Source organism: Rhopalosiphum maidis, chromosome 2, assembly GCF_003676215.2.
Source record: "Rhopalosiphum maidis isolate BTI-1 chromosome 2, ASM367621v3, whole genome shotgun sequence".
Classification (NCBI taxonomy): domain Eukaryota; kingdom Metazoa; phylum Arthropoda; class Insecta; order Hemiptera; family Aphididae; genus Rhopalosiphum; species Rhopalosiphum maidis.
In genome coordinates, this window is record NC_040878.1 from 27,788,712 (window position 1) to 27,932,890 (window position 144,179).

The 144,179-nt window shown below is 29.1% G+C and overlaps 8 protein-coding genes and 2 non-coding genes across 19 annotated transcripts; 7 read left to right on the forward strand and 3 right to left on the reverse strand.

The window, feature by feature from the left end:
• Positions 1-1,326: 1,326 nt before the first annotated feature.
• On the forward strand, positions 1,327-52,789 carry LOC113554494. The gene is made up of 6 exons (XM_026958374.1): positions 1,327-1,767; positions 48,602-50,533; positions 50,648-50,829; positions 51,228-51,356; positions 51,439-51,550; positions 52,133-52,789. The coding sequence occupies exons 1-6, from the start codon at positions 1,671-1,673 to the stop codon at positions 52,399-52,401; spliced, it is 2,721 nt and encodes a 906-aa protein (XP_026814175.1). The 5' UTR covers positions 1,327-1,670; the 3' UTR covers positions 52,402-52,789.
• Positions 52,790-55,780: 2,991 nt separating this feature from the next.
• Positions 55,781-57,758, forward strand: LOC113554082 (non-structural maintenance of chromosome element 4-like). Of its 3 annotated transcripts, none has more exons than XM_026957766.1 (8): positions 55,781-56,129; positions 56,207-56,369; positions 56,438-56,536; positions 56,597-56,733; positions 56,808-57,017; positions 57,092-57,302; positions 57,429-57,547; positions 57,653-57,758. In XM_026957766.1, the coding sequence occupies exons 2-8, from the start codon at positions 56,249-56,251 to the stop codon at positions 57,710-57,712; spliced, it is 957 nt and encodes a 318-aa protein (XP_026813567.1). In that variant the 5' UTR covers positions 55,781-56,129; positions 56,207-56,248; the 3' UTR covers positions 57,713-57,758. The 3 variants fall into 3 exon arrangements, with proteins under 3 accessions (XP_026813567.1, XP_026813569.1, XP_026813568.1); XM_026957768.1 differs by having other exon boundaries at positions 56,220-56,369; XM_026957767.1 differs by having other exon boundaries at positions 55,781-56,369.
• Positions 57,759-59,633: 1,875 nt separating this feature from the next.
• Positions 59,634-64,478, forward strand: LOC113551011 (ribonucleoside-diphosphate reductase large subunit-like). Its single transcript, XM_026952999.1, has 15 exons — positions 59,634-59,833; positions 59,915-60,036; positions 60,277-60,365; positions 61,136-61,313; positions 61,391-61,551; positions 61,641-61,843; positions 61,915-62,140; positions 62,198-62,439; positions 62,665-62,866; positions 62,954-63,103; positions 63,162-63,383; positions 63,442-63,654; positions 63,713-63,808; positions 63,881-64,069; positions 64,133-64,478. The coding sequence occupies exons 2-15, from the start codon at positions 59,985-59,987 to the stop codon at positions 64,319-64,321; spliced, it is 2,412 nt and encodes an 803-aa protein (XP_026808800.1). The 5' UTR covers positions 59,634-59,833; positions 59,915-59,984; the 3' UTR covers positions 64,322-64,478.
• Positions 64,479-64,505: 27 nt separating this feature from the next.
• Positions 64,506-66,534, reverse strand: LOC113553212 (39S ribosomal protein L28, mitochondrial). Its single transcript, XM_026956415.1, has 2 exons — positions 66,377-66,534; positions 64,506-65,396 (listed from the first exon to the last, which is right to left on the reverse strand). Exon 2 carries the CDS (start codon positions 65,386-65,388, stop codon positions 64,591-64,593), a length of 798 nt encoding a protein of 265 aa, XP_026812216.1. The 5' UTR covers positions 65,389-65,396; positions 66,377-66,534; the 3' UTR covers positions 64,506-64,590.
• A 269-nt stretch (positions 66,535-66,803) lies between these two features.
• Positions 66,804-66,887, forward strand: Trnal-uaa. Its single transcript has one exon. It is a non-coding gene; the product is annotated as a tRNA-Leu (tRNA).
• Positions 66,888-87,785: 20,898 nt separating this feature from the next.
• On the reverse strand, positions 87,786-87,869 carry Trnal-uaa. Its single transcript has one exon. It is a non-coding gene; the product is annotated as a tRNA-Leu (tRNA).
• A 6,950-nt stretch (positions 87,870-94,819) lies between these two features.
• LOC113551984 (protein SMG8) lies at positions 94,820-103,096 on the forward strand. 2 transcript variants are annotated; one of them, XM_026954613.1, is made up of 18 exons: positions 94,820-95,203; positions 95,777-95,936; positions 96,607-96,729; positions 96,794-96,945; positions 97,037-97,177; positions 97,248-97,352; positions 97,430-97,560; positions 97,629-97,697; positions 97,780-97,886; positions 99,116-99,346; positions 99,413-99,624; positions 101,101-101,319; positions 101,381-101,490; positions 101,582-101,770; positions 101,838-102,152; positions 102,231-102,402; positions 102,476-102,652; positions 102,823-103,096. In XM_026954613.1, the coding sequence occupies exons 1-18, from the start codon at positions 95,157-95,159 to the stop codon at positions 102,950-102,952; spliced, it is 2,790 nt and encodes a 929-aa protein (XP_026810414.1). In that variant the 5' UTR covers positions 94,820-95,156; the 3' UTR covers positions 102,953-103,096. The 2 variants fall into 2 exon arrangements, with proteins under 2 accessions (XP_026810414.1, XP_026810415.1); XM_026954614.1 differs by lacking the exons at positions 94,820-95,203; positions 96,794-96,945 and having other exon boundaries at positions 95,797-95,936; positions 102,823-103,095.
• Positions 103,097-103,182: 86 nt separating this feature from the next.
• LOC113553458 (cytadherence high molecular weight protein 2-like) lies at positions 103,183-107,733 on the reverse strand. 2 transcript variants are annotated; one of them, XM_026956792.1, is made up of 13 exons: positions 107,664-107,733; positions 107,439-107,496; positions 107,202-107,384; positions 106,987-107,142; positions 106,307-106,435; positions 106,123-106,233; positions 105,823-105,868; positions 104,763-104,832; positions 104,602-104,703; positions 104,126-104,240; positions 103,847-103,962; positions 103,609-103,761; positions 103,183-103,545 (listed from the first exon to the last, which is right to left on the reverse strand). In XM_026956792.1, the coding sequence occupies exons 2-13, from the start codon at positions 107,439-107,441 to the stop codon at positions 103,353-103,355; spliced, it is 1,377 nt and encodes a 458-aa protein (XP_026812593.1). In that variant the 5' UTR covers positions 107,442-107,496; positions 107,664-107,733; the 3' UTR covers positions 103,183-103,352. The 2 variants fall into 2 exon arrangements, with proteins under 2 accessions (XP_026812593.1, XP_026812592.1); XM_026956791.1 differs by lacking the exon at positions 107,664-107,733 and having other exon boundaries at positions 107,439-107,579.
• A 178-nt stretch (positions 107,734-107,911) lies between these two features.
• On the forward strand, positions 107,912-110,963 carry LOC113552868 (probable ATP-dependent RNA helicase DDX56). Its single transcript, XM_026955857.1, has 9 exons — positions 107,912-108,071; positions 108,175-108,336; positions 108,436-108,573; positions 109,185-109,372; positions 109,450-109,710; positions 109,805-109,981; positions 110,050-110,191; positions 110,256-110,498; positions 110,578-110,963. The coding sequence occupies exons 1-9, from the start codon at positions 108,018-108,020 to the stop codon at positions 110,851-110,853; spliced, it is 1,641 nt and encodes a 546-aa protein (XP_026811658.1). The 5' UTR covers positions 107,912-108,017; the 3' UTR covers positions 110,854-110,963.
• A 6,610-nt stretch (positions 110,964-117,573) lies between these two features.
• LOC113552910 (protein FAM102A) lies at positions 117,574-142,195 on the forward strand. 6 transcript variants are annotated; one of them, XM_026955928.1, is made up of 11 exons: positions 117,587-117,801; positions 117,922-118,016; positions 118,381-118,533; positions 132,332-132,452; positions 132,527-132,720; positions 132,934-133,055; positions 134,421-134,664; positions 135,240-135,554; positions 139,805-140,073; positions 140,839-140,995; positions 141,070-142,195. In XM_026955928.1, exons 3-10 carry the CDS (start codon positions 118,388-118,390, stop codon positions 140,955-140,957), a joined length of 1,530 nt encoding a protein of 509 aa, XP_026811729.1. In that variant the 5' UTR covers positions 117,587-117,801; positions 117,922-118,016; positions 118,381-118,387; the 3' UTR covers positions 140,958-140,995; positions 141,070-142,195. The 6 variants fall into 6 exon arrangements, with proteins under 6 accessions (XP_026811730.1, XP_026811732.1, XP_026811731.1 ...); XM_026955929.1 differs by lacking the exon at positions 117,922-118,016 and having other exon boundaries at positions 117,574-117,673; XM_026955931.1 differs by lacking the exon at positions 135,240-135,554 and adding an exon at positions 137,304-137,480 and having other exon boundaries at positions 117,586-118,016.
• The last annotated feature ends 1,984 nt before the right edge of the window (positions 142,196-144,179 follow it).

Genomic DNA, 144,179 nt, shown 5'->3' on the forward strand with positions numbered 1-144,179 from the left:
TTTCATATTGTATAGTATTATATTGTTTTGTATAGACAAAAAACAATAAAACAATTTTAATTTATTAAAAAGTATATATAAGTTTAAATTAGTTAAAAACCAGTTTTACATACTATATTATAGATTAATATATTAAATTATATATTTATTTGAAAAAGTTTATAACATCAAATGTATAATCAAAAAGTCTTGATTTATTATTACAAAATACTATAAACATGATAGGAAAAACAAATGAATATCTTCAAAATCTCTGTATACGATTGGTAATGAAGAAATAATATCCGTGAAAAGATTTCTCTATAGTTTAGGAAATAGTGTGCATTATAGTTATATAGATATGTATTATGTACGTTGGTAGTTAAATGTAATAATTATTGATTATAAAACATATATTTGTGATTGGTTTGTACTTTTCCCCCATTACACCCTTGACCCATCGTCATGATATGTTGCTGAACTACCACGGTCGTCGCTGCAGCGATTTTTATTAACTCATTATTAATGACTGTTTGATAAAGATGAACAAAAAGAAAAAATGATTATGAAATTAAAGTTCCTCAAAAAACAAAGTTTTAGAATACAAAGTATTTAATAAAAATTTATTAATTATCTTGTTTATCTCAATGATTACAAAAAGTCTTTACTAACGATTGAGTTCATGTAATAATATTTGGTTTTTAACATACAATTTTTAAATGGTAATCAACTAATAAAAAGTAACTACTTAAGTGAAAAACCCTTCTATAGTTTTCACTTTCTATTATTTGGTTTGAACTTATCGTTTTTTTAATATTTTATTTTTCTATTTTAGATTTTAGAACATTTCTATTTCCACCTGAAAGTTAAAAGCTGAAAGGATGGTCAAATTTTACTGATCGTTGATGACTTTAAAGTTTAAAGTTGATCTTTAGTTAATTTCTAAAATTTAGTACCATTTTTTGTAAATTGATTGTTTTGTAAGATTTAATTAAACATGTATAATGTAAATTATATATAACTATATAAGTCCTACTCGTATGTAGGTATAACTTATATATCTACAAATTACAACCTATTTTTCCCATAAATAACGGAAAAAATGTTATTCAAAAACAGCACACTAAAGCTTGTTTGACAGAGTTCCACTATAAGTACAGACAGTACTGTGTACTTTTAGCGTTCAAAAATTTAAAACGAAATCCGACAACAGTATGCGCAAGCAGAATAACGTTGTTCTTTAGTAGCGCGAACCGATTTTGTAGATGGCGCTGTAGTGAGCTCGTGTTGCACAGCGACCGCGTGCCGCCAAAACCATACGCGACCAGTTAGTCTGTCTTGCACGCCGGTCGTGTGTATTTCTTTTGTATGTTTGTTGTTTGTTTAATTTTTTAATTTCCTTTTTAATTGGTGTAGTCGTGCGTCATCGATCATATTGATAACTATTCATATGCACATATTATATTATATATTATACAACATTTTTGTGATAAATTGTGAGTGACCACATGCTGTCGTTAGTATATCTAATAACACAATAATGGGTTAAGTATTGGAATGTGCGCGTTACAAAAATAATTATAATAGTTAATGTGCGAATGTGAAACGATGGTGATATTTGTGCGATTGTAGTGCGTTTTCTCGGATAACTTTTAGCTGGAGCTGCGTAAAAACCATAATGGATACGAGTAATGTCAACCGATAAGATGCAGTGCAAGTGCGGCCTTTGGTGCGCATTCCTCGTAATTTTGGCAGTGTCTGCCATTTCGGCCGCTCAACTAATCAAAGGTATGGTATTTAAGACAATATATTTAATCTAATACTAGTACCTATAGGTACTTACCACTATTTCTTTTAGATAATTTGTTTTGGAGCTAAGAGTGTAAGTCTGGAAAGCTATACTTATCTCTGCTGGTTAGATAGATGTTTTTCAAAATATCTTTTAATAGTGTAATCATTAAAAGGTATATATTTATAATTAGCAATGTAGCATGCAGATTACTGCAGTGGTGTTATACCGTACATATATTTATCATATGTGAAAAAGAGCATCGTTATATTCTTGTCTGTGCATTAGGCATTGATAATATTGGGTAATAATTGTTACTAGTTTTGGATTCGAGTATTATTATTGATTTCAAAATTAATGGTACACGGTGTACAGTAACAACACTAAACATAGAAACAATAAATCTATTATAATAGTCATTAGGTTTTTTTACTTCATAATTATAATACATTATATACAATATAATTATACTAATAAGTTATATTAATATAGTTTACTTTATTCTATATTTTTTAAGTACATTTAACCGCCAGGTATGGATATTTTAATATCAGACAAACTTTTTATACTACTATTATGCGGTAAGCCTCGAGGTCCGGGGTGTGGGAAAACGCCCAACGTCATGACTCCCGACAAGTGTACCCGTGTTAAGTTGCATTGAAAATAGGTACTTCTTTATATAGGTGTAAAATCTTTATTAAAATCAAACACAAGTACTTAAAACAAGACAAACATAAGATATTTTTTGGTATTGGTTGCTATGTAGACAGATTGTTTACTTTTAAAAGGAGAAAAATTCAGATGATACAGTTCTTTTGTAATAATCATATAAAACTATATTAAGCTATTAAAATGTTAAATATGTGTAATATAGGTTTTTTTAATTTTTCGAAATGTTAAGTTAATTGATTTCACCCATTTCATAAATAATTTATTCATTAATATATACTTTAAAAGGTGAATATAAGGTTAATATAATATTGGCTGGTTAAACTTTAAAGTTAGGTTAGGATAGTCTCAATATTAAAAAAAAATATTCCGTGATTAATAGTGATTTAACACACTTATCCAATTCAGAGAGTATTTATTATATGAATACTCAAAATCAATATGGAAAATTTTTAATTACATAGTTAATATATATTTATTTGTATTAATGAATGACGAGTACCTATTAGTATTTTAGTCCCGTTTGACTTAGCTGTAATTGAATAATATATAGTTAATTATTTAATAAATATATTAATCATTCTTTATTTTGTTTGGATTATGACTATTCCAGTGACATAGTATATTATTATGTACTTTTAAGTAGCATAAAGATCAAAGATTAAATCATTTCGTTAGTAGAAATTTATAAAACGTATATAACAATTTTATATTAATTAAAATTCATTGATAAGGATTTTAAACTTGAAAATTAAAATAGCTTTTAGTGGTATTAGTAAAAAATTGAGTAAAAATGTATTTTATAAATTATTTACAAACATTAAAATGTATTTTTGTTACTAATAAAAATATAATGAATATTATAGGTTCCTGCACGTCTGGTTTTATTAATTATTATGCATTTATCTACGTTCGATTGCTATATAATATAGGTAATATTATCTTTGGACAATTTTCTATATGCAAATTGTACTGTCACTTTTTTGACTAAAAATTTGAGTGTTTTTTAACCACGATTTTTAGATAAGTTCGTCATGAAATAATAACAGTTCAAAAACTGTGTATAGGTGACAGCTACATAATATAATAATAATATATTATATGTTTACATTATTCTGTACATTCACTACGAGTATAACGGTTCATCAGATTCCATATAAAACGTACATAGAGACTAGAGAGGTTTCTATACAAGAATAGATTTGCTACAGTGTAATGTAATAAGGTTTTCGTACTAGAAACCAAACATTCGAGTTTGTCCGCTGCCGTACCGTAGAAGATGTCACGTCAAAACTAGAGTACAATATTTTTGCAAAGAAAAAGACTTGTCAAGTCAGTGCGTGGTAACTGGTAACAACAGATACATATTAGATAGACGTAAAATATGTTAAGAACTAGAAAAAAACGTTTTCGATGAAAGTCAAATAGTCTCGATAGATAATGGAAAACGACGAGAATTTATGGAAGGCATACAATATATTACAATACAGTCAATATGCAATACGTACGCTCACACGAATTGTATTCCTTAGTACAATAATATAATGTTACCTTGACAAAACTGATTGTTTTGTCACTAGAACAATGCATTAATTCAGCCCGCAGTGTCGTCTGATTTTATTATCGAACTATTTAAAACTAGCAATGCGTATTTGTGCTTCGTCGAACTAAACTCGTTCAAAGATGGAAACATTCTTCTTTGTCGCTAAAACTATAATATACATTTAATACGAAGCAAAAGAAAATAATGTCCACTGGACAAGACGTTCCTCGTACATACACTCATAGTATATTCGTTGTAGCTCTAATAAATCTCTTCTTTATCGCAACTATTCGACTTCATTATTGAATCGATTTGGTCTGTACCTGCCTACCTACATACGCCATGGTAATAAACTACGTATCATTTTTCCATTGAATGTATAGAATATACACATATACTTCCAATAGGAAGTCACAATACCTATCGGCGCATATCTCTTGCCATACATCTCGACCGCATTAAGTTCGTCGGCTGTGTTCAAAGGAGCATTTCTCTTGCTAGTGATAGGCACGTTCTTGTATGTAATTACACCATGTGTGTATACAAAAGACTTATAAATATAAACACAGATCCGCCAGCTTGATCTGCGAAATGTGTTCAATATAAAACTGTTAAGTTTATAATATTATACCAATAATGGCTAATATGTTAAGTTATCAGCGGGAATCCACGCATGCGTGGCCTATGAAGTTGTATTATGACAAGTGAAAATTTATTTTTTACCGCTGACTTAATTATACCTGTAATAGCTATTGTTAAAATATTCCATGCATATTATGAGATATCATAGCCGCTTATACGGGCCCTATTGTCTTTTTCATACTTATAATTTTTTAACTATTCCTCCCACATTTTGTCGTTTGCACCCTTGACCAACATGAATTGTATTTGGAGCTATCTTGAAAAATCAAGTGAGTTTCCATAATTTTAAGTTCGAGGTCTTTACAATTGTTTTCAAACTTTTTTTCAAAATTAAAAAAAAAATTATTTTCATGAAATTTATTTAACTTTTAATTGCAATGATTTAAAGAAATTCTACCAAAGTTCAGAAATTTATTTCTAAATTTCAATATTTTTAATATTATATTTTATATTATATGAGTTTTTCACATTTTTCTAAATTATAAGTGCTTTTTAAATTTAAAGTTTAAGATTTAAAAAATTAGCATACATATTCTATTCCTATAGTATAAATAATTCAAAACTAAATAGTATAGTATTCTTAGAATTATTATATAATATAAAACAGTATAAGGGCATGTAATATAAATTACTTATAAATAAAAGGTAAAAAATACATGTTTTGTGGAATTATTTCTTTTTTATCGTTATTAACGGGAATTGGAATAATATTTGTTCTTCACATTGAGGAAAACTACTCTTTACTGTACAATTATTTATCGGTTACCTTCAAATGTAATCATCACAGTGTAAGTCAGACTGTGATACGGCCATGATGTTCCTCATTGTATAATCATAGAAAATCCTTGTTTTAGCGACAATTATTGAAGCGATACATTTTAAGCATACAATTAGAAATCTACTTGTCACCAGAAGAAGATTTTTACTATAGTTTTTTTTATAGTTATTATTTGTATCGTAGTTTTTATGATCCTGTTGACTATTATAAACACATTGTTTATGTTGTAATACCAGCAATGTAATTAAAATATAGGACGACCTGATGGTTGTATATATACAGTACATTGAGGTTAATTGCATGATACTTGTATAGTATATGTATTTTATATTATTGTATGTAGTAGGTAGAACCGCTCTTCCATGACCCGTATCCGGAGGCTGAACTGATTCTATGCTTGATATCAAAACAAATAATATTAGCTATTTAACATTTCGTTTATTAATTAAATTTATACATACCTATAATGTAATGTGAACTTTTTTGCGTACACACATTTTTACTCCATTGGCTTATTTCAATCACTTAAGTTTAGTTACCTAGTTTTTGTACAGTATGCATAGATAGTGATTGTTCGCGACCATCTCATAAGTTGATATTTGGTAGGAAAAAATCAAATTAAATTTAAGGTTTAAGGCTTTTTGAATTATATTTTATTATAGGTATATCGTAAATTTTTATTGTAAAATACGCCATTTAATTTTTTTGAAATTGTTTATCTGGGAATTCGTATCAGTATTTTTCGATGACCATTATCAAATATTATAATATGTAATGCAATGAATAATGACTATCGATAGAAAGACGATGTTATCATTGTATTAATACTCAAACTTAACACTATATTATATACATCATTATATATAATATTATAGCTTGGAAAATTCGTGTGGGAAATACTGTGGGTCAAAAACCTATGTTTTACCGTACACTTTACCAGCGTCCCTTGTATATTTGAGCGAAGCTATCGTGATGTATATTATATTAGTTTTATAATAATATGTTTTTTTATCTGACGCAGTGGTGAATGAAGAAAGGGTATGTTGATGACGTATATATGCGCGTAGAACACACTAGTACATAATATATAATAATTTTATTACACATACCCATACATGCTATACCTACGTCAGTCTAAAATAATTGTAAACATTCACGTCTGTCAACTGTCATCAAGATTTGATTTGTATTAAATTAACCGTTATGGTTAAAAGCGGATCTAAACGTTTTAAGCACGATGGCTCACTTCTGTTTTTTTTTTAAAGATGTAAAATTCCTTTGTAGTCTACAAGATTAGTGATAATAGACCTAGAAGTGTAGTATTGTATTTGAAAAAAACTATACAATACAATAATCAAACTATAAGTTACCAGATATTATAATTGATATTTGCCTATAAATAAAATGGTAAAATTCATAATAATATAAAACACATAAAAATTTAAGTTCCAACTGTTTTTAAATTATAATAAAATAATAAGCATCGTTATTTATAGTTTAAATAAGTAATTTCGTCAAAATTTAAAGTTTAAATGCACATAAAAAAAAAAATGTGCCGATGTATTTTTAATATTTTAATTCAGATATAAGAATAATTTTTGTGGAATCTTGTATTAAATTTTCAAGAATTTTTCATCGACTTTTACAGAAAAAACCGATAAAAATTGAAAATTGTTCATACCTATAAATAATTAAAAATTTGAAAATTTGATCGTATAATCAAAATGATGATATAAACATTTGGTGAAAATTTCAAGTATTTATTGTCGTATAGTTATTTTTTTCAAATCACAATAAAATATCAAAAACTGAGGAGAAATAATTATTTTACGGGTGTATGTCGTAAACATTTGAATTTTAAATAGGTACTCATAAAATATCAATTAGGCTTTTCGCCTTCCGATATAATTTTTTTTAAGTATAAGTTAAAAAACTAATAAAGAACCTTATATTATATTTTTTAATCTTCGGTTTTAAACAAAAACTTGCATGAATTTTCAAATACAAAATAATTTACTAATTTTTTTAATTTGTATGAATTTTATTTATGTTCTAACTTTAAACGTTTATAAAAAAATATTGAGACCATAGATTTTCGATATTTTTTAATTAAACAATTAACGACTTATGAGAAGTTTTTTTTAAACTTTCAAGCATTTTTATCAAGCAAATAATTTTTAATCAACATTTAAAAAATGTTATAAAAAAACACTAAACACTTCGAAAATTTCTTATGCTTATAAATAGCTCAAAAATAGTCGAAATATTTCGAAAATTGTAACGTAAATAAAGAACAACTAAATAAACATTTGATTAAAGAATCCGTACATATACCGATTGATGTATGAAATTTTTCGTACGTTGGTATGGATTTATAAGTTTTGATAACAACTATAATATTATATATTATTATATCATTATTTAATATTATTACATTATTATTATATATTATAAATATTATAATTACAAAAAAAATATTACTATACATTTTTATAGTATTATTACGTTTTATTGAATATTTTAGTGATAAATATTATTCGATATTTTTATGACTTTTATGTAACATCACATTCTGTTTAATTTAAAAACTATATAATACTTTTTTGTACTTTAGTCTCCGTCAAAAGCACTGCTTACTATATATTTGTTGTGTTACGCATGAACGATATTCCCATAATCAAATATCAATGAAAAACCAATCGCACAGTACCTACTTGCGAAACACAAGCGCAATGACTTGAGGCTAATGGTCTCCTCATTCAATTGTCGCAATAGAGCAGTGTATACGTATATAGTTTCCTTATAGTAATAATAACAATACTTAATGGAAGATACTTTTACGTAGCTCCAAGCCGTTGAATCTGCCTGGCTCATCCATGATTACTTTTCTTTGTGTAATATATTGTCCTTATTTGGTGTTGATAATTACATCACCTACGGGTCTATTGAGTATGTATGGCTGTATATAAATATATATAGGTACAACTATAATATGTAATATACTAATATGTACAATATATATATATATTATGTATAATGTTTATAATGAACCTCGATAGTATTATCATGGTTAAGTTTTGACCATATTATAGGTACATTATTATCGAAGATAATCAAATTATGCTTTGCACGTCAGGAATTTCGATGGAACAATAGACCTCGAGGTGAAAACCAGAGAAATTAAATTGATTTTTCGCCGAGGGTCCGTGCAATGATATTATTTTATATGGAAATTTTTAGTTTTTCAAGGTGACTGTTTATAAATGCATTCCAAAGATCTACACATTGTTTACATGTGAATTATAACTTATAAACCTCCAATGAACATGTCAAATATACAGTCTTAGCATACGTGACTAGGATTTTATAATCTGCTACAATGGTTATAAATGGACAAAACGATGATTATGGATGCTGTAGGTATTATAATATAAAGATATTACTTAAGTGAAAGGTCGGACATCCGTATTAAAATATATGTATATAGGTAGTTGTTTGATCCGGGTTAACATAATAATATAACAAGGTTCTATTGTTAATTTTCATATTGAAATTGACTTCCTCGTGAAGAGTATATTATTTAAAATTTTAAGAATTTATGTTTTGAATTTATTTTATGGAGAATTATTTAAATCAATATTTTGTAACTATTAAATTTAGATAATTATATATTTTACAGTAAGCTACATAAAAACTGCGTGCACTGACGCATTGTGTGAACTAAACGATTACCATATTATATTATTATCAAATATTTTATGTAAAGCACATTTTGATGGCGTATTAATCATTTGGTTGTACGATATAGTTGACGTTTATTAGTTTGTGATCACGATTCACTAGCTATAGTTAGTTCAGATAACATGCATTACAGATAGTGGTTATCGTTAGTTTCAAGACATTATAAGTAAATCATTATATAATACAAAATGACAACATAGACTTAACTCGTAAAATAAAAACTTACTATATGTATAATACGATTAATACGTATATATTATTTACAGATATAATGTCATAATCAATGTATATTGTATATATATATATATATATATATATATATATATATATATATATATATATATAGAGAGAGAGAAAGAAAAACATATTTTCTTTAGCTTACTTCTCAACCAACAAACCGCATTCGAAATGAAGTTATAAATATATGAAAATCGTATATGGACAATGTAATTGGAACATAAAAACTAACGTATTTTCTGTATATATTCATGTGTAGGTATATAAGTATTTTATATGTGACTGGAGCAGTTATATTATATATACTGTAAGTCTGTATCTATATAAGATTCTGGTTTAAGAAGCGTCATTTGATTTCATAGAGAAGTTCTACGTAGTTATTTATGGGTTTCTTTTCTGTTGATTTATGCTGTTTTACTACGTTAAAAAACGTTACAAATGGCGGAAAATAACGAACGAAATGATAATGCTCTGACTAAGCGCAAACTATCTAGATTGTGTAGATTGTGATAAATGCATAACTGGTTGTATATCTAATACTATGTCTGGTGCTTAACTAATATGATGAGGTAAGTATATTGAAAGAAAATATATTTTATTTTGGAAGTTATAAAACTAACTTATTCAAATATTTAATTATTTAATGATAGTTGCACCCATACTTTAAAAAAAATATTAACAAATAAGTGAAATAAATATGAATTAAAACATCGGATAGATATTTTATCATCGATATAGTAGTACTTAAATATAATATAAATGTAAATAAAATAATTAAGTATATGTAATTAAATAAATTAATTGGTAATTCAACTAAAAAAAGTTAATTATTTACAGTCTTGCAGATATATAATATAATGTATGTATAATCTATATAATTAATGTAAAGATTATAGGATGCCGATTGTTTTAAAGTACAGTTTAGTACTGTCTTATTTATAAACTTTATCTTGTGAAATATTTGGTTTCATTTTTTTATTCAAAACTTTTAGATGTACTATATTTTATCTGTTTGAAATTATAATATTGTTTTACTAGTTTCTGATAGCTATATAATTATCTATGTATTCTTTCAATATAAAACCTAAAATAATTTGTAATTTATAAATCATTTGTCTTAGAATTTAGATAGTTTCCCAAGTATAATTTGGAATCATTAAAAAAAAAGGAATTTTAACAATGCATTTAATAAAATTAGTTCTATACATTTTCACGGAGTCTTTAAATCTAGCTTAAATTCATAATAATGTTAGATAATGCAAAAGTTATGTGACTACTAGGTATAATAAGTGACAGAGTTTAAAATTGATCTGATGGTACCTAAATTTTAGTTAGTAACGTTGTGATTAAAGTATCTATTTATCAAGAAAATATACAAGAGCAGAAAAAGGTATTAAAATAATGTTTTTTTATTAGTCGAATGTTATCGGCAATTTAAAATAGGTAAATTAATTTTTCCAGCCATGTCAATTTGTGATTTAGAAACATTTCATAGCTACCTTTATATTGCTATACATAAGTTTTTTATTTGTACGTTGTATGTACCAAATTTTCATAATAGAGTTATAAATGTATAAAGATAATATATTAAAAATCAAGAATTATTAAAAAAAAATACTTTATTTAATTATAAGTTAACTGACTTTTTTTGAAACTATTATTAATTATCTAAAGTAAATAAATATTTTTTTTATCAGAAAAAAAAACATAAGTTAATTATAAAAGTCAAATGAAAAAGTTTTAATATATGGTGTAAAGTTATGTGAGCAAAAGTCAATAGATTTTTCAAATTTAAAAACGAGTAAATAATTTAGTCCACTATCAACTATACTAATATGACGCGCCGACGGTACCGTGTTAGTTTACCCACTCACTTTGATCAATTGAACCGGTAGACATGCGTTAATGTGTTCATGTCAAAATATAACTCGGCCATTCATCTAACGGAAGACTTGAGATCTAGGTCGAGTGGCTGTGTCATGCACACACAGCGTTTCTCGACTATTGACAGTATAGTTGTTTAGCATGTACGCACACATACACATACACATAAATTCACATGAAATCCTTTAAGTAAATATGAACAACTTTGTTGGATAGGTACTGTTTACGTAAAAGGAATGCTCATGGTATAGTCAGTTATGATATTTTATGACGCACGTGTATCGGATGTGAAATGTAACTGTACCGTGTAGGTACCTATAATACAGCTATACAGCATATAATACTATTATAGTATAACATACTAGAAAAAAGATCCACAATGTAGATTCCACACACATAACTGTCCGACATCGCAAACTTTCGTGAAGTCTGTACTGTATGGGTACGCACACGGGTATAGTGTGCCTAGTATATGCGGGAGTCTTGTACGAGTACACCGGATCAAGTTCAACGCCGTTTCAGTCATTTCGATGGGGAACTGGAAAATCGTGTTATGAGTATACCCTCGCAAATTAATAAGTCACTACATCTCCAAATGTCGTAAACCACGTATACAAAACCTGTTTCGGTAGATTTGTATTTATGGATGATGCTTTTTAGCTGGGATAACTCTGTACGATTCACTATGCGCACATAAATATGTCACGCTACTTAACTGTTGCAACACCGCGTGTCACATAGACATTGGTTATATATATCGAGTGTACAATAAAATATGTGGAGACTATATTATTATGGACTGTGGAACTAGCGCGTGTATTTATAAGAGGGTACACTATCACCGCTGTCGCCGCCGCATTGGCACTGCATGATCAAGCGGATGTCGTGGGCTTAGTTATACAGGATGAAATATTGTATATTTATAACTTGAGCGAACGAAAGAAAGAGTTCAATTGCGACGTGTGTATATGCACATGGACGTTATATATAGAATTATCTGATTGCATTGTGTATATATACATACATATATTATTTAAACAATAACATGGATGCTGTGGTTATAAAGGTTACATTTTATAAACTGCCAATGATTTGGACTTAGTTATTTATTTGTTATTTTAATATAAAGATGGCGAATGGCTTTGATAAAATATTGATTTTGCTGTTGGTAACTTTTCAAACGGCTACTCAATGAGAAAAATTATATATATATATATATATATGTTCTATCTTGTTTTTAATTGGTAAATATAACATTAAAAAAAGTGTTCAGTAATTAAGATTTAAGATGCCTTAATATTTTTTTATTTTAATCTCAGCATATTCATTTTTTCGATATAAATATATATATACATATTATATGGTTTTCAAGGATCTAATAAGTAATTTTTTAACATCTTTTAAATATATAGGTAAATATATTATTTAATCAAAAGGTATATAATTATTATAATTTATGAATAAAATAATGCACAAATAATTAGTAGTTGAATAAATGTTATTACGAGCATATACATTATAATTTTGTAAGTTTATAATAATCAGCTAAGAAGTTAAGTGTTTATAAAATATAATTTTTAAATTTTGACTCCAACTTAAGTTCCGAAATCGTAATCTTAACTTTTTAAGTTTAATAATATAGCCAATAGAAATTTAAAATCAGGACTTTTGCACTGGATATTAATTATTAGTACAATATAATTATTGTTTGAAGTTTGAGTTGCTTAGTCTGATATATAGAGTATCTAAAACATTTATTTTAAGTTTTAAATTCACAAATCTACGCCATCATTTACGTTTTAGTTTTTGCGAGTAAGTTATAGTGTATATTTAAATTTTGTAGAAATGTTTTTATAAGTTATTTAGACTAGTTCAGTAGCTGTTTTACTTTTAAGTCATTATGTAATGCAGATTTTGATATGTACCAAAGAGCGTGTGTTAGTAACCGCTGTGAAATAAATCGGAATGACTTAATTGGCCTGATATTGGAGGATTTGATTACAAGACCATAGATTGGAATACAATAGAACCAACAACAGGTCTTATGATTGTTTTGTACATTAAAAGTTTCTTATGTAGTGCATTTTGGAATTTAAAAGAGGAAATAAGAGATGTTAGCTAATTTTCTTTTTTTCTTTAATAATATACCTAAATATGTAATTTTAAATCGGACAGGGATAAATATAACCTGCTTTTGTATAAATAAAATACTTCTAAGGCAGGTTATATTTATTTATTTATTTAATTACATAAAGTTACATAAGTCCACAAGAGATAAGGAAGAGGGAGAATCATATTGGTAATAATTATAATAATACTAACTGGATGCGTTTTATTTTAGAAACATTTTAGTACTATATCTATATGCATGAAATAAAATATAAATATGCAATAGGTTTGTGACATTTCAATGCCCTCTCTCATCCAATAGCTTCTTAAAGCCGCTCACTTTTCTTCTCAGTTATCGTGACGCTTCGCAGGTATATGATAAGTTTTCGTAACCATTCCATTTGATATATACGTATACAGTGGCTGCTGCAGATATAATATGTATTGCCGAATACAATACGAATAGACAGAGAGCATTAGCAGCAATTAAGCGATAATTATTATATTTTCCATCGCTAGGTTAGTTACTCCCCCTTAAGATGACCTCAGAGGTTGCACGTTGGATAGAGTTGCCTCGTTACACAACTGCACGACGTTTGAACGGTTCTTTATTATTTATGTATACATAGGTAAGCACATGCATAAAAAAATATTCACTTCAGAATTCTCGTGTGGATGTGATCATGAATAGTATACACTTTTACACATGCCTCTAGGTTTTTAAATCCATCTATCTAGTCCCGTACGCGGTTTTCTGGATATTCGTGTTGAAGGAGAAGTGAGTAGTAACTGCAGTTAACCAAACCCGACACGGATCGTAACGGTCGATGGCAAAAACAGGAAAAAACTTTATAGTGTGTAGAAAAGTAAAAAACAGAAAAAACAACAATAAATTCACGGATGAACCCGTGCGTGAAGCAAACTGCTAAAAAATCATATGAAAATTGTAATGTGTGAGCCGAAGTGTGAAGGTTGAAATTACGATTATTATTACGAATCGACCGTTTATTATGCGAATAATAATATACCATTGGTGGATGGATGCACCTGTAATATAAATATATATTTTTTAACTTCTATAGACACATTAAGCCTTTAGATTTTAACCACCATATAACTTCGAGTATATTAACATCTTCAAAAATAAAACGATTTTATTAACTAGCCAGCCAGTTTTACCATAAAATCAATAATATTATTTTTAGATCAATAAATTTAAATGTTCTGCTTTTATTTTTGTTAATGATTTAGTGTGAAAATTATTGCTAATTTAACTAAAAGTTTTTAGTTTTATAGATAATTAAAAATGCATATAATCAATGAATACAAATACTTTATATTGGTGTTTGAGTTAACTATACTGCTAAACATTTACAAATGCATTGCATTTTATTACAAAATTATACATTAAAGTATGTACATTATTTATTTTAATACGGTAATGTAGAACACAAACAATTCATATATTATGGTACATAAAACATCTTTTGAAATAACTGCTATCTATAACTTATAAGGCATGATGTTTTGATTAGATTCCAAATTTGTTATATTTGTTCATAAATTATGAATATGAAAATAATCATAATTATTTAAATTGTCCATAGAATCATCTTCGAAGAGAGGTTGTAATAAAATTTAAAATCGATAATAATATAATTTTTTTTAAATATCTTATTTATTTACACACCTACTTTTTGTAAATTAAAAATTTTTCGATGCTATTTATTAAATAAATAATATTAAAAAATAAAAATAATATCAATATAAAATATAAAATATACCTATATGGGTACTGAGTAATTAATAAGAGTACATTTTTATTTAACTAAATATTTATTTTTAATTTAGTGAATTTAATATTTCTAGTTTGTTTAGAATTAGGCATGTATAAATATATATATAGGCAAATTTGTTCTTTGATTTCTTATTTATTTATTTTTCTTGATGTTAGTATACCATAACTAGCAGCCATTATAAGTATACTGTCATACTGATATCAATTTATAAATTGTTATGCAAATTATACATTACAGTTTTTCATCGTGAAAATGATGCATGTTCACTGTTCAGGTCTAATATTTAATTCAATAAAATTAAAATGAACTGATGTGGACATGTACGCATTAAACGAAGTATGAATCCGTAAAGTATGTAAGAGCTCGCAAAGTTTTATATAATTATTATAATCAATGCATACGGGATTCCCACAATATTAAATTAAAATTCGGAAAAATCTTTCACATTCCCAGAGTAATCGTATGCGTTTCTTTCCGGTTACGCCGAATGTATCATTTAGTTTTCTTTAAAAATACTTACATTGTAATCGGTCCATTTGTGCTTTCGTAATGTTTTCTAAGTACAAATTTATTAGGAGGTACTTGAATTTACGTAAATGTTTGGTTTTGGTATACTAAATATTTTACTTGTCGGAGTAGCACAGCACGTGGGGCTGTTTAATAGGGTAAGTGGTAACTATAACTATACTACATATGTATATTATATTTTATAGAGGGAAACTCTCCAAGGTTATTAGTTGATTTGGTGCTCGTGCAAGACCATCCGGATAGTGCGCATGTTTGGCAATGTACTGTTGTACGCTTGTATTGTTGTTTTCTCTGCTTGGTTTTTTTTCTTAGTTCGGTCAAATGAGCGGAAATTCAAATTTTATTCATAAATACCAACTTGGTTATTGAATATTTTGCTATGTACGTGCCTTCCTATTTCAAGGTCTGTATAGTTAGATTGTCAATTTTCCAGCGTTTACAACATACCGTCAAACGATTGTTTCGCACGAATCGATCCGATTCCCTCGATATGTCTGTACAATGCATGTATAAAATTATTTATTCTAATAATAATTATTTTTTTCACACATAAATTGGATTTAGATGTAAATATATATAGTTTACGAACTTGTTTTTAAACTCAGTTTACCAAAAAATATCAACTTGAACTCATATTTGAAACTATATGTATAAATAGTTATAAAATAGGTACTAAAAAGTGAGATAATTAGTTTTTGTATATAAAAAAAAAATCTTCATTGAGTACCTAAATATAACATAAGATTAATATTTCTTGTTTATAATTCAATGAACCGTTCGACTCATTGGACATTCACACACCCATACACACGGAAACGTATTTTTACTACCTACTAACTACATTTATAGAAAGTAGCTGCATAAAGATGTGCGAACTTCACTCTTACTTTTTCCGAAGTCAAAATAACACTCACATAATTACGAATACATACTATTATGATGACTATATATTATTATAGTTTAAATATATATGTATATAACATAATAATACATAATATTATATGATAATCCGCTTTATTACTGGTCTAAACAGGACGTAACTTTGATTTCGTTTCGGACCTCACCTTGTCGCCGATTATCCTTGACGCCATAGTTTTTATTTTTATATTTTTGACATCGGTCAATCGATTTTCATAATGACGACCCACCTACTTCCGTCATTTTGTTCATCATCCGTATCAGTAAATCCGATCTGGTCCATCAATGCATGACATGCATAAACCATACATGCGAGTGTAGTGTATTTACATGTACGGTGCGCGACCGTACAATAAACGGGTGGTTGGAATGAATAAACATTAAACATTTTACAATACTACCTATTCTATATAATATATATATTAATACTATACCTACGTTAGGCTGTAAGTATATGTCACATAAGAGACGTATGGTTATTATTTTCACCGTCAAATCTCGTTTAAATATTATGTTGACGGAACGGAACATATTATACTCACAAACTGCCACTAAACGGTGGGGGTGGAAACTTTCGCCTGGTCTCTTTTCATAGTGTTATATGTTGTGATGATTAATATGATTCATATTATATTCGCGTGTGTGCAGCGCGCGTGCGTGTGTTGCAAATGTAAATGTTTTGCAACCAGCACAGGATCAGAAGTTAGCATGCACATAACCTTCGCTATCGTTTTCGTGACACACATTCAAATTAATAACGATAATAAACGGGCGCGTCTTACATTTACCAATCGCCCAACAGACGGACAATGGCCTTCGTGTAAAAGTTTTATTGTCCCCTTTTTATTCTCTCTCTCGCTCTCCTAAGTAAAGCTACCATGTCGTAATATTGATATTATTAGTAATAATAATAATAGGTATGAATGTTTGATGATATAATACCTAGAATTAGTATATTATGCCGATTCTACAGTGCATCCATATAATAGGCTATTTTTATACAACTAATATAACGAACGAAATATTTTAAATTTATCAATAATTGATCAATGCACCTCACAACGAGTTAAACTGCATAGTAAATGTATTTTAAACATTAGGTCAAATACTCTTTTAAAACACTAACACAAATCTTCAATCTAGAAACTGTAATAAGGTTAATTAACGAAAAATATTGATTTTACTTTTACAAATTTATAAAAATACATTCTTATCAATTAAAATAGAAAGCTCCATCAAAAAATATTAATTTATTATTTATCTAAATTATCTTTATCTATTTTTATTTATTGGTATAATGTTATAAATAAAATGTATAAAATTGTACTTATATATTATTTACCTCAACCTAACAACCGATTGCTATGAAATTGTACGTAGCATCTCCATTTTAGCATTAAGCATCTGCCTGTATAATTTATTAGAAATCAATTCGCGACGCCACTGTTAACCGCTGCCCGTTTAATAGATTAATAAACTTCACGTGTCACCCTGTCGTGTACGCATAATACCATTGATTTTAGAATGAAAACTAAAACAAATATTTCGACATATTGTTACAGTTAATATAACATGCTTCATTATTGTTTTAGTGAACATTCTGCGTGGTATCGTTAGATTCAGTAATTCAAAAACGTAGAAACAATCAATTGCGTAAAACTCATTGGCTATTGTATACATTATTTTAACAATATTATAATATATTATTATATTAATAAGCATTGTAGTGTTGCCTTTGAATTAATATTTTGATCGTAATTTGAATAATATTGTGAGTTTTGGTTTTGATAATATAAGTACTGGGATTTTAATTTGTGTACTTATACATATTATACAGTACTGTCAATAAACATTAACATTCATTGAAGGATTTTAAATTATAAAAATGGGCAAGTTTAAAACTAAAGTATATGCATTTTTAAATAATGTTAATTTTATTATTACGTTGCCGTATTGTCACTTGTAGAATGTGATGCATTCCGGCTTTCTAGATTATAGGTTCTGAGCGAACTAAGCAAGCTATAGGTTTTACAATGATGTGTTTATTTTTTTTATATGTTTTTGAGTAGTCAAAACTTTTATTTAAATTCTTTGTAATTGTTTAGAAAAAAAGGACCTTTCAAACTTCAAAGATTCATATAAATCATATTTTATGTATAGAATTTGAAACTGTAAAAATTAGAAACATTTCTATAAACATACTCTAGAATTGAGTTATAATTTTTGATTTTAATTACTATATTTTACTCTGGAAAATAATTACTAAAGATCCAAGAACGATGCTTTATATTTGAAATTTATGTGAATAGTATTAATTTATTATATTATATAGGCTGTAAAATTGTTTGGTTCCTTCCTCAAAATTTTCCGATTATTATAAATTCATAATATGTTGAAATCATGAATAATATTGAAAAATATCTACAGTTACTCTTCGAAGTACGACACGAATTCTGCGTATTTTATGTAGATTGTAGAGGTCTGTTCATAGAATTGATTTTTCAATACTGGAACTAGATTTTTTATTATAACTTATTATTGTTTACGTTTTATTACATTGTTTTCATCTTCTTTTTTGATCACGTACTTGTTGTTGTAATTTGTCATACATTACTTTTAATATTTTAAATTCATAAAATTAGTGAAAATGTTCATATTCAAACATTAAGTATAATACCTATATGGCTATACGTATATTATATTTATATATTATTATACATTTGTTGGTCATTTAAATTACTAAAACATTTTTGGCATTTTATTCAATAATGACATTTTTATTGTTTATTAATGTTGAAAATAGCATCATGTGTAATGTGTTATGTGCATTAAAACGTTTGTTTAAACCGATTAAAATGCTTATGATAAAAAAAAATATTTGTTCATTTAAAGTTATAATCGTTATAATTATTACAAATTAATCTGCTATACTTAAAAAAAATACAATATTGTAGCTATTGAATATTTAATATGTTTTATAGTTTGTATAGCATACTTGTGGCCCTGTGTGTATTATACCGTTTTATTATAAGTTGCAGCAACGTCTTGTTGACACGTGTTTATACATATATTAGGTGCCTCAATAAATGGTTAATTTTTTTGTTGTCCAATATTTTGTAAATCTTTTACGAAAATATAATTATGTTATATTTTAGTGAAACTTATTTAACCATATAATATTAATTATTATTTATAATATCGTCACAGACTATACTTCCAAACGACTTACGGTGAATATACGGACAACTTTTACAATCGTTTAGTGAGCGTTTTGAACCAACAGTGACTACTGCCCCATATGTGTTCCCATCGTCCAAGGTTGTGCCATTGTACGTATTTTGAAAATATTGTAATGATATGTTATTATATTATATATGATATATTACATCGTACATGCGTACATGCAGCATATAGCATTTTTTCACACATCTGTTAATGTCCCCACGACATTCAAACGCATTATAATGTGCTTTATTTTTTTTCCGTTGTTGTTCCCAACAAAAATTCGGCCAATGTCTTACATTGCAATACAGACAAATTTTTAGCTAGCGCAGAAAAAGAAGAAGACAAATAATGATGACTATAATAAAAAACTTAGAGCAACGAAAATATATCTTGTCACGGTCCGCGGCTTCTCGGTCTCGGTCAGCTACCTCTCGCAATGTACTTACATGTACGTACAAACATCGCGCAGAAAGACCATATAATAATATTTTTGTAATTTACAACTTTTTTCCCCTTTCTCAGCCTCGCATATGTGTGTGTATTTAACACAAGGACTTTTGTGACTGCGCGTACAGGCTGGACGCGACCGCACACAATATGATCCGAATGCTAATTAGTTGCAGTAGCGTATTCAGTAGTAGTCTCCGGTTAGATAATAGAAATGATTTTATGCAAATACCTACATGAAATATTCCTATTACTGAATCGAAACAATTCTACCGTTCGCCAATATATTATCGGTGATTAACGGCGAACAAATACAATTACCATATCGCGACGTACAAGTATTTTCAATGAATTAATAGTCAGTATTATCTATGTACATATATGATTGTATTATCTAACGATAATGGTTGAGGCGCATTAGTAAAACAGTTTTTAACTCAATTAAGCGCCTGTTATGATGCTTCAAAGAATGCAAGTCGTAATTGATTATATTTGAATTGGACTAAATTACTGTAATAAACGTTTTAAATCTATTCACTATCGTCTATCCTATTAATGTATAAACACCTATACATATTTATTATGTGTGTAACTTCAAGTTACCTAATAATTATTTATGTTTATTAATTTAATATTTAATGAATTTAATTTAATTTATTAGTTTAGTATTCCGTTAAAGAAGGTCTGTATAATATATTATTATACGAACGTATAAAATATGCTTAGGTAAATATTATTATGTACCTATGAATGAATTACTCATTCAAATAAACCTTATTTGTTTTTCTTCGAATCAGTGTTAATATTTGGTTAGATTGTTTGGAATGAAACTAAATATATAATATATGCATAATATTTATCTGCATTGACAGATTTGCCTGTATTGATTCGTTTACTTATACATTTAAATCAAATAATCTACAATACTATGGATTTGTGGTTGACAAAAATATTTTTATTTGAAGTAGGTGTATCTAAGAATAAATTATGTATTTTATAAATTCAAATTTTATTTCATAAAATTAAATGTCAAGCCGATTCAATAATGTATATTAAATATTGTATTATCAGAAATTTAATTTTCAATTGGTTTCACGCTGGACAAGTAAAAAAGAATTGATAATAATAATTTACCTATGTGAAACATCACGTACACATTAAATTATAATAATCTTACTAAGTTGATGTTTTCTTTAGGAAGTGAAAGTATTAATAATTGTCACTATATCTATAAACTCACTAGCTACAATGACATTAACATAAAAGAGTAACAAACGACAATATTATATTATGTAAATGTGAAAAAAACACACCTTATACACCCTACGCATGTATACAATGTGAGCATTGGTGTTTGTGTGGTAGACTGCATCGATTAAATTTCACACTTAATATAATTTCTATTTTCGTAGCTATGGGACGCTACGAAAACTCAGATGACAATCGATGTGAAAAAAAAAGTACACTAAAAAAATATACGGAAAAAGACGATTCTATTACTAAAAACAGCAATTATAATATCATACATTTATATGTGTGTGTGTGTTATAGATGTGTGTGGGTACGGTAGATCCATTGTTCAAGATCAACTTTCTCTCGCATACCTATACACGACAGTATAAAATACGCGTAGGAATTGTAAATGCGATGTGCAAGTGTACATCATTAAAACTATGATTTTAATCTAGAATACCTTTATATTGTACTATTGGTTAACAGTTATACCTATTATTTTAATCTCTATAGTCAATACTTCATTATTATTATTAATATTAATATAGGTGCATAAATATGTTCATTTTTATCGGCGTCACATGTGTAATATTATATTATTAAACAGTCACTGATAACTATAGACATTATTATAAACATAAGCAGGGTTTTTCACCGTGGTATCGTCGTGACCAAATTATAAGTTCACAACCGTGAACCAACATTATACAATTATAGTACTTACCCGTACTAACAGAAATATTGATTAAATAACATCCGTTAATTGACTGGGTTTGTAGAGTGAAAAAACCGCAAATTTCTTATAGCCGATAGTGTTTATAATAAACGATAGATTAAAGTCAGATATTATTCGTTGAATGTCTATATTGCGTTTATAAAATCCATCTATATTCCACTGAATTATATTCATTATGTTTATATATATATATATATTTGTTGAGAATAGTTTAAATTGGTAGTAATTAATTTTAAAGGGATTTACTGTTGTCCTGAGGAGGTTGTGTTTGGAATAATAGGTTTGATAGTTTGGTTAACTTTATTTTCATAGAACGATCGTTGATGAGAAGGAGGATTTTTTCTATTGTTTCTAGAATTGATGGTATGTTTGAGCCTATATCTTCGCATAATGTATATATATTTGTTTGTTTATTTCCAAAATTTTCTATAATATATTTAAATTGTAGGTATGTAATCGAACTATTGTTATCCGTACTAGAGAAGAAGGGCTCTGTTAATTGTAAAGTGCTATCGAAGTTTTTATCGTCTAGCTTAATAGATGAGTTAGACCGAGGTAGTACTTTTGCTTTTTTTTTGTCTGATTGTTGGATTGATATTGGAGAGGAGGGAGATTGTTGGGATTTTGTTTCAGATAGAGGTCTTTTAATTTGGTCTTGAAGAGCAGCGTTAAATGTAGTTTCTTCGAAGTTTTCAGTGCTTACTAGCTATCGAGGGCTATCTACTAAAGTTGAAATGTGTCGTGTCGATGATACTTTATGATCTTATTTAATCTTATCTATTATATCTGTATATTTCTAAGTTAATGTAACACTGTATAGGCTAATGACCATAGATGTCGAAGCCTTTATTCTTAATAAAAAAAAAATAAATAAATAAACGATAGAGCAATGCATGCCTAGTTATGTTATCCAATAAAATCGATTACCCATTTACTTATATACTATGATGTGGATCATAGACGGACTACCAGGTAGTGAGTTTTTAATTTTTGATAATTATAGTATCTACATATTATACTATTATAGTGTCAAGCGAAAATAGGAATAGCTTTAAGTGTCAAGCCTCCCCTGAAAAATATCAATAAAACTCCCTTTTCCCAAAGCATGTCCTGAATTTTTTTTATACTTATTAACTATAGTTCGTGATTCAGGATCAACAATTATTTAGCAATAAAAATATTAAAAAAATTAGTATTGTTTATTGGTTAAAATAACTACCTCATCACTCATCAGTGTATTTATATATTATAGTAATATAATGTATATTTAATAAATTGTTTTCAGTATATTATTTTTATAGTTTAAATGGTAAATTAGTAAAAATATAATATTGTAGTAAGTTGTATGTATTGTAAATTGTAATTGGGTAAAAATGTTATATTTAAAACCGAGCTTAGCAAGGAAAATCTTTAAATTTTTATTACAAATACTTTATAAAGTACCCTGGACATGTATCTTCAGCCCCTTTACCTAAATCTCAAAACACGGATTGAGCCTATTTAAAAGTCCCCCACTGCAATTGTCGATTAAATTCTTGGAAGGAGGGAAATAGGAGCTGGAGATAGGCGTTATTAATTGAGTTTAGTTTCTGTACAGTTTTAGTGTTTTTAGAAATGTATTTTATAAAATTATCTTTATTGTTAATTTATAATAAAGTAAATAATTTTATCTCAATGGCTATACCTATACGTATTTTTTTTTTTTTTAGTACGATATGGTTTAATGTAAAATAGCCAAGTAAAATATCAACACTATAATTGCATTAAATGTAAGTTTATGTGTATAATAACTAATAAATTACTAGTATATGTTCAGGATTATCTTAGATAAAGATAAACTATTATAAAATCACGTTTTTCTTATAGACTAAACCATTCATAGTCGAGAGTAAAATAATATTATTACAATATTCGAAAAAATAATGGTAAAACTTGTTCCGCGTTTGAGCGAGACATAAATAAACATTTCATTATTTTTTTCCTTAGATTTCGGATTATACTGAGGAATCCGCGAGAGAAATTCCATAGTGATTCCGTGACATTCCTATAGATTTTATATTTATTTTTCGTAACATTTTAATATCGACAGCGCGTGTTAATGTCACAGAGATATATTATTTTCTTCGCTATCTCTTTCAGCGTTGGATTTACGTGCGCCGAACTGCGGAGTCTTAGCGCTGTTTAATAGATATGCCTGCAGTATAATTGGATTACGGTCTTATGTAAATGATAGAAAGCGACCGATTCCGTTCGTTTAACAAACCGACAACTGACAAGTGTGAGCGCGTTTAACCACGCCACGCTACTAGTAAAATAATAATAAACAATAATACAAACAATTTTAGCATGTCGGTTAAAAATCTAAAATCATATGGCACAAAATGGTGATAGAAATCGAATTCAACGATGTAGCGTAGGTACATGCCGTATGCGTATTATACTGTGATAGTATAATCTTTTTCGTCGTATCGATTCCACAAGTGGATGAGGTCGTATTGTCGTAAACTTCGTAACACTTGAGATGATCGCCGAGGGTGCAGTACAGCTATAGTTGACAGTTGCGGTCGTTTCATCGCCGAAACGATATTACTTTTATGACATAATGTGATATTATATTATTACATAGGTACAACGTATATTTAGATTCTAGGACTGATACTATGAAAAAAATAATTGTTAAGGGGTGAAGGTGGAGCTTGATTATGACTTCAGACTTCAAATATCAAATTTATTATCTAAAAAATAGATAACGGCTTTTGTAAAATATATTGATAAGAAGTTTAACTAGTACGCAAAAATTAAAACTGGTTTGGTATCAAATATAAAGTTAATTGACCACAAGTGTTTAACGAGTAGATTAACCACCATAATGTATAATTAATAGTTAATAAAATTATTTATTTAAGAATAACTATATAGAATAGGGCGCAAATTACAATAAAAAACGGCTGAATTTTTGAGAATTGAAAATCCTGTAAGTACACTGAAATATTTTATTCGATTTAAATGTTAATTCTTAAGAAACTAACTAAGATTACAGTAAGGTTTAAGCTCCGCGGTTTTCCAAACATCTCCAGTTCGTTTCAGTTAAGTTTTATAGTGCCTGCAGTCCTCGTAATTAGTACCTATATATATTAGAATAACGCGCCTGCCCATTAACTGTCGAACCTGAAAACCAGTAGTTTTCCAGTATGCACCTACATCATACGAGTATATACGTGTACTATTGAAGTAGAAGTCATAATAAAGTATAGGCAGCTGAAACTGATTGAGCACGACGTCTCGATAATATGACGTACCAATATATCGTGAATATAATATATGCTGACGAAGAGACGCGTGTTGATCGTACATTATGTTTACAGCTGAACACCTATACTCTATAGCTATATCATCATACTATGGTGTACAGTATAATACATATTATAGTGTAATATAATGCGTGTAATGGCCAATGGATATGTATAGTAATTTCGCCAACTGTTTGCGCGAGTTTGAATTGTCCTTGGAGAACGTCGATCACGGGTAAGAGTAAATTAAGGAAGGAATACACACCATCTATGATATATAATGGGTATTATATGTATATATATATATACACATGGCAAGAGATGATTTGCCGATCTCACTGATTATGCAGCGATGTATATATATATTGTTTCTGATATAATGACAGGATGATGAACAATAATATATATTTGCGTAATTACATACAAACGCATCATACTTGATCGCAATAATGTGATGAAAATTAATATATTATACAGTAAATTGCCTACCTGATAATAAATAAGCAACGAATATACAGGTATACTTTACCTAATTATACTAACAATTATTATAATAAATTATGGTATTTTATCATATCTAGGTATATATACAACTTGCTATAGTATAATACTATTTTATAGTCATGGCCAAGCTGTCTAATGTTTGTCAGAGGTTTATTATAATTTAGTTAACAAACACGTTAGATATTAAACCAAAATTAGAGAATGAAACAACGATCGTCATCGGTACCGTGATTGAGAAATATTGTCATTTGTCATCCGACAGTAAAATTTTTGTAATTTGGAAGCTGCGTATATATTTTATGATACACATTTTGGCGTCGATGTATAGACTATATAATTCATATATAAGTGATGACGTAAGAAAAAATGTGAAGTAAAATTAGGATTGTGTGTTTATATACAACAAAAAATGTATCTTTGTATACGGAGAAAAATGCTAACCTAACTCAGTTAAAAATTATTTTTTATTGATTTAGCAACTTTCAACTATTTTATATCTATGTATCTTGTTAAAAATGCATCTAAGTATTCAAATTTGTTTTTTATTTTTGCATACTATAGCTGTAATGGTTTAAGCAATTACATGTTTTGTATAATCTATAAATTATTAAATTAAAGAATATAACTTAATTGTTTGTGTTTAAAATCATTGTACTTATACAGCGTGATGAAACAAAAAAAAATTATTTAATTAATTTTAACTACCTACAGTTAAATCCCTGTTAGATACATATCTATAAACGTTCTTCAATTTAACTGAAAAAAGCTAAGTTAATATACCGGATTATTGAACTAGCTAAGTCAATAAGAAAATTTTAAAAATAAGGTTTTTATTTAGCTCTAAATTTTTTACTGGTTAATGATCACTGTTGCATGTTATCGTTAATTTTTAGAATATTCTAAATAGAGTATAGTTGTAGTCTACCTACATATTCCTTGCGTAAACGTATTATATCTGCGTTTTTGATTCGTTGTCGGTCACATGTCACTGGCTGCAAAATCGCTGCTGACCGTATCGAACTGTTTTTTTTTTAAATTCAATTTTTTTTTATTATATACAACACCGCCTGCCACACGTGGACTACAATAATAATAATAATAATAGTACATATTATTATATAGTCCGATAATAAATTATTTCGAGTTAAATTAATCGCGTTAGACGGCTCGTGCGTGGATCCGTTATGGGCTTGCTCGGTGACAGGACTCTTAATTCGGGAGAAAACCTCTTACGAAGTTACGACTATATTATTATTATATTATACCACGTACAACACCGCAGAACACACACACCAAACTACCAAGCTATGCCGCGACCGCGTGGTTATTGTGTTTCCGCATACAGAGTTCCAATACGTGTAACTACGTAAATATATATAAATGAACAAATGCAAAAACCATTGCGGTTGCTTGACGTATTCAAACAGTCAATATTGATGATCCATAATCATAATGGAACGTATAGGTTTAGTAAAATCTACCATCTCCTTGCTGAGAATGTTTACATAAAGCATTTTATGGAAACAAGCATCATATTGATTATAACTTCCATTTGTAACACAAATTACAAATCGTGGTTGTTTGTTCATAAAATTCTTGTATCATTTTAAGTATTTCAGTGGTAAATTAATATAATAGTTTAATGTTGATTTATTAGAAGTAGGTAATAAATAAAAAACTTACTATTATATGATATAAAAATAAAATTCAAGAAAGAAGTTTTTAAACAATTCAATTTTTTTAAATTGTCCAAATTAAACCAGGTTAAGTTATACATTTTTGTGTTAAAATGAATAACATCATCTTATACCTATTTAACATTTGTTTATAGATTATTGGCGAAAAAACTACATACCTATATTGGTATATTTAATTGCCATGTACTTGATATAAAATTTCTGTGACGCATAATAAAAATGATAAAAATAATAGTATTGAATGAGCGTATCATTTTTTTTATGAATATCAATTTTGCTTAAAATAAAACACATGTACATATGTATATAAATATAATATATATATACTCAACTGTGTAACAATGTAATTTGTATATACGAAGCATGTTGTCCGATGTCTCACGCAACGATTTTATATATTTTTTGAATTTAATTTGTATATCCTACGCGTGGAAATATTCAATGTTGGTTAATGGTTATAAATTATAATAATATATAATATTTTCTATAATATTACGATAAATGTTTATGCGCGGGGAAAAAAGTATAAATTACTTGCTTGCAGATATTGTAGTTATACACAGGGTTGCTATTTGAGGAAGCTATGATGGTAGCAGTGTGTATATTGGTTCTCTTATTTTTTTCTTCGTCTTATTGGCCTAACGTAAATGTATAAACTTTGCGATGGCTGATGTATTATGCATACAATTTAATATATATTCCTGTTATTTAACTCAAATGGGACCTTACTGAGTATACAGTAAATTTATAGTTTTGTCAAAAAACTGTGTAGATGTTTTCACTGGCCCACAGTCACAGGCAATGGCGCACCATAGCAATCATCCGATTTAGTATCAATTTCGATCACTAAATGACTATAACAGTACAATATTATTTATACGGTCGAACAGACGAAATGCAATTTGTATTTAACTTGCTGAATTGTTTACGTTGATTTGTACCGTAACATTATTAATGTATACATATTTTGGGACGTTGACGTTTACACGTATATAAGACATTATAAAAACATACAGTGATTGTTGTTGTTGCTTGTCTACATACTATTATAATAATATTATAACGCTTACCTCGTGTACGCTGCAGGGAATATTATCCAAGTTTCCGGCACATTTCACTTAGGGTGCGTATAGAGAGACATATCATTTTAATTAAAGTAATGAAATAATATATTATTTAGTATATAACTATATATGAGTGATAGATCACCGGTACACCACTTTCTAATAGAGCGCTTAACAGTACTTAAATAAACAATTTAATACGTCATACGTAAATAAATGAGATTAAATTGTGTGTGCATGTATGTATATAAATTAGACTTTAAGACTTCTACTCAAATCAATAATTATTACATAAGATAATTTCTCCTGTGGGTAAATTGTAAGTATTTTCTGAGTGGCTTAAGGTTCATAGACTGACAATACCAAATATATATTGTAAGCATAGTCGAATCTGTTGCGGTTCGTCCCAACTTTCGTTAACGTACTATCGTACAGACGTAATTGTGACGTCAACAGATACCTAAAGCACCCAATAATTTTTATTATCAACTAATAAATAAGTTTGTTTAACTTCTGATAGAATTTGATTTTAGATATCATTGCATATTATATAAAAGTCAATATAGAATACATAGCTGATACTCATAAATTGTGATTTTTCTTACTCATGTATACTACCTACGTGTATGAGAATATCAATACAACAACATTAAATAATGAATAATTATATTACTAAAGGTATAAAATTATTTATATTTTGCACTATATTATTATTATGGTATATAAAATGAATAACACACACACACACACAATAACGCGGTATATATTATTATAAATCGTGAAATAATTCGATACAGATGGATAAGCTAACAATTAATATTAGAAATTGATAAATTAAAAAATGAGATTTTCAAGCGTTAAAAATACTGTAAAATATTTTAGTGTACCATCAAATTTGCATTATATTTTACAAACAGATTTCACTGAGCCTTTATTCTTACATAGGTAGTTAAAACTATTTACATTACGATGACTTGTGTTTATTATTTATGGTCAAAATTAATTAAACAATGGGGAAATCGCGTGACACGGTTCTTCTGAATTAGTTTTGGCGTTAAATATTGAGCGAGAATTATAGTTTGGTTTGATTATTGGTCATGGCCAACGACAATGGTAGTACGAAACACAAACATTACCTACACGTTCGTATTAAAATACGATCTTCTAAATAATAAATTAAAATAGTATTAATTGAAAATCGAAAGTATGATATTTGGTGATTATATTTTTCACTTTGTCGTTGTAAAAAGAATGACAGTGGATGATTTGATCTAAATAATTTAAACGTTACAGTTTCATTGTTCATCAGGATTTCGCTCCCAGGGATGTTCTGTATTACATAAATTATATAGGATAAGTAAGAAGTTCGAATGTAGAAACTATTCTATTTCTAGAAGACGTGCCGATTTTTATTTATTTATTATATTGAAATGAAAAGAATTAAGCTTTGTAATTACTTTTTAAAACTTATATTCTCAGCGTGAAAGATAGACATGTAAAAAACTAAAAAGTGAAAAATAAAAAAAAATTGAACAGCATAACAAAATCTGACAAATATTCGTTGTTTATGATATGACATTATAATATACCTTTCAGTCGCATTAAACGCCGTTCGTAATATCACGAAATATTACGAATATTACATATACACAAATTATTTGAACGTAATTTTATGTAAATTACTGATGTCGCACAAACAAAAAACTGTTGGTTATTGAATTGTGTGTTGTTTATCCATCGAATGTAAGTAATATAATAAAATATGTATGTGAATAAAATTGAATGCGGTTTAAAGTAAAAATTTCAAGTAATTTAATACGACTACATAATAATATAAAATTATAAAATAAATGTATATTTGTAAACGTAGTATCTACCTATAGTGTACAAATATATAATATAACCGTGTATAATGTTATATATAAATGTGTGAAAAATGAAGATAATTTTGGCCATGTTCCTAAGTATTTACGTAATATGTATTAAATTGATGACAAATGGCGATGTTTTTGGCCTTGAAACATTGTCATCGGTAACCGGTATGGTTTTTAGCGCATCCACTAAGTCTTATCGTATTGTAGTACCTACCTACATCAAGGAAAACAAAATATCATCGGTTATGTTTCATTGATTTCAAATATTATATGTAGGTATATATAAACGCCCAAATAGTATATCTAACTATTTAATATTTTTTGACTTGTAAATGCAATTCTGTAAAATGTCACGATCCACCGTAACATGTTTACTTTATACAATTTGTCTGTGTCAACAAATTTGTTTTTTATTAAATATGAATATAATATAAGACATAAAAAGTAATTATAGGTACTATTTAAACCATTTCCGTAACCCCGAAAACCACACATATTATACAAACAGTAAAACAATATATATTATTTATCGATTACACTCTGTTTCTTCGGTCCATGATTTCATATTTGTATCAATTCATCCGTATAATGTAATCTGCTTGGCTGAACCTCAGATGTATATAAATGACGTTGCAAACCCACACGCATTCAAATAATAACTTTTTGTAAAGAAATAAATAAATAAAAACTAATTATCGGTCGTTTATCGAATTATACACGATAATATAATAATAACTAAACTATACCGATGGATCAGATTAAATTGCTGGCTAACGTCCCCCCAAATGGCCCATAGTTTGTCAATATGTATAATATATTATTAGGTATGAATCCAGGGAGCTAAGGGGAATTAGTACCTCCCTCTTGGAAATATTATACATTTATTTATATAAAATAAATAATTCATAAGTATATCTTAAAATCTACAAATTTAAAATATTTACACAATTGTTAATATTGTTATCAAATTGTATTTTTGCTCAAAAAAAAAAATGTAGCCTTATTTCAGGTTTCTAGATCTACGTTTGTAGTCTGTTATATAAATATATTTTTTAATTTTTAACACGAAATAATTTCGTGATAAGGAAAATATTATAATAATATTAGTGAAATATTTGTACTGTATAATAGTGAGTAGTGATACGATTTAATAAAATGTTTGTTTTTAAGTTGTAGTTTACGTTTATAATTTGTTTCTTGATAAAATATTACTATAGAGATGAATGTTTCATAATTTTACAATATTTGTTTCATACATATACATATACACATATATGTATATAATATAAATCCAATGTCCACAACTTTCCGGGTCATAGTTTCGGCTAAGGAATTTGTAACGCGTTTTTTTTTTCCGATACACGTGAGGTCTAATATCAATTAGAGGTTTCATATTATTTGTGTGTATAATAATTAATAACTTATAACCATATGGAAAGTAAGTAATAATTACTTTCTATGTAATGAATTTGGAGTCATTAATTCAATGATAAACACCTGCGACGAATAGAATAAAACAACTGCTATAGGCTATTATTCTTCTTGTAGTTTATTAAGTTTGAATATTAGCTATTATATTGTTATCGGCATAACAAATATATAGGGCAGTCGTAGTCTTGAAAAGTTTAACGATAAAAAATTAGTTTCACATTTAAAAATGATAAACTAGTTATTTAAATTACACTAAACAAAAATTATAGTCTAGGACTAGTTTCGTGAGTATAAACGTAATATAACGTTTAATTATGTAACGTTCAATACCATGGGTTAGACAAAAGAATATCCACATCTAATTGACATACCTAGACTACTTAGATAGAAAATTAAAAACCAAATGTTTGATGCATAATACTATAAATCTTCTCAACCGTTGCAGCTCAACTCTATAAGAGAATGATGCAATTCCTTGCTTGAGAAAATTCATTTATCGAGCTCTGTATTTTATTTTTGTATTCTAATGAAAAAGTGACATATATTTTTTCCTGTGCCACGTTGTGGCGTTTATTTTGCTATTGCCCATCATTTGTTTTTGGAAAATCAAAAAAAATATTTTTCTAATGAATTATACTTACCTAGATTTAAAAAAGTAGATATAGGTAGTCTGTTGCATTGAAAACCAAATAAATATAAAGCTATATAATGATTTCACTCATCAATCAATCAATTTCACTCTGTTATTCTTGTTCTATGTGTTATTATATAAATTAAGCTTATTGTTAAAATTTGTAACAGATTGCTAAATAAAGAATTAAGTTTAAAAAAATATATAATAATTAATAATATATGTCTAATTATAATATTTCCGTATTTTTTTAAAATTGCATAATTTTATTTCAATAATATTATAGGTATTAGATATTTGATATTAAATCATACATGATACATACGTTTGAAATATTAAACAAGGACTTTTGTGTTTGAATATTATAATATATTTATTCTTTATAGTTATATATTAAATATCAACTCAATAGTAACACAATAGTAATAATATGAAATATGATAATCATTAATGTTTTAAATTATATAATGTTGCTTATCGAAAATATAGGTTGGTATGACAGATACGCGTTGCAGTATTATGTCCAGTGCAATCAATTTTAAAGTGACAATTATTGCTGAGTGATAATCGGAAAATCGAAACTGATTCAAATATTAAAGTAGGTATTTCGGTTATAATACGTGCAGAGTATCCATAGTATCTACATCGCTTTTAGGCTTTGAAATTATTTCGAAACGATTATGTTTGTGTTCACGTTTGTGTATACAAAAAATACGAAAATATCTTCGCCGAAGCAATCGAAAAACGCTATGACTATCATTAATTCAGGACCAACAAGCGATCCACGATAGACCGACACCATTTGACCACCACTAGTTATATAAGTACCTTTACGGCATATGCTTAATTTAATACAAGTATTATAATAAATACGCGATAGGCGTTTTCAACGACCGCTACATAGCGAGGATCGCCGGGCTAGCCGCAAAGCGGAAGAGGAATAAACAATAATAATAATAGTAATAATGTATCGTACAGCGATTCCGACAATAGGTACGCCTAACGTGAAAAAAAACCAAACGGATATACGAAATATACATAATAAATACAGTTATTGAAATAATATTATAATATGTTATATTTTATAACGCTTAAATTATCATTCTCATCGGCCACCTACTCGACACTGGCAGCGAGACAGGAGACTCGTGCTATACACACATGGCGACGGACGCGTACAAAATCACATATAATATATAAAGATAAATAAATATATATATAGGTACTCGTAAGTATTATATTACTATAGATATATATTGTATATTATATTTTATCTAAGTATATGTGTATATACAATGTACATCCAAAGACGGTCCGTTCGCTTGGCGACAAACGAGAAATAAGAGGACGAGGAGGCTATAACTAATGGACTTTGTCTGTTATGCAGTGTGCATACATGTAATATATATCGGGTGTCTAGCTGCAGTGCCCTACCTCGTCAGCATAACATTTTAATAATTAATAATTTTAAAATACGATTTTGGAAAGTTCTCAATTATCATAGCTGCATTCGTCATAATTACCATTATTATATTGCGTTTATTCCTATATGTTTTTGTTTCCTTAAACCGGTAACGAGAAAACGATATTAAACGTTTGGTTTTACGTTTCTCAAACACATACAGAGCTGACTGATTCGTAGAATTGTATAGGTTTATACACAGTTGCTGAAAATATTTGAACAGTTTTGACTTTCACTGCTTGTGTTGTGATGTGAGTTTTTAAATACGAGTAGGCTTTGTCTTCGTCGAGGGTAGAGAGCGGGTTATTTTGGCTAAATCTGAGAAATTTCTACCGAAGTATTTATATTTTTATGTAATGTGTTAGTTTTTTTATGGGACTTTTGCATTTTATGCCTTCGTAGGCAACAAATACAGATCACGGTGAAGCGGGTAATAAGTATACAAATGCAAATATAGTGATAAACACCCTGTAGGTACGTGTACATACGCATGTACACCGTATACACCGCACATAATAATAATAATATTATTATTACTCCTATACTTTAAACACACTACACTGTAAGTACACGACCCTTTCGCGGTCGCAGCTACAACATCGGATATTACGCATTCTAATCGCGTAATGTTACGTCGTTGTCGTCGGCTGTCGTATCACGCACGAGGGGGGAAATCTCCATTGTTTTACCTGTGCTCCGGCGTGACGCCGTGATGAGATTCCTTAATGACTGCTGCAGCCGAGTGCGGTCGTCTGTCCGACGCAGAGTCCCTCAATCGCATACATATTTATACCTATAGTATTATACATACCATATCATTATGTTCCTTTGTCGATCCGAAAACACTTTGTTGCACCTACGTCGTGTATATAATAGTAGATATATAAATATCAATATAATAGGTACCTATATATATATTACATTATATTGTGTTTAACCTTATAGCATATTATGCATTATAATCATTATATTATTATATTTATATACCTACTTATATAGGAGTCACATATATACTTGCGCCATATATACTATTTACTATTTTGCTGATCGCGACATTTAAAACGATGAAATAGATATAAGCCTTGCAAAATTATACAAGGTATAGGAACTATACAATTTTTTGTTTTATTCTTTTAAATATAATATATAGGTAGTCGTAGTGAATTTTAATACTAAAATAAAATGTTCTAATATATAAAGAATACAAAACCATAATATAAATATTTTTCGGATTGGGAATTCTGCAATGATTACGTAGTACCTAGGTATTCCAAAGTTCAAACAAATCGTGTTGCAATAAATTTTAGTTTTTAAAACGTATTATAAGTACTTTAGAATATTTTTTGTGGTTGACATATTTTCAAAAATTGTATATAAAACCAGACATAAATAAGTTCAAAAATATTGAAAAAACATATAAATTTAAATCTCATTTATAGATCGATACCATAAATATATGCAAATGATAAAACTATATTATATTATATAAAAGTATAAACAAGTTATCGTATATGCGTAACCAATGAAGTATACTGAGTACATAATAGATAGGTACGTTGACATCTTTTTTTCTATTTTTAACCACGCTTAGAATATTTATGATTAAAAATATTAAATAGTATACACATAAACGGTGTAGATAATAGGTTAATTAGTTTTATTTAATTGAAGTGTAACGAACCATTAACATTTCCGTTTACAGCGAATAGACTCGATAAGTAGGTACAGTAGACATAATAATATATATAATACAGTTTACATAAAATCGTACGCCGCGCGCCGCACCAAGAGCCACCAGATTTGAAGGTGCCAAAAATAAAAAAATACAAGTAAATATCATCTTACGATAGATTTATTGTCTCTCGGGTATTCTTCGTCGATTATTCATAGGTACTACGTTGTTTTTAAAAACACAGGGGGTCAGAATAAATAGCGACAAATCAAAATTAAGAGCGGGCGTTGAAGTCTCCCGCTATTCAGCCACATAATATTATAATAATAAATATAATTATTTATTTATTTTATGTTTATGTTATACATGAAATAGGAATGTGTTCTCAATTACGTGAATTTACAATGTACAAATTAAATTTCATATTCTTATTCTTCTTTTTCTAGCTTTTATAACTGTGAGAGTTTTTACCACCACACTTGGCATTTTTCCCGATCTCAAATTATATATCTTCGGTTGCTCACTTTTATACTCTTTCCTAATCCTTCTCAACCATATCCAACCACCTGTTTCTTAAACGTCCTTAGATTTTTTTATTTCAAATTAGAAAATATTACATGTAATAAATATTGTTTTATCTTATTTCTACTCCATAGGTATTAATAATTTATACTTGTGGAAACCATCATAAGCAAATTTTACTGTAAGAGTAATAATTTATGTTTATGAATCGTTTGACGGAAGTAATCACCCTTTGATAACGCTACCTATGTAAAACATACAAAGTTATCTTATATCTATTATTTGTTAACAATAGAAATTAAAAATATAAAAGAGTTATATTAATTAGAATTATATATATTATTATTGTCATAAAAATTATATTATACGTAAGCGCACATTTTATTGTTCTTGCATGTAAATGGAATAAGAGAGGGCCAAGGCCCGAGGATGTTTTCTTTCGTCAAATGAAATTACTTTAATAAAAGAAAATTATAATTATTAATACATAATATGTAACAAAATATCTTATAATTTCTTAAATATAAGTAAGTTTACGTAAATATACATTATAATATAATAATATATAATATATTAAATATGAATATTCATGGTATGTTATTCATAAACCATGCATCTTTTCGTTATCCTCTTGACGTGTAATTATTATAGCAATTAATGTAAATATTAGTACATTATTTTTGTAAACAAAAAACTACTATTGAGCGATGACTGGCATAAAAAACAATAGGTATTTCGGGATTTATAAGAAGCGAAATTATTGTAAAAATGAGTATATCTGTATAATACTCATGACGTATACTTAAGCTGCAGTGTGCAGTAATACAATATTATAATATAATATAAATTATAATATTTCTACGTAGGTAGGCATGGTATGGTATAAGTATAAATGATTAGAATAATATTAACTATATAGGCATATAATATAATAACCACCAGCCGGTCTCACCGATGATACCCGAAAAAACCGGTCACTTGTCGAAACGGAACGATTTCCAAACAACACCCACGGGCTTACTGCCTGCCCCCGCGGTCAGTCACAAGTAACATCTTCACGGCGGATTATTTGCCGCCGGCGCGCAACCGGAGTTTTCGATGTTTATCAATCCGGCGAATTCGCGACCTGTCACGGTTACTCATTGCGTCATTCGTGTACATCCTGTGCCGATTGCACAAACCCCCCTCACTACCACACCAACACTATCGAGTATAAAATAATAATATGTATTGGTACACAATGGACGTAAGCTGCACAATTATGTGTATTATACCGCGAGTATACATAGCACTGTAGTGCAAAGAGTATATTATAATATTATAACATAATATATTATTGTAGTTTTGCTTTCTAACCTCAAACGGACATACCTATGGCAACGCATATGCGCGTATACACGCGACCATAGAATGTCAAAGGTTTCCGCGTCCGCGTCGTGTTGGATAATGACGATGATGAGTATACCTACATATATTATCTACTATATAGGTACATAGTTTACACATATCACGCACGTAGAGAATGATAATTGGTTGGGTACGTAATAATATAGGTATACGCAGGCCTGTCTAGAAATATTTAGTGGCCCGAAGCTGCAGCCTGCAGAATCATGCAAGCGGGCCCTTATTATTTTATTTCAGGATTTCAAATCTGTTTATTCACTTTTTACAAAAACGTGCTTCCGGTACTTGGTAGCTCTTATAATTAGTATCCTTACTCGGGTAATAAGTCTTTTTTTTTGTCAAATTAAGTAAAAAAAAAAAAAGGAATTTTTTTGTGTATAAATACCTAATGATTACTAATGAATCATCATGATTTTTTGTTAATTTTTGAATTCTATTAGTTTTTTTAAAACTCGGTGGTTTGTAGAGTTTATTTTGGCTTTACTAAACAGATTACCCCAGTAATATTTTAGTTGTTTAACATCAGCTTTGAATAACTAAAATTACCTAAAAACTTCAGCATTATATATATTATATAGAGAGAATATTAGAAATCTTAGATATTTTTACTTGTGAAATCTTTTGTCTTTGCAATTCATAATGCTCTATTTATAATATCTCATATAAACATAAAATATTATATTAACAATGTAGTGTTATTTTTATATATTTATTAAATTTATGCACACCGTACGAATGTTAAAATTGTGACGGGTTGAGGATTTTTGATTAGATAAGGAAAACTGTCTTTGCAGGCTTTAATCGAATTGAAGCGTATAAGACCCCTTGATTAATTGGTAATCGGGAGTCTGTGGTCAATTTTGACCCAGTAATCTCCTCTTCCCTTCTGAACAGATCTAAGTATCACATAGGTACAGTCGGTACAGGTTAATATAATATTCTCTATTATTATACGAGTATACACTATACATATTATATGTATCATATTATCATGTCTATATAATATTATTGGCATTGCATTATTGTAAAGGACGATTTTGTTATTTTCTACGTCAGTCCATCGACACGGTTTCGGTTATTACTCCCCCTCTTTTATGGAATATTATTATTCAACCGATTATACCACAGAGTGCCGTAATCTCTTCATCGATATTTCAATTTTTATTACATTTATTACTCTTATTATTATTAGTATTGCGTCAATGTACCTATATAGACACTTGTTTCTCGTTGAGTCTGTCAAATTCATCGGTACGTCTTTTACCATGCATGCTATTTATTTTTAAATTGGTATTTTATTAATTTTATAATGATTTGATTTTAATATAAGTAGGTAGTATTTATTTTAATTTAATTTTTTTTTTTATCAAAGTTTCGTTATATGATGAATACATATTACGAGTGCTATGCATCATACTATTACTTTTACTTTAATTAGCTTAGTTTATGATATGTTTAGAGTGTTTACTACTTATTAGTTATTACATATTTAAACTAGTTATAATATACTTTATAACCGGTTATAAAATAACGTATTCATTCACAACTAAAATATTGAAATTTCGAATCATAGTAATGACATAAAACGATTAAATATTAATTTATTATTACATGATTAGTTATGTTATAAAACAGTCAGGTATAACCAAGGAAGTATACAAATGAATGTATAATATGTTAGTATATGTTATTGTTGCTTGTTGGTTTTTACTTGTTGGCAATATTAATGATAAAATTATTATTGATTACCCTTGCGCGTGACTATACTGATAATTGGGTAATGGTATTATGAAGGAGTTTCAACAATTTTTGTGGTTTTAATTTAGTGTTTCAATCATTAGTAGAGGTTTTCCTTTTATCGTTGTAAGTCACGTTCACGGGAAAAAAAATTGTTGGCTCGATAATTTGCCGAATCTAACATAAAATTATACAATTTATACTTTGTATACCTACATTATGCATGTATATGTATGTAATAGCTGGTGCGTACATATGGTAGTATATAATATGTATATACTATTTATGCAAATATATTATTATATCCAATTTTAGCACAGAGTTGCACAAACGCAAAATCGAATTTTTTTTTTATATTCTATGATTAGTATGATTGACCAATTTGCAGCTTACTCCGTAATCGTGTTTCCCGCAGTTTAAAGGTGCCGTTGCAATATAATATAAAGTCAACGTACTCGATGATGGCTGATTTATGTTATGTATAGACTGTATAGTGTATAGCACAGGAAAAATCATATAGTAAATTCGTACCTAACTTATTATTCTTATAGTACGTATAATATTACCAAATATGAACAACTAGCCGTGTACCAATATCACATATATATAAACAGTGTTAGTATCTTTATACATTATATTGTTCTAACGACTTATCACAATGTAGATAAAATATATTTTATTCAATTTTATTCAACTTTAATTATAATAAGCTAGAAGAAATTTGTTTATCCGCAGGTCGAGCCATATGTTATAATACGGTAGATAAACCGTGTACATCATGTCCTGTACGCGCACCTATATATTTGTTTTGATCATCGTTAATTATCATTTAAATAATAAGTTAGGTAGGTATAATATTATAATATCGTTTGCTGGTTACAGTCATCATGTGTTTGTATTATTATTTATATTCATGTAGATGTGATGCATTGTTCATTGATTGGATACATAAATTATGATACAATGTCGAGGTATAGGAACCCATTACCTATTACTCGATAATACGGTAACAGCTAACAATACTTACATCACACCTACAATATATTATTGAAGCGCGTGAAACCAAATATTAATCAATCGATCTATTGTCGGGTAGACAATAATGTGATGTAGGTATATAATATATGTGATTGTTGTGTACAATATACATAATATGCATCTGCTGTATACCTTCTGTGCATAGATAATTCTTATGTTGTTCATATTATACCTATACATCGGTTTATTGTTGTTATTGTATCGTACACGCACACTATAGAATCAGACGACAATCACGCGTACATCGATGCCATATATACCTAGCCTGAGACAACAACCCGACGCTAATCTAATAAATCGCAGTGTTGCGCATGATCTACCGTAGCTGCTGCAGGTACACAAGACTTAATAATTTTAATTTTTTTCTTAGGTACTTGTACAGCAATAACGGATCGTGTATTTCACGCAGTCGTCCGTTATATTTTGAATTTACGTAATGTCTCACCGTTATTACGACGCTAATGTGCGAGTTTACACCGACAATTAATTCTATGCAGTCATTCTCTTCTGCTGATTATATTTCCGGTAGTCACCATCAAATACAATATATTATTTCGGTGTTGAGACTTTCGCTGTATGATGGCGTGTACAGTGTGTTGTTGTGTGTGGGCATCGTTACTGAAATTGCCGTTTTAATATTGTTATAATGCCTGTATAACTATTATAATTATACTCGAATTTAATGTCTGACAAAGTAATATTGCTTTTCGACATCTAACACAGTTACCCGTGTTCCACAATAATACATTTCAGACAAAGTGCATAAATGCCTAGTAGCATTTTAGAGTGTAAAATCAAATTATTTTAAATAGTCGTGAGTGATAGAGTGATAGCTGCAGATGTATTAAACGAACAACATCATTAGTCTGGAATTAAAATTCAAGGTTTTTTGAGCATTGCGACGCATAATATAGCAACCAAAGTGGATGCGTTCCTAGAATGTTTTGTAATAACTAATAAGACGTATTTATTTACCTAGAAAAATAAAACTTGTACAAGACGTAAGTATCATAATATTATCACGGCGATGATTTCAGTGCGATACATATAATAATAATATGTATTGTAATGACGATATACGAACGATAATAATATACGCGGTCGGTCGTAAGCCAACGTGGTTCTGCACGTTTTGCCCGGGAACCGAATTCTAGCAATTAGAAAACAATAACAAGACATATACGCGTATACCTACGAGTTTAATTTCTCCGAAAATAATAACTGAATTAGTTATAAATTTTTGCGAGAAACAAAAAAAGTCCCGCGTGAGAATCGACGTAAATAAAAAAGATTTTCTCCGCATTTACCCGTTTCCCCCCACACGCACGCGTGCACACGTATAGACGTGATATTATTATATTAGTTGACAAACCAGAGACCTTTCTCCTGCCAACAGTCGCCGGTCATCACGACGACGACGACGACGACGACGACTACTACTACTACACGATGGTCGTTCACCTGTGTGCCGCTGCCGATATAATAATACGCACTTCGGCGAGCGGCGGCGGCTGTATCACTAAATCGATTAACCGGCTATTTCACCGGGCCGCGTGTCGTAATCCTCAGCCGGGACGGGGCCGTTTCGATATACCGCGCCGTAGTGGGTATTATATATTATTATATTATATTATGGATACGCGCGGCGGCGGCGAGGACGACTACCTCTCTACCTACTGCCACATTATTCATACACGCCGCGGTTGCAGTGTACAAGTGTATCTGATATAATACGCGTCGTTATGCGTGCGCCGTACCAGCGAACGAGAGAGAGAGTGATGTGGCGTGTTTTCGGACGCGGCCAAGCCGAGTTCTACGGAGAGCGGTTTTTTCTCCGCATCTATCACATACAGGATGTAACAAATTGCGCGTGTATTTATCGAAGTTTTTAAAGAGTTTTATTGAAATGTATGGCCATAACTTTAAATCCGACCATCACGATGATGTTAACTTTTACCGATATTGTTCTCCACACATCGCCTCGAGCCGTGTGTGTTCGCTGTAGGTACCCATTACGCTAGTAACCCTCACTATATCCAACCAATATTCTAGTTTACCTCAAACCCCCTCTAACGTGGTTAAGAGGTAGGTAGTATATCCATAATCGGGGATGACAGTTATAAATGCTGCAGCCATCGACTTTTTCTAACTGCACTAAATGTTTAAATTACCACCGTTGACTTTTCCCACACTCGCGTGAAATGCCATTTCGTTACTTAATAGTTAAAACCTAATAGTGATACTCGAACCTAAACGGACGTCGGTTTCGACACGTAAAATCCGATCGTCGTCGAAACGCCTGAACTAACCGCTGCAGACGCACGATACGGTTTAATTATCAACCGGTACTGTGGCGTCATGAGAATGCCTTTCATACATAATGATTTTTTGTTACAACACTGGCCTCATCCTCACCTGACGTCACTTGGTGTGACTTATATTTTCTGGTATATTTAAAAGGCTAGAGTTAAAAACAAAGATCATTGCTGCATTTCCAATTATTGTCACCCTGGTATATTACGTTGAAGAAAATTTAGGATGAACTGGATTATCAGTTGAATATTGAAACAGTTATTCGTAGAGGAATAACTTTAGACAGCGATCAGGAGAGATAAAAGTACAGATTAATCAAAAATGTTTTCAGATTTATAGTTTCAACAGTAAATCTTTTTGAAACTTTATTTCGTTACACCCTGTACCTATTTTTCCTACGACTCGTTTAAAAACAAACACGTGCGGCAGACTCGGACGTGAAACGAATGTATCCCGTTTTGTTTTATTAGTGTTATTCTTTTTCCTAGGTTTCTTCTTTGTTATAAAAACCTACCAATAAACTTTTTATCGGACGAGTGTTTTTTTTAATAATTGTCGTGCACTCGTAATTTGGAGGTGTACTATACATTAAACAATTAAACACATATTACTTGTTAACTATATGGTGCTTACACGCATGTGCTTTAATATTAGCGGCAGTCATTATTATGGTTGTATACATTATTTATAAACAGTCAACGATGTTAGTGTAAATATTTTATGTTCAACGGAAGTGTAAAGAATATTTGTGCTGTATATAGTATATAGAACTATTATTATTATCACCTTAAAATGTTTGTTTATTTTTTGTGCGTTTTAATAGTTATACGTCTTAACCGAATACCACCCATGTTAGTATAACAGTATGTTACATTGTTTCTATTATATATTATTTGCATATTATGAGTTGTTGGATATAAACTATAGACTGTGTTTAGGTGTTACTTCTACTCGTTTTTAAACATTTATAGTACCTACATATTTGTAAAATAAAAATAAAACTATAGTTGGGTTTAAAATACTATCTATATTATAAAAATATTTATGATTAACTTTTATCGTCCAAAGCGAAGCTTATGAGTATTCTAATAACTGTAAATATTATCATATATCTATGTACGTAAATGATAATTTAATTGATATAAATGAAGAAAAAAAAACAAAAATGTTCAACATGTTAATATTTTTCGACAACTCGACTGTGGTTGTCGGTATTTTAGAATAATATAATTTATAGGCATTAGGTATATACTTCTTCTTTATATGTATGACATTATATTTATAATACTGTTCTACCTTGAAGTACCGACGATAATTATTTGATTCCGCTCACAGATATCATACAAATAAATACACTGATAGTTGGTGCATATATTATTATTATTATTGTTATTTTATAGGTAGACCGTTTAATACGATATATGTATACTACCTACTGTGGTTGAACTGTTTACCGAAACGCGATTGTATTGAATAACGTATAATATCCGCAATAAGAAATAATCTCTCGTTAGTTTATATTATATAATTATGGTAAATAATTGTAAATGTTATGTGTTTATTAATATAGTTGTTATTATTATTAGTTACCACTTTAAACATATTATGGTGCCTATATATTTTACCTTTTATACATAGATATAGAAAATATTAACGTTACAGCGACATAATAATTTCTAAAATATGCCATCATTCATCAATTGCTGGCTTGCGTATGTACGTATACACCCTAGATTTAAGAAAAACAAAAAGGAGAAAACAAATTGGATCAATAATCTAGTGATTGAGAAATATTAATAGAATTATGTATCGAGTCGTCAACGTCCACCGTACGGTGGTTTTTCGATCGATCGAATTAAATTATTCGTAAAACAAGGTCGGCGTAGCTCCATAACAGACTAGGTGTATATATATATATCAGTATACTTAGCACAACAGTCGTATCGATCGGACAAATTGATTGTTAACGGAGACTATACAATACAGTGACGGTGGAACTCAAATTCACCAGACGAATTATTATTCAATGGCGATTACTATCGTAAGAACCGATAAGAGAAAATGAATTGCAAAATCGTCGACAAATGACAGTCGCGTGTGACAACTAAAAAGTGTGTTGTATGTACTATACAAATGGTATATTTTTATCAGACTAAACAAAAAGATTGGAATTTAAACGATGTATTCTATAAAGTTAACATTAAATAACGAAGACATTAAAAATATATCAACTGTGAATTATGATTCATTAGAAATTAGTATGGAAAATACGTTCCCAAATGTTTGGGAATTATTATTATATTACTGCTACTTATAGTGTCTTCTATATAGTACTTTCTACCTATAAATATAATCGTTATAATTTTATAATTCTGATTTGAGTGATACAGATATTTTGTTTTATAATATTCTGAAAACACTTTTTTTTGATAACTTTGATTAAAAAGTTTCTCTACTTAAAATTTTTGAAATTTAAATAGGAATTATAGTTTTTGTAATATTGTGTGGTTTTTGATATTGTCTGAAAATAAAAATGTAAACAACCTTTAAGATTAAACCATGAACATTATAAAATTAATCGAAATCTTCTTGAAATTTTTTTGTATGAATGTTATAATTACTTTTAGCGGCTTTAAAATTTAAATTAACAACCTTCACCGAGTTGAGCGAAGCGAAACGAGTACCCAATGTCCAGTTCTGTAACCTGTTCGTATTCAGTTTTATGTAGAATCAAAGCGGAGCGAGCAATACAATGATGTGCTGATTTCTTGTTAGAATATAGCTTAATGAAATTTATTTATATTAATGTTATTGGGAGTCACGACTTATATACATTTTTTTGTCATCAAATATATGTTTTTATGTAAATGAATTTATTAATTATTTATTATTTATATATGACTATATTATAATGTTATGTATTTTTCGATTAGGTGTATTCAAGGACATTAATCTAGAGCGTTTCAAATCGATCAATCTATACCTACCAAAATGTCATATTAAAAAATAATTTAAGCAAAGTAAATAGACAATGTTGAAAGTATAAACTAATTTATGTTTAGTCATACACTTCAAAATCAATTAAATACTTATTTTGAATTTAGTTCAATAAATGCCTGATTGCAATGTGTTATTCCGCTTTAAATCAAATATTATTATTACGAATTTAAACATAAAAAAAGGCAATTTAACATTTTAACATACTTTTGTATAGTATTATAACAAAAAAAAAAAAAAAAAACAGCTCTTAAAACGTATAAACTGGATTTTATGGAACTTGGTAAACGTTGTTTAAAAAAAAATTTAGATTTAATGAATATTCTCTTATATAAAATATTATTCGACACAACTTATTTATGTACAGTAATACAACTTAAATTAGCCTTACGGTTCTTATATAAGTAATGATTTATATATTATATATTAGGTTTATAATTTTATTACATAATAGAGTGCAGATAAACAGTAATATAGAGCTATTGACGCCGTCTTGTTTCTGTCTTACTCAATGATTATATGTATATAGTAAATATTTATGTATTGTATATTTTGTATGTTCATTAATTTTGCATGACGTCTTTATGATATATAATATATTATATGTGTAGTTACTATGATAGCGTTCACTAATTTATTACTATACAAAAAACTTTCTAAGTATTCTATTTCTGTTTGTTATAACGTCCTGGATCCCTTTTTGGAGTTGATATTTACACAACTCTAATGTTTACTTTCAAATTGTAGCAAAAAAGATACAATTCATTCTTGCACAATTTTTGAATAAATTTTAATGTATTGTATAAAACTTAATATGTGTTTTAAAATTATAGCATGCATGATGAACATATTACAACTTTGTGTAACGTTTATTTCGCATGTCATTCTTTATAAATTAGGTATCTCCGTGCCGTCTATAGTATAAATGCGCAAATCATTAAACGCGTTTTTATCTTGCATGATTTTTATGGAAAGAAAAAAAAACTGAAGAAATGAAGTTAAACCTATTGTTACTCATGTGCACCCAACTTGTAAACTATTATCGATATCCGGTTATTTGACGATTAAAAAAAATAAAAACAAATATAATTTGAAATTATGCAATTGGATTTGAGTGCATTAAAACGTGCAATAACAACAATTGTGCGAAACCATTGACATCTAAATCCAGATGACAATTGTTTTTTGTCGCAATATTTATCCAATTCCAATAATTCACCTATATAGACAGTTTAATACTATATGCAACGCAACGCACGACATTATGAAACTGATTGTATATTCGCGGTATATATTATGTGGTAGTAGTTGTTCGGTGTACTCACAACTCACAGGACAAGCAATTAAAATAAAAATGACAAGAAGGAAATCGTTAAAATTGAAATTTACTCACACATACCAAGTCGTTAAAATATTCGATTCTTGACAGTTGACAGCATTTGGCGTCTTCGTGGCGTTACTCCGATTTAAGTATATATATTTATACGCATTATACGTATATAAAGTTTCCTTGTCATAAAATTCCGGTTTTTTTTGTTCGTGTATTCACTATTTTGACCTGAAAAGAAGATTACAACCAGTCATACATTATTTATAAAGAACCGATGGATGTAAAGTTTTGTATACTTTCTATATCCGTATGTATAATAATAAGAAAAAACAGATCGCGGGAGAAAGTGTTATATGAGGCATAAACCGGTCGCACCCAGTCTCGATTTACGCAAAGCGTCACAGACCTGTTATCATCACAGTTGACCAACTAATACGGTTTTATTTGACCTATACGTTATGCATTCGCCTTATGTACATTAAAATTGTTCAAATTGTTGAAGTTCCTCGGTTAATTGCTTTTCAACATGATTACTAGCAGTGACGGCTACGGAAGCTCGTATAGATGATGAGACATTTGAATAGGGCTTGTGACGTGGCTTGTATCAGGTTTAATGATTCCCGCGTTTGCGTATTTTAAATTTATTTTTATAGACCAAACACATAAAAAATAAAAGTATATTGATTGATTGAAACGATGGCATCGAAAACGACCATAACTAGAAATGTTGTTCAGGGCCATACAAAACACAGCACTCCGGCCGTCACCTATGCCTGCTACTTACTATAGTCTAACTAATTTAATGATTTACAAACCATTAGAATTTTTTTCTCACGCGTACAGATGTTTAATTATTTTTATGTTTAAATGCTAGAGTTATTTTTGTCACACACATTATTATAAAATACGTGAGATGTAAGTATATAGAAAACTAGAGAATAGGGGCACATGCAAATATTATAATGTATATATTAGTATCATCGCGTTTAACGAGTAATTTATTTTAAATGATTCAGAAATTTTATTTTGAATAGCTATATTAGTTTTAAAATGTGTTTTGATGTCTTCATTATATTACTAAAACACCTACTACTATGGAAATACTCGTATTTTCGATTTTCCAACAAAACTGTATTTTACATTCACTCCAGTATTTAAATTAACGAATAAAAGAAACACTTTATAATATCTAAATTATTATGTTTATCAGTAGATCGTAACAGTTATGTGATGATTCATGGCGAATATCATAACCAATCGATAATCTATATAAAGGACTGCGCTCTATAGATAAATACAGCAACAATTATAATTTAATACAATATTATACTATAGCGGATACAAAACTGTTTTTTCAAATATTTAATTGGTTTTTCAGATGATTTGATGGTGGTGATTCCTACCAGCATGCCGGCTGACGATGGACGAACTACGACCGACTATCGACGGCAGCGCAACGCAACCTCTAGGCCGGTGGTCGGCACTCTCAGGAGAACACCGATGCCACCACTTCACCGAGGAGGATCCGGACTGGTTTCGCTGGACACGCTGCCGGACACTGATGAGACGTCGATGCCCCGGGTTAAGAAGAAGATCAAACACAAACGGACGTGGGATGAACCCGAGGCCCAAGGATCGGAAGTGCGAAACGCCACGTCCAAGAGACCGGACCGGATCAAGACCCGTAGGAGGTTGTTAGTACCGTCGTCGAGCACAGCTAGGGCACTTCGAACAGCGGCTGTGACGTCCCTGCAAGAAGACCCGTACTACGATTTCGGCAAAAAGATCAGATACCCACCGCAGCCGTCGTCCCCACAATCCACCGTAGATGGACTCGGCACGCCGTCTGACTCAGAGACTAGGACGTCGCTCAGGTTGCCGGTGGTCGTCCAGCAGGTGCTGGACGCCACGCCCCGAACCAGAGCGCTACCACCACCTCCACATAACCGCAACCATAGTACTGCGACAACGACCAGGCGACCCACAGAGAACTCGGCTGCGGGGGCAGCGGAGTGCTTGTACCCTAGATTCACCAGACGGAACAACAAATCGCGAGCTCGAAGAGACGTGCGGTGCTTGCCGGAATCGGACGTCAGGACCACGAGGATAATGTCGACCGTTGTCACGTCCGTGTCGGTGAAGGGTAGCCCGCAGAAAAGAAACGACTCTACCGTCGAGCCCGATCAACATCCCATCGAGAATCACCGCCCGGAAACCAACAGTGGTAGCGACGCGACCGGCGCGTACAATTTCGGGCCGACTACGACGAGTTCGGAACCTGCGATCGCCGTGTCGGCGTACCCGAAATACCTCCGAAACCGGTACCGAAACATTTCGCTGCCCGAATACTTGGAAATCACCAAAGTCAACCAGAGACGGTTGAACGGTTCGACTTTGGCTGGAATCGCGTCCATATCATCCACCACTGCCTCCACCACTACCGTATTAACAACAGCCACCACTCCCACAGTTACGACAGCTTCCGGTCTGTCGTCCCCGGATCACCCAGTCGTCGGCACAACAGAAACGTCGGACGCGTCCACTACCGGCGACCGGTCTTCCACCGACACCTCTCAGCCGCCACCCACCGACTTGCAAGATTTCATCTACCTGAACAATGGTACGTCGGAAGCACCTGTCGACGATATTGCCACCGATGTCGCCGCCACGATCGCCTCCACCATTGCGGTGGACACTGCCATCGAAGCCCGCCAGAGGAGGCCGCTGCTACAGCGCAGCAACATCACCAGACCGTCAACCGAACACGACGTTGGCGTGGTATACCCGGACGGTCTGGCCACTTCCGTTTACTTTTTAACGTTTTTAGCCATCGTACCGTTGGTGTTGGTGATCATATTCGCGTTCAAGCTGGCTATGCGGCGAAAAAAGAAGAAGGTGTTCGATAGTTCGGAATATTCGTCCGAATACAATCGCAGCCCGCTGGACTTCAATACGATCACTTCATCACCAATCACCACCAAACTTCCCAGGGTGCCACAGCACATCGTGTGGGACGCCGAAAAGGCGCCCGTCGTCCCGGTGCCCACGGGCAACAGCCACTGGGAGTTCCCCCGGGAAAAGCTGCGGCTCCAGACCATATTGGGCCAAGGCAATTTTGGCCAAGTGTGGAAGGCCGAGGCGGACGACATTAGTGGACACGAGGGCCTAACCAGGCTTGTTGCCGTGAAAATGGTCAAGGAGGACGCAGCGTCCCGAGAGAGAGAAGATCTGATCAGAGAGCTAAGTATTATGCAACATCTCGGGTCGCATCCGAACGTCGTCACGTTGCTGGGATGCTGTACGGAGAAAGGTATACAATACACAGAATATAATTTTATAAATACGTATATTTTATCTTACTGCATGCTATTGCAAGTGAAAACCACGATATTATAATAATATTATCGTTTCGTGTTTGTTGCAGAACCGTATTTACTGATCATGGAGTACGTTATGTACGGCAAACTATTGGCGTTCCTCAGAGACCGACGGACACGATCGCATTATTTTAATTTTAGCGACTCCACTGCTTCACTCACATCTAGAGATTTAACCATGTTTGCCTATTGCGTAGCACGAGGAATGGATTTTCTGGTCTCAAAAAAAGTACGAAATGTGTTATTTTACGCTTATATAAAAATTAAAATGTTTACACCTATCGAATCAAAATCAAAACATGTTATTAATCGGTGTAAATCCTTATCAATTTGTTATTTGATATACTATGGAACGTATCTATAATATATAATTTACACTTGATTTTAAAAAGACTATGTCATGTAATTAATAGTTAAAGATTAACTAAAACGATTAAAAATATTTGTAAGTATAATTCCAGTAACAAGTTATAAGCTAATTAATCATCACACCTCTTGGTGAGCTAAAGTGAGCTCAATAAAACGTAAATTATATCAAATAAATAATAAATTACTTTTTGTTACAAACCGTTGATTCAGCTTACTTATATTCAATAAGATTATTAATTGATGATATTGTTATAATAGATAGTACACAGGGACTTGGCCGCGAGAAATGTATTGGTTGACCATAATAAATTATGCAAAATAGCCGATTTTGGTATGTCTCGAAATGTCCGCGACACTAACCAGATTTACGAACAAAGGCATACAAAGGTATGACTCCAAAATATACTAAGAATAATGTTATAACTGTTTTGTATAAAGCAATTGTTTATACTAATATTTGAATTTGCAGGGTGCTTTGCCTATCCGTTGGATGGCTCCGGAGTCGTTACATTATAGTATATTCACATACAAGACTGACGTGTGGAGCTTTGGTGTACTAATGTGGGAAATTGTCACTCTAGGTAAGTAAAAAGTGACTCTTGTGAGCTTAACTGACTACGATATTTTTTTTAAATTATTTGTGATAACTATTTAAAAAAAAATTATTTCCATAATTTAAATTTGGGCTTTATTGTTACTATTAATTACAGATAAAATGTCTGATAAACTAAATTTATAAAATATTACATTGATTTTGTATAATAATTTTAGGTAAGATAATTTCATTAAATCGGTTATAATATAACACTTATTATTGCAAAAATAATAATCTTTTTTATAAAAACTAATATGATAATACTTAATCTATGAGAAAATTATTTTTAAATTGGTTTGATCATAGTATACCTACTCTCAAAAATCAATTAAAAATGTATTTTTATTATCTAATTAATTTTATGTCCTGAGTTATTTCATACTATGTTACTTAATATAATACTCAATAGTCAATATAAAAATAATGTTTACTCATAAAATTATAAATTTTATTAATGCATTTTTTTGACCCCTTTTGTGTTTTTCAACGCCACCACCATTTTTGGGGACGTATCTGTGACGTAAGACTATTATTATAAACATATTTTCACATCTTTGATACGCTTTAGGTTCAACCCCTTACTGCACGATGGGTGCACGCGAAGTAATGAGACGTGTGCGTGAAGGCTACAGACTTGACAAACCAGCGCATTGTCGATCCGAATTGTTCAGGGTGATCACCAAGTGTTGGGCGGCCGACCCGTCTAAGCGACCCACGTTCGCCGAGTTGAAGCAAGAGCTAGGCGCACTCCTGGAAAACCCAGAATTCGAGGGCAGCTACGTGGACCTGGAGAGCCTCGTCGATGAGTCGGACAGTAACGCCAAGGACAGACAATAATAATATTATAATATCGTGTACGCATATTAATATGCAGGCCGAAGTGATCTCGCTAGCTGGAACGTTTTTATCGATTTCTTTGCAAAAGAATCACAAAAAAATTACATTATTTTTTTATTTGTTGTATGTTTTAACAGTTTTTATTACATTCCTTTTTGATTTACATGGCATTTAAGTAGTTTTATACTTAGAACAAAAATATTGTAGACACACATGATTATTTTAGTCTGTTTGAATATGATTTATTTTAATTTAATCGTAACTGAAAATATCACGATTAAATACATACTCGTAGTATGTAATTTAAAAACCATAATGTTATTTAAATATGATATATATATTTTTTTTTACCTAAAAGTAGCGAAGTGGAAAAGAACTGATTTGTTTTTGATGCAATATAAATTAATATGATTGTAACTCAATGAACATATATATATATATTATATATTATGTATATAATATACTACATAGTATTTATATCAATAGATTTTTAGATTTATCTGTTTATACTATATGTCAGTTGTAAATGTATAGTAAAATTAAAATGTAACATTAATTTTTGTTTAATGATAAATATAACTATATTTGATGTGTATTTATTGCTTATTTTGTTTTATCTGCTTCATTTCAATATCAAGTTATTCAAATTAATATTGTAATAATGAGAATTTTATTATTGAAGTACTGAAGTACAGAATTTTGATTTATAGTCAAAATTAGATTATTTTTATGTATAGCCCCGACCTCGTCATTGAGTAGGTTAAATGCAATTAAATTTTAAATCAATACATGCGTAAAATGATTCTATTAGCCTATAAGTACTAACTATATTTATATTCATTTTAGTAAATTTATTGACTTATTGTTATAGACATAACTAGAGCCATTCAATTGAGTGGGCTCAAGCCCATAATTAAAATGTTCAATAAAGGGAATGGGTTATAGTAGTTTTCAATTCATATATTTCATTTTAGGTTGGCTTGAGAGGCTGATGGGTGGGCTAAGCCCACTCAAACCCCACTATTTACGTCTATGCTTACTGTACATCTAGTTTGAATTTATTTTTGCAAAAAACATCATTATATTATTAATAATTATTATTTATTATTATTTATAGTTTACTATACATTAATATCATATATATTATTATTATTATTGTTATAAACTTTTGAGGTAATATCGACTTACCGTAAAATAGCTACAGTGTGAATAAGTTATTTTACTTTATAACATCATTAGTCAGTAGCTTAAACTGAATCTAAATATTTTGAAAATTATGTTGTATTTAGTAAAATAATAACGTAAAAAAGTTTTGAGTCCTTATTCCGAGTCATATTTTTTAAATAATAACAAAGTAGTTAAAATCTTTTAAAAAAATGTGATGATGTTTAGGACACCCTCGAAATAGTCGAACTACCCGTTAAAAATATTTTATCCATGACTGTTAATTACTATTTGTTATCGCAAGGTTAATATCCTTTTCCAATACTAATTCCTAATTATATGTTATACATTATAATGTACCTATGCACTTAACCTAACCATACGGTCTATACTACTCTATAGTAAATTAAATGATCAATGGTAGGTTTCTGTATTCTATATGTTATATTATTGAAGAAAACTATAAATTATTAATACTCTCTAGTGTCTACTGTAAAATAGTAGATATATGGTACTAACATTATAACCAGAATTTGCCAGGAAAAAATGATCAAATATAAAATACAGTGTAATATATATTATAGGTTTATCTTGATTTTGTGTAACTCAATTCACGGAAAAATCAGTATCGGCGTACCTACCTCACTTTGTGAACTATCTTGACCGATATGGTAAATCCACCTATGGATTAAATATGGCATTTAAAGAATTTGGTATATATTTTAAAACTACTTAAAGAACAATTTCTACAATTTTCGTCTAAGTCAGTCGAATAGTTTTTTAGTATATAAGCTACAAATATATACATACATATTTTATATAATATATGGATTATACGAGTATATGTCTCTTTTATAACTCTAACCAATAGAAAAAAAAATATATATCCAATTTTCATAAGCCAAAACTAAATTTATGTATTAGCCCTATATTTGGGTTGAAAAACGAATCTATTACACTCCACGAGTCTTAAGAATATGTGGTAAAATTTAGTTATAACAAAAGCCCGAATTTATATTCAATAGAAATCTATAAAATTTGTTGATTTATTTCATAAAATCATAACTATTTAAAATAGTTTTTTTTTTTACAAATTAATAAACTATATATAGTTTATATGGTTTTGAATAAAAGTATTAGATACACAACCTAACTGAAAGTTCTTCGTCTTCGTCACATTCCGTTTACCTAGCCGTTGATTATACTATCAATTTTTTTCAATGTAGAATATCCACGACTTTTTGACAAAATATTTGTAAGTTTAGATCTAGCAAAATCTATCCCTAGCCAAATTTATTTAATTTAAAAAAGATATATGTATGTAATATATATTTCAATATTTGTGTATGTCATTCAAAAAAGTAAAAACTTAAAAAATGTTTTATTTTGAATGGAAATTATGTCAAAAAAAAGTATTTTCAAAAACATTAATAGATTTTGAAATATTAAATGTTATTCGATAAAAGAACCACCTTGTATTATATTTATACACAGGTATACTTATTATAATACATATACGATATACAATATACATATTTAATAATAGGTTGATAAGTGATCAATTAATCACTTAAGACTTAACACTACTGATCAGTGTGAATGTGATATTGGATATTTGGATGCAAAATGATTACAACCGAACAAACTAATGAGACTGGTAAATTGATGAATCGATCGGCGTAAACGAGAAATAATTGTCGTACCAGGTAATACGTACTATGTAGTATTTAATCTATTCTGTGGTATTGACGGCCACACACTCACGCCAACATAATCTCAGCCAACTTAAAACGTATTTATTTTACAGGATTTAAATTAATTAAATTAGTAATCTCAACTGTTTTATAATTTGTACGGAATTTGTGAGGGGGCAGTCACCAGTCACCACCATGCGATTTTCCAAACAAATCATCAGTGCCTAAAATGCACTCCATGGCTAAGTATTTAGCCATGTTCCACATGACATGCAATTCAATATTAAACACCTTAAAACGCTCATAATAGAACTATTAGAATTTATTTTATAAATAATTTCATATTTATGGTGCAATCGTGACCCGGGCACACAGCAACGATACATATTTCATTTGCATGACCGGTAGATAGCGCTAGTGAATTGTATTTAAAATGATTTTAAGTTGATAAAGTGATATCGTTTCCCGCACAAATCATTGAGTAGAATGATGATAATATCTAATAGATATGGCACAGAAGACTTAAAAATGTATTTTTGATTACCTTAATAACATTATTAAATACTGGACAAAAAAAAAATTGACGATTACTCTGTTTTGAACTAAATATCAGTAATATCATTTCTTTCATCTTTACCTGTAATTTTAAAGACTATTCTCATAATCGCGCAACAATATGTCGTATTGTCTCTTAAACCGATTCATCCGTTGTTTTTCGTAACTCATACTCTCTTTAATTATTATTCCGTTACAATAACCGATCAATTTATGTATAATTTTAAATTACATACTTATTTAATATTATTTAACATTTAGTTATTCAGCCTTTATCGCGTACGCAACCACTTTTCTCTTATTTGTTGTTCAGCGGTATTTATTGGTTTATTACAATTATGTCATAAATATTTATACATTATTCTACAGTACGCTTTAATGGAGTTGTTTAGTAATTTTGTTTAGATTGATCACCGTTCTTACTGCATAACAAAATGGCCAGTATGTCGAGTTTTTCTTCGTCTGTGAATGAATCGTGTTCTGAAGAGGAATTTCAATTATTTAAAGCCCAACTAAAAAAGGTTCAAGATCTCATAGAAGAATACAACAACAAAAGTACTGTGTTTATATTTTATGGTTATCTAGGTTCATTTGTATATTATAATATAATTATTAATTTCTAGTCGTTGACAAGACATTATGTGCAGATGATCTAGCTGACATGAAGTCAGAAATGAAATATTTGACAGAACTTGAGCAGCAAGTGACTTCAGAAAAAATGAGTGAGTGCTTATGGTATTCAAATCATAACTTTTTCTTTGATTTCCACCTACAATTTTCAGAGTCCAGTTATGTGTCTTACAAAACCATGTCTTTGAAAATGGTCCAAGAATCTTATCGTATATGTAGCTGGCTTATGGAAAAGCAATGCAGTGAAATGGATAATATGTTTGATATAGATACATATGTTGATAAAATTGTGTGTTCATTTTATTACATTAATCAATCGTTTAACAATGAACATTATAATTATTCGATTATTTTAAATTTTAGATTGAATCATGTGCTGATAAAGAAGATCCTTTAAGCCACATAAACACTTTATTCAATGATGCTTTTAAAAATATAAATTATTTTAATCTAAGTTTCTACGGAACTATTAAATCAGAAGAACCTGCGGAAACCCAGGTATTAACACAAACAAAGAAAGATTACAGAAAATCACAAAAGAGACCCTTAGAAGAACAAGTGGTACCCGATGAGGTATATAGAATATTATTAAAAATAATATTGATTTTACTGTATTTATTTCATTGATTTGTTTTATTGTTATTTAGGTAGGGAGTGAAACCGGTGACAACGAATTACAAATAACTTTATTAAGAGTTAAACGCTGTTTGAAGAAAGCTGTATTTGAAAATCAAGGGGATCCAGTATCATTTCATGAATTTGCTATTGATCCATTTAGTTTGACATATACAATAGAAAATTTATTTCATTTGGCTTCATTAGCAAAAGATGGTGTTATCGAAATTGAAAGAATTTTAGGTTACTATGTACATTTAAAAATAACTTATTATATAGGACTAATTTCAATTCACTTTTAAGTTTATACCCCTACAAATATTTTTAATATTTGTGTGATGTATAATATGTTATTTTTTTTTTATATAGATAATGAAAATGATGAGTTTTCAACTATAACATTAGCAAAAAAAAAAAGTACAAATGCTAAACCCAAAACAGATGATATCATATCTTCTTTATTCACAATGAACTATGAACTATGGAAGGTAATAAATGTTTTATTTTTAACTTATTTTCTTTTACCTTTTAAAATATCAACAATAATACTTTTGTATTAATAACTCTAATAACTTTTTAATTTTATTTTTCAGTATTATATCAGAAAATATAAAATAACTAAACGAATGATCAAACAAGATGGTGATGAGTAATTATTTAAAATTATTATAAATATGTATATATTGATGGTTTCCTAAAATAAAAAAAATTTGTTTAAAAACCTTTTGTTTTATATTTTAAAGAATCATAGCAAGGTTGAAAAATAACAGAATTTCAATTGTCATAAGATTTTTTTGTTGGTCTTGTTCATCCTACTATTTAATAATTAATGAACTCAAAATAATCTTAGTTAGCTATTATAAGTTGATAAATTCAAACAAGAAAAATGAAATAAATAGCTTTTTATAATAAATACAAATTAAATAAATATATTATTTAATAATATATTTATATTTATATACATAATATATACAACATTTTTTAATTTGTTATATTGTTTTGTGTCAAAATTCAATGATCCTATTTGAAGAAAAAACATTATTTCCTACTTAAGTTATACTGTTTTTAGAACCAAATTTTAATATCATAATTTTTTTATTAAATAAAAAAATATGTTTTTATATTATTGTTACTATCCAAAACTTGAAATATGTATTCTCCACTAATATGAACACTTTTTATTTAATAATAGTAATATATGTTTATTCAATTTAATACTTTTTAAATAAAATTATAAATTGTAAATCAATATTTTTAGCAATGAGTGGTATTAAAATCTGACTCCAAATTTAATATTTAATACTATGAGTTGTGGTATGACTTAATCGACATACTACCAACTATCTTCAATATTCCTAATCCTATTGTTATTAATCCATTTTGCAAACCGTCTAACGAGCTCTTGTGACTACCCCTTTTTATATTGTCTTTTCAAGAAAAGTGGTGGTCGTAGACACTCATAATTATGGCTTAATTATTGCGATCTCACAATAGCATTTGGTATTCTGGTAAATCCTTTTCTATTTGGTATTCAAGTTTTGTTTTATTAAATGAGCAATACACTTTTCACATCTGTCTTTAAATGTTTGTGTTTTTAGACTCTAGTTGTCGTTTAATTGTGTGGCTATACGTTTTGTAAGTGGGTTTTAATATTAGAAATCTATTTGGCACCTATGCAACATTTTCTATATCTGTATGGTATATTAAAATCTAAAATTCTTTATTAAAAAATGTAACAATTTTAAATGAATTTATTGTTTATCAACTGTATATTCTCAGTATTCAAATTTAGGATTTCAAATACATTTAATCGGTTGCCATTGATTATTGAGGAATGTATTAAAATCTATTATTCTGACTTGAAAATTCCTAAAAAAAATTTTACCTAGGTTGATCTATTGTATAATATTATAAAATAAAACGGTTTCCAGTTTTTAGTAGGTATGTTATTGTTATACATTAATTCATATTTGTACAATTACACTGCAATTAACAATTGTTAACTTAATTGTATAAATAAAAATATTTTTAAATGTATTTTAACAATTTAACTTAGTGATTGATGGGGTGCGGAAATATTGTTTGCCTAGTTACTTACTACCACTGATTATTAATACTAATAGTAACTATTTTTTAATTTTGATGTAAAATGTCTGAAATACCTAGTTAAATGTAAATTCTCTAAAATTCACGTTTTAAAAAAAAAAAATTGATGGTAAACCTCGGATGGAATCAGTTTGGCGTAACAAAATAATTTTTTATGCAGTTCGGTACTTCGGTTTATGAAATTATTATGAATTGTAGCTGCTGATAAACGTAATTATACGATCATATTTGAATTTAAAAATACACAAATTCGAGGAATAAATTTAAATGGGATTTTTATGTTTCGAAGTTAGTAGATCTGCATTTTTTACAGGCCCCGATATTATCGTTTATTGTTGGTAGACTAAATTTGCCTGTTATCATGGGGCCTCACTGGTTTACGGCCAATATTCCATGTGGTGGGAAAAAGCGCGGGAAAAATTGTGTGTACAATGCATTATATCAATACATTATTTATTTTGTGTCTGGTGCCATTCTGCATCTGCTGTGTAGTGTGTACCTGCTACTTCGATGTTCATCGTTGTTGACTATTGTTGTGAATAATTGTTTGTCGTTTGGTCTTTATTGGATAGCATATTAATTATTGTCCAGAGTATACAACTATTCTAGTTTAACGCCGGCAGGAACGTTAACTAAAAGTGCAAACTATTCAAGAGCCGCGTATTATTGTAATTGAATTTGTGTTGACAAACAACACATATTGGTAATCTATTTTTTTTATTATTCATATTTTTCGTGTTTGGTTACAGCTCAATTCTTTGATCACACGTTGAAGATTTTTAAACAAGTCTATACCTGTGTTTACAAAGCTCTATAATCATGTCGAACGATATTGGAAAAGCTAGCAATAAACTGTTTGTAAAAAAGCGCGGTAAGTCAAGTACCTAAATTATGTTTTGTGTTAAAGACAGACAGATGTGGACATAACTGTTCAACATAACAATGTTGCTTGAATATGTGAATTAGCATCTTTCAGATATCTGTCAAACAATATGCTAACAGTAAAATATTGTTATAATGTATATGTTAACCTTTGCATAAGACTAAGATTCTTGAAACATGAAATACCAAGTCATAAAATATTAAATGTTTAATTTTTTGATTTATTTAGATGGACGATTGGAAGAAGTAATGATGGACAAGATTACAATGCGAATTGAACAGTTATGTGACGGGCTCAATATGGACTTTATTGATCCGGTTATATGATATTTTATATTATTATTTTATAACATTGATTTAGGTATCATATATTATTTGAGTAAATATTTTCAAGGTTATTTCAAACTTAAAAGTGAAGCTATTTAATGTTTATTAAGGGTCAATAAGAGAGTTAGAAAATAATGGAAGTCATTGCTTTTTTTTTAAATATTCCTTAAAAGTACAAGTGACTAAAGTATAATTTAAGCATTTAACCTTCTACTAAAATGGAAATAGTGTAAAAAAACATTTTTTTTTTTTTTAATCTTAAGGTTTTGCCTGCTGGTTAACATTAATTCAGTAAGAAACTAAAAAAAGTAATAATGTCTAATTATCAATGTATTATTCCCAAGTTAGGTTTATATTTTATTAAAATACGTTACTTATATAATTTGTAGTTAGTGTAATTTATTAAATTGATAAATTTATTGCAATAAAATATTTATTATAAAAAAAATATAAATATTCATCCATATAAATTTTTAAATTATTATTATTTTTTAAAATTTTTATATTATCCTGCTCTTAGATTAATGAAGTTTGAAAATTGTTTAATATTTGTTTCAGTATCCTAAACAGAAAATTTATTTAATTCGATAAAAAATAATCTAATTATAGGTAGCTTATAAGTATTACTATTTATTTAAATTTAAATTATATTTTTTCTCTTATCTTTATGTTAAAATGTATACTTTTACAATTTTTATTGTTTGGTTATAATTAAGTAACTAAAAATTAATTTTAGATTAAATTAAATTTTTCTTTTTTAGCCTGAAATTACATTACATGTCATTGGTGATATATGCCCAGGTATAAGTACTGTACAAATTGATAATTTAGCTGCTGAAACGGCTGCTTACTTAACTACAAAACATCCTGATTTTGCTGTGCTTGCTGCACGTATTGCAATATCTAATCTTTATAAAGAAACAAAAAACAATTTCAGCGGTAAATTATTTATTCTGTTAAATAATCAAGTAGATTACAATATTAAATATATTATCAATATTATTGTACTATTACAGATGTAATTTATGATTTGTATAATATGTCAAATGAACAAAATCAAAGACGCATGAAAATTATTTCTGATTTACATTATGGTATTGTAATGAAACACGCGGACCGTTTAAATAATGCTATTAAACATGATAGAGATTATACTTACAGTTATTTTGGATTCAAAGTATGTACAAAGCTACTAAGTTGATTCTATATTAAACAATAACTGTTTTGTGTAAATGTAACAATTTTTATTTTTTTAATATATTTCAGACACTTGAAAAGTCATATTTGTTAAAAATTAATGGTAAAGTTGTGGAACGTCCTCAACATTTGTTAATGAGGGTTTCAATTGGAATTCATGGTGAAGATATTGATGCGGCTATTGAAACATATGATTTAATGTCATCAAAGTATTTTACTCATGCTTCACCAACAATGTTCAATGCTGCTACACCTAGACCTCAACTCTCAAGGTAAGATAATAAGTATTAATAGTATAAGTAATATTTTATATAAATTAAAAATTTTCAAAATTTTGGTTTAGTTGTTTTTTGGTTGCTAATAAATCAGATTCATTAGAAGATTTTGGTAAAACAGTTAAAACATGTGCCAAAATTTCTCAATCTTCTGGTGGTATAGGTATAAACTTACACAATATTAGTGCGGCTGGTACAACATGGACTAAATATCCAAAACATGAATCGCATGGTCTCGTGGAACCGTTAAAAGTCCTTAATGATTTGGCTCAATATGTTGATCAAGGTGGAAAGGTTAGTTTATTTTATTCTAAGTTTAATCTATTACTGTATTATGTTTGTTTTTATTAGAGACCTGGGGCAGTTGCTGTTTATATTGAACCTTGGCACGCTGATGTATATACTTATACGGAGTTACGTAAAAATACTGGTAATAAAGAAGAAAAAACTAGAGATTTATTTTTAGCTCTTTGGATACCTGATGAATTTATGAGACGCGTTGAGGCTGACCAGTCTTGGAGCTTAATGTGTCCACGTAAATGCCCAGGTCTCTCAGATGTCTGGGGTGATGATTTTGTGAAACTTTACAAAAAGTATGTTTTTAGTATTGATTATTAATATTTATGAATTAATAAAATATATCGTTTGATATTATTAATTACAATATGCAAAGAATCTATTATATATAAGTAGTACATAGTTTGTAGTCACAATTACCAAATAATAGACGTGATAATTTACTATTATTATTATATTTTTAGTCAACACTATATAACTAAACACATGTAAAGTAAAACATTTATGTCTTACTATCATAGGTATGAAGATGAAAAACGTTACAATAGACAGGTACCAGCAAGGAAATTATGGTTCCGTATAATAACTTCCCAAATTGAAACTGGTATGCCATATGTACTCTATAAAGATGCTTGCAATGCCAAAAGCAATCAAAAAAATCTTGGTACAATTAAATGTAGTAATCTTTGTACTGAAATAATTCAATACACTTCACCAGAAGAGGTAATAATTTATTACATTTTTATTAGTATTATTTTAGGTATATAATACTTGATAATTTGATATTTTTTATAAATATTATTTTTATAGGTAGCAGTATGTAATCTAGCTTCTATTGCAGTAAATATGTTTGTAAAACCTAATGGAGAATATGATTTTGAAAAGCTTTTAAAAATTACTAAAATTGTCACTAAAAATTTGAATAGAGTTATAGATGTCAACTTTTATCCCGTCAAAGAAGTAATAAAATATACTGTTTTATCTACTTGTTGTTTATCAATATATATTTTTATCATAGGCTGAAACTTCAAATAAACGACATCGCCCTATTGGAATTGGTATACAAGGTTTAGCAGATTTATTTTTATTGATGCGTTATCCTTTTGGCTCTCCTGAATCACGAAAGCTAAATTTACAGATATTTGAGACTTTGTATTATGGTGCATTAGAAGCTAGTTGTGAATTAGCTGAAGAGTATGGAACTTATTCATCTTATCAAGGATCACCGATTAGTCAAGGAGTACATAAGATAAAATTATAGATGTATCATGTTTGTTAAAAAATTTTCATGGTTTCAGATTTTGCAGTATGATATGTGGAATGTAAAGCCCACTGACTTATGGAACTGGGATATTTTAAAAGAAAAAATTGCTAAACATGGAGTTCGAAATTCGTTATTATTAGCACCAATGCCTACTGCTTCAACAGCACAAATTCTTGGCAATAATGAATCTATAGAACCATATACAACTAATTTATATTATAGACGTACTCTTAGTGGAGAATTTAGTGTTAGTAAATTGTGTTATTGTATTATTATTTTATTTTAAATTTATTTTTGTACTCTAGGTGATTAATCGTCATTTATTAAACGATTTAATTAAACTTAACCTATGGAATGAGGATATGAGAAATGAATTGATTTATTACAAAGGATCAGTACAGGTATAAAATTATTTTAAGAATAATTTAATGATTGATTTTTGTACTTTAATTTTGAAATTTATTTTGTTATAGAAAATAGACCGTATTCCCAATGACATTAAAGAATTATATAAAACAAATTGGGAACTATCACAAAAAATCATATTAGATATGGCTGCAGATCGAGCAGCATACATTGATCAATCCCAGTCATTAAATATTCACATTGAAAAACCATCTATTGGTAAAATATCATCTGTACATTTCTACGGATGGAAAAAAGTAAGTTAATTATACATATTTAGAAATCTTTAATATTTTATTGATTTATTTTTTTTTTTACAGGGCTTAAAAACTGGTATGTACTATTTACGCACCAGACCAGCTGCTGATCCTATCCAGTTTACAGTTATTAAAAGTACATTATCTAATAATAGTGTTGCAATTCAAACTGAAAAAAATGATGCACTAAATATGCAACAATTGGTATGTTCTCTAGAGAACAAAGATGCATGTACTATGTGTGGAGCTTAGTTTAATGTATTTGTTTAGTCTGTAAATTATGGATGCATCTAATAGTTTTATGTTAATCATGTATTTTTATTGTAATTCTCTTTTGAACTTTATTTCAAGTATTAACTTTAATTTTTTATTTGACATTAACTAATTTTTATCTATGCTAAATAGGTAATTGGGAAATATATATAAAAAATCTCAATTCATAAACAAAATTGTATTTTTATTCTAATATTAGTTATTATTTTTTAAACATTAATACACCACTATTTTGTAATATAACATTTCTAACTAAAAGGATTAAGTTTATTTAACCAACTTTTGTTCTCTTCTACTGTTTCATTACTATTTTTCAACTCCTCTATCAATTCTAGTCTGTATTTTGCCTTCAATGGAGCTTTCTTTTCGTTTAATTCATCTATATCTTGCATCTTGAGTAAAGCCTCATCAAATGTTAAACCATACCACTCAATTTCTTCATGGGTGTAATCCTTCAAATAATGTTTATATTTGTCATACACTTCTTGTTGTTTTACACTATCATCCTCATATAATGTCTTGTCTCTTAGAGCCATTAAAATATGACGTTTAATTTTTAAGCTTAAAGTGGTTCTTAAATCACACGCAGCTGTTTTCAGTAAATAATGATCGAAGCCATAATTCTTATTAATAAGATCTAGGGCTTTTTCAGTCACTGTTGTTGACATATAGGTATTTAAAATTTCACTGTATACCACTGATTTCTTTAGCGTTGGTGTCCAAAAATGCGGTACACGACTCTTATATTTACCACTTTGTTTGAAACCTTGTACTACAGCTTCTCCTCCCCAAATTCCAGAGTGCATTGTTTTAGGGTATTTTAATGGAATTGGTATATTTTGAACGGGAATCACTGCTCCAGTTTTCTCATCTTTAGTCCATTTTCCCGGTTTAGGTTTGAAGTAAACTGGTTCAGGAACCTTATGACGCCATTCCTTATAAAATTTCTTATATGCCTCTGGAAGCCGATCACCAAGACCAGAACTAATTTTTGTTTTTTTTGGTATGTATAATAATTTTAAGCCATTAGCTAGTTTAGACTCCATTTTGGTTCCTAAAAAATTAATTTAATAAATATATATTATAAATCTACAATTTAATGTAAGTTAATAACATATTTTCATGATTACAAGTTTGTTATTCAGAAAATTGTTAATATTTTTGTTGAATTATAATGAAGAAAAAATTAATACAATATTACACATATAATATTGACATTTTTCTATAATTAAGATCTAAACAATTAAAACTATTAATGATGATTTTGTTAATATGAACAATGGTTAAATATAATAATTATTATATTCTTATTTCTTAATTTAATATCATCATGGTTTAATCTTGTATATATAATATATATATTATTAATTTCAACATTTTTATTTAAGTACTTATTGAAAATAAGTGCCTAATGTTATAAGTGTTTAGTTATGTTTTATTTTTTTTGTAAATAAATTCAAAATAATAAGCATTTTATATTGTAGCTTTTACTAAATATTTGGATTTTCTAATTAAACTATGTATAACCGTTATACATATTATTTAGTGTAACCAGTGCGGTAACTAGACTACTTGAGGCCTATGTGTAAATCAATATTTTGAGGCCCTGTGTGACTGCTTTTTGAGGCTTCGTAATATAGTATGAGCCTTGTGACCGTGTGTGGTGCACACTCTACACACCTGGTTTTTATGGCACTGAGTGTAACTTAAAATGTAACCTACAATCTAAATACTATTAAAGTCAAATGATTAAAAGTTATTAAACAACATTTTGTGTATATTTATCTGGAATTGTCATATTAATGGGATGATGTAATATGAAGAGAAATAAATAAAAAATTTTACACATTACTTTATTAAATGAATATGATTGATATTGGATGTTACTTTTATATGCAAATCAGTTTTAATAACCTCTAAATATTTATAATATAAAAATACAATGAATACAACAGACATTTATTTTTGATAGATTATTACAAGGCATTAATTGCATGTATGATCATGAGTATTAAACAAAAACGTTAAACTCACCTATGTCGTGCAGGCGCTATTTACGAAATATTATAAATTACTTGGTAAATATAAAACTATAAAAATTAAACTAATTTATAGTGAAATAGTCATAGATAAATTCTTTGTTCCTGTAATGTAATGGTAGTAATAATATAAAAAAATGTATCACAATAATCACAAATTCACACTATAGGTAGTTAATATTTTGATAACATTTATTTACTATCAATTCAGTCCTATCGGATTTCTTAAGACTTTTTTTAATTTTAAAGTATTGGTTATTTTTTTATTTTTATTTTATTAGATTTATAAACATAATAATTGTTAAAAAATTATTTTATTAAATATATAATAATATACAATAAAAATAATATTATAAAAAAAAAGTATGCCTTAGTAAAATGTGCGTACTTAGATAAAATATTAATCTAAATATCACTCAACTGTCAGGTTGGCCGAGCGGTCTAAGGCGCCAGATTTAAGCTCTGGTTCCCAAACGGGAGCGTGGGTTCGAACCCCACACCTGACAAAATCAATCACTAAATATTTTTTGCCGTTTTGTTGTTATAATTCTAATAATAGTGTACTAAATTTTTCATTCTTAAAAAACAGTTCAATTTATTTTATAAAACCAATTTTTTAAACTTCAGATTTCCATGTTATATTTTAATTTGGTTACAATTATTATAAATCACAGTAATTTTCCGAAGCGGTTTGCGCGCAAAAAAAAACGAAATAATCGATATTTTTATTTTATACTACGGCCGCCCACGGCCCCTGCGTATTTTTTGACGTTTTTCACCTAAAAAACTAAATATACGTATTTTTAAGATGGAAGCGTACACGCGATGACTCCAAAAACGTGGTAGCGGGTACAAGGAACAGTCGGACCTTCGGTCTGTATCAAAAAAATTCCGAAAATTCAAATTTTAACCACCTAAGTACGGCAAAAAGCAGTTTTTTGAAAAAAACTCGTATGCAAGTTTTCGTGGTGAAGGATTTGTTTTTCGGATTTGAAACTTTACACGCATCGTCAGACGGGTTGCCGAAACGGTTTGCGCGCAAAAAAAAACGAAATAATCGATATTTTTATTTTATACTACGGCCGCCCACGGCCCCTGCGTATTTTTTGACGTTTTTCACCTAAAAAACTAAATATACGTATTTTTAAGATGGAAGCGTACACGCGATGACTCCAAAAACGTGGTAGCGGGTACAAGGGACCGTCGGACCTTCGGTCTGTATCAAAAAAATTCCGAAAATTCAAATTTTAACCACCTAAGTACGGCAAAAAGCAGTTTTTTGAAAAAAACTCGTATGCAAGTTTTCGTGGTGAAGGATTTGTTTTTCGGATTTGAAACTTTACACGCATCGTCAGACGGGTTGCCGAAACGGTTTGCGCGCAAAAAAAAACGAAATAATCGATATTTTTATTTTATACTACGGCCGCCCACGGCCCCTGCGTATTTTTTGACGTTTTTCACCTAAAAAACTAAATATACGTATTTTTAAGATGGAAGCGTACACGCGATGACTCCAAAAACGTGGTAGCGGGTACAAGGGACCGTCGGACCTTCGGTCTGTATCAAAAAAATTCCGAATATTCAAATTTTAACCACCTAAGTACGGTAAAAAGCAGTTTTATGAAAAAAACTCGTATGCAAGTTTTCGTGGTGAAGGATTTGTTTTTCGGATTTGAAACTTTACACGCATCGTCAGACGGGTTGCCGAAACGGTTTGCGCGCAAAAAAAAACGAAATAATCGATATTTTTATTTTATACTACGGCCGCCCACGGCCCCTGCGTATTTTTTGACGTTTTTCACCTAAAAAACTAAATATACGTATTTTTAAGATGGAAGCGTACACGCGATGACTCCAAAAACGTGGTAGCGGGTACAAGGGACCGTCGGACCTTCGGTCTGTATCAAAAAAATTCCGAATATTCAAATTTTATCCACCTAAGTACGGCAAAAAGCAGTTTTTTGAAAAAAACTCGTATGCAAGTTTTCGTGGTGAAGGATTTGTTTTTCGGATTTGAAACTTTACACGCATCGTCAGACGGGTTGCCGAAACGGTTTGCGCGCAAAAAAAAACGAAATAATCGATATTTTTATTTTATACTACGGCCGCCCACGGCCCCTGCGTATTTTTTGACGTTTTTCACCTAAAAAACTAAATATACGTATTTTTAAGATGGAAGCGTACACGCGATGACTCCAAAAACGTGGTAGCGGGTACAAGGGACCGTCGGACCTTCGGTCTGTATCAAAAAAATTCCGAATATTCAAATTTTATCCACCTAAGTACGGCAAAAAGCAGTTTTTTGAAAAAAACTCGTATGCAAGTTTTCGTGGTGAAGGATTTGTTTTTCGGATTTGAAACTTTACACGCATCGTCAGACGGGTTGCCGAAACGGTTTGCGCGCAAAAAAAAACGAAATAATCGATATTTTTATTTTATACTACGGCCGCCCACGGCCCCTGCGTATTTTTTGACGTTTTTCACCTAAAAAACTAAATATACGTATTTTTAAGATGGAAGCGTACACGCGATGACTCCAAAAACGTGGTAGCGGGTACAAGGGACCGTCGGACCTTCGGTCTGTATCAAAAAAATTCCGAAAATTCAAATTTTAACCACCTAAGTACGGTAAAAAGCAGTTTTTTGAAAAAAACTCGTATGCAAGTTTTCGTGGTGAAGGATTTGTTTTTCGGATTTGAAACTTTACACGCATCGTCAGACGGGTTGCCGAAACGGTTTGCGCGCAAAAAAAAACGAAATAATCGATATTTTTATTTTATACTACGGCCGCCCACGGCCCCTGCGTATTTTTTGACGTTTTTCACCTAAAAAACTAAATATACGTATTTTTAAGATGGAAGCGTACACGCGATGACTCCAAAAACGTGGTAGCGGGTACAAGGGACCGTCGGACCTTCGGTCTGTATCAAAAAAATTCCGAATATTCAAATTTTATCCACCTAAGTACGGCAAAAAGCAGTTTTTTGAAAAAAACTCGTATGCAAGTTTTCGTGGTGAAGGATTTGTTTTTCGGATTTGAAACTTTACACGCATCGTCAGACGGGTTGCCGAAACGGTTTGCGCGCAAAAAAAAACGAAATAATCGATATTTTTATTTTATACTACGGCCGCCCACGGCCCCTGCGTATTTTTTGACGTTTTTCACCTAAAAAACTAAATATACGTATTTTTAAGATGGAAGCGTACACGCGATGACTCCAAAAACGTGGTAGCGGGTACAAGGGACCGTCGGACCTTCGGTCTGTATCAAAAAAATTCCGAATATTCAAATTTTATCCACCTAAGTACGGCAAAAAGCAGATTTTTGAAAAAACTCGTATGCAAGTTTTCGTGGTGAAGGATTTGTTTTTCGGATTTGAAACTTTACACGCATCGTCAGACGGGTTGCCGAAACGGTTTGCGCGCAAAAAAAAACGAAATAATCGATATTTTTATTTTATACTACGGCCGCCCACGGCCCCTGCGTATTTTTTGACGTTTTTCACCTAAAAAACTAAATATACGTATTTTTAAGATGGAAGCGTACACGCGATGACTCCAAAAACGTGGTAGCGGGTACAAGGGACCGTCGGACCTTCGGTCTGTATCAAAAAAATTCCGAATATTCAAATTTTATCCACCTAAGTACGGCAAAAAGCAGTTTTTTGAAAAAAACTCGTATGCAAGTTTTCGTGGTGAAGGATTTGTTTTTCGGATTTGAAACTTTACACGCATCGTCAGACGGGTTGCCGAAACGGTTTGCGCGCAAAAAAAAACGAAATAATCGATATTTTTATTTTATACTACGGCCGCCCACGGCCCCTGCGTATTTTTTGACGTTTTTCACCTAAAAAACTAAATATACGTATTTTTAAGATGGAAGCGTACACGCGATGACTCCAAAAACGTGGTAGCGGGTACAAGGGACCGTCGGACCTTCGGTCTGTATCAAAAAAATTCCGAATATTCAAATTTTATCCACCTAAGTACGGTAAAAAGCAGTTTTTTGAAAAAAACTCGTATGCAAGTTTTCGTGGTGAAGGATTTGTTTTTCGGATTTGAAACTTTACACGCATCGTCAGACGGGTTGCCGAAACGGTTTGCGCGCAAAAAAAAACGAAATAATCGATATTTTTATTTTATACTACGGCCGCCCACGGCCCCTGCGTATTTTTTGACGTTTTTCACCTAAAAAACTAAATATACGTATTTTTAAGATGGAAGCGTACACGCGATGACTCCAAAAACGTGGTAGCGGGTACAAGGGACCGTCGGACCTTCGGTCTGTATCAAAAAAATTCCGAAAATTCAAATTTTAACCACCTAAGTACGGTAAAAAGCAGTTTTTTGAAAAAAACTCGTATGCAAGTTTTCGTGGTGAAGGATTTGTTTTTCGGATTTGAAACTTTACACGCATCGTCAGACGGGTTGCCGAAACGGTTTGCGCGCAAAAAAAAACGAAATAATCGATATTTTTATTTTATACTACGGCCGCCCACGGCCCCTGCGTATTTTTTGACGTTTTTCACCTAAAAAACTAAATATACGTATTTTTAAGATGGAAGCGTACACGCGATGACTCCAAAAACGTGGTAGCGGGTACAAGGGACCGTCGGACCTTCGGTCTGTATCAAAAAAATTCCGAATATTCAAATTTTATACCACCTAAGTACGGTAAAAAGCAGTTTTTTGAAAAAAACTCGTATGCAAGTTTTCGTGGTGAAGGATTTGTTTTTCGGATTTGAAACTTTACACGCATCGTCAGACGGGTTGCCGAAACGGTTTGCGCGCAAAAAAAAACGAAATAATCGATATTTTTATTTTATACTACGGCCGCCCACGGCCCCTGCGTATTTTTTGACGTTTTTCACCTAAAAAACTAAATATACGTATTTTTAAGATGGAAGCGTACACGCGATGACTCCAAAAACGTGGTAGCGGGTACAAGGGACCGTCGGACCTTCGGTCTGTATCAAAAAAATTCCGAATATTCAAATTTTATCCACCTAAGTACGGCAAAAAGCAGTTTTTTGAAAAAAACTCGTATGCAAGTTTTCGTGGTGAAGGATTTGTTTTTCGGATTTGAAACTTTACACGCATCGTCAGACGGGTTGCCGAAACGGTTTGCGCGCAAAAAAAAACGAAATAATCGATATTTTTATTTTATACTACGGCCGCCCACGGCCCCTGCGTATTTTTTGACGTTTTTCACCTAAAAAACTAAATATACGTATTTTTAAGATGGAAGCGTACACGCGATGACTCCAAAAACGTGGTAGCGGGTACAAGGGACCGTCGGACCTTCGGTCTGTATCAAAAAAATTCCGAATATTCAAATTTTATCCACCTAAGTACGGCAAAAAGCAGTTTTTTGAAAAAAACTCGTATGCAAGTTTTCGTGGTGAAGGATTTGTTTTTCGGATTTGAAACTTTACACGCATCGTCAGACGGGTTGCCGAAACGGTTTGCGCGCAAAAAAAAACGAAATAATCGATATTTTTATTTTATACTACGGCCGCCCACGGCCCCTGCGTATTTTTTGACGTTTTTCACCTAAAAAACTAAATATACGTATTTTTAAGATGGAAGCGTACACGCGATGACTCCAAAAACGTGGTAGCGGGTACAAGGGACCGTCGGACCTTCGGTCTGTATCAAAAAAATTCCGAAAATTCAAATTTTAACCACCTAAGTACGGTAAAAAGCAGTTTTTTGAAAAAAACTCGTATGCAAGTTTTCGTGGTGAAGGATTTGTTTTTCGGATTTGAAACTTTACACGCATCGTCAGACGGGTTGCCGAAACGGTTTGCGCGCAAAAAAAAACGAAATAATCGATATTTTTATTTTATACTACGGCCGCCCACGGCCCCTGCGTATTTTTTGACGTTTTTCACCTAAAAAACTAAATATACGTATTTTTAAGATGGAAGCGTACACGCGATGACTCCAAAAACGTGGTAGCGGGTACAAGGGACCGTCGGACCTTCGGTCTGTATCAAAAAAATTCCGAAAATTCAAATTTTAACCACCTAAGTACGGTAAAAAGCAGTTTTTTGAAAAAAACTCGTATGCAAGTTTTCGTGGTGAAGGATTTGTTTTTCGGATTTGAAACTTTACACGCATCGTCAGACGGGTTGCCGAAACGGTTTGCGCGCAAAAAAAAACGAAATAATCGATATTTTTATTTTATACTACGGCCGCCCACGGCCCCTGCGTATTTTTTGACGTTTTTCACCTAAAAAACTAAATATACGTATTTTTAAGATGGAAGCGTACACGCGATGACTCCAAAAACGTGGTAGCGGGTACAAGGGACCGTCGGACCTTCGGTCTGTATCAAAAAAATTCCGAATATTCAAATTTTATCCACCTAAGTACGGCAAAAAGCAGATTTTTGAAAAAAACTCGTATGCAAGTTTTTGTGGTGAAGTATTTGTTTTTCGGATTTGAAACTTTACACGCATCGTCAGACGGGTTGCCGAAACGGTTTGCGCGCAAAAAAAAACGAAATAATCGATATTTTTATTTTATACTACGGCCGCCCACGGCCCCTGCGTATTTTTTGACGTTTTTCACCTAAAAAACTAAATATACGTATTTTTAAGATGGAAGCGTACACGCGATGACTCCAAAAACGTGGTAGCGGGTACAAGGGACCGTCGGACCTTCGGTCTGTATCAAAAAAATTCCGAAAATTCAAATTTTAACCACCTAAGTACGGTAAAAAGCAGTTTTTTGAAAAAAACTCGTATGCAAGTTTTCGTGGTGAAGGATTTGTTTTTCGGATTTGAAACTTTACACGCATCGTCAGACGGGTTGCCGAAACGGTTTGCGCGCAAAAAAAAACGAAATAATCGATATTTTTATTTTATACTACGGCCGCCCACGGCCCCTGCGTATTTTTTGACGTTTTTCACCTAAAAAACTAAATATACGTATTTTTAAGATGGAAGCGTACACGCGATGACTCCAAAAACGTGGTAGCGGGTACAAGGGACCGTCGGACCTTCGGTCTGTATCAAAAAAATTCCGAAAATTCAAATTTTAACCACCTAAGTACGGTAAAAAGCAGTTTTTTGAAAAAAACTCGTATGCAAGTTTTCGTGGTGAAGGATTTGTTTTTCGGATTTGAAACTTTACACGCATCGTCAGACGGGTTGCCGAAACGGTTTGCGCGCAAAAAAAAACGAAATAATCGATATTTTTATTTTATACTACGGCCGCCCACGGCCCCTGCGTATTTTTTGACGTTTTTCACCTAAAAAACTAAATATACGTATTTTTAAGATGGAAGCGTACACGCGATGACTCCAAAAACGTGGTAGCGGGTACAAGGGACCGTCGGACCTTCGGTCTGTATCAAAAAAATTCCGAATATTCAAATTTTATCCACCTAAGTACGGCAAAAAGCAGTTTTTTGAAAAAAACTCGTATGCAAGTTTTCGTGGTGAAGGATTTGTTTTTCGGATTTGAAACTTTACACGCATCGTCAGACGGGTTGCCGAAACGGTTTGCGCGCAAAAAAAAACGAAATAATCGATATTTTTATTTTATACTACGGCCGCCCACGGCCCCTGCGTATTTTTTGACGTTTTTCACCTAAAAAACTAAATATACGTATTTTTAAGATGGAAGCGTACACGCGATGACTCCAAAAACGTGGTAGCGGGTACAAGGGACCGTCGGACCTTCGGTCTGTATCAAAAAAATTCCGAAAATTCAAATTTTAACCACCTAAGTACGGTAAAAAGCAGTTTTTTGAAAAAAACTCGTATGCAAGTTTTCGTGGTGAAGGATTTGTTTTTCGGATTTGAAACTTTACACGCATCGTCAGACGGGTTGCCGAAACGGTTTGCGCGCAAAAAAAAACGAAATAATCGATATTTTTATTTTATACTACGGCCGCCCACGGCCCCTGCGTATTTTTTGACGTTTTTCACCTAAAAAACTAAATATACGTATTTTTAAGATGGAAGCGTACACGCGATGACTCCAAAAACGTGGTAGCGGGTACAAGGGACCGTCGGACCTTCGGTCTGTATCAAAAAAATTCCGAAAATTCAAATTTTAACCACCTAAGTACGGTAAAAAGCAGTTTTTTGAAAAAAACTCGTATGCAAGTTTTCGTGGTGAAGGATTTGTTTTTCGGATTTGAAACTTTACACGCATCGTCAGACGGGTTGCCGAAACGGTTTGCGCGCAAAAAAAAACGAAATAATCGATATTTTTATTTTATACTACGGCCGCCCACGGCCCCTGCGTATTTTTTGACGTTTTTCACCTAAAAAACTAAATATACGTATTTTTAAGATGGAAGCGTACACGCGATGACTCCAAAAACGTGGTAGCGGGTACAAGGGACCGTCGGACCTTCGGTCTGTATCAAAAAAATTCCGAATATTCAAATTTTATCCACCTAAGTACGGCAAAAAGCAGTTTTTTGAAAAAAACTCGTATGCAAGTTTTCGTGGTGAAGGATTTGTTTTTCGGATTTGAAACTTTACACGCATCGTCAGACGGGTTGCCGAAACGGTTTGCGCGCAAAAAAAAACGAAATAATCGATATTTTTATTTTATACTACGGCCGCCCACGGCCCCTGCGTATTTTTTGACGTTTTTCACCTAAAAAACTAAATATACGTATTTTTAAGATGGAAGCGTACACGCGATGACTCCAAAAACGTGGTAGCGGGTACAAGGGACCGTCGGACCTTCGGTCTGTATCAAAAAAATTCCGAAAATTCAAATTTTAACCACCTAAGTACGGTAAAAAGCAGTTTTTTGAAAAAAACTCGTATGCAAGTTTTCGTGGTGAAGGATTTGTTTTTCGGATTTGAAACTTTACACGCATCGTCAGACGGGTTGCCGAAACGGTTTGCGCGCAAAAAAAAACGAAATAATCGATATTTTTATTTTATACTACGGCCGCCCACGGCCCCTGCGTATTTTTTGACGTTTTTCACCTAAAAAACTAAATATACGTATTTTTAAGATGGAAGCGTACACGCGATGACTCCAAAAACGTGGTAGCGGGTACAAGGGACCGTCGGACCTTCGGTCTGTATCAAAAAAATTCCGAAAATTCAAATTTTAACCACCTAAGTACGGTAAAAAGCAGTTTTTTGAAAAAAACTCGTATGCAAGTTTTCGTGGTGAAGGATTTGTTTTTCGGATTTGAAACTTTACACGCATCGTCAGACGGGTTGCCGAAACGGTTTGCGCGCAAAAAAAAACGAAATAATCGATATTTTTATTTTATACTACGGCCGCCCACGGCCCCTGCGTATTTTTTGACGTTTTTCACCTAAAAAACTAAATATACGTATTTTTAAGATGGAAGCGTACACGCGATGACTCCAAAAACGTGGTAGCGGGTACAAGGGACCGTCGGACCTTCGGTCTGTATCAAAAAAATTCCGAAAATTCAAATTTTAACCACCTAAGTACGGTAAAAAGCAGTTTTTTGAAAAAAACTCGTATGCAAGTTTTCGTGGTGAAGGATTTGTTTTTCGGATTTGAAACTTTACACGCATCGTCAGACGGGTTGCCGAAACGGTTTGCGCGCAAAAAAAAACGAAATAATCGATATTTTTATTTTATACTACGGCCGCCCACGGCCCCTGCGTATTTTTTGACGTTTTTCACTTAAAAAAACTAAATATACGTATTTTTAAGATGGAAGCGTACACGCTTTGACTCCAAAAACGTGGTAGCGGGTACAAGGGACCGTCGGACCTTCGGTCTGTATCAAAAAAATTCCGAAAATTCAAATTTTAACCACCTAAGTACGATAAAAAGCAGTTTTTTGAAAAAAACTCGTATGCAAGTTTTCGTGGTGAAGGATTTGTTTTTCGGATTTGAAACTTTACACGCATCGTCAGACGGGTTGCCGAAACGGTTTGCGCGCAAAAAAAACGAAATAATCGATATTTTTATTTTATACTACGGCCGCCCACGGCCCCTGCGTATTTTTTGACGTTTTTCACCTAAAAAACTAAATATACGTATTTTTAAGATGGAAGCGTACACGCGATGACTCCAAAAACGTGGTAGCGGGTACAAGGGACCGTCGGACCTTCGGTCTGTATCAAAAAAATTCCGAAAATTACAAATTTTAACCACCTAAGTACGGTAAAAAGCAGTTTTTTGAAAAAAACTCGTATGCAAGTTTTCGTGGTGAAGGATTTGTTTTTCGGATTTGAAACTTTACACGCATCGTCAGACGGGTTGCCGAAACGGTTTGCGCGCAAAAAAAAACGAAATAATCGATATTTTTATTTTATACTACGGCCGCCCACGGCCCCTGCGTATTTTTTGACGTTTTTCACCTAAAAAACTAAATATACGTATTTTTAAGATGGAAGCGTACACGCGATGACTCCAAAAACGTGGTAGCGGGTACAAGGGACCGTCGGACCTTCGGTCTGTATCAAAAAAATTCCGAAAATTCAAATTTTAACCACCTAAGTACGGTAAAAAGCAGTTTTTTGAAAAAAACTCGTATGCAAGTTTTCGTGGTGAAGGATTTGTTTTTCGGATTTGAAACTTTACACGCATCGTCAGACGGGTTGCCGAAACGGTTTGCGCGCAAAAAAAAACGAAATAATCGATATTTTTATTTTATACTACGGCCGCCCACGGCCCCTGCGTATTTTTTGACGTTTTTCACCTAAAAAACTAAATATACGTATTTTTAAGATGGAAGCGTACACGCGATGACTCCAAAAACGTGGTAGCGGGTACAAGGGACCGTCGGACCTTCGGTCTGTATCAAAAAAATTCCGAAAATTCAAATTTTAACCACCTAAGTACGGCAAAAAGCAGTTTTTTGAAAAAAACTCGTATGCAAGTTTTCGTGGTGAAGGATTTGTTTTTCGGATTTGAAACTTTACACGCATCGTCAGACGGGTTGCCGAAACGGTTTGCGCGCAAAAAAAAACGAAATAATCGATATTTTTATTTTATACTACGGCCGCCCACGGCCCCTGCGTATTTTTTGACGTTTTTCACCTAAAAAACTAAATATACGTATTTTTAAGATGGAAGCGTACACGCGATGACTCCAAAAACGTGGTAGCGGGTACAAGGGACCGTCGGACCTTCGGTCTGTATCAAAAAAATTCCGAAAACTTTAATTTTGTCCACCTAAGTACGGCAAAAAGTATTTTTTTGAAAAAAACTCGTATGCAAGTTTTCGTGGGGAAGGATTTGTTTTTCGGATTTGAAACTTTACACGCATCGTCAGACGGGTTGCCGAAACGGTTTGCGCGCAAAAAAAACCGAAATAATCGATATTTTTATTTTATACTACGGCCGCCCACGGCCCCTGCGTATTTTTTGACGTTTTTCACCTAAAAAACTAAATATACGTATTTTTAAGATGGAAGCGTACACGCGATGACTCCAAAAACGTGGTAGCGGGTACAAGGGACCGTCGGACCTTCGGTCAGTATCAAAAAAATTCCGAAAATTCAAATTTTAACCACCTAAGTACGGTAAAAAGCAGTTTTTTGAAAAAAACTCGTATGCAAGTTTTCGTGGTGAAGGATTTGTTTTTCGGATTTGAAACTTTACACGCATCGTCAGACGAGTTGCCGAAACGGTTTGCGCGCAAAAAAAAACGATATAATCGGTATTTTTATTTTATACTACGGCCGCCCTCGGCCCCTGCGTATTTTTTGACGTTTTTCACCTAAAAAACTAAATATACGTATTTTTAAGATGGAAGCGTAAACGCGATGACTCCAAAAACGTGGTAGCAGGTACAAGGGACCGTCGGACCTTCGATCTGTATCACAAAAATTCCGAAAATTCAAATTTTAACCACCTAAGTACGATAAAAAGCAGTTTTTTGAAAAAAACTCGTATGCAAGTTTTCGTGGTGAAGGATTTGTTTTTCGGATTTGAAACTTTACACGCATCGTCAGACGGGTTGCCGAAACGGTTTGCGCGCAAAAAAAAACGAAATAATCGATATTTTTATTTTATACTACGGCCGCCCACGGCCCCTGCGTATTTTTTGACGTTTTTCACCTAAAAAACTAAATATACGTATTTTTAAGATGGAAGCGTACACGCGATGACTCCAAAAACGTGGTTGCGGGTACAAGGGACCGTCGGACCTTCGGTCTGTATCAAAAAAATTCCGAATATTCAAATTTTATCCACCTAAGTACGGCAAAAAGCAGTTTTTTGAAAAAAACTCGTATGCAAGTTTTCGTGGTGAAGGATTTGTTTTTCGGATTTGAAACTTTACACGCATCGTCAGACGGGTTGCCGAAACGGTTTGCGCGCAAAAAAAAACGAAATAATCGATATTTTTATTTTATACTAAGGCCGCCCACGGCCCCTGCGTATTTTTTGACGTTTTTCACCTAAAAAACTAAATATACGTATTTTTAAGATGGAAGCGTACACGCGATGACTCCAAAAACGTGGTAGCGGGTACAAGGGACTGTCGGACCTTCGGTCTGTATCAAAAAAATTCCGAAAACTCAAATTTTGTCCACCTAAGTACGGCAAAAATTATTTTTTTGAAAAAAACTCGTATGCAAGTTTTCGTGGGGAAGGATTTGTTTTTCGGATTTGAAACTTTACACGCATCGTCAGACGGGTTGCCGAAACGGTTTGCGCGCAAAAAAAAACGATATAATCGGTATTTTTATTTTATACTACGGCCGCCCTCGGCCCCTGCGTATTTTTTGACGTTTTTCACCTAAAAAACTAAATATACGTATTTTTAAGATGGAAGCGTACACGCGATGACTCCAAAAACGTGGTAGCGGGTACAAGGGACCGTCGGACCTTCGGTCTGTATCAAAAAAATTCCGAATATTCAAATTTTATCCACCTAAGTACGGCAAAAAGCAGTTTTTTGAAAAAAACTCGTATGCAAGTTTTCGTGGTGAAGGATTTGTTTTTCGGATTTGAAACTTTACACGCATCGTTAGACGGGTTGCCGAAACGGTTTGCGCGCAAAAAAAAACGAAATATTCGATATTTTTATTTTATACTACGGCCGCCCACGGCCCCTGCGTATTTTTTGACGTTTTTCACCTAAAAAACTAAATATACGTATTTTTAAGATGGAAGCGTACACGCGATGACTCCAAAAACGTGGTAGCGGGTACAAGGGACCGTCGGACCTTCGGTCTGTATCAAAAAAATTCCGAATATTCAAATTTTATCCACCTAAGTACGGCAAAAAGCAGTTTTTTGAAAAAAACTCGTATGCAAGTTTTCGTGGTGAAGTATTTGTTTTTCGGATTTGAAACTTTAAACGCATCATCAGACGGGTTGCCGAAACGGTTTGCGCGCAAAAAAAAACGAAATAATCGATATTTTTATTTTATACTACGGCCGCCCACGGCCCCTGCGTATTTTTTGACGTTTTTCACCTAAAAAACTAAATATACGTATTTTTAAGATGGAAGCGTACACGCGATGACTCCAAAAACGTGGTAGCGGGTACAAGGGACCGTCGGACCTTCGGTCTGTATCAAAAAAATTCCGAAAATTCAAATTTTAACCACCTAAGTACGGTAAAAAGCAGTTTTTTGAAAAAAACTCGTATGCAAGTTTTCGTGGTGAAGGATTTGTTTTTCGGATTTGAAACTTTACACGCATCGTCAGACGGGTTGCCGAAACGGTTTGCGCGCAAAAAAAAACGAAATAATCGATATTTTTATTTTATACTACGGCCGCCAACGGCCCCTGCTTATTTTTTGACGTTTTTCACCTAAAAAACTAAATATACGTATTTTTAAGATGGAAGCGTACACGCGATGACTCCAAAAACGTGGTAGCGGGTACAAGGGACCGTCGGACCTTCGGTCTGTATCAAAAAAATTCCGAAAATTCAAATTTTGTCCACCTAAGTACGGCATAAAGTAGTTTTTTGAAAAAAACTCGTATGCAAGTTTTCGTGGGGAAGGATTTGTTTTTCGGATTTGAAACTTTACACGCATCGTCAGACGGGTTGCCGAAACGGTTTGTGCGCAAAAAAAAACGAAATAATCGATATTTTTATTTTATACTACGGCCGCCCACGGCCCCTGCGTATTTTTTGACGTTTTTCACTTAAAAAACTTAATATACGTATTTTTAAGATGGAAGCGTACACGCGATGACTCCAAAAACGTGGTAGCGGGTACAAGGGACTGTCGGACCTTCGGTCTGTATCAAAAAAATTCCGAAAATTCAAATTTTAACCACCTAAGTACGGTAAAAAGCAGTTTTTTGAAAAAAACTCGTATGCAAGTTTTCGTGGTGAAGGATTTGTTTTTCGGATTTGAAACTTTACACGCATCGTCAGACGGGTTGCCGAAACGGTTTGCGCGCAAAAAAAAACGAAATAATCGATATTTTTATTTTATACTACGGCCGCCCACGGCCCCTGCGTATTTTTTGACGTTTTTCACCTAAAAAACTAAATATACGTATTTTTAAGATGGAAGCGTACACGCGATGACTCCAAAAACGTGGTAGCGGGTACAAGGGACCGTCGGACCTTCGGTCTGTATCAAAAAAATTCCGAAAATTCAAATTTTAACCACCTAAGTACGGTAAAAAGCAGTTTTTTGAAAAAAACTCGTATGCAAGTTTTCGTGGTGAAGGATTTGTTTTTCGGATTTGAAACTTTACACGCATCGTCAGACGGGTTGCCGAAACGGTTTGCGCGCAAAAAAAAACGAAATAATCGATATTTTTATTTTATACTACGGCCGCCCACGGCCCCTGCGTATTTTTTGACGTTTTTCACCTAAAAAACTAAATATACGTATTTTTAAGATGGAAGCGTACACGCGATGACTCCAAAAACGTGGTAGCGGGTACAAGGGACTGTCGGACCTTCGGTCTGTATCAAAAAAATTCCGAAAATTCAAATTTTGTCCACCTAAGTACGGCAAAAAGTATTTTTTTGAAAAAAACTCGTATGCAAGTTTTCGTGGGGAAGGATTTGTTTTTCGGATTTGAAACTTTACACGCATCGTCAGACGGGTTGCCGAAACGGTTTGCGCGCAAAAAAAACCGAAATAATCGATATTTTTATTTTATACTACGGCCGCCCACGGCCCCTGCGTATTTTTTGACGTTTTTCACCTAAAAAACTAAATATACGTATTTTTAAGATGGAAGCGTACACGCGATGACTCCAAAAACGTGGTAGCGGGTACAAGGGACCGTCGGACCTTTGGTCTGTATCAAAAAAATTCCGAAAATTCAAATTTTAACCACCTAAGTACGATAAAAAGCAGTTTTTTGAAAAAAACTCGTATGCAAGTTTTCGTGGTGAAGGATTTGTTTTTCGGATTTGAAACTTTACACGCATCGTCAGACGGGTTGCCGAAACGGTTTGCGCGCAAAAAAAAACGAAATAATCGATATTTTTATTTTATACTACGGCCGCCCACGGCCCCTGCGTATTTTTTGACGTTTTTCACCTAAAAAACTAAATATACGTATTTTTAAGATGGAAGCGTACACGCGATGACTCCAAAAACGTGGTAGCGGGTACAAGGGACCGTCGGACCTTCGGTCTGTATCAAAAAAATTCCGAAAATACAAATTTTAACCACCTAAGTACGGTAAAAAGCAGTTTTTTGAAAAAAACTCGTATGCAAGTTTTCGTGGTGAAGGATTTGTTTTTCGGATTTGAAACTTTACACGCATCGTCAGACGGGTTGCCGAAACGGTTTGCGCGCAAAAAAAAACGAAATAATCGATATTTTTATTTTATACTACGGCCGCCCACGGCCCCTGCGTATTTTTTGACGTTTTTCACCTAAAAAACTAAATATACGTATTTTTAAGATGGAAGCGTACACGCGATGACTCCAAAAACGTGGTAGCGGGTACAAGGGACCGTCGGACCTTCGGTCTGTATCAAAAAAATTCCGAAAATTCAAATTTTAACCACCTAAGTACGGTAAAAAGCAGTTTTTTGAAAAAAACTCGTATGCAAGTTTTCGTGGTGAAGGATTTGTTTTTCGGATTTGAAACTTTACACGCATCGTCAGACGGGTTGCCGAAACGGTTTGCGCGCAAAAAAAAACGAAATAATCGATATTTTTATTTTATACTACGGCCGCCCACGGCCCCTGCGTATTTTTTGACGTTTTTCACCTAAAAAACTAAATATACGTATTTTTAAGATGGAAGCGTACACGCGATGACTCCAAAAACGTGGTAGCGGGTACAAGGGACCGTCGGACCTTCGGTCTGTATCAAAAAAATTCCGAAAATACAAATTTTAACCACCTAAGTACGGTAAAAAGCAGTTTTTTGAAAAAAACTCGTATGCAAGTTTTCGTGGTGAAGGATTTGTTTTTCGGATTTGAAACTTTACACGCATCGTCAGACGGGTTGCCGAAACGGTTTGCGCGCAAAAAAAAACGAAATAATCGATATTTTTATTTTATACTACGGCCGCCCACGGCCCCTGCGTATTTTTTGACGTTTTTCACCTAAAAAACTAAATATACGTATTTTTAAGATGGAAGCGTACACGCGATGACTCCAAAAACGTGGTAGCGGGTACAAGGGACCGTCGGACCTTCGGTCTGTATCAAAAAAATTCCGAAAATTCAAATTTTAACCACCTAAGTACGGCAAAAAGCAGTTTTTTGAAAAAAACTCGTATGCAAGTTTTCGTGGTGAAGGATTTGTTTTTCGGATTTGAAACTTTACACGCATCGTCAGACGGGTTGCCGAAACGGTTTGCGCGCAAAAAAAAACGAAATAATCGATATTTTTATTTTATACTAAGGCCGCCCACGGCCCCTGCGTATTTTTTGACGTTTTTCACCTAAAAAACTAAATATACGTATTTTTAAGATGGAAGCGTACACGCGATGACTCCAAAAACGTGGTAGCGGGTACAAGGGACTGTCGGACCTTCGGTCTGTATCAAAAAAATTCCGAAAATTCAAATTTTGTCCACCTAAGTACGGCAAAAAGTATTTTTTTGAAAAAAACTCGTATGCAAGTTTTCGTGGGGAAGGATTTGTTTTTCGGATTTGAAACTTTACACGCATCGTCAGACGGGTTGCCGAAACGGTTTGCGCGCAAAAAAAACCGAAATAATCGATATTTTTATTTTATACTACGGCCGCCCACGGCCCCTGCGTATTTTTTGACGTTTTTCACCTAAAAAACTAAATATACGTATTTTTAAGATGGAAGCGTACACGCGATGACTCCAAAAACGTGGTAGCGGGTACAAGGGACCGTCGGACCTTCGGTCTGTATCAAAAAAATTCCGAAAATTCAAATTTTAACCACCTAAGTACGGTAAAAAGCAGTTTTTTGAAAAAAACTCGTATGCAAGTTTTCGTGGTGAAGGATTTATTTTTCGGATTTGAAACTTTACACGCATCGTCAGACGGGTTGCCGAAACGGTTTGCGCGCAAAAAAAAACGAAATAATCGATATTTTTATTTTATACTAAGGCCGCCCACGGCCCCTGCGTATTTTTTGACTTTTTTCACCTAAAAAACTAAATATACGTATTTTTAAGATGGAAGCGTATACGCGATGACTCCAAAAACGTGGTAGCGGGTACAAGGGACCGTCGGACCTTCGGTCTGTATCAAAAAAATTCCGAAAATTCAAATTTTAACCACCTAAGTACGGTAAAAAGCAGTTTTTTGAAAAAAACTCGTATGCAAGTTTTCGTGGTGAAGGATTTGTTTTTCGGATTTGAAACTTTACACTCATCGTCAGACGAGTTGCCGAAACGGTTTGCGCGCAAAAAAAAACGATATAATCGGTATTTTTATTTTATACTACGGCCGCCCACGGCCCGTGCGTATTTTTTGACGTTTTTCACCTAAAAAACTAAATATTCGTATTTTTAAGATGGAGGCGTACATTAATTTTTCTTAAAACTACTATACGCTTTGTTCTTGGTACTTCGATATTCGTGCAGAATTATCCACACATGAATAAACGTTTTCGCGGTTGGTTCTTGATTTAAAATAAATATATATTTAATATTTTTATATGCTCTTAGTGCATCACTTAAAATAGATTGAATTATGCATTTAATTTTTTTTTTTCATTCACACATTGACGTTTTATAATATTTTGGTACACCAATTGATTGTTATAAGCAGGCAGCTACACAATTATTGTAGAGATTCAGTTGAATTCTCAAAATCGTTTTTGACTTAAATGGAATCGATATTAAATCTAACGCGTCCATTACAGTAGCATACTACGCAATGGACACTCTTATTATGCTGTGTAGCAGAGTTTCTTTCAGTATTCTTAACAATTTTATTTCTCGTAATGTGTTTTTTACTCGTAATGCGTATAGAACTAGAACGTCTAAACATATAGGCAATATAGGTACGTTACTTAAAAATATAGTAATCAGGCTAATACAAACTACGAGTATATTATAATGCGTACTAATATTATAATATAATACGTGCTTAGATAAAATTTTCGACATAATTAAGTGCCATACTTAGCACCGTGGATCTCTCACTTGCGACTCCAATTGCGATCGACCGTCTTGTTTCGTCACGAAAAATCGACTTTATACATGTCGTCGCGGAATCCAGAACAACGAGTATAGTATTTAATTGTTTATATTTTAATCCGCGCGTGTTGTGCCTATTTAATCGTACATGCAGTAATAATAATCTCAAAACATGATTAGCTCATCGAAACCACATAGTTTGGACTTTATTCTGAGCTAAGAACGGCTCAGTTGACTAACTATTTATGCGTTTAGAATAAACACACACACAACTAAAAAAAACAACATTTAATTAAAAATTACACACATATAATTAATATACATGTTTGGGAATGTTGATGAAATCATTCAGAGACTATACTCGATTATGACTAATCAAAATTGCGCACGTTGTATTATTGCATTTTTTCATTAAATCAATATTGATGGAGTGTGTGCCGCCACTTTTCTCGCTTACTCTCGGTCGCAAGCACTGCAAGTACTGCATACGTTTATTATCGTCGTCCGGCATCATCGCCGGTCGTTACATCGTCCGTTACTGCAGTTCCGTTACCGCGCGCCCGGGTTTACCGTATAATAATACCATCGACTCGTCTGCCTCTGTTACCATTGTATGTTGTACACACGTCTTGCACTGATTATACTGTGTTCCAGCGTGCCGCGTGCCGTTACGTGCTGTTAGCGTTACGCCGTAACGCCGTTGATCTATTACGTAACGATTTATTACCGATCGATTGTACAAAAGTCAATCTGCGTTTGATTGAGATTACCGCACCGCCGCAACCGACGCCGTTATTACACTTCGATAATAATTTTTTATTTATTATCCAGACATGTACCTGTCAACCTGTGTACACGATAATAATAAATAATAATAATAATTGTAAAAAATGTTATTTTATCATTAATTAATATTCATATGATATTCTATAAGTACGTATCAAAGAACCGCGCGGGGGTGCGGCAGGTTTACGTGCTGCATCTGCGGTTAAAATCTGCGTATGTTTTGAATGTATGAGAAAATCAATGATCATTTTTTTTTTCTAAAACAAAAATTTAAACATAAGCGTTTGTATGATACAAACAGGTATATAAAAATACGCAAACAACGGCTGAAAAGTAAAAAAAAAAGTCAGTATACTTACATAAAGTCAAATGGCATTATTTTTCTCGCATATTTATGTAGGTACTTAGGAGACGACATTTTGTTCTTCGCGAAAGAAATGGGACATGTTGGGAGCAGTGCCATTTGCCGCCGCAATCCGGACGTCATCAGATGACAGATTCTGCCGTACTGCACCATCGTTGTATCAGATAAGATACATGTGTTATTATGTATAAACTACATCATTACGTTATTTTTAATTTCTAATGTGAATGCGATACTGCAGTCCACGCGCTGTGACGGTGTTAGGCTATTATTTGCAACAGTTTGTTCAGCACACTGTGCACTTTAGGGTGGTCCTCTAGTATAAATGAAGACCTATTGCGCAATCTCGTATCCTCCTCGATTATTGTGGTTTTCTTTTGTATACACAAAATTTTTTTTTTTTGTATTGTGGAGTATACATTATAGTACTTATATAATACAGTATCATGTTTTACAAAATTAACGACATAAAAAATCGTTGAAATATTTTTAAAAACCTCATATTGTATAAAAGATTAAAAATAAGAGACAGCAAAAGATATGTTTAATAGTTAAAATTATCTTGGAAAACACTACTGGTAAAAGGCAACTGGGCAGGCTTTATGAAAACCAACGTGTAAAGGATAACTATAAGTAATAAACGAAATAGCGACATAGGCAAGGGAGTAGGGACTAATAGAGTGATAGAAAGGAATTGATAGAATGGCTTCGATGACAGAAATACCTAAAAAAAAAAATCATATAATACACTCGCATTTGTACTGAAATTAATTGTTTTTTAGTTTAGTTTTGTACAACCAATATCAACGATAAATTAAACTAGAACTGACAGTGTCAGTGACAAATCTCTAGTACGTGTATTTATTATGTATACGCTAGAATATAGTCGTAGCTAGTACTATTTTTAAGAATTTATTAGTATTATTGGTTCTTATTGCCATAATGCCATATACCGTGAGCTTTATTGTTGGTCGTCGAAAAACCACCCAGTGAGTGATCTTTAGATTTTAGTATTTATATAATCTGTAATGATTAAACCATAATAGTTAAACGTCTGTTCTCAATGGTTCCTTGGAAGTTCCTGAAATGTTATCCGATATAAAACTTCTTGTTCCCTCTCATTATAATACTAGAAACCATAATCTTTTCCATATTCTTCCTCACTCGGCATTTTATGGTTTCAACCATCCGTTGCACCGAATTCATCCCTTAATGAAGCTCCCTCGCATTTTTACACTAATTTATAATTTTTTGGTTTATGATACTTATTTATGCCTTACCTATTTGCCTTGCTGTTATATTTACTTAATTTTATTTTTATCCTAAACTGTTCATATATTCGTTTTATATTTGTATTTACGTACACAATAGCGGATTAGTGTTTATACAATAAATAAATAAGTCACAAATACTCTACCATCTATGAAACAAATATTATAATAATGAGAAAGTTATTATTGAATATAACGCTATGTACATAAGCATTTTTCTTAGTAAACTATTTGAACTTAGTATTCAGAATCAAAATACTGCTATAAATCACAATTATTATTATTCCCATCAACAATTATCATTGCTAATAATAACATAATTTTAATTTTGGAAAATTACTCTGATTTATAATAATTGTAACCAAATTAAAATATAACATGGAAATCTGAAGTTTAAAAAATTGGTTTTATAAAATAAATTGAACTGTTTCCTAAGAATGAAAAATTAAGTACACTAATATTATATAACAAAACAGCAAAAAATTGTGTAGTTGTTTGTCAGGTGTGGGGTTCGAACCCACGCTCCCGTTTGGGAACCAGAGCTTAAATCTGGCGCCTTAGACCGCTCGGCCAACCTGACTGCTGGATTGCTCGATGCTAACATTTAGAGTAAGGATAAAGACTATTTTATTTGGTTTTAAAATTTGGTGTATAGATGATATTTCCGACATATCAACTTAACATAAATGTGCCGCCTAAGGTTGAATTTTTTTAATCGATTAATCGATTATGTATTATTCGTTAAAAATAATCTGTTATATTCGAATAATCGATTAAACAATTGCACATTTGCACAACTCTAAACATAATAAATAGTTAATGTAAATGTAATTATTCGGGATAAAGACTATCATATCTTATGACGAAGACAATTGATCATAATTTCATCAAAATCGGTTGAGTAGTTTCGGAATGCATCGAGAACATACCCGTCAAACACCAAATTTTTATAAATAAGATATATTAGTTATAATTTTTTAATTAGGGAAATTTAAAATATTTCTACTTACTTACAATAAAATTATTTTTAAAAATGTATTTTTTTTTATTTTATTTTTTTTTTGTTTAGCTGAACTGCAAACGTTGTTTTTCCATATAAATCAATAGTTAGATTTCTAATGGATTTATAAAAATATGTATATAAAAGACATAATAAACTATATTTTATACCAGTAAGCTATAATATTCTTGGTAGACTATACTATCCGTTCTTTGGTTAGGATCATATAATCTCATATTATTATTTACTTTTTTTTTATTCTTAATTATTATCAATTTATACAATATACACGTTTATTTCGCTCAAAGGTTTTTTAACTTAAAAAAATGCTATTGCGGTAAAACCCTTCTCCGTGATATACTCTTTCTTTAAAAAAAAAAAAATCTAAAACATCTGATAAGTATAGTTTCAGAGTTTACCGTGTACAAAGATTTTCATTTCACATTTACATAGTAAGATACGTATTTCATATAGTATATAGTTATATCAATGGTCTTCTGAAAAACAATACGGTGCAAAATCCAAATGCTGGCGACTGGCTACAATATAACTATACAGTAATTATACTATAGTATAAGCCATAAGGTCTATATTAGTGTAATATAGTATAGTATAGTATATTTAATCCACGGTATAACAGACTGTATGCTGATTATATATGACGTTTAACTCGATGACTTGAAAACATGAAATTAATAAGGTAATAGCTAGTAATCACGCACATTCTCGAGTACAGCTGTAGACGCGTCACGCGCGAGGCGCTCGTCCAGATCAGCGTCTTTAAAAATGCGTTTTGGACGACTGCGATGTGACGGTTAGCGGTACAGGTGTAAGTGATGCGCACTAGGTAATGGTGATGTATTTGTATTGGAGTGGTTAGAGACAGTACAAGGACAGTTGCATGAAAAAAAAATGTCACTAATGTAGAAATGGAACAGCTGTTTCCGGGGATTGTGTAGATGTGCAACATCAGCGGCGACCGGATACAGACATGAGTACATGACCGACAAGGCGAGTATTACCAAGCGTATCAGACAAGTTTAGTTACAAGTGAAATTTATATTTATGTGTTTTTATATAGATATTTATATTTTAGGCACCAACTTTTTACTATACAAATGTCGAATGCTTCTGCGCGCTCATGGGCTCATTGTTTATTTTTTTAACTCGAGGTTATCGTTTTTCTATATTGTATTATTATTATTAATTATTATCATCTAAATTATATTATACTGATGGGCTTTGTCATTATTATTGTTGAATCGTGAATCCTAAAGTTCTTATATTATTCCTATTATATTTATTTGTGAATAATATTTGTTCGTGCATTAATATAATGTGAGACAAGGATATAACTTTTTACTTCTAAATTATTAATCTAGTAACTTTCAGTAAAATAGTTTAATTTTGACGAATGATGAGTATGAGAAATATAAAGTTTGCATAGGTGTGTGTGAAAGGCGCAATAAAAATTTAACTAGTTTCGAAACAAAATATATTATCTATATCTAAGTATAAATTAATGTGTTGTTCCCGCCTTACATAATACATAATTTTAGTTCAGTTGAAATTCATAATGTGTTGATATTCGAGTGAATTTTCCCATTATCAAAGGTGAAGGTTGGAAAAATATCAGTATGTAGCCAGGCACGGACTGAATCCTACAGCATACCTTACTCTAAAATATATTTCCCACTATCGATATAAACAGGCCTAGATTACTTTACTTAACATTAATGTAAAATGTAAATCTTAAAAGAGAAAGTTACAGTTCTCTGATAAAATTGTAGGTAGCTCTATTATTTATAAAATAACTATAACAATCATAAAGAATACATTTAAAATAGCCAATAAAGAAATAAGTCAATCAGATTGAGTAGATTTTATTAAATATTAATTTATTATTAACACAATGTTTAATGTTTATGTTCTTATTAATTTTGAAACCAGCACAAATTGATTATTAAAGTAAGATAACATTTACTCTATTTACCGAGATAATGTCATAATATATTACTGCAAGCGGGGAATGGGGAGGTCAATCCATTTTGGGTAGTTTTACAGCAGATTACAACACATTTTGATTTATACACCAATTACTTTACTTCAGTGAACAGAATATAGAGTTATTAGTCTTTGAATCCAAATGAAATATTTTTTCTTATTCAAAAGCCAATTTTAAATGGATAAAATACATTATTTAGTTTTAAACAATTCATATTAATATTATTGTAGTTACCAAGTGCTTTTGCACAGTAACGTAGACAACTTTAGTAGCATCAATCGCCTCAATTTAAGTTCAATTATAATTTGCTTTTCATATTAGAGTGAAAAGAAAAAACTTAATCAAATTAAGAATATTAAAATATTATCTATATGCTTGTGTTTTTTTGTTATTTTTAAAAAAAAATTTAAAAGCAAGTTAAAAATTGTAATATTTTCATATTTACTTATACTTAACTTAGAAATTAAAATATACATTTTAACGGACGAGAGATTAACTTTCAATAATATCAATTCACTTTAATATTGAAAATTTCAAAACTAAATCAATTGATTATAAATTTGCTATGCTACGCGTATTGTGTATTGTTTTATTTTATTTCTGTAGTATCTTTTATTATTTTTGCGTTTACTCTTAAGAATTAATAATTGCATAGAATAGTAAAAGATGTATTCATACCATGGTTATCATTCATATTTTGACATTATTTTGAATACAATTATACATATATTAAAATCAATAATTAATAATTAATTATTATCATTAAAAAATAGCTTAACTATATTTAATGACTATTATTGAACATTGTCTAAAAATATATTGAAATATATATGTTTTCCAAATAACTGAATTGTTTACATGCATAAAATAAATCATTTATTTTTCAAGACAATTTCCCATTTCAAAAGGTACAAATCTAATTACATTTAACAATATAAATGAAATATGTTCTTATATAATATAAAATAAGTATAAGTATGAGCAAAAAAAGAAAACTAACAAATTTTTAACTGTACTAAAAATATTTGACATTTAAAAAATGTATAATACAAGTGATTTTTATTAATATTTTAGTTTATAATGCAAACAAGCTGAAAAATATATATCGTCCTCATCGTTTATCTTTAAGCAAAGAATTTTGTTTACTTAATTTAATGTAAAGGAAGCATACTTTCTTTTAGATCATTTTAATAGTAATTTTTCCAAATGCTGTGTTTCGGGTCTTTTTGAATTAAAAAAACCAAACAATTTTGTTTAGTGTGACATCTAAAACAACAATTAATAAAATATTAATAATAGATAAAGAAAAAACCCTTTTCTAACCTTTACTTAGTGGATCATAGAAGTGGTTTTTGTCATCTATTTAACAACCCGTGTTATTCAAGCATTCAGTTAATACCTATTTATATGTTCTAAAACTATTGTAGTATTATTCATCGGTTGAGTTTACATATAGAATTCGTTCGCGTTAATACAATAACCGTTAAAAAATGGATACAAGGCAGTAGGCACACATTTATCAAAACAATTAATTTTTTTGTCTAAAAAAATGTCCCCATTACAAAAAAATCTAATTGTTTAAAAAACTTTACAAATGTTCATGTAACACAATATGTCTAATAATGCTTGAATAACACGGGTTGTCAATAGCTTCACACAAATAACGTAACTATGTATAATTATTCTTAATTCAGCCTGACAACATTTTTTTTTAAATTTTATAAAATGAACTTTATATATTTTGCTTTATATTTGATAATTATTCTGAGCTTTTAATAGAAATAATAATAGCTGTATCTTATCGTTAGGTTAGTTAAACAGCGATACATAACTTATTTTTAAGTATAATAATCATCGTGAAGTGAACAAAAAATTAAGAAATGGGAATAAAAACTTAAATTAGGTACTTATGTATAAATAATTGTCAGGCCGAAATAAATATTTAATTATTGAAATGTGAAACAATTAACTTTTCTTAAATTATATAAATTAATATACAAAATATCGGTTATTAAAAATTGAAATTTTTAATCTTAACTAAAAGCTTCACTAATAATTAGATATTTACCGGTTGGTGTTCTGGCTATTAAGTATATTTCTACTATCTATAAGAATTAGAATTGCATAATTCTGTATTATATAGTTGTTTTTTGGTACTGGAGGCGTGACAGATTGACAGACAGAGTTGTATGGATACTATTATACTTTATTGATGTTTGAATTTCTTTAAATTCCACGTTAGGTTCCAATTACCGTCACCTTTTGACTTGACAGTGACTTCTGTATCTTATTGCTGTTTGAAATTGTATGGATTTTTTCAAAATTTGAAGATTTATTTATAATCTGCTCAAGACTACTATTAGTTCCACTACTGCCAGGAAAACGATAATCTATAATAATAATTGACTATAAATTATAATTATTTTTTTTCATTCCCTAAGAAATCTATAAAATTCCATTAACATAATGTTGTACGGCAGCATCGCAAAAAATTCATATTTTTTAAAACATCACATTATGAGGCTACGTTCTATATTTATATAATATAATTATTAATTTATGTATATTGTATATATTTATAGACAAGCACACAGTTTATTCGCATAACGCTTTATTATTGATCAAATTAATTCCAATACTACTGATGGTTGAGTTCAGGGCTGACCATACTCACTGTAATTACATTGTAAATAATATATTTAATTTTAATGCTGCAGTGCTGTCATACCATTCACACACACATACATGCATACAGATTTTCGGTCAAATTAATAAATGTACTTATAGTTATAGCTATGCATACAATGTAAGTGATGCAAATGAAATTATGTAATTGTTATATTTATTTTATTTTATTTTTTAATAAGTTACCTGCCGATCAACGACCTATAATAATAATCGTATGGATATCCATTCCCCAATCCAAATGTTCTGTATTTTACCGACACCTAGACACCGTCAGTTACGTAGTTATTATGGGTAATAGATTATGGTGTTTATTATTGTTTTACTTATTTTGTGTTAAGGCAGATTAATATATTCACCATAATAAATACATTTAATTAAATGCAGATGGGTACTATGTACATTGCTTGGTTTCAGAAGGGATGATATCAAACATGAATATTTTTGGGAAATTTAATTATAAATAGTGTAATTTTTTAAAATAATATAAACATAACAAAATTATGGGTTTTACATCAAAGTTTTGAAATAATAAACTAGTAGTAATTTTTTTTGTCATTATTTATATATATAATTATTAATAACTATAATTTAGAGAATTTTTTAAAGATTATTTTCACTATTTTCAGTATTAAATGTCTACATGTCTATATATTTATATAATAACGTAACATATTAAGTACTATATCATAACTCATAAGTATCATGTAGCTTGTATTTAGTTGGAACAACCAATTTATTTTCATTGGTAAAAAATTTAATGATATGATTCATCGAAGTTTTTGTTTGTGTTTTTCAGTTGATTTATATTAAAATGTATTTTATCAATTATTTTGTTTTCAGTTACTTCACCTTAATATTTTATAATATTACATACTTTTAATAATATTTCCTTGTATAACTTTCAGGTTTAAATAAAACAATTATAATCCGTATAATATTCTGTTTTATTATAATACACAATGGCATTTTTGAAAAAAAAAAATGTATTTTTATTTATATTTAAATTAATTATATTACGTACCTACTTTTTAACAATATAATAGGTAATATACATAATATATTTATTTTATTATATTATATTTCTACTCATAGGAGTAACTCATCTTTTAAGTTATGGGAGGGGGCTAGATTAAAATGTTTTATAGCAAATATTTTTTAATTAGATTATTATTTATTATTTCTAATGGTGTTTACAACTGACTTGAATGATTATTCGTAAACATTATATTTATTTATATTGTAGGTAAAAATAAAGTTAATACTTACTAATATGTTTATAAGCACATACATTTACTCAAAAATTCTGGGGGGGGGGCTGAAGCCCACCTAAGCCTCTCCATTGTTACGCCTATGCTTCTACTACGTTATACGTTATACATACAGTACATTAGTTTTATTATATAAATCATTTAAATATTTTAAATTCATGTTAATTTTAGACTTGAAATTTGAACTCATTAGACATTCAACCTTCCGCAAGCTGTGTGAACCTTACTTAAGATATATTCATTATAACACCGAAATTCGAAACGTTTACTGTATTTTTCTCTATCGGCTTACCTAGCAATTTAACATATCATGCTTGGGCTAAATAATATGTCTATAACTTGCTCTACAACTCGTCATGTTATCGTTATGGCAGAATCATTGACATATAATGTATAAAAAGGAATTAAAAAAACTAATAAATTATTTTTTGTGTATATGAACAGAATAGAATTAATTTAATTTTATCTATTCTGTGATGTTATTCATATTCTTATCTCTTATCAATTTATCATACCTATTCGTTTTCAAAACAGACAATATAATCTATTTTAATAAGTTTAAAAATTAAAAAAGTAAACAAAATTGTATTTATTGATAATTGTTTATTATTACTTCACTTACATGGCTACACGACTATAATACAATATCTATACAGTATATTTACTACTTACTGGCCTTTTTAGTTTAGGTTGTATAGGTACTTTTTTACGTACCGGCTATCACTATTTACATTTTGATACATAATTTGAAACCGCCTTAAATCATTGATTACAAACAGTTTCTAAAATATACATTTTTTTGTTATATGCGTATGAAGTTGATCAATTAGTGTTAAGTAGATCTAAACTACTGTAGGTACTTTTTTTAGTGAAAAATAATACAATTAAAAAACAATATTATAAAACATGAAATATAAGAAAATATCTTTGCCTTTTGATGAAAATTTTATCAGGTAAAAAATGTGTAATGTAAATAATATATTAAAACAAATTAACAACAGATTAACTTAACAACCCTTTTGAATTTATTATTACTTATAAGTTATAACTATTAATTAGTAGATTGCAATATTGCTTTTGTTATTACCAAATTTATATTCATATAATAGAATACATTTTTATAATTATAATTTCTAATTAAATCAAACATAAAATAAATAATAATCATGTAGAATCATATTCACTTTCTTATATTATTAACATACTAATTACTTTGTAATAAATTAATATAACTTTATTATAGTTTAAAACTGTTATACAAATTTGACAATGTTTTACTTCAAATTTTGTAAGAATTAATTTTATTAAAGTATATGTTTAAGAATGTTGAACTATAAGTTTTAAATAATTTTAATAATTGTTGTTATTATTCCAACAAAATGTTGAGAATCAAATGTTTTCATAGAGATGGTTATACAATTTTAATATTTAGCCTGAAATAGTTATGTACATTTTTAGATAATGTTACAATTTTTTGTTTAATTAATACTTTGTAACTTGTTTAATTTAGATTATCTTTATTTCAGTTCTATCTTAGACAATACCAAACCAACTATTGTTGTTTCTATTTTTGGAAAATCTTCATTAGCCTCAAAATCATGCAAGGCTCGCTTTGTGAATGAGTTCTATGATCGTCCAATATTTAATTCATCTTTAGTACAAGCCACTTCAAATTCAAAACTTCAGGTAACTTATTAATACTTATGTATGTAGGTAAGAAATACTTTACTAGCCACAAGACTAGTACTTAATAATCTTCAAGTATATTAAACTTAAATAAGTTTCAATATAATATGTTAAATAATATTAAACCATTTTAACTCTTACTATAGGTTTTTTTCAGTTATTTTTCTATGCTATCTGATATATATAAAAATGAATAACATTTTAGATTTTGATCAGAGATATACAGAATAGTTAGAAAAAAATACTACAATTTTCAACTTTGAAAGGGTATTTGATAGAAAATTGGATCTAGTTGATACTTTTAAGAGGTAAAAATTGAAAATAACCAATATTTTTCAAAATAATTTAGGAAAAAAAAGAGAATTTATACACCAAACAAGTTTTTGACAAAATTGATTTTGTTTATTTGGTATCTAATGTGTAATACAATTTTTAAAATATTTTACACATTTGACTTTTTGATTTTTTCTATTATGTTGATATACAATTGTTCGTTTGATCAATAATTTTGAAAATCTTATACCAAATTCTTCTTTTAATCGATGATGATAATTATTCAGTATTATAAATAATAACATATTTTAAGTTATTAAAAAAATATTCACTTATAACATACACTTTTATTATTTCAAAAATATATAATAATAATAATTATATGGTTTATTTTCAGTCATCAATCGAGTGTTTTTATGATGATCCAGGCGGAATTGTTTATCTTCACTTAACTGGTTCTTTTGATAGTCATTTAATCACACAAAACATTGATGAATTATCTACAGAAATTGAAGAAAAAGTAAGAGTATTTTTAAATTCAACTTTTATTTTCTCAAATATTTGAATTTATTTTCTATTTTTAGGGTTTTTTGAGAGTTTGGTCATCACTGAAGTACAATTATGCATGTTCATTATTGTTTTTGTTAAATGTTTCACACATTCTTGTACTAACAAATCCTGTTCCTGTATTTGACACTAGCTACTTGAGTTATTTCAAAGCTCTTGATTGTTCACGGTTAATTTTTTTTTTTTTATTGTATTTTTTTGTTTAATTTTATCATATTTATTTTAAATATTCTATTAGTTATATTTTATTTTTATTCCAGATCAAAATTTCTCAACGCAATAAAATCTACTTTGTCAAAAATACCTAATGTATCTACAAGTTGGATTGAGAATACCAGACTTTGTTCACCAAGATTGTTATTTTATTATGAAACATGTCCAGATGAATTTAAAAAAAAAAAGTAATATAAATTATTATAATAATTATTATAATAATTTATTGAAATAATATACTTTTTAATTGATTTACAGACAATCAAATGGTCCATGTCACCCAGGTTTAAAAAAAGCTGAACATTCTTTGGAGGACCAAATTTATTGTATACTTAGAAAAAGACGAATTATTTCAAATATAAGGTATTTAAAATAGTAAATTAATTTTACAAAATATACATGTTGTACTTATTTATATGTATTACTTTTTAAAAATGCAGCACTCATTCTATATTTGCTATCCCAGCAAATCAAGAATATGTATTTATGGATGATTCGCCTGATCAGATTTTAGATTGGGATGAATTTTTAACTAACTCTCTGATACATTTGTGCAATAGTTCATCTGTTGGTTTGTATTCATAACACAAATTAAATATTTTATTTATAGATAAATATTAATTAATTAATTTTTCATAGAAATTAAAGATCGTTTTGTTGATTGCCAACTTAATGAAGATAATATAGAGAAAGACTTTTTAAATAAAAGTTAGTAAAATTAAAATAAAACTATATTTTTAATAAATAATAAGCAATAAAATATAATTTATATTTTAAAAATTTGTTTTAGATCATAATATAAAAAAATTTTTATTTGACCACATTGATGTAGCTTTCAAAAAAGGATTTGATGATAACATTGGTAGAAATTCTATTACAATTCCAAACTATTTTGAGGTAGTATACTTTTTTTTTTGATACAACCTATAAGTGAATTAAGAAGTAGAACAGAACTACTTTTTTATAGTTAGTTTACTGATGTTATATTTCTCCATTATTCTCTATCCACAGCAACTTCTTTTAATTTTTTTTATGATTTTTTTCCTGTATTTCACATAATTTGCTTTATATATGGCTGTTTTGATTGTCATCTTCCTTCAATAATAAATATTACCCATGTATTATTCCTTGTGATATGTCCTATTTACTTCCCTCTTTTCTCCTCGATTGTTGTCTGTATTGACTATTTCCTGTTATATTATGACATACTTCTTCAATCTGTCCAGGAGATTTTTAACACTTATTTTTAATACCAAGTTTAAATGTATTATTCTTTTGTCTTTAAAGTTTGATCATTTTCTCTATTATTTGGAAAAAAATTTTCCAACTCACATTTTCATATGCCTTTTTTATCCAAGTCTATAAAATCTTTGTGTATGGATTTATTTATTCTAACATTTTTTTCTATAATAAGTGTATGGCTAAGAATTTTTTCCTTGTTTTAAATCTAAATTTATCGTCTATCTGTTATGTTAGTGTACTACTTTTCTTTGAATCATTGGAGTCAATGTGACATTAGACTTATTTTATGTTCTTCACGTTTTTCTATTGAACTAGGCTACACTCCCTATCATCAAATTGACATATTAGTTGTATTCATGTATAATAGAGTCTTGTAATTTAACATATATGAGACCACAGTACTGTCTATTTATTGAAAATGCTAGATTATTGAAAAAACTGGATATTAATACAAAAATTGGGTACTGATTCAAATTTTCATTACACTTTTATTGAATTATGCGTGTATATGTAATTAATATAATAATATCACTGACACGTTTATAACTTTTGTTATTAAAAAATTAAATTACATTGAATTCTTAAAGACATAGTAAAAATATGCCAAATTACTAAGAGTGCTAGATTGACACAATGCCAGAATATCAAGGTACCTGTATGTTGTTACTTGAAAATTTATATAACTTTGTGATATCAATAAAATAATCTACAAGTAATATTGTAAATATTGCAATTTATTTATTGTTTTATTCACAATGACTATTTTAGTGTTTTTTTTTCTATTAATAATTAATATTATTTTAATTTATTTTATTGTTAGTGGTTGTGTATTATCTAATATTTGGATTTTTAATAATCATTGTATTTAAAATTTGTTGCTTTAGGCTCCAGCTTTTGGTACTTGGTGTCTAGTAGCAAATGAAATGTATAATTTATTTGTCTTGGCAAATGATCTTGACGAAGAAGCTAAAATTGCAATGGAAACATTAAGATCATTTTTAGATATAGATACCAATTTCAGTGAAAGACGCTGCCGTAAAGTTCAGCCTATTGCCATGGCAGCTTATCAGGAAAATTTGCCATCACATTATAACAGAAACTATCATGACACTAAAGTATGATATAATAAGATGCAAATAATTGGTTTCACTAAAATATGTATTATTTTATGTGTTGTATAGGTAGCTCAAGCACTTTCAGTGTTTGCTCAACATGCTCGAGGACCTTTACTCGATGATTATATTCAAATTTTAGTTCAAGATTGTGATAAATTTTGGCAATCAGGTCGTCAAATGTGTGAAACTCTATCATTGACTGGAAATCCATGTACACAGCCTTTACATAAAGGAGGTACTGTTGATGGACCTATCAAGGAACCAGAACAAGATGACAAGTAGTTTTTATTATTTAAACCAAGATTGTTAACAACGCTTGCTATAATACAATCAATTCTTTAATGTTACTTAGTATTTATACTTGCATGAGTAGTATTTAGAAAATTCAAAATTATATTATTTTTAAAGATATAAGACTCAATATTTTGACATTCAAACATTTTTCCATTATACCTACTAATATTTTCATACCCAGAGCATCTTCCACTCCTTAAATTTATTTACACATAGTAATTAAAATACTACAAAATTTATATTTTTATTTAAAACAGGACTATTGTAAATATTTTCTCTAAGATGAAAATATAATCGCTCGTTATCCCCAGTTTCCATTTATTTTATCTGCTATGGATTTATCTATCTCTTACACATAATGCTAAGCCATACAAATAATAATGCAAGGATGTATTTTATTTAGTTATTTCATTAACTATTCATCATAACACAATTAACTCTTCTAATATTATTTTATGTTATTCATATATAATATACAAATATATCATTGGACACAAATAATACTAAATGCTTAAAAAGACCTTCTACTTTAATTTTATGATGTATCAAGATTTTTTTTATTTAAGGAAAAAACTTGGTGCTGTGGACATTGCCCAGTATTATATTTATTATAGATCTAACTTTTTTTTTTTAATGTATATATAGTGCTGCTATCATACAAAGTTTGATTTGTGAGATACATTATTACAAACGAATACACTGATGTTAATAACCCAGGTTTCTCCATACCAAATTTCATTATACTTTGTATTCTTTTTTCTGGTTATAAATAATTATTAACATTATTTTTAAATAATGTTATAATCAATTATAAGTGTTAATAAAAAAAATATTGTTCATTAACTACAAATTTGTTATGATAATTATGAGTTTATGACTATTTAAAGTAGTCTATAATTTGAGTTTAGTATTATATTTTTGTATTATTGAATTTATTGTTTGTTTGATAAAACTGTTTAAATTCAATGTTATAATAAACCAAAAAGTTTTAGTAATTTAAAAATATTATTTTTTACTTATTTTGCTTTTTTTATTAATAATGTTTAACATTTTTTAATTATTAAAAATATGCACATTTCTTTGCAAGGTGTGGAATAATACATTTTTTAATTTTAAGTATTGAATTATAATGATTTTTTATATTTATGATTATTTATTTTTAATAGCTTCTAGTAAATAATATTTAATATTTCAGGGTATTAATATAAAGACTTTACTAAAATAGTATTATATATTTATGTTTGTTAAAAATAAAACATGAAAAAAGTCACAATAAAGTATCCATGTGATAACCATAATAATGAAATTAATACATTTAAATAATTCACAGTTAAATATTCTATAGCAAAAATTTGAAGTTAACAATAAGTTTCAAAATATATTTTTCTATGCTTATAAATTTCATTGGGAATAATTTTAGTTGTTCATCAGTTGAAAGTAAATTTTTTTTGACTTTACAGTCATATTAATAGGGACGAACTACTCACTATGGAGCATTCAAGTAGTGTCATGTACTTGTCAGCATGTAATTGTGGTCACAAACAAGGCACTCGCGAAGACCCATTTACAATTAGAACAGCGAACTATGATTTTTATCAAATTATGGCCAATGATTGTGTCTGTGGTTGTTTAGATAGAATTAATTTCCCAGTGTTCCAACCTAGCACACAAGATTATAGGTGAGATTATTGAGTAAACTTGTACATTAAAAATTATCTATATTGATACAATTTTATGTAGAGCGGCACAATTATTTGCAAAGCCTCCTGTGATTGCTGGTAGAAAAAATAGTGCTGGTTTGTTACACACACCAACTCAAATGGGCCACACACAAGTATTAAGTTTAGGAGGTAAATAAAAGTTGTTTTTATTTATAAATTATTTCTAAATCCTAAAATTTTACATTACTTTTAATAAAATATTATGATATTTAATGAATAGGAGTTTTTGCCAGTTGTCATTCTGTAGATCCAATAAATGAAATTTTGGGCGAAGCATCTCGAAACAGGGATCTCCCTGACAGACAGGGCCTTACTTCGGTTGAATTGACAAACATGCAAAAGAATGAAGACACTATCTCGGGAAATCAGATTGTTATTAGGGTAACTGATACAGATAGTGACACAAAAGGTAATATTTGATAAATTGTTATTTGATATATTGACTATTAATATTTATGATGTATTTATCTTTTCAGAAAAATCGTTAGTTCGACAACCAAGCACAACAGAATATTTACCAGGCATGTTGCATACCGAATCACCTAATAGTTTGTTGCCTCAGTTCCCATCTTGGTCTTTAGTATGTCTAGGCTCGTCTTGTTTATATTCACATAATATAGGACTTCAAGAAACACAACATCCTGGATTTTTAAATTCTACAGCTTATTTATTACCTTGGGATGTTACTGTTCGATTAGAACATCATCCTAGAGATCGATACTGGAATTCTGATAAAAACAAAATTAATTCATCTCCTATTCAACGAGGAAGAAAGACTAAAGGTTCTCGAGGTGATATTATAAAGCAATTGTATTAAATCATTCTAGTATTGTATTCTAGTAGTTTAAATAATACAACTGTTAATGTAGAATTTTCTGTTAAAATTTTTATTGGAGTTGAATATGAATGCCCAAGAGGACATCGGTTTATGTGTTCTGCACCAGACAAGATATTAACTACTGCAGGTAATGGTATCGTAAAAGAAAATGGAAATAAAGTTTCTAATTCAGATATGCCATTGTACTTTCCATGTCCTTGCAGGTAACACATTAATCTCAATTTTTACAATATTAAATATTTTTGAATTAAAAATAAAATATTATTTATTTTATAGTTCAGCTCCTTTGATGGCTCAGTTAATGAGAATCCATGTTGTAACTCCTAAAGCACCTGTGCATGTAACTTTAAATCCCATGGTGCAACCTGATGAAAATGGTGGTCCTATATTTGTAACTGGATTTGATACACCTATTGAACTTACACAGAGTACTTATTGGGTACTTCGACTACCGTATCCTTTACATTCACAAATTTTTATGATATTTGTTATTTACATTACAACATTTACAACATAGTGATATTGTAAGAAAAAAACTATTTTATTCTCTTTAGATTTTTTTGTAAATTATCACAATATTTATACATATATTGTAGAGAATACCTTAACTTGATCACGTTTAGTTATGTGTATGCTGGTGATCGAGGTCCTTATCTTCCACCAAAAGAACCATCACAAAATCAAGGAAAGCTGCTTAAAGGGGTTTATAGTGTAGCAGAAGCAACAACAGATAACAACAAACTTAACATTTAAAAAATCAATATTTTATTTTTGAAAATATTTTTTTTTATTTGGCACAATAAATTATTAATGGAAGGACTTAATTACATGAATAACACTCAATTTTAAGCTTTAAAATTTTAAGTATAGTAAAACAAACATATTATTATTATTTAAAGTGTATAATGTATTGATACTATTTATAGTATTTATAAAATAAACATAATTCAATTTTCAATTAAATATGATAATATTTGTTTTATAATTTTGAAGTGTGTAGTGAAATGAAATTTGAATAAATATAGTTATAAATTTATAATGAAAGGCAAATTGTTTTAAATAGATAAAAAGAGTTTTCTTCTTTGTATTTCTTGCAAAAAATTTAAATATTTAAAGAATTACTTTAAGATGAAAGTGCTATCTTTATTTAGTTTTATTTGTCATCAGACATAGCAGTTAAAATGCAATCACATGTAGTGCTTTTTGGTATATGTGAATTTTTATAAACAAGTTGTAAATGTTTTGACAGTAAATCAGCATTAGCACTCTCTAACATAGCCACTTTTTTATGTAATACACTAAGATGTCTTGCCATATTTCGTAACTCATTTTCTGACATTGCAATTCTGAGAAAACCAAAATACTTAACTTTAGACATAATATAAAATAAAATTGGATTTTGTTATTACCGAAAATCTATATTTCGTTTTTCTTCTTGTAATAATCTATAATCTGTTTCTACTTGTTTGCGGAACTCTTCTTCTGTCTTTAATCTGCGTTTTTGTATGCTTAATTGTGTCTTAAGTGACTCCATTTGACACTGACTAGCTTCTAAATTACCCCTGGTAAATAAAAGTTATTATTAAATATAAAATATAAATACATATATGAAGGAAATTAGATAATTCTGGACTGTTTATTATTTACTTTAAAGCTTCAATTTGCATTTTCCTTTTTGATTTGTGCTGTAAATGTTTAAGTGCCAGTGCATTATATTTTTCACCAAGAGATGACACCAAAGTTTTATTCACATCTAACTCCGCCTTAAATTGTTATACATATTATTAATATAGTAAGAAATAATCCAATTCCAAATAATTTAAAAAAATAAACATTTCAGCTATTTTTTATTTTTTATTTATTTATTATTTCTTTTTTTAAATATTTAATTGCTATATTCTATTAAATATTAAATGCTTATAATACTTTAATTTTTTTTAGTTCATCTGATTGGCTATTCAATATCCCATCTGTTAAAATAGAACTTTGTCGCGGAGTCGCTAATTCACTAGATAAAAGACTTGGTGGTGTTGATTCTGGGCTATAATTTTCATAAAAAATTAATAAATTAATTTTAATTTCATTATCCTTATTTATAAGATAGGTTACTTTAAGGATACTTCTAATCTAAACCGAATAAATTTTTAGATAATTTTTTAGTTTTTATTACTGGCAATATAACAATCTATCTTGTATCATTTTTATCTTAAATTATATATGCTAATAACTAAAAATTATAACTTTATTTTGAACATGTATTCAAAAATATTAAATATATTGAAATACTTAAAACAATAAGCTGTAAAGATGTTTAGACTAAAGAGTGGTATAATTAATGTAAAATTTTAAAATGGTTTTTATTATAAGTACCTTAATATTATTCTAAAAATTAAACTATATACCCAAAAGTTCTTGTTATTTCATTAATATTTTGTTTTTGATTATCACTCTTTTCTTCTTGGTTAAAATCATTACAAAAATGATTAGCTGACTTGGTTCTATCACTAAAAATAAAAATGAATAAATTAGACTGGAAACCAAAACTTATATACTAGTTAATTACCTAAATAATTGAATGCTTATACTTGATGTATCATCATTTGTTATATTTCTATTCCAAGATATTGAATTATCTAAATAAAATTAATTGAAAAATATCAGTAGCACATAATTAAATCAAATAAGAAGGTAATATTGTTAAATTTAGATAATATTAAAAATAACATAATTCTATTCTAACATAGTTTTATAAACTAGCTGAAATTTAAAAATTACATGCTCATTAAATATAAGTTAATATAAATATAAATATTAAGTATTATACCATAAGTAATTGTAATATACACTAGGTTTTTTTTTAATTCATGCATCTTATTATTCAATACTACATGCTTTATTCAGAGTTCAGTGATATCCATGTATTGGATATATCATTCAACAAAACATGATAATACATATAATTGAAGAATTGTAGAATATAAAAATAGTATTAGTTATTTATATGAAACTCTTGCTATTTTGATAATTGTACACTATTAAAGAAAAAACACTCACATAATATGTAGTTATATAATTTAAATACCCAGCACAAATCGAAAGACATTATTTCCTATAAGCTTGTATCATGTATTTTATTATTTATTAATTGTTAAAAATATTTTTTATTACTGAATAGTTATATAAATATATTCATGCTCATATTTCAAACATATTGAAAATTAATCACATATCATGCACAACAAATTAAGATTAAAAATAAAATTTTTTGTTCAGAAGTTGATTCACATTTTTTCATTTTAATAAAATTTACTAAAACATATAATTAAACATTTTTATTATTCTAACAATTCAACAATGTTTACATTTTCATTCTATATAAAGATACTTCATTTTTAATAAAACTATTATTTTTGTACACAAAATTAAATGATGAAAAAAATTTGTCAACTTCCAAACTTTAATAAGTAATAATTAATCTCCTATTACATAAACAAAAAATTATTATATTAAATTTATTTAAAACTCAAAATCAGCAACTTCAAAAATATAAAACTAACAATATTTATTTAACTCATCACAAGATAGTGGTTGCATAGGCACATCTAGAAAAAAATATCAATTACCCAATAAAGAATCTTTCCCATCAATTTTGTTTGAACTTTCTGATAGCTAAGATTAGAAAGATTGCATATTAAATAAAATTAATTAATGGCATTATTTAATTTAAAGCCAAAACATTTGATGAATAATTTTACTGGTTTGTACATTTAATATAATAAACAATGTTTTAGTTTTTAATTTTGTATTTATTTTCTAAGTAATAAAAAATAAAAGTTGTTAATTATTTAAAATTTAGTCTTCTGTATCTTAATAAGAATATAATTAGGTATTAATAGGTTAAAATTTATATACAAAAATAATACCTCCATAGATATCAGTTGAGTATTATATTCTGTTTTAGCCATTTCATAGACATTTATTCGATCTTCCAATTCTTTAACTTGTCGTTTTAAAGATTCTTTTTCAGCAGAAATCTATAAATAAATTATTAAAAAATATAATTATTTTTAATGTTGTAATTATTGGTACATAAAGTCTACTACTTACTTTAATCATTTCAATTATTAAAACATCATCAGATTCTTTACATATTCCATTTGCATCAAAACTTCTAAATTTTTTTAATACATTTACTTCATTTACAAGAGATGTATAACCAAGAATCAAATTTGAAACCTAAAAGCAAAATAAGTATTGTTAACAAACATTTTATTTTATAAAACTTACTTGTAAATAACATTGTGATATTTTTATTTTGATAATTCTAGCTTAAATTGTTTACAATAAAACTTGAAAATTTTTCTTTTCTACTAAAAACTCTTATTTATTAAACTTGTTTATTATCTAGTCATTTAAATGGAAAATCAAACGTGTGGAAAAAAAAATGCTAAGAAATAAAAGTGATTTATTTATATAAAACTTAATTGAAATATATCCAATAGTTAAGAATATTTAGATGATTATAACTTAATATACTACTTTTAAACTTTTAATTTCATAGGGTTAAGTTAGATAGAAGAAAATAATATAATGAGTCTAAACCAGAAATAGAATAAACTTTATAAATAACAAAAAATACTATATTTCAAACAAATAATGGTGGGAATAAAGGTGTTAATAATATTTACTTTGAACCTTTACTTATTTCATTTTTAAATATGCCATTCAAAGTTAAAAATTCTAATAGTAAGTTATTTATCATATAATAAAAAGTATTTGCATATTACCTTGTCACAAACATTATCACCATCTATCAATTCTAAACTATTTAATTCACATTCAAGCCGTGCGACTTGCTCTGCGAAAATGGACATTGTTTTTTCCATATCATCAATTCGTTTATCTGCAAGTACTCGTACATGAACCATGTAATTTTCCATATCCTAGTAATCATCAAGTTATTGTTTTTGAAATTCACGATAAAAAATTTAATAGAACTTACCTCCAATTCTTCATTCTGCTTTAAACGTAGTTTTTCAATCATTTTCCTTGCGTTCTGTAAATTGATATCAGCATCAACTAACCATCTCCAAACATGAATCAATTTCTCTTCACTCTTCAGACGACTATAGTCAATACCTTCTTTTTCAAATCGTCTTTCAATATCTGACCATTCATCTTCACACTGGAATTCATTGTATTAAAATAAATGTCATTGAAAAATCAAAAAACCTCTTACCATGATATGGTTCCAATGTAATTGTATACAGTTATTTAAATACACTAATAAGCTAAGTCTGAAAAAAAATATTAGAATTATTTACACAAAGAAATTAAAGTACTAATTAATATTAAAATATTTATTAATATAAGTATTATTTGGTACTATATTATAGTTTTAATTATAATATTATCACAGTGATCAGTTTATCATTATTGTCTATTTTCACGTCTTGTTTTGTACCTTTTTACTTTTGGTCACAGTTGAAGATACACGTCCTATAACCGTGATTTCAGTCAATAAAAATACTGAATTACCAACCAACCAACCAGCCAATCATCAGCTTTAATACAGTGGCTAGAATTGCCCGTCCCGTCGCGGACCTAGATATAAGGTAACCCGCGTTTTGGTTATAGATAATAATTGATGACCCTGTGATAATTGTTAGATGATAACGCGTATCACAGTTCATGATTTACGTCTCACTCTCAGACCGCTATACTGTTATAATAGCACGTGCTCTTTTTGTGTTGACGTAATTATTGTTTTTTTTAATTTAATTTTAAGTATTGTTTTTTTTGTACAATTCCATCAATCATGGAATCTCATATTAACTTTCATCAAATGAATATAGACGATCGTATACTCAAAGTGGGTTTTTTTATGTTCACTGTTTACTATTATCAATAGATTCTTTTAAAAATCTATTGGAAACTTACAACAATTATATGTTTTATGACTTATTTTCCAACAGGCAATTGCGAATCAGGGATGGACAGAACCCACACTTGTTCAAGAACGTGGTATTCCGCTCATGTTGGAAGGCAAGGATATGTTGGTTAGGGCTAGAACTGGGTCTGGGAAAACAGCAGCATTTGTTATACCTGTAATACAAAAAATATTAGAATTCAAAGATGTAAGAATACGATTCATTGTCAATAATTATCAATAATTTATAAATTGTCATACATTTATTACTAATTATTATAGTTCTATAACTTAAAAAATGTTTTAGATAAATCCTGATGGCTATTGTACACAAGCATTAATATTAGCTCCAAGTAAAGAACTATGTAACCAGATTTTTAAGAATATTCTTCAGTTAACCATTAAATGTTCAAGAGTTGTTAAATGTGTTGATATATCTGATCAAGTTAGTAGTATCACAGTTGAAAATTAAAATTAAATTTCTAATTACATATTTTATAATGCAATTATTTTTTTTATAACAAAATAACTTTTAGATCTAAGTTAATAATATATAGTAAAACATTAATTATTTGTATTAATTGTGACTGAATGAAGTGCAGATAATTAATTAACTATTAAAAATATACAATTACCACAAATTTAAATGTTTTGCATAATTAAAAATAAAATTAATGTATTTATAACATTATAAGTATATAAGTAAAATATAATAAAGTATGCATTATGTTAAAAACAAGAAATATATTTATAAAAAAAAATATAAAAATACATATCCAAAATCCAAATATCATAAAATTAATAAATCTTACAAATTTTGTAGTATAAATAATCGATGCTTTAATGTATTAACTGTAGAAGTTGCTCTGCTGTATATAGTAAGTGTTGAATATTCCTGTCCAATGAGTAGGTAACCGCTATAAATGTATTTAATTTTAATTCAATGATAAATTATTTATACAAAAAACAGTTCTAAATGAAGACAAATTGTTTACCAATAAATTTATTCTTCTATTGATAATTTAAAATATAAACTTACTTTCTTACTTTACTTAGATTGATATGAAAGAACAACAGCCATTATTAAATATACCACCTGATGTTATTGTGGCTACACCAGCCAGAGCATTGCTTCATTTACAAGCAAAAAACTTAACTCTTAAAAAGCTTCAAACACTGGTGGTTGATGAAGCAGATTTGGTATTTTCATTTGGCTTCGAGGAGGAAATTAAAGAAGTTATAAAGTGAGTAAAAACTAAAAGTAAAATGTTGATTCTAATTTAAAATTTATACGATTGAATATATCTCTGGTCTGCTATAGATTTTTGCCAAAAACCTATCAAGCTGTTATGGCTAGTGCAACATTATCAGAAGATGTTTTGGAACTAAAAAAGTTGCTTTTACGAAATGCTGTCATATTAAAATTGCAAGAACCTGATTTGGCTCCATTATCACAATTAACTCATTACAAATTGAATGCTGAAGAAGAAGATAAAGCAGTAATTTTATATTGTTGTTTCAAGTTAAAACTTGTGAAAGGAAAAACTATAGTATTTGTTAATTCTGTAGATAAATGCTACAAGTTAGTATACTTTTGTAACTATTAGTAACAATAGTTACTTTAGTAACTATTGAAGTTCAATTTTAATAATTTTTGTATATATTTTTTTTGTAAGGTTAAAATTATTTTTGGAACAATTTGGTATTCATACATGTGTCTTAAATTCTGAACTTCCAGCTAGTTGTCGATGTCATACAATTAATCAATTTAATGACAATATATATGACATAATTATAGCATCAGATGAAAAATTTTTAGATGAAGAACATGAAATTACTTCTACTAAGACTAGGTAAAAACAAAATCTAGCTTTTAAAAATTTAAATTTAAAATAACTATATAAATTTATTTTTATTTTAGTAAACGTAAACATGATAAAGAATTCAGTATAGCAAGAGGAATAGATTTTCAATTTGTATCAATTGTTATTAACTTTGATTTTCCTCTAGATATTTATTCTTACATACACAGAGTTGGTCGTACAGCAAGAGGAAAAAATAAAGTAAGAAAGTCTTTTTTTGATACATAATTTGCTGAATGATTAATTTCTTATATTATTTACTTAGGGCACAGCCATATCTTTTTTAAATATAAGAGAACAAAATTTATTAAAAGATGTGGAAGATTATATAAAACAAGGTATTTCAGAAGAAAACGACATATTCCAAGAATTTAATTTTAAATTAGAAGAAGTTGAGGGATTTAGATATCGAGCTAAAGATGCTTGGCGAGCTGTCACTAAAATTGCTGTTCGAGAAGCTCGACTGAAAGAAATCAAATTTGAAATGTTAAATTCAAAAAAGTTAAAAGTACAATATTTTTTTTTTTGTAAATATACCCCAATATTATTAAGTTTATCTAATTTGTAAATGTACATTGTTTATACAGCGATATTTTCAAGAAAATCCTCGTGATTTATTGTCTTTGAGGCATGACAAAGCTTTACATACAGTGAAACTACAAGATCATATGGCAGATGTCCCTGATTACATGGTTCCTACTTCTTTAAAAGAATATATAAAAGAACAAGAAGAAGAAGACAAAGGGATTAAAAAGAAAGATAAAGCATATTATAAAAAAAAACAAGTTGGATATAAGAAGTATCATGCGAAAAAAGCCAATCCTCTTGTGGGAATGGAATACACTGGATTGAAGAAAACGTAAACAATTTGTAGAATTTATTTAATGTTGTCTTTCTCTTATATATTTCTTTTTACTTTAAAGTATTGTTCTACTTTTTATTTAATGAGTAATAAAATAACTATCAATACATATTTTATACTTTTATATTAACATACTTATTAATTATGATTTTTGATTATATATTATATCAAGGGGTCACCAACTAATTTCTATGAGGGTTCGTTTTGAAACTTACCACCATCCAATACACCCTAATGATTTTTCTACACGTAAAAATTGAATAACCAATAAACATTTTATTTATAAAAATGTAAAAACTACCTATATTATATATTTTATAATTACATAAATATCGGTCTATTAAAACGTGTCCATAATCCAGTTGCAGACTATCAGTTTATATCCCTTAATATTTACTATCTAATAGTCACTGACCAACAGTTTTTAACCTATACTCATGTTGGGGGTCCACGGCGGCTTTAAGAACATTAAAAATAAAATAATTTATATTACAGTTTTATGAAAAATTAAGTTTAATAAAAATAATTATAAATATTTATGTTTTGTTATGTCTACTTCTATAATTTTTAATACAAAATAATTATAATTTTAATTATGATAACATCAGATGTTTTGTATAGTAAAAAAAAGGTGGGTATTTGACAAAAAATTGGTAGGGGGTCTGCGATTTCTAAAATTCTTTCATCGGGGGTCCGTGTTCTACAAAAGGTTAAGAACCGCTGTAAGAGTCAGTAGCCACAGCATCTAGGTGCGTGTTATTTGTGCTATTTACATACTTGTCTTCTTCTTTAGTAATAAACTGATAACGTGTATAACATAAGCTGCACAATTTATTATATCCTTAAATATCATAACCAAATACTCAGTTTGTATAGAACCAGTTGCAAATATATTACAGGTAAAGTCTATTTATTTATACTTAGTCCAAAATCATAGTCAATATTTATTGACTATATTTAATAATAATAGAGAACAATCATATATCATTTTTAATATAAATCCTTATGTGTAGCAGCATTGCATTGAAACAAAAAAAAATCGATCATATTATGAAACAGATTCTGTGTCAAATTTTATTACAGACTTTCTCACTTTATTGAGTTTATTCCATACTAAGATACAAGATTCATTTACTTTCTCTACGATTTTCTTCGGCTAAACTTGCATTTTCAATAGGTACTGCATCCCATAAATATTAAAAAGTATAGTGTACACCAACTACACTATGAATAAGTCGACAACCTTTTTGAACTCTCAGGCCACATTCACAAATTAAAAAGAGTTCGTGGGCCAGACAAAAATAAAATTTTTATATTCTTAAACTATTTACTATAAAAAAAAAATATTGTCTAAAACTTTAAAATAATGAAATGTAAATGTAATGACTGAGTCTATAACTTATTTTTTTACATAAAATATTAACTTGTTGAAATAAAAAATAATTACATTATTTGCATGAAACGATGAAACTGTTAACAATCTGTGTTATTCAAGTATTATTCAACTAAATATTAATATTTAGAGTATAAAAAGTTTGTCCAATATTTGTCATCATATTATTGTATTGTATTGGCATATAATTTGTGCTCATAAAATACTGAAAAAATGGATTCAAACTTCAAACCGCAATTTCACTCAATCCATTATGTTTTTCGTTTTAAAAGATGCATTTACTGTAAAAAAGTTTACGTTTGAAAAGCAGTTTATAAGTGTTCCGACTGTACTGAATAAACGTATCACCGCAAATGTCATATCTAATAAGTTCGTACTAGCGGAGCAAATCAACCAGTGGCGTGTTTACGAAAGGGGGTGCTGAGGGTTTCGCTCTCCGGGATTGATGATTTAGCAAATAAGAACAGAAAGCTTAATTTTATTTAATAATTTGACTATATTTATACATATAAATATATAATGTAATAAACTTTTTACGTCCCCCGACGGCTCCGCCTAAAAAATAAGTTGTAAATACGCCACTGATTTTAACTATAGAATGGTAATACTGTAATAGGTATTCAATTCGTGACTAGATTCATTCCTGATGCAACTGAAGTTGAAATGGTTATTTCATGCTGAAACTTATAGTATACCTGTGTACCTCATACTTCATAAATAGGTAACTCATAATGTTTTGACTTTGAGTCTTAAATTCTCAATTGCGATTGTGTACAGGATATATGCTATGTGCAGCTTCGACATCCAACACGCAACAACACACCAGCATACCGGTCGATAATACGATATTACGATCGATAATGACATTTTAAATTTGTAGAAAAGATTAAATGAATTGCCAATGTAATTGTTCATCGTTTAATATCTGTAGTAGATGCAAACCAAGTTTTGGACGAATTATTTACAAACAAACGTCGAGTGGTTTTTATTTTATGAAATACTATTTATTATATATAATAAACTAATTACTAATAACTAGGGCTAAGATTTCTATGTATTTGCATGTTTTTTACCTCATAAGTCCAAATTGATTGGTTGTAAGATATCTCCACGATTTGGTTTGTGCTCGATTAAATAAAACAATTTTTCTTTAAATACAAAATAATTTTCGGTATTTTATGATTTTGACAAATTTTGACGAAAGTTGCTTTAAAATAAATAAATAAAAACGAAAAAAAATAATACAATTTCTGAATAGTTTAAATCTTAAATGAGACAAGCAACAAATAATATTAATTTGTTATTACTATTTACTAATACTCTATATACTAGCTATAATGAAGTGGACCGTTACGGCTATGAAAAAAAAAGAATTGTCCAAAAACTATTTTTTTTTTAATATATAGTTAATATAATATTCAGGCTAATTCAGCTCATCGTGTTTTTTATTTAGTCGTAACGGTACCGTTAGTATATTTGTATTAAATGTAGCATTATTTTTTTCAATCTTAGACGAATTTGTTATTCATTATTCTTATTTTTATATTGTATTTTTAAAGCGGTACCTATCTACATACATTTCCAAATCAATAATAGTTTTATAAGTTATTTGTTATTTATTATATTTAATTTGCAATAAACATATGCAATGCAATTATGATGTTAACTGTATAAAGCATTAAATAATTTGTTCTTTTTTATTAATATGGATGATTGTATAATAATTCAAAATAAAGAACTGTTCTTTATTAAGCATAGATACCTTAGGTACTCGCCATAATACTCAAGTAACTCATTAGTCTGATACTCTGATCCTAAGTCTCAACATATCGAATATTATTTTGTATTGAATTAGAATATTTGATTTATCTTTAATAAATACATTAAGAAGACGTTATAAATTATAATACAATAACATATATAAATATATAATACATTATTATACTATAAAAACAGTCATCACACTGGGCAACTTATTAGGTACCTACTCTCATATGACCAAAAATTCAAAAACTTCAATATATTTTATTGAGATTTGTTTTGTAACTACATTTTTTTTAAAATTGTTCATGGGCCCCCATCTGCGGCGCCCAAATATTTCTCACTAATCCGTGCAGTAGACAAGTTTTAGTTTTGATCACCTACCACCTGCTATCACTCAATAATAAAATAATAATCTTTTCACAAATATCTAATTTAGTATATTTGTTTAGCTATTTATAATTCATAATTTTTATTAGGTTTATTACCTATTGCTTATATACATATATGTATCTAAATGTTGTACACATGCCTGTTAACAGAACCCATCACCCACCGGCCATCATCATTGAGTAACTATTGCATATTTAAGAATTAAGTGCACTAGTTGATAAGCCTTGCCCTAGTATTCTATCGGAATAAATGAAAATATGGTACCTAAAATACATATGCGGTAATATGAAAAAAAAGAAACAATATTGTGTTACGCGGATTAACAGTAATTTTATTGTTGCACTAATATAACAAATATGACTCATGTAAACATGAAAATAAAGTTTTTTTGGTTTATTTTAGATGTGGTTCAGAGTGGCTAAGATAGAATTATAGAAAATATTAGATTTCAGAAGAAATGAGGAAATAAATAATGTCATTAGAACTTGGTTTAAAATTTAAAAATAAAGACATTTCAGACTTCATTGGGGTAATGCAATATTTGAGCTCAGGTATAGTGACACATATAGGTAAATGGTGTGTTCTAGATCTAGACGTTTATCTAAACGTAACATAAATACCTATGTAAAAAACCCCGATTCTTCAATACTTTAAACGGTTTTTATTCTTTATACATATTAGTTTTTTTATTCATAGCTAGAGTGCGGATTTTTATGTATTTACATATTTGTCGCGAATGATAATATTCGAACGATTTCTTTATAGAAATATGTTATAGGACTATCTGATTATTTTAAGCTATGGTTGATATTACATATTTTTACATAATTTACTTATATTACATATTTTTATTAAATATTCAGCTATTTAAAAAATTAGTACTGTATCGCTCATATTTATATTATGTGTTTTTATCTTCTCCAGTCCGTATATGTGTGCTAATAATAATTGTGAGTTTCAACTCTCCATAACACCACGTAATAATAAAACTAAACTAACCTTGCGATACGCAAACTTCTTTTGAATTTAGTCTTACTGATTTAGGGTCTTTTAAATTTGCTCCTATAACTTCTGTTGACGTAAAAAATATATTGTATCCTAATTGACGTCGATTTACTTTTGACAACATAAAAAAGTATATGATTGTCAATTGTTTTGTTGACGATAAAGAATGTCATAACTCCAATGAATAATTACTTAATTTGAATATATTCATAATTAATGTTAATAAAATAATAATCTAATGTAGTGTTGTATAATTTATAATTACGTACCTATACACTTATTTTATAATTTTTTTTCTAGAATAAAAACATTTTTTTATATAATATTTTGTATTTTTAATTGCATTTTTGGATAAAAATAAATACATATATATGTACATATTTTTGAATTTATAATACATATAAATCCGCACCCTATTCATAAAAAATATTATCTATAGATATTATTTTGATTAGGTATTTTTCAATCGTGTATCACATAAAAAAAAAATAAAACCAATTGAATTTGGTATTGAATTTTTAATTATGACGTGACCTAATTAATAGATTTGAGTTATGACAATATTATTGTACGAATTATATCAAGGTTTTTCGTAGAGACCAATTTTATTGGCTGTTTACTGTAGTATATATAGGTATTGTGTCGTTTAATATAGGCTATAGGCCGTATTGTAGGGGAAAACTGAAAGGATATAATTACTATTTTTATGAAGAGTGCAAACTGGAATATTAATTTTCACATCTTACTAAAATAGTACGAACCACGAAGAGTAAGAAAGGATTGAAACGCGAGGAAGGTACCTATATAGTGGAGTCGATAGGCAGTGTCGAATCGTGTGTGGGTCGTTTTCTGTTCACAAAAAATAATCCAAGTAAAGTAATAATAAATCAGGTGGACACGGCCAGAACTAGTTAATTCGTGAAAAATCGTATGAATATTAAGCCTATTATTGAAGCCATAGCTTTTTGCGGAAGACAAGATCTAGCACTTAGAGGACACAGAGATTCTGGTCAGCTGATAATAAAATTATCTGTGAATGTTAATGAAGGAAATTTCCGAAAGATATTACGATACAGGGCACTTGGTGATACACATTTGAGAAATATTTTTGAAAACCCAGCACATCGAAATAAATATATTAGTCCCGAAAGTCAAAAAGCTATTATTGATTCTTTTAAAATTGTATATCTCGAGTAAATTTAGCAAAATGTTTCATTATTACTGCCGTTGTATCGGGTGTCGAAGAAGTTTTATTATGTGCTAGATACGTGAATTTAGAAAAAAATCATTTAACGGGAAGATTTTTTATAGTTTGTTCCCGCTTATGATTTATCCGGAGCAGGATTATCAGATTCGATCATAGAAAATTTAGAAAAAATTGGTATTGAAACAAAATGAAAAGACTTAATGGCCTTGCTTTATTATTAATTCACCGACAATTAACATTTGAGATCGATGAAGTGATTGATGATTTAACAAATAAAAACAGAAAGTTTGATTTTATAATTTAACTACATTTATATACATAAATATAATATTATAATGTAATAAACTTCCCCCCCCTCTCAAAAAAAAAATTAGTTGTAAGTATGCCACTAGCCAAGTGCTAACATTATTAGAAATAGATATTCGCGCGTATCATTATGGTCATTATGGGATCTAATTAAGTGTGCTATTTTTTTTTCTAAAACTGTTGTTATAAAGTTATTAACGACGTACTTAGAATATAAATGGACTAAGTTATAACTTATTAGACATTTTTCTCTAACAACAGACGTCATCCATATTTCTTTGTATAGGTATAGGAGTATTAAGGACTGGGATGTACAATGTGTATTGTGTATATATTAATATATTGTTTACCAATTGACAATTATCTTATTGTTATCATGGAATGTATTTCCTATTTACGCCTATTGTACAACACACGATGTAGATTTAAAATTTAAATCACGATTAAAGAATATTGACTCTATAAAGTAATAACCAATTTATTTCTCAATGATTGATACCGTTCATCGACAGAATACCAGATCCCTTCGGGTGCGCGCAAAAATATTATTATGTAAGCAACGTAGGCAAGACGCGACGGATAGATGGCGCTGACGCGAGCTATGAAAAACATATGATCGACGGTGGCGGTGTCTCTGTCGCAGTCGTTGCCATCCGTCCGATATTGTTATTTGTTGTCAAGTGTTATTGTTTTGCCCCGTCGGCGACGTCGACTTTCCCGTAGGGATCTAAATAGCAATAAAATACTTAATATAAGGTATTTTACTTATTATATATTTTTTATAAATATTTATATGTACGTCGCATATGATATGTACCGGTGAAATGTGAACGTGTCTGTATACTTATGTTTTAGTCAAAAAATCGCACGTCGTCGGTTGTTAGGTAAAAATTTTTAATTTTTTAATTTTCACATTCGTTTTTCTTCTATTTTATATCATCCAAAGAGAATTGTCAAATCATTTTTTTTTCTATTAATTTATGACATTCTCGACAAATATATAGTGTTGCAGTGTGTTTATTCTTCCTGTGTTAGGAAATCATCAGAAGATGCATTTTATGCTGCTTAACGTATAGATGATCCACTGACACTCCTGCAGGTATTACACTTACTTACATAATAATTGGTCTCACTAACTTGTTATCTGTGGTCAATATGGTCAGGCATATTTTTTACATTCCGATGTTAGTTCATTGTGCATCAATGCACACATTTGTACGTACGCACAAATATTCATTCAGACACACATTTGTCAACAATACGATTAATGGTTGTAGTCATATTGATTTTACTTCTCATTGTCACTAAATTTCATTATAGGTACATTATCACATTAGTAGTAGATATATACATGGTTAGTTTGATTGATCTGTATCTATAACAAGTTGTGATATATTGTGTATGAAATGTCTGATAATTGTTCGAGTTATTTTGGTTTTATTAACATAATTACTCATGTACAGGGTCAAAATGTCATTCATGGTGAAGAAGAAACGATATAAGTTTACTGTTAATCTCTGCCTAGAAGATTTAACAGCCGTCCCATTTGTCAATGCTGTATTGTTTGCTAAAGTTCGCTTACTGGATGGCGGGAATTTTAGTGATACTTCATCCAGGTAAGAGATTTTTTTTTTTTTGAAGATTTCAGACATTTATTTTTTGATTAGTAATATAATGTGCATAATAGTGTGTAGGTATATGGTTATAGTATGTATAATCGATAAATATGTTTAATATTTTTATGTATATTCTTTATACTAAATTAACCATTAATGTCTGATTTGAGAAAAATATATATTGTTGTTATAAATTATAACATCTTATAAACTTTTGGTATAGAGATTTGAACGGTGTTTTCCAGTTTTGAAGTATAGGTAATATTGTTATGATAGATACTGCAATAGTAGTATATATTATTATAATTTAAAGTTGAATTTTTTTTTTTTTTGTGATAAATTGCTGTGATTACTGATTATCTTATTTGGTTAATATGTGTAAGGTAGTATTTTTTTCCTAACATTCTTGGAACCTCTCAAATAGTTGTTACTCTGTTAGAATATAATACAAGTTTAAACGTGAAGATTAGTATTCTTAACAATAATATCTGTTTATGGTTATGGATACAATATGTAGTGTTAAAAATTATTCTTGGTTAGGTTATATATTGACTTTTTTTGTATTATTTATTTTAATACTTGCAGATTTCTATACATTTTTTCTAAGTTATCATTGCAGCTATTTATACATTGGTTTTATTCATAATTTAATTTTTAACTTCTATAAACCAAAAAGTTTAGTGTTTAACTTAAATGATGATTCTATTATTTTTAATATGACAAAGTTTAGTCACTAATTACAACTTTTAAAGTGTTGTTAGTAAGTAATAACCAATAGGTAACAATATTGCTTATTTTTTTTATTAATTATAATTTCTTTATTATTAGCTTCAATTCAGTAAATAAATAGTGTAAATTTAATGTTGTGTTAAAAACTTAAAAGTTAACAGTATTGCTTTTAGTAAGTTCCTAATATTTAAGAATTAGTAAAATAAAAATTTGTTCTGTAAGTTTATCAAAACTATACTATACTGCCATTTAAAATATCATAGCTTATAACTATAAAGATATTTATTTAAAATTTTTTTTATTGAAGTGTCCCGGGGCTGTATTATTTAAACAACCCAAAAGTCTTTATAAATATGTTTAACAATTATATATATTTTACATAATAGATATACACTAATTTTTAAATAAAGATATTAATATAGCATACATTTATTAACAATACTGAAAATAAATGGTTTAAAAAAATAATGGTTGAAAATATTTTAAATGATAAAATATCATTAAAGCAATGACTTAAAGTATTGGCCAAATGGCTAATTAGCTTATAATGGAGTTATAACTTTAAACAAGTAATAATATAATATGTATTAAAATGTTTATTAATTTATAATTATTATATAATATATTATTTAAAGAATAATCTATAGGTTTAATAGTAATATGTAACATTATAATTCACCACGTCAACATATGATAATGACATAACTTATAAAAAAGATTTTTTTATAATGGTAGTAGACTTCATATTATAAAGATGTATTATAAGATTTTTGATGTCTTATTTAAGCATTTATAGAAAAAAATCAGCTATTAAATATTAATACAATTGATTATTATAATATCATTAACAATAATTAATTTCAGATTTATTACAAATTAGCTTAGGTATTAAATTTAAAATTATTAAGTGTTTGGAAATTTAAACTCAAAACATTTATATAATTTACGGATTTTGCTATAAATTTTTTATCTCAATTTTAATGTTTATAATTTGTATACTGCAATCAAGAATTAAATTTGTGATCTGTGATTTATCTTTTTAACATAATCAGTCTTTTGGATTATAATTTGGTACTTTTCCAAATAATGATTAAAATTATACAAATAATTTCAAGTATAAAATATATAAAAATATTTGTTTTTGAATATGTGTTATTATTAAAATATAGTAATTATTTACATATTAATATTAATATTTTGTGTACCTATTATTTGTATTTTTTACATTTTAGATTCTCACATTATTTAATTTTTAGTTAAATATAATTTTATATTATATCATTAGTACCTAACTTTTAAGGCTTGTGAATGATTTGGTTATTGCAACTATATTATGATATTTTTAATTTAAATAGTATGAATAGTTAAGAGGACGTGGTACTTGCATATGTTGTCGACGTCTTATTAATGTACATTGTAACAAATTTGCATTCAACAGAATCCATTTTATGTTAATTTTAATATTAGAGTTTATTTACCTATTATCAAACTTAAAGGTAAGAATATTTTCTAGATTCATGATGATACACGATGTTCTCTTGGATTAGATAATGGGTAAATTTATTTTGTTGAATGCAAATTTGGTATGTTTTACATTAGTAAGATGGATAAAACATATACTGGTATATAATTTATTGTATATTTTATATTATAATATACAATAAATTTATGTTCAAGGTTATGAAAACAAAATATTTTGTATCAGGTTATAAATAATTTAATTTAAACAAATATGTCAGTTCATCTGAATTAATGACATCTGCAAAATTAATATTCATATTTAAACTTATGTTTCAAATCTATTTTAAATCTACATTTTTTTTAATTATTGTAAAAGAAAAACAATATTTATTTCAATTGTATAATCTTTAAATAAGTTGCAGAATGTAATACTATTGGTGGTTGATAAATTGAAATAATTTATATCAATATTTCTAGCACTAGCTTAACAAAAAATAAAATATAATTAAAGATTAGTTAAAATTATGTTTGTTTGAAATTTTTGTATAGTTTTCCATATGCTGGGGATCTTCTTTAGAAAATCAAAATACATCCTTTTAATATTTAAAAGAGGATAGGTGAAGCATTTTTTGGGCCTAAAAAAGCGACAATTATAATAATAAAAAAAAAAAAAAAAAATCAAAAGTAATTGTTAACCCAAATCTGTGTTTTGTCAAAAATTTGAAATTAAAATTAAATTAAATAATTTGTTATAATATTAATACTAAATTAACTTAAAATTAATTCATATACTTATTATTAGTATTTTTTTACATACATTTTGTTTTTTTAATTTTTAAGTTTAATTTTTACCTATCTATATATTCAATATTTTTGTTTTAAAAATTATTGGTGTGCCTTTATCAATTTCTTTTGATATTTAAAAACAAATTACATTTTTAGTAGAAATAGTTGTTCTAGAAACAATATTCGAATGAATTATGGAAATATAGGACCAATTTTATTTTTTATCACAGATATATTATTTATTTTGATAAATCTAAAGATGTTTTCTGTTGCCTAGAATGTTTTTTAAATTGTGTTTAATATTATGACTGACTCACACTAAATTACATCATTACATCATAGTGGTCATTAGACACATAATTTTATCATTTATATTATCTTGTATTGTTATAAATGTAGCTATTTAAAAATCTTGTATTCATCATTAGGTTAATCTTTTTTTTCATTTTAAATCGTTGACATTGGAAGAGGAAATTGTATTAGTACTACATGCATCATATTTTTTATTATTATATATTTCTATCTTTAGTAATGACTACCTTGTGATTATTTTATTATTAAATTGTATATACAGTTGGATAATTTGTATTAATACATATGTTTCAAAAAGAGGTACATACATATTTAATGTTAGGTAGAATATGAATTATATAACAGTGTTACACTGTTACTATAGCTATTCTTAACCAGTATGAATTTGATGAATGTTATTTACTTTTTAGTTTTTTATAATATAGTTTCACGGAAGTGATAATTAATTAATGATTTTTTATTAAGTAACGGAATTACTAATTTTAGTATATATTTTGAGATCAATTTTTAAGTAACCATACTCAGAAAAAAAAATCTATAGTCAAAATATACATTTGATTATAAAAATCTAATTTTATAATTATATTTTGTTTTTAGTTTTAGTATTATAATATAATAATAATTATATTTTCAAAACTTTCTCTGGTTAAGACCGTCTTTCATATGTAGCAAATATTAAACCTAAAATTTAATTTAATTATATGTATAATTTACTACTAAAATGATAATAATAGTTCCATACGTTTTTAATTTGTATGAACATACACAAAAACCATTAGTGACGGGAAATTAGTTGCTACGTAAATTGTCTAAACAAAGAATGTATGGCAAATGTTTTTGAACTTCACTGAGCTCTGTTTGTATCTGTGTGTATGGAAATAATTTAAAAAGTGTGTTTAATTAAGTCGTTAAGCAGCAAACAATAATGTATATTACGCACGCGTTACATATAGATATAAGTTATACATATAAATTAACAAGTACCATGGGAGTATGAGACAATTATTAGTCTATCTAAATGCGGTTTTTTATGATTATAATTTTTTTATAACAGTACTAAACAATTTTTTTCTCTTCAAATTGTTATATTGTGTCTGACGTAAACAAATATAAACTATACATAATTATACCATAATATAGATTTTAATATTAACAATTTTTAATTAGTGGGAGTATCGAATATAAAATGTTGTCTACAATACAAATAATAAATCCCTTTGAGAATATGATTAATAAAAACGGTTTTTATTATTTACTGTAATTCACCAACCATCATTAATATTTATATTGAATATGTATACTCCAATTTCTCTAATGTTTTTGTTGAACTGATACTATGGTAGTAGGTTTTCATTTAAACTGTACTATAATATGTACGTATATAAGTAATATATTAGGTTTGTCTGTCAGTCTGAAAACAAAAAATATAAAAATATCAGGTGTATATTTTTCATTGTATTGATTTTCTGTGAAAAACTTGACTTTCTCGTGAAAAACGTATTTAATTAATTAAATAATATATAACTCACGACTACCGCATGTTACAAGTAAAGCTAAATATTCAATATATAATATGTATAATATAGATAAATGACAAAAATGTAGTTTTTTATTAAAAGCTATTTAAAACATCTAAGGCCATTGAACGTAACTTAGGTGTAAATTTGTTTATTATATACACGGTTGTTATTGATGTACTTGCATAGATAACAGTGTTAAACACAATATGTACATACAATATTAATTAAGTTTTGATCATAGCTGACTGTGTTATCGTCCCTATATTATATTTATTGTTATTATATAGGTATACAAAAATAATATATATTGGATATAATTTATACATTTTGAGCTTCAATGAAACTATATAATGTAATTTAGATTTTTCTTTAATATAAATTATTTACGTAGCAGTGGACAAGTGTTCCATAGGTACATTTGAAATGTTTATTCGCATGCAAACGAGCAGTATTTTTTTCACACGACAGCTGTATTTAAATTAAAATACGTAAATGGGGATTAATGGCGTTTCATTTTTACGCGAGTAATGGTCTTCGTGCCGTACTGTCGATTCGATTGAAATTTACTCACGGAGGAAACGCACAATTTAAATATACCCGCGCAATATTACAGCTGTATGATATTCGCACACAACGTCTAAAATCTAGGCCACGCGCTAGTCATGGATCATAATTATTACAAACGAATTACTATAGAGTCAGAAAAAAGTACCATTGCCATCACTACCTCATATTCTCAATTCAATTGTACCCAACCGACTGACATTCCGGTTCTCTATACTATGATATAATATAAGACACTATACGCGCGGCGCACGATTAATATACAATATTTTATCTACGAGGAATTTAATCTCAATTAGTAACAATATTAACGAATCTCTTTCTTCTATATTGTCAAAACGTTTTTGTGGTTATTGCTTGCGTTTGTAAATTGTTTTACAATCACAGTCGTGCGAAATAATATTTTTATCTAATGCACACGAGTATGACAGGATAGGATGAGGCGATGAGGTGCAGCAGGTGGACGCCGACGTGTTTATACCTTGTGCTATTTTGTGAGCGCTAGTTCCGTAAATATTTTAAATAATAAATACATGATATTTATATGTATAGTGTGTGTGTATTATGCTCAGAAGCAGACTAATATACTTCGCTTTTAAATCAATTTATTTTACGTAAAATTCATCGGAAGCGTTAATTTTTAAACCGTATTTATTGATATATAATAATATACTTATATGTATATAGACATGTAGTGCTAGTATGTGCTACGGACGCGTGTTCAACTAGATGATTTTTAATTTTTGTTGTTACCATCATTGAACAATTAACTATGTTTGTTGTTACTATAGTTACTATATAAACATATTATTTAGAGTAGTTTTTTTTTACTCAAAACATTTTCTTAATTAATTCTTGTCTTTTTTTAAAGAATGTTGATTTATTTTTTTATTTTTAACATTTAATTTCCAAAATTATGATGTTATAAAAAAGTACCTATTTAAAACTATATTTAAACTTGTATTTTTACATAAAAAACTGGATAAAAATGTTTCTACTTCTAAATAATTACCTTTATACCTTTAATTACATTTATGAAATAACATTTAGTATAAAAATATATGTACATTTGATGGGTAAATTATAGATGAATATAATATTAATATAGTATTTAGGCGGTGGTGGTGCGGTGTTTGTACACATAAATAATCTATTTCAGTATGAGTTTAATCAGATTCATTTCTTATTGTTTAAAAAAAAATTTGAAATACATTTTTATTTTATTCTATAAGTATTACAAAGAAATCTAGTGTATTGTTTACAGAGCGTAAAAAATGATTTTAGGAGTATTTGAATACTTAATTGGTAAACATTTTTACTAATTTTATTTTATTTTTGTATTTTTTTAAGTTGTTTAAAGTGACCCCTGAAAAAATAACCCTCATTAGAATATCCAACCGATATTTCAGTTAATCTCAAATCCTTTCTAACATACAAGGATTGACAATTTGAAATGCAGCGCATATTCTTGTTTTTTAACCACCTAATTCTTACATTATGAAAACTGACTATTTGGATTTCCTATATTTAATTGAAATGTTGTTTTGGCACTAACAATAATTCATGAACAGTAATGTTTGATCTCTAAAGCTTTGAAATGTGAACTTTAATCGTTGAGTATTATCTACTCGTCCAAATCGTTTAACTATATGTGACTGCAGACGTCTAGTTTCATAATGTGGCGCTTGTAGAGAAATCTTACAACTAATGATCTGTCACTTAACCACTGGATTCCCAGATTATTTGACATAACTTCATTTGACTTCTTTTTTATAGTTATGTGAAAGGATGTGTGTTAAAATCACCAATGCCTTAGAATGTGGATGCATTTTTTAAACAAACATCGTTACATTTCGAGCTGTCTCCCTGTTTGATGAGAGAGTTTTAGATAATATCAGTTGGCTGTTATGAGAGCTAGCTAATTGTGGGGGTCTATTGAACAATTTAAGTCAATGTTAATTTTACAAATTATTAAAACTATCATTTTCTTAACACAGTATTTTAATATTTGTGTAAATAATAAAACTTTAATAACTACGATCTTAGAAGACCTTCTAAGACCATATAGTTACAATTTATTTTTGCATTTGAAGTTAGTTCCCATATTTATGTACTTATGTATTCCTTATCAGGTATTTTTCAATCGTCTTATCTTTTTTGTATTAGCATTTTTTTGTCACTATTTATTTTTTATCACAACTTCTTATTTTAATTTATGTATTGGTCTATTTGATTTATTTTTAGTATTTGTCTACATTCAGATTTGATTATAGTTTAATAATCGTTAGTTGATTATTCTCTATGCATATTGTTTTGTTATTTGAATTGCTAAAACGGCATTTTTTTTTTGGGATGGGGGGGGGGTGTTTTTGAAAATCAGTTATTGAAAAGTAGATTTTTTTTTTAATAAAAATACAACAATTTTTTATGAAAATTAGGTATACTTTAAATAATTTTTTTAAATGCAAATCGATACAAAGATTAATATAACAAAATTAATATTAAAATTGAATAAGTAAATAATCATGCAAAAACCCAAGTATTTCGGGGGGGGGGGTTGAACACCCAAAACACCCCCCCCCCTGTGTACGTCCCTGTCGTATACACTACTAGCCCGAAATTCAATTTTTATTTATCAAAATACTTTAAAAAATATGTTTTAGAACACCGTACACTTCAAAAAATTTTCATGACATACTGACCTTTTTTTTAGATGAACAAAATTATTTTGAATTAATTATAATTATATATATATATTTAATAAAAAATATATTATTGATGGATTAACAAATATTTTTAATTCTCGGACGAATAGTTGATACATACCCGCATTTTCTTATATCATAATGCAATCGGTAATTTATGGAAAAACCGGGGTACACTTAGTGGATATTCGCGGCACACTGGTATGCCGCGGCACCCAGTTTGAAAACCATTGTTTTAGAATATGAAATTAAAAACATATGTTGTCATTCAAATATGTAAAAACTTAAAAAACTATAACGATAAAAATATAATTTTTTTTGAAAGAATGTTGTTTTATTTCGACTGAAAATTATGTAAAAAAAATATTTTCAAAAACGTTTATATATTTTTAAATAATGAGTTTTGTTTGATAAAAAAATCATCTTTTGTAGTAGTGATATTATACGAATGGCTCGTATCATAGTTGCGGTTTTATTCACTAACTCACTAAAAAAAATAAAATTGCGTGTACATATATGAAATGTATTATTATTTTTCTCAGGTTTAAAATTTAAATATTTTTTTTTAATAATTTGAAGAATAATATAGGTAATAAATTAGTTTATTTCGTTTTAAAAATATTTTTAAATAATTAACGAATAATAAATATGTCCCCATAATACCTACTAATTTTTTTAACTACCTATTCTATATCCTATTCAAATAATAATATACCGATAATACTTTTACAAGACTATTTGGAGCTTAGTAAAACTTAATCTGTAGGTGGATTCAAAATGTATGTTACAGTCATTTTATCATAATATATTGTATATTCAAAATAGAGAAAAATGTATAGTACGAAAATTATTTTATTCAGAAATAATTTACAATATAATTTGTAAATTTTATCGTTATACATTATTTTATAGGGGGGGGGGGTTAACTTAAAAATATTTATGGAAATTTTCAAAGATAGAGTTTTGCATTAACTAATGTTCACACTAAAGTTTATAAAATTTTTTTTCACATTATGTTTGCAAAAAGTTTTCATTTGAATTTTTAAAGTTGACCCCAACTCCTTTCCTTAAAATAATGTAAACAAATATAAAATAAAAAATAATTATAGTTGTTTTTAAATAAAAAAAAACCTTATGTTATACATTTTTCTCTATCTTTTGAATTTATATATAATACAATGGCTAGGTATAACATAAATTTTAAATTACTCTGTATAATATAGTGATATTACGATTCATTTTTTGGCTTTGCGTTGCACTTATTGGTGTGCGGTCACTCACACAAGGTATTTATTATTGGCCACTCCCGATTTATAGCGTATTTAGTCGATGTGTATTTTTATGGTATAGGTACCTTGTGTGCACTAGTTTGTTTTGACTTTATCTATTCACTAAATCAAGTATATTATGATTTATATAATATACATATTACATATGCATGATGTATATATATTTAGAGAAAGGTATACTGAAGTAAAGGTAAACCTATAAGTAATATAAAAGTAGATGCAACACGGAACTATTATAACAAGCTCTCAGGTTTGATGATGTGTGTGCCTAATATTTAATATATAGAACGTAGATAGTTTAATTGATAGAACGTACCCGAAACTAGGAAATTGAATGTATTGATTATAATTTATACGTTTGAATTGTAAAGATACGCGCGCGCGTCATCGGTGCATATACAGAAGTAATAGTCTAAACATCTATAAAATTAATTTTACTATAAAAATTTAATAATAATAATGATTATAATTATTAATTATTTTTGTAAGATATCATAATAGTTTTTTCTAGTTGAAGAAAACATTTCTCAAAAAATTTACTGTTCATGCACGTATGAAATATTTTTTTTTATTCATTTTTAAGTAAACACTGCATATATTATGTATAATATTCATATATTTTAATGCTATTAAATACTTTTACGACGCGAATTTAGTTCTAGAGTAATATTACTACGAATATCGTATCAATAATAAATAATAATTATTATTATTATTATTGTGTTATGTTAGGTTATAGGTACGTTAAACGCATCACAGTTTTGTAAATAGTTATGATTTCCGTTAAATATGAAAAAATTGGCATGACAAATTTAATATCTAGTGTTTATGTTCTATGTAAATATAATAAAAGCATATTATTAGTAATTACCTTATCTGTAGATAATGTGTATGATACGTACAAATAACTTTTGCCTAGTCGTAATACCTTCTAATACTATCTACCTACGTGTTAAAATACTGTAGGTCGTTAAATTATTTAATGTATTATCAGGTTCATAACTATTTGAAAATTTTTATTTTTATCTATAGTCTGTGTATGCTTAATTATTTTTTAACGTTGTTGCAAGTGCAATTTAGTTAAAACCTAAACATGATATACATTTTTAAATTATCTTTTTTGTCATTATTTATCATCAAAAATGCATTTTTCAATTGAACTGGGGAAGAACTTAAATATTACAGAAAATGGATTGGTTTAAGATTATTATGAGATCATTGATTTTATTATTCAAACAACATATTTAAATGTATTGCTTTTTAATGGTAATAATTGATTTTTAAATACTACCGACTTACAGCGTTTATAATACCACTATACATAATATATATGAATTTCCGCCCTTCAATTTCCATTTTAATCAATACAAGTCAAACGATTCTACCGCTTAGTCTATAACGGATATTTTATGTTGTTTTAGCGTTGAAATTTGTAGTTTATAATATAGAATTATATTATTAACATTTTACGTTTTCACGTGACATGTATATAGAAGATGAGATAAACGGACCGGAGATACTAAAATTTTCTGTAGAACAATGATTTTTATTTGTCATAAATACTGTACAGGGTATCAACTATCAGTTATGAAACAAACAAGATAATATATTTTATAGGTACCTATAGGTTCGAGTATAATATGAGCTTCGTAACGATGATACTCATGCATAAAATTTCTATAGCTTATATTTTTATAAACATAATAATATATTATTATTTTTAATATTTAGTTTTAAATCTGAACCTTGGATGGATGTGTTGCTTTCACATATGGCATCGAATAACTTAATCCTTTTACTCTGATGTTTTATTCAGATCGTATGTGGTGGTTGTATAGTATATTATAGCATATATTATAGTTTAGCAGTTTAGTTCGAAACAATACCACACTTAACACAGTAATCATTTAAATTGTCCTTGATGATGACGCGGTAGGTTGGTTTTGTTTTTATATACTTGGTATCAGATGAAAAAAAAAATAATATATTATAATATAATTTGTAAAAACGACATTGACCACATCGCGTATAATTAGATGTACGACACCAATGTCTAGTTCTATGTTTACGATTTACTTGTACTTAAATGTATTAATAATACTACTTGTATTGTGGCATATACTTATATTTTGCAGATAGGTATATGGCGCGTAACCTACACGCTTGTAACCTAACTAGAACGAATACATTTGTAACGCTTTCGGGGAAAATAAATTCGTACAAATAAAAATTTCATGCAATATATACCTAGTGTACCTACTCCCGAGTGCCGAACACAACAGTATATTATTATAGTTATGGAAATCTTTAATAACGGACTTAACCGTCATGGTGATTTTTTCCAATAACATGATCATAATGCTGTATTATTGTTTATACTAATTTTCATTGTAAGGATTCGTAATTCGATTTATATCCGGGTGGGTTCAATAATATTTGTAATATAGGTTTAACCATTTATAACGAGATAATAATGTAGGTATTATTCATTTAATGTAAATATACTGCGGCAATAAAGATTTACACTGTGGCCGTAATTTAACATGACTATTATAATTTATAATATTATATGCTGGAAGTATAATAAATAATAATTAATATTATTTATGGAAAAATTGGTTAACAGATTATTATTGGTAATTTTTTTTTTCTTGGCAATTTGTGTCGCTTAAAAAACACACTGAAAAGTTTGAAGAATGACATAATCAATGTGTTCTGTTTAATTGAACTCACTATTTTTGTGAACAGAACGTTATTATTATAACGTTTATAATTTGATTATCTTCTAAAACAGTCTTTGTTTTTCCAAAAAATGAAATTTATTAGATATTGTTTTCGAGTGGACAATTTGATATATGTCTAATTATATTATTGCGTTGTCGAGTTAGGTTTCTGTTTAATAAATTTTTGCCCCAACGAACACTGAACAAGTGAATCCTAATATTATTATTATATAGATTCACTTAAACATTTAATCTAATTAGTAATTATAATCGTCTCTCAAATGAAAACTTATGCGTTTTGTTATTTGTTCGTTCCTCGCGTACCTACATTGTTTTGTCATGCAAATTATTTAAATACTTATTGCGTTTGAGTATATTTGCAAAAAATCTGAATCGATGCTATCATAAAACAAATCTAATAGTCAATAATAGTGCATATTATTGTGTAAATTAAATTTATCATATGTTTCTGCAGAATGTCTAAGTACGCTATTTCATACAATTTCCGATTGTGTATGTATACGACGAATATACTTAATATCTTTCATCGATTTTTACAATATTTAAATCTATATACTTTTATCATGTTATAATAACGGTTCATAGTGTTTGAATAAGCTGTCGTTTTAATTTGATGCATTGAAAAAAAAACCTGGAAACCGTCCAAACTGTCGAAATCCTTCCATAGTAAACAGTTTTTTCTCGGCGAACGGTAGCCAATTTCGTTGGCGCTAAATTCCTTTCATCGTCTCCTCAACTAAAGTGTACTGCACACGTAAATATACGCATGTGCTGCTGAGGAGCCAACAAACGAGAAACATGTGTCTACGCAGTATTCGTGTAGTTTTGCGGAATGTCTGCCGGAAAGTATATGGTAGTGTACTGTCAAACACGTTTCAAGTGACTGATTTGGAGAAAAAAAGAGTGTATTTATAGTATAGATGCTGTAAAATATTATATAAAGCACGTGTAGTATATTGATGGACTTGCAGCTAAAAGAAAAATAGATAGAAAGATAGCTCGGAATATAATATAATATATAGATGTATTCATTTTTTATAATTTATAATATGATAATAAGTATACATACCTTTTTAGTTGTTTAATTTTTTTTCTCATATTCATCCAATATTTACGATAGAATTATAGCTATGACTTTATTTGTTTAATATATCCCCATCTCATGGCATATTTATGTATTACTCGTATTGAGTCATGTGCATCTGTACCTATATTATATAGTATTTTTCGGAAGAATTTATTTTAATCAATATAAATACTTTATTAAATATATATAGACAATAAACATATACATTATAGTCATTATACATAAAAATATACAATATACATATAATTGTTTAGGTAAAATTTAAGTTGTAAATAACATAAACATTTATAGTGATGACTGCAAAGTCAATGATCCAATTCTCTTGCCAAATGTCTGTTTTAAAGTTTTCGCACTATCATTGTACAAAGCAATATAGTATAGTCTAATTGCCAAGTATTTAGAGTTTACGATGTTTTAAAATTATAAAAGAACAGAAACATAAATAGTAATAACGTACTTAATTTTTTTTTTTTGTGTATTATTTTTTTTACGGTGTTAATAATACTCTGCTTATTTGTAATAACATAGGTACTTATATTATAAATACGTAATATGTACCTAAATTATTTTTTATACTAATCCTGGCATGTGTTGGTTACAGAGAGGAGGTTCGAGATCACACTGTTCGGTGGGGTGCTAAATTCGAGTTCGTCTGTAAGATGAGCGCCAATGCGTCCACCGGAATATTGGACCCGTGTAACCTTCGGATATCTGTTCGCAAAGTATAAAATACTCGTAGATGCAGAAATACCATCTTGGCAATATAAAAATTATTTTAATCGTTTATATCGTAAAGGAACTGAAAGGCGGTCGCAGCTTTCAAAAACTCGGTTTCACCGATGTTAATTTGGCTGAACTGGCTGGAGCTGGGTTGAGTTCTAGGCGCTGCTTGTTGGAAGGGTACGACACCCGGCACCACCGACAGGACAACTCGATGCTCAGAATATCCGTATCTATGAACATGTTAGCCGGAGACATATTGTTCAAAGTGTAAGTATATATTACTTTTACTGTATTAAGTCTACATGTATACATAGTGAATTTCACAATATATTTTGGTGTTTGGAAGCACTCAGTCAATTTATCAGTCATACAATTTACTTAGTTTTCGAGAATATTGTACGAGTACAGGTTTGAATTTTTGGTCGTCAGTGTATTTATTTTGTTTTAAGCTATTAAAATTATACTTTGAATTTTTCATAGGCCAACGTCCGCTTTAAATCAAAAACCCACTACCAATGGCGATATCCCGCAACGTGAAGATACCGAATACCCCAGCAGCGGATTCGGCAGTTTGCCGAATACACGATCGTTGTTTCCATCAGGTATGCATATACTTCAGGTATCTGATTTACACTATAAAATACAATACGTACGCGTAATCTATATACATATATTACAGTTATTTTTTAAAAAGTAATTAAAATTAGTTGCTGCTGAGTTAGATCTCTTTCCATAATGTAATATAATTATTTAATTTGAATTTTTTTTTCAAAATATACGAAAAACTTGTTACAATATATGATTCATGATAGTATAGACATTTATACATCCAAAATATCTCAGTGGGAGGAAACTGATTTTGTAATACAGTTGTTTTTCAACATATTTTTTTTTATTTTAAAATAATGATGTGTAATTCTGTAATTCTTGTATAATGATTAAGCAACGTGGGTATAATTAAATCGATTTTATTTTTTTTCCACTTTTGAATGTTTAATTTGTGTACTTAAATAATATTATTCAAACCTGTATATTATATATACAGAGTTAAATTCGATTCGCTGACCTACATCTGGAATGCTCTTTAGATTCTATAGTTATTTTATACTATATTCAAATCTTGGTCTTTTTCTATAGTTCCTCTTTACTGCCTAAGTGCCTAATAAGTATGCCTATACTAGACTGGTGTTAGAAAACAGGAGATCCCTTTATTATTAACCAACAATCAACATTACATGTTTTATTGTTTTTGTGTATTCCTAATTTCATTATTTTAATGTCATTTTATTTGACTAATTTTTTAATATATTTTGATTTTTTCTAAAAGTACTTCTATAATATAGGAAACTATGTCGCGTATAATTACCATCAAACAATACTCATCGACTGTATTTTTAAATCATATCGTTACGAAATGAAAATCATTTCTGTAAAGAATAAAACATAGTAATAAATAAATATTTTCTTAATTTTTTCTGAAAAATACAACTTTATAATACGAATAACAATTATTAGTATATCATTTTAAGAGCTGACGTTTTAAATTAGTAAATATTAATGATTTTTTTCGAACTTAGAAAAAGCAATTTATTTCAACGTAATAATAAATATTTTACATCGACAGGAAAAAAAAATAAAGTGTTAAAGCCATAGAAATTGTTTTAATTGAATTTTCATAATATATGGTTATCTACACGTCAAAAACCATGCACACAGGACGTCAAATTAAACAGTTTTTTTTTCTTTAAAATATAATATTATGTTTAGTACATTTTATAATCGTATAGTTATAAATTATAATACATAATACACTGCAGTGGTCTTGGAAAATAAAGTGTCACGTAGTGCGTTTTTGCCTGTGCATATTGTTTGTAACATGTGTATGGACTCGTATTATCAGCTTATCTGCGATGTATTATAATTCATAATGTACATTTAATGATACTGGATATATCGCATGTTTACAGACATTCCATCCATGGGTGCTTTAGAAAAACACGACGCCGTGTCTGAGTCGAATCAAAATCATTCGGAACAATTAGAAGACGACGCGATGGTAGTAGTACACGACAACCCTGCTGCGCCCACTGCTACTAATCACGTAACTGGTTCGAGCGGACATTCCCGTAACTCTTCGAACACTAGTAAAGGCTCTAGTTCTCACAACTCTCATTCGAGGCACAGCAGTTCCGGTGACAGCGGGCACGTCCGGTAATATAATAATCATTATGTTCAGTAAAATAATTCAATATCCTTGAAAAAATATCGGATGTGTATCGCGTTGTGCGATATAAAATGGTACTACTATAAGTTGCAGTATATTATGTATATTGTACATGTGTATATTATTTTGTTATGGCATAGCATTATCACTTATTAGTTATATGAATGAATGTATTTTAAATGTTTTCTCTCAGTCAAATGATGCATACAACCAACGCGTACTATAATACTGGTCTCATATAAAATTGATACATTCGTTTTTCGTCCCACTTGAACTGCAATATGCTTTGCAAGTATAAAATATGCGGGCGTATATAACCTGCGTAGAATTTTATTGTTCTCCTCTGTCCGTCGCCCACCGCAGAACTATTTTTTTTCATGTGTTATTAATTATTATATATTATCACGAGTTTACTGTAGACATGATAGTAATATTATAAATTATGTTCAAATGCGAACGAAGAATATTATATAATCATAGTATTTAATAATTATTACTACGTTCCTATGCGAATGTCGAAATCGCAATATATCTATCTACTATTGTGATATACCTACATCAGGTCGCCGTCCTGGCCCGTGTGGTCGCCTACTTTGTTGCCACCGCCGGCCACCCCGCCACCATCGCCGCCGCATCAACAGCACCCACAGCAGCCCCCTACTACGCCATTGTGGAGCAGCCCTCGGTCCAGATTCTGGTCGCTGCGTCAGGCCAAACACCAGCAGCCGTCGCCTCAAGTGTGCACCCATCAGGACCCATTTCGGACACCGGACAACAAGCACGCCGGAGGGTTCCGGTTTCCGCCGTGGTCCGGACCGTCTCCCCGGACCAACTCGTCGCCTGGCCTGTTGCCCCTGACCCCTGATTCCCCTAATAGGTAACGACCCTCCTGCCCACCCCGCACCTGCGAGCTACGCTACCGCTGTCTTCCTATTATTGAAATAATACGCTTCAGCCTTCACTTTAATTACCTCTACCTGCGTATACTGTCTCAATTCTCATCATCGTGGATACGGATCTATACAATAAAGTATAATATATATTTTCACGCTGACTTTTGTCATATACTATTGCTGCAATAATATCAATTACATTTTATATACACCTATGTAAACTGTTTAACACGGGATGTGTGTTTCTGGCGTCTTAGGTATTCTTGTTTGCTCTGGCGGATTTTGTTTTTGGAGAAGTGTTAATTCAAAATTTTAATTATATTATATTAAACTAATTTAACAATACTTTATTTTAATTATTTTGTTATACGCTGTGGAAATGTTCCCGATTACCCAACTAACAGCTTATAATAACCTGATTAGTATAGGTAATATATATAGGTATACATAACCATCGAATATTGGATCAATTACTTATTATTCGTGAATTTAGACGATTGGAGTGGATAGTGTAGAAAATATTTCGTGCGATAGAGCCAGCAGTTGTTACAATTTCTCTGCCTTAATTACATTTTAATTGTTCGCAAATAATAAATAATTGTTTCAATAATCAATGTTTGCATTTAACAATAAAAATTATTTCAGAATATGAAATTACAAACAATATAGTTGTCGTTTCAAAAATTTATCTATAGATTATATTACCTACTACCTATAAGACAAAAGATATATTGCCAATTTGAATATTTTTTTTATGAAATATTTCAAAAATTTCATCGATAAATTAGGAGGTTTCTTAATTTTTTCATTAATGATTTCTAATTATGTTTATTAATAGAACTCTCAAAAGTAGGTACTTACGTTGAATTGTAATTTAATCACTCAATTCCTTCATGTACATCACGGTCGTTGTTGATTTTAATAAAATATACTATATATAAAGTGTGTGTTCACTGTTCAGTCATAGTTGTTAATATTTAGTTTGGTATAATATATATAAATATATATATTATTATATTTTGGCTGCGTATGTGTTTATTTTACCAAATAAAAATATATACCAACGATCTTCGATTACAGTATAACATTCCAAATGTATAGTAATATAGTATATTTACGTAGGTTTTCCGTACGCAGTATAATAGATGATTCTTTTATCTAACAACACTCATTATTTTACAATTTTAATTAAAATATGTTAATAGATTTTAAAATAATGAGTGTTATTCGATAAAAGAATCACTTTATATAACGTATATGTACCTCTATAAGTAATATATATCGGGTAATGACGTCGAAGCATATAGAAAAAATATGACACTTTTATTTTTATATGTATATCGTGTACAGTATTTATATGTTGAGTAAATCTAGTGCGTTGTAAATGGCATTAATTCAGTTAAAATTAATATTTTTGAATATGAATATATTTTACGATAACAAGATCTATACCTGCAGGCCGCATATATCCTAAACTTATAAATTGTAAAAGTGTTAATTTAAACTAGATTTACGATATAGGTATTTATATTGCGATGGACTGACATTAATTTCATACTGTATAGTGTACACAATGTGTGTAATTTATGCTTACAAACGATTTTAAGACTGGGGGTAGGGGGTTCTTATAAGATGTTTTGGGTTACGTATCTACTTATATATATATATATATAATCTATATGCATTTAACTCTTGTACATCGTCGTGTTTGTGTGTGTGTTGTGCGTGTTCAGGGGCAGTTGTATGCACCACCGTAAACTGCTGTTGGACAGCACGGCTGCGGGTAGTTGCGGCGTAGTGCTCCCGGGAATGCTCAACATGAACTCGCTTCAGAAGCTTCCGGAACTGGACAAATCGCTCAGCACTTCCGACACCTTAGTGTCGTCTCCGTTTAGGCGACCGAGCCAAATGTTAGTCGATTGACGTTCACGCGTTTGTTTGTTACTGTGTGTGCAATGTGCATGACAGTCTGCGTCGTTTTTACTGCTTGTATTTCCGCCGAGTTAGACTTTTTGAATTTTTTTCGTTTTGAATATTATATTGCATGAATTTTCTTTATTAACCATTTTATTCCATTTTCTATCAGTCGGATGATTTGAAATAACGCTTACATATATATGATATATTTACTTATACCATGTTTATAACGTCGCGCGTTGTTTCAGTATATGTATATCGCTTTATAATAATATATATATTTTTTTAAAGTAAATTATTATGACTGAAAAAAATTATTCCGTTTAAATTGAAGTAATTTTGATAATACTCCATTTTAATGAAAAAACATGTTTTTAATTAGGATTTTATGCTATTTAATGTTTTTAATGACAACTTATTTTGTTATTTCATAATCAGATGTAGAATATTTGTCTAAAACTTTTTTTATTTATCAAATATTGAATAAATAGTTTTTATTCGATTAATTTCTGATTATGAAATAAAAAAATGTATGTTATTATTAAAACTATATGAAAATATTTTATTTTAAAACTACTACAATTGACTTCGAAAGTTAGTATAGCCGTGTAATTAGATCATCAGGTATATATTATGGTATTATATTATAATACATGTAATATTATGATGTGTCACAACCTTAATCACTGTTATTGTTTTATATATATATATATATATATAATGTGAGCAATGTTAATTAATATAATACGATGTATATTATATAATATTATAATTACACCATGCAATACCTATGCTGTTATGTTATTGTCTTATCGGTATTACTAAAAAAGATTTGTTAATATAATGCAAAAAATAGAATCGAGTAAAGATAAACTTATCATAATAACTGTAAATAATTTAATTTAATTTTTTATTATTTTTTTTTTTCATATTTATTTTAATTTGAGTTAATCCGTCGAGCATGAACATCAACACGATTAATGAACTGTAAAAACTAATTATTCTTCTTGAATTTTTTTTATTATTTATAATTGCTTAACACGATCGTTACGGGGTGTTTAATACAGAGGTTTTAGAAAATCTGTTAATTAATATTATAGGTATTATAATATCTTTGAAAATTGAAAACGCGGTAGTGTACAATATTCATGTTATATGGAATTAATCATCCTCGAAACGCTTATTGTTTTATAATGCATGAATTATTATTAATATTTTGCTTTTATATTTTATACTCGTACTTGTACAACGTAGTACTTTTCAAAAATTATTAATGATACTATAATAATGTTATTATCCCTGTCGCCTCTTTCACTGCTGCATATTTACGGTGTAAAGTTTTTTGAAAATTATCGATTTTAATCATTTTAAGCAGTCGTAAATTTACCAAAAATGAAATAAAACTCATAAAGAAGTAACATTTATAATTCACGATGGTGCCGTTCCGCTGTTGTTCTTCGCTGTTAATAATAATAATATTTTGTTTTTCTCAGTTCACGACGAAATATTAAATTTAAGCTTTATATATTTTCGCATCAAGTTTCCACATTTGGCTTAATAATTATAATATAGTGACATTTAACGATATTTTATGCACGCGCATTTCGCTTTTTAGCATCTGTAGTAGGCTCATTACACTCATATCACTTCATATTATATTGCACATAGTATATGTATTATGTATATATCTACTAAAGGTATATTGTATTATGTGGCGCTTCCGTCACATGTATTAATTTTAATATATTCGTAATATTATATATACGGATTATTTCAAATTGCGTGCATGTTAAAAATTAGTCGGAATTGTGTTCAATTGGCCAAGTCTTCACATTTAGGTATTATATCTTCACAAGTTTCGGTAATAATGATAAATGTTAAATTTATACAATTTTATTTTTATTAATTTGATAATTATAAATTAATTCTAAACTTGTAAATTATTGATACAGACATGTAAAAATGTCCAAAATTAAATTAAATTTGAAAATTTATATTTAATCGATTAGTATAAATGGTATAAACACGAATCTGTGTATGTAGTGGTAGAATAATTTAACGTTTATTTAAATATTTTATAGAAAAACGTATAGTTTTTTTTTTAAATTCTCAAATGAAACTGTCCACTATTATCACTATAATAACTTACAGCACACAAAACATTTGAAACTCCTGTATATTTTTTACGTGATCAAATATGCTTGCATGCCTCATACATACATACATACATACATATATATATATATTATGCGCTTACATACACCGTGTTAGTTTTTCATGTATTTTTTATTGATTTGTATCCGCGTATTCTTTTCAGTCTGACGTCTAGTGGCACGGCAATATCCGCGTCCCAAGCTTCACCTGTGCTCAGTGGTGTCGAGACCGGTTCGTTGGATCGCGGCAAAGCTGCTCTGGAACGGCGTAATAAGAAGTCGACCGCGACGGGCGGCAGCGTCATTGACGATAGCTGCGCAAAGGCTACCGGGCGTGTGGAGGTGACCAGGGTCAACCCGGACAGTCTCATTGACCAACTGCTCAAGGCAACTAACTTGGACGATCATTCAGCTGACGAGGAAAATAAGCACAGTAAGTTTAATTTACTTATATTAATTTATATCCTGTTATTGCTGTTGTGTCGTCATCGTTTGTGATGTTATTATTATTTATCAGAAAAATTACAAAATTGGTTTAGGCTGAAAATATTTTTTTTTTATAAAGTTTCAAATGTAAAAAAGCATAACTTTTGCACTTTCAGATGCTGTGTCTTTGTACACATATTTTGATATAAATTGAAAATTTAGAAATAGGAAGGGTATTACTAAAATCAAATTGCTACTATTTAATTCAATATTTTGATCCTAAAGATATTTTTTTTCATAAATAATATACGATGTTTATTGCTTTTGGATAAAATTTATTTTATTCACTTAACCATTATTTTTATTTGGATTTTGAAGTATTCAAGTACGTTAAACTATTTGTTATAATTTATTCAATTAAAGAAATATGAATAAATTAACAGCTAATGATATAAAAACTATAAAAAAAGGTATTTACTTTTTATCATGTTGAAATGCATAATTATTTATACATATGAAATATGTTATTTTAACGAATTGATAATATGCATATTAAATTACAAAACACAAAGATATGCAAATATTAAATTTAAAATTGTAAATGTGTATATTATTATAAACAGTAATTGAGTGTTTTTAAAATAGTAACTGTTAATGATTGTGAATTTAATTTAAGCTCAAGGAAAATCGAAGTCGTACATATTAAATTATGATATTGTTACTAGCTGTTGTTGATTTACATCGAATTTATGTTTATTTTTTTGTTTCATAGGATCGGGACTACAGTTGTTCATAGCCAAAGATGGTACGACTACGCTCGGCAGTCAGGACGTCAAGTGTCACATGTCTAACAGTCTATTTAAACAGGTGGTGATGGAAGACAATAGATAACGCCCAGAGTGTTTAAATCTACGATAATATTATATTTAGTGAGTTAAAGAAAATTAATAATGTGAGAAAAATATACATTTGTAATCCAAATTCAATTTTTTTATTTTTACAGAGTATTCACGAGCTTAATGCTTTTTTTGTTTTATGAAAAAGCTTATTTTGACTGAACACCCTTTACGGTTCGGTTGTGGTGCTGCTTTCCATTCGTTGCACGGCACATGCATTGCCACTAATAGTCATACTATTACAGATCTACTGTTGTAAAATGCCACCGTCGACGTTGTTATCTATTAATCCGACCGATAAATTTTTATATATTTATTATACACACATCCAAATTATATAACAATTCAATTCTTTTACAATATTATTTATATAAATATTAATTTATTTATGTATAATGTATATTGTTAAATGCTGTTCTTTTCGTTTGACGTACATTAACAATCCTCAAAACCATAACACTGTTAATTACATATTTTGGTGTCTGGATTATGTTGGTCCTTATGTAGCCTGTTATCAAAAATTCTTATATTTTTTATCTCTCCATGTATCATCGTGTCATGTTAAACAGTCATTTATTCGAGTATTCGACAGTCCATCGTGTAACAAACGATTAAGTCACAAAATAATGTTCCTATAAAAGTCATAGACGTGCACAATGACATTAGCATTGACATCTGTTATTAAGTATATATTTTGTAATAACATTGAAGTAAAATTTATTATGATATCCGAACTGTTGTACATTTATTGCACGCCTCAAGTATTTCAATCGTTTTCGCCCAATGGACTTTGATACGGGATGATTAAAACTCCCTATATAACCTTGTCAATTTGGAAACGATTTTCATTTCATCGTCATATATATTTATATTTATTTATTTTTTGTCATTGTTATGAACAACACCATTGATCTCTCTCAGATAAATTAATCAGTGAAACATCCAGTCACGTCATTAATTACGCACCGCATATTATATTGTAATACGTAAGCATTATCTTGTATTATTATTTATTTATTGTTTTTTTAATTTTTAAATGGTTTAAAAGCCGCTTTGTCGCACTGAAAATTTAAAAATGATTTGGTCAATTGTATTAAAACAATTAAAAATTATTATTTATATTTTTATTTTTGACAATTTTATCATATCTTTGTCTTGTGTTATTATTATTATTATTTTCTGTTTGTTGAGCTCAAAATGGACTATACGACTTGAAAATATCATTGTTGTTATTTACTTTTACTTATAATATACATTATTATTATTTTATTATATTCTTTTGTCATTTTGAATTGTTACAATTAATAGATATTTGTTTGATTTGTAAACAATAATAATTATAGTTAGGTTTCTAATCAATTTTATATTGTTACATAACTACTATGTGCGCAACTAGTCATTCACACATTATATATTACAATTATGATAAAAAAAAAGAGATAATTTGTTCGGGATTTAAAAAAAATAAGATTAACTATAAATTATAATACATTTATTTAATGTAATTCAATACTATAAATAGTAAAGCAGACATATTTTTATTTGTCCATTACTTTTTTCAATGTTTTGCAGTTGCTTGTTTTGAAACATTTTCACAAATTTTAAATTATATAATTTTGATAATCTTTGATAATTGTTTAATTATCATTATTGTTTGTACTCAAAATGTATATTAATATTGTGCTCACACGTTGTAAAAACGTGATATAATTATAATAATAATTTTGAAATAATTTTGTTCATTGTGTTAGCGCAAACTGATTTACAAAATAATTATTTTAAAACCAGACAGAATTTAACATAATTTGACATTTAAGTATTACAGTTCCCTCAATTATGATACACTATTCAATATGTCATTTTGTTTACCTAATCGGATTGAATGTTAAAAGTGTTATTTGTTTTTGAAAATTATTATTTATTTTTAACGTTTTCATTTTATTGTTTTACTCTATTTGAATATGTTTCACATGAACAATGTGTTGGACATTGACATAATTTATGAACATTTCAATAGAAAAACAAAAATAAAATTATGTTTTAGTCAAAATATGTGGCTAATTTATATTGGAAAATATTGGCCAATCACTGTTGTCATCACTGTTGTCATCACTGTCTAATCACTCTAATTTAAATAGTATACATCTGCAATAAGTTCCAGATATTTTAGTAAAGTATACTATGTTACTACAAACCCACCACTCACCATCTAATGGAATTTAGCTGTTGAAGATAATGATATTTTCTCTGTGATTTGTTGTATGAAATAAAAAAAACAAATCAAAGAAGTTACTCTGTTATATAATAGGCGCTTTGAATGTATTTCATTTCCATTGAGTAGGTAACTTTATAGATGTATTAAATTGCAAAATGCATTGCATGTATTATGCAACAAATACAATAATATACGTATTAATTTCATAAATTGTTGTTAATAACTTATGAGTAATTAGTCAATTACCGACGTATATTAGAACATTGTAAATATGTTCATGATATAATGATGTATAATTATTAGTCTAAATATTTTACAAATTTCTTTGTGTTTAGAGCGTATAGAACATGTGATGGTGAAAAGTTTCAAATCCTTACGATTAGTGTTTTCTTATTAAAAATAATGTTAACTGAAATCGTAATATTATTTTGTCTATAAATCCTGTTTTGTCAAAATAAGATCTTCAAATGTCGAAAACAAAAATTTGTATGCCTATGTCTATTTTTGATATTTTTAGAATGCTTTTAAAATTTAAAACTTCAAATTATAAATTTTAATTACAAAATAATTATGAAATGTTCGTTATTTTTTAAAATATGATATGAAATGTTGCTTAAAATAATTGTGTTAAACTATTTTCGGTATTTGTAAATTGCTATAAATATAATATTCAAGGAACTTTGTGTTACATTTTCAAGCTTCTTAATAGCTAAAAATTAATCAAAATTGCTTGTACACTTCATTGTGTATAGAAAACAATAGTTTAAGTAATGGTTGAATATTTCACTTACATATATTGTTTATCTCCTGTAAAATTAATATCATATATAATATCATTTTTTCATAATGTCATATTAATTTAATGGTTTTAATTAATTTATTAATTGTAATTATTTATGGTCAATTGATTTGACTTTTTTGTCCTATAATTATTATTGTTAATGAGTTTTATATTTTTAATAACTAATTTTAAGAACAAGAAGTTAAAAACAAAAACAGTTA

Coding starts and splice junctions, on each gene's coding strand:
- LOC113554494 (XM_026958374.1), top strand. CDS start 1,671: ATGTCAACCGATAAGATGCAGTGCAAGTGCGGCCTTTGGTGCGCATTC. Junction 1,768..48,601: donor GGCCGCTCAACTAATCAAAG/GTATGGTATTTA, acceptor TTGGTTTTTCAG/ATGATTTGATGGTGGTGATT. Junction 50,830..51,227: donor ATTTTCTGGTCTCAAAAAAA/GTACGAAATGTG, acceptor TTGTTATAATAG/ATAGTACACAGGGACTTGGC.
- LOC113554082 (XM_026957767.1), top strand. CDS start 56,249: ATGGCCAGTATGTCGAGTTTTTCTTCGTCTGTGAATGAATCGTGTTCT. Junction 56,370..56,437: donor AGAAGAATACAACAACAAAA/GTACTGTGTTTA, acceptor ATTAATTTCTAG/TCGTTGACAAGACATTATGT. Junction 56,537..56,596: donor AGTGACTTCAGAAAAAATGA/GTGAGTGCTTAT, acceptor TACAATTTTCAG/AGTCCAGTTATGTGTCTTAC.
- LOC113551011 (XM_026952999.1), top strand. CDS start 59,985: ATGTCGAACGATATTGGAAAAGCTAGCAATAAACTGTTTGTAAAAAAG. Junction 60,366..61,135: donor ATATGGACTTTATTGATCCG/GTTATATGATAT, acceptor TTTCTTTTTTAG/CCTGAAATTACATTACATGT. Junction 64,070..64,132: donor ATTTCTACGGATGGAAAAAA/GTAAGTTAATTA, acceptor TTTTTTTTACAG/GGCTTAAAAACTGGTATGTA.
- LOC113553212 (XM_026956415.1), bottom strand. CDS start 65,388: ATGGAGTCTAAACTAGCTAATGGCTTAAAATTATTATACATACCAAAA.
- LOC113551984 (XM_026954613.1), top strand. CDS start 95,157: ATGAAATATAAGAAAATATCTTTGCCTTTTGATGAAAATTTTATCAG. Junction 96,946..97,036: donor AAAGCTCTTGATTGTTCACG/GTTAATTTTTTT, acceptor TTTTTATTCCAG/ATCAAAATTTCTCAACGCAA. Junction 97,353..97,429: donor CGAATTATTTCAAATATAAG/GTATTTAAAATA, acceptor TTAAAAATGCAG/CACTCATTCTATATTTGCTA.
- LOC113553458 (XM_026956792.1), bottom strand. Junction 106,436..106,986: donor GTGATAATGTTTGTGACAAG/GTAATATGCAAA, acceptor TTTTGCTTTTAG/GTTTCAAATTTGATTCTTGG. Junction 105,869..106,122: donor CTCAACTGATATCTATGGAG/GTATTATTTTTG, acceptor TTCTAATCTTAG/CTATCAGAAAGTTCAAACAA.
- LOC113552868 (XM_026955857.1), top strand. CDS start 108,018: ATGGAATCTCATATTAACTTTCATCAAATGAATATAGACGATCGTATA. Junction 108,072..108,174: donor TAGACGATCGTATACTCAAA/GTGGGTTTTTTT, acceptor ATTTTCCAACAG/GCAATTGCGAATCAGGGATG. Junction 108,574..109,184: donor GTGTTGATATATCTGATCAA/GTTAGTAGTATC, acceptor TACTTTACTTAG/ATTGATATGAAAGAACAACA.
- LOC113552910 (XM_026955929.1), top strand. CDS start 118,388: ATGTCATTCATGGTGAAGAAGAAACGATATAAGTTTACTGTTAATCTC. Junction 118,534..132,331: donor TTTAGTGATACTTCATCCAG/GTAAGAGATTTT, acceptor TGTTGGTTACAG/AGAGGAGGTTCGAGATCACA. Junction 134,665..135,239: donor GGTGACAGCGGGCACGTCCG/GTAATATAATAA, acceptor TACCTACATCAG/GTCGCCGTCCTGGCCCGTGT.